The sequence below is a fragment of the Ovis canadensis genome, chromosome X (assembly GCF_042477335.2).
Source record: "Ovis canadensis isolate MfBH-ARS-UI-01 breed Bighorn chromosome X, ARS-UI_OviCan_v2, whole genome shotgun sequence".
In the NCBI taxonomy this organism is placed as follows: domain Eukaryota; kingdom Metazoa; phylum Chordata; class Mammalia; order Artiodactyla; family Bovidae; genus Ovis; species Ovis canadensis.
In genome coordinates, this window is record NC_091727.1 from 134,023,726 (window position 1) to 134,167,904 (window position 144,179).

General features: G+C 37.8%; 1 protein-coding gene across 10 annotated transcripts; it reads left to right on the forward strand.

The window, feature by feature from the left end:
* Positions 1-33,553: 33,553 nt before the first annotated feature.
* On the forward strand, positions 33,554-65,833 carry PWWP3B (PWWP domain containing 3B). 10 transcript variants are annotated; one of them, XM_070291007.1, is made up of 9 exons: positions 33,554-33,679; positions 37,998-38,067; positions 39,796-39,875; positions 41,547-41,675; positions 42,393-42,491; positions 43,878-44,070; positions 58,279-58,410; positions 60,820-60,898; positions 61,910-65,833. In XM_070291007.1, exon 9 carries the CDS (start codon positions 62,135-62,137, stop codon positions 64,217-64,219), a length of 2,085 nt encoding a protein of 694 aa, XP_070147108.1. In that variant the 5' UTR covers positions 33,554-33,679; positions 37,998-38,067; positions 39,796-39,875; positions 41,547-41,675; positions 42,393-42,491; positions 43,878-44,070; positions 58,279-58,410; positions 60,820-60,898; positions 61,910-62,134; the 3' UTR covers positions 64,220-65,833. The 10 variants fall into 10 exon arrangements, with proteins under 10 accessions (XP_070147108.1, XP_070147107.1, XP_070147111.1 ...); XM_070291006.1 differs by having other exon boundaries at positions 33,555-33,679; positions 41,542-41,675; XM_070291010.1 differs by having other exon boundaries at positions 33,555-33,679; positions 41,542-41,675; positions 60,824-60,898.
* The last annotated feature ends 78,346 nt before the right edge of the window (positions 65,834-144,179 follow it).

The following is a 144,179-nucleotide window of genomic DNA, read 5'->3' on the forward strand; positions in this document are numbered from 1 at the left end:
TTAGCAAAGAGTTAGAAAATATAAAAAAGAACCAAATAGAGCATAAAAAATCCAATAACTGAAATTTAAAATGTACTATCAATAGAAGGAATCAACAATGTACTCGGTGATACAGAGGAATAAATTGATGAACTGACAGAGTAGTGGAAATCATTCAAGCTGAACAGAAAAAAAAAAGAATTTTTTAAAAATGAGGGTCATTTAAGAGACCTCTGAGACAACATCAAGCATCACGGCAGATTTAGGCACACACACAAATTTAAAGTGAAGAAATAGAAAAAGGTGCTCCGTATAAATGGAATAAAAAAGAAAGCCAGGGTAACAACACATATTAAACAAAATAGAATTTAAAGCAAAGACTACCAATAGACAAAGAAGGATATTACATAACACTGGGTGTATGTGTGTGTTTAGTCGCTCAGTTGTGTCCAGCTCTTTGTGACCCCATGGACTGCAGCCCACCAGGCTTCTCTGTCCGTGGAATTCTCCAGGCAAGAATGTTGGAGTGGATAGTCATTCCCTTCTCAAGAGGATCTTCCTGACTAAGGGATTGAACCTGTATCTCCTGCATTGCAGGCAGATTCTTTACCTGCTGAGTGGAAGCCATTGCATACCACTTCCCCAGTGGGGAAACCATTATATATTACTGCAGGGTATTTATCCAAAGAGAACAAAAACACTAATTAGAAAAGATATGTACCCCTATGTTCATCACAGCATTGTTTACAATAATCATGATATGAAAAAAACCTAGGTCCCCATCATTCAGTTCAGTTCAGTCGCTCAGTCTTGTCTGACTCTTTGTGACCTCATGAACTGCAGCACACCAGGCTTCCCTGTCCATCACCAACTCCCAGAGTCCACCCAAACCCATGTCCATTGAGTCGGTGATGCCATCCAACCATCTCATCCTCTGTTGCCCCCTTCTCCTCCTGCCCTTAATCTTTCCCAGCATCAGGATGAATGGATAAAAAAGTTGTGGCATGCATTTACAATGGAGTACTATACAGCCATAGGAAATGGAATCTGCCATTTGAAACATGATGGACATAGAGGTTATTATGCTAAGTGAAATAAGTCTGACAGAGAAAGAAAAATACTGTATGATTTCACCTATATGTGGAATCAAAAGCACCAAATAAATGAATAAACCTAACAAAACAGAAAGAGAGTCATAGATACAGAGGACAAACAAGTGATCATCAGAGTGGAAGGGAATGAGAAGACAACAGAAATAGGTGAGCGATATTAAGACAAAATAAATAAATAGATAGTAGATAGGTGGACAAATAGTATGTAAATTTCTGTGAGTGAAATGTGAAAGTTTGGAAATAAAAGTCTAGGATTGAATATGTGAGTATGACAATGACAGTATGAAAGTATGAGAGTGTGAAGGAGGGTGAAAAATAAGGGTAAAGTCTACTGAAAACAGCCAGAATTTTCCAAAACCTTCTACTAGGGGCATAGAATAAAACAAAACATGCTGGTATTATAAAACACCAGTTTTATCATTTTGTGGATGAGCATCACCCTGGTTGCTAAAACAAAGCCTGATTCCTCAGTAGGATGTGAGGAAGAGTGGTGGTGAGAGTACAGCTTTCAGCCACGGAGGACACAGACCTGAGTGCAATAAAGGCTCCTCTGCTTCCCATCTGTGTGACTCTGGGCACGTGCCTGAGAGTGACCATTTCCTCACACATTGCTAATGGTCTAGCAGGCCACTCAAAACAGGTTTAAAATGTGGAATCACATTTCTACTTATTCTCTCAGTATTTTATTTCTGAAGATGGCTCTCTTTTTATTTACATTTTCTCTCCAAGAGAAATGAAAACAATCCGGTTTGGCTACATGTATAATCTTGTCCTAGATGGTCCCTCTTTTTTGAGTCCCAGAGGTATGCGATAGCTTCATCTTGTTTAGACTACCGAGGCCCAAACAGACGGGGCTTTTTATTATTAATATATTAATAAAAATTAAAAGCAATTTTATTATTAATCTCCCCAGATCAATCAAGACCATATTACAATTCTGTCTCTTTAACTGGAATAACATGAATTTGTGTAAGAGTGTAAGAGTGTCCTTCCTTGTGTACTTTGATGATGATGTTGTGAAGTCTCCCCAAAGCTACTTACTTTTTTGTTTGCTTGTTTCATCATAGGAAGATAAAAGTTCCTTAACTCCAGCCATCCTTACACATTTTGTTGTAGTTGTTTAGTGGCTAAGTCGTGTCCAACTCTTTTATGACCCCATGGACTGTAGCCCACCAGGCTCTTCTGTTCATGGGATTCCCCAGGCAAGAATACTGGTTGCTATTCCCTTCTCTCACATTCCAAGATGTCTGGCTCTAGATTAGTGATGACATCATCATGATTATCTGGGTCGTGAAGATCTTTTTTGTACAGTTCTTCTGTGTATTCTTGCCACCTCTTCTTAATATCTTCTGCTTCTGTTAGGTCCAGACCATTTCTGTCCTTTATCGAGCCCATCTTTGCATGAAATGTTCCCTTGGTATCTCTAATTTTCTTGAAGAGATCTCTAGTCTTTCCCATTCTGTTGTTTTCCTCTATTTCTTTGCATTGATCGCTGAAGAAGGCTTTCTTATCTCTCCTTGCTATTCTTTGGAACTCTGCATTCAGATGCTTATATCTCTCCTTTTCTCCTTTGCTTTTTGCCTCTCTTCTTTTCACAGCTATTTGTAAGGCCTCCCCAGACAGCCATTTTGCTTTTTTGCATTTCTTTTCCTTGGGGATGATCTTGATCCCTGTCTCCTGTACAATATTATGAACCTCATTCCATAGTTGATCAGGCACTCTATCTATCAAATCTAGGCCCTTAAATCTATTTCTCACTTCCACTGTATAATCATAAGGGATTTGATTTAGGTCATACCTGAATGGTCTAGTGGTTTTCTCTACTTTCTTCAATTTAAGTCTGAATTTGGCAATAAGGAGTTCATGATCTGAGCCACAGTCAGCTTCTGGTCTTGTTTTTGTTGACTGTATAGAGCTTCTTCATCTTTGGCTGCAAAGAATATAATCACTTCATGGGAAATAGATGGGGAAACAGTAGAAACAGTGTCAGACTTTATTTTTTTGGGCTCCAAAATCACTGCAGCCTTGAAATTAAAAGACGCTTACTCCTTGGAAGAAAAGTTATGACCAACCTAGATAGCATATTCTAAAGCAGAGACATTACTTTGCTGACTAAGGTCCGTCTGGTTTTTCCTGTGGTCATGTATGGATGTGAGAGTTGGACTGTGAAGATGGCTGAGCACCGAAGAATTGATGCTTTTGAACTGTGGTGTTGGAGAAGACTCTTGAGAGTCCCTTGGACTACAAGGAGATCCAACCAATCCATTCTTTTTTTTTTTTTTTGGTCAGTGTGATTATTTTTTTTTATTAATTTGTATATTTTCACAGATCATGCCAAAAAATGTCATATTGGAAAAAATATATATATTAGATTCAGCTAAGTTCAGTCACTCAGTTATGTCCGACTCTTTGCAACCCCATGAATTGCAGCATGCCAGGCCTCCCTGCCCATCACCAACTCCCGGAGTTTACCCAGACTCATGTCCATCGAGTCAGTGTTGCCATCCAGCCATCTCATCCTCTGTTGTCCCCTTCTCCTCCTGCCCCCAATCCCTCCCAGCATCAGGGTCTTTTCCAGTGAGTCAACTCTTCACATGAAGTGGCCAAAGTATTGGAGCTTCAGCATCAGTCTTTCCAATGAACACCCAGGACTGATCTCCTTTAGGATAGACTGGTTGGATCTCCTTGCAGTTCAAGGGACTCGGATTATTCTTTTTTTTTTTTTTATTCCTATAGGTTTTATTTTTTTTTCATTGTTGTTGTTGTTTTTTTTTTAATTTTAAAATCTTTAATTCTTACATGCGTTCCCAAACATGACCCCCCCTCCCACCTCCCTCCCCACAACATCTCTCTGGGTCATCCCCATGCACCAGCCCCAAGCATGCTGCACCCTACGTCAGACATGGACTGGCGATTCAATTCTTACATGATAGTATACATGTTAGAATTCCCATTCTCCCAAATCATCCCACCCTCTCCCTCTCCCTCTGAGTCCAAAAGTCCGTTATACACATCTGTGTCTTTTTTCCTGTCTTGCATACAGGGTCGTCATTGCCATCTTCCTAAATTCCATATATATGTGTTAGTACAACCAATCCATTCTGAAGGAGATAAGCCCTGGGATTTCTTTGGAAGGAATGACGCTAAAGCTGAAACTCCAGTACTTTGGCCACCTCATGCAAAGAGCTAACTCATTGGAAAAGACTTTGATACTGGGAGGGATTGGGGGCAGGAGGAGAAGGGGAAGACAGAGGATGAGATGACTGGATGGCATCACTGACTCGATGGGCATGAATCTGAGTGAACTCCGGGAGATGGTGATGGACAGGGAGGCCTGGCGTGCTGCAATTCATGGGGTCACAGAGTCGGACATGACTGAGCGACTGAACTGAACTGAACTGAGACATGGAAATAGCATAAGAATCCATAATGGATGAATGAATAAAGAAGTTGTGATATTTATATAATGGTATAATACTTAGCCATATTAAAAAAGAAGGAAATCTTACCATTTCCAACAATATGATTAGATCTTGAGGCCATTATATCAACTCAGATACAGAAAGACAATCACTGTATTATTTCCCTGATATATGTAATCAAAAACAAAAATAAAACCAAAATCAAGCTCACAGGAAAGAGAGACCATAAATTTGGTTAACAGACAAGGGAGTGAGTGGGTGGGTATAGGGGGTTTGGATGAAAATGGTCAAAAGTTATAAAATAACTTGCAGTTATAAAACAAACAAGTCCTGGGGATGTAATATACAATATGATGACTATGATTAACAGTGCTGTATGTTATATAAGAAAGTAATAAACATCATAGAGTTCTCATCACAAGAAAAACATTTTTTATTTATATGAGATGATGGATGTTAACTAAACTTATTGTGGTAATCATTTCATGATGTATGTAACTCATGGTGGTCTGTACCTTAAGCCTATACAATGTTGTATGTCAATTATATCTCAATAAAACTGGAAAAAATTGGCTAAGTTGAATTTTCTATAACTTGAAATAGAAAGACTTCCAATATATGCATTCCAATATATGCTTGTTTTGTAAATGGAAGTATCAGAATAAAGGGGTTTTTAATATTTAAACAAACAAGCAAAACCTCATGAGCCAATAATATGCTGTCAACAAGAAACTCACTTCAACTACAATTACATATGTATGTTGCCTGTAATGAGATGGAAATAATATACCATACAATCATTAACTGACACAACCAAGAATGATTATATTAATATTAGCTATAATAGATTTTGGAGCAAAGAAAATTAGTAGAGCCATAGAGAAGGAAATGGCAACCCACTCCAGCGTTCTTGCCTGGAGAATCCCAGGGACGGGGGAGCCTGGTGGGCTGTCTTCTCTGGGGTCGCTCAGAGTCAGACACGACTGAAGCGACTTAGCAGCAGCAGCAGCAGCAGCAAAGAGAGACAGTACATTATAATAAAAGGATGAATCCACTTGGAATATGTAACAATCTTTAATAGGTATATACCAAACAGCAGACTGTTACAATACATGAAGCAAAAACTGATATAACTGAAAGTACAAATATATGAATACACAATTACACTTTGATACTTCAATACTCTGCTCTCAGAAACTAGTAGAAATATTGCACAGAAAATGAGCAAAGATATACAAGAACAAAAGAATACAACATTGATAGGATATAATTGACATTTAAACAACACTCCATCTAACAACAACAGAAGACATTATTTTTCAAGTGTCAATGGAACATTCACCATGACAGATCATATCTTTGACTATAAAACAAATCTTAACAAATTTAAAAGAATTTTAGCTATATACAGTATGTTCTCTGACCAGAATAAAATCAAAGCAGAAATCAATAACAGAAAGACACTGGGAAAACTCCTGAACCATTAAAGTGTAAGCAAAAATACATCTAAATAGTCTAGGATCAAGTAAGAAGTTCAAAAGGAAATAAAAGCATAACTAAATAAAAATTAAAATGCAGCATATAAAATATAAAACATGTCAGCCATAGCTAAAGCAGAGATGAAATGCAAATTTATAACAATAAAATTCTAATGTATTGCAGAAACTGACACAATATTATAAAGCAATTATCCTCCAATAAAAAAATCATTAAAAAAAGAAAAAAGCATATCAAATTAATAGCCAAATTTCCTACCTAGGGATATTTCAAAAAGAGAATGCAAACCCAAAACAAGTAGAAGAAACGAAATAAATAATAAAGATAAGAGCAGGAATCCTTGAAAACAGAAAAATAATAAAGAAAAGCAATGAAACAAAAGCAAATTATTTTAAAAAAATAAAGTAAAAAAAAAAAAACCACACACACAAACTCAAACACACACAATGGTAGAAAAAAACAGTATAATAAAACCCCATGTACCCATCAAGCAACTTTAACAAATATAAACATGTGGTCAATCTCAAAAAATAATAAATAAAAAAATCAACAAAATCAAGAAACCTAGTTAAAAAAAAAAAAAGAAAAAGAAAGAAAAAATCACCAATATTAGAAAGAACATGATTATAGATCTTTTAGTCATTTCAAGGATAGTAAGGGAATACTATGAACAATTTTATGTTCATGAGTTCCACTTCGTAAAAGAAAAGACCAACTTCTCAAATACCACAAAATAACAAAACTCAATCAATATGAAATATATACTCAGAATACTTCCATAAGTGTTAATTAAACTATTTAAAACTTTTAAAAACACAGGAAAAATAAATCTCCATATGGTTTTGTTGAAGAATTCTATCAAACATTTACAGAAGAATTAAAACCAGTGTTACATAATCTTTTCTAGAAAACAAAAAAGGAGAGAATACTTCCTAACTCATTTATAAGACTGGTATTATTCTGCTATTGAAACAAGAAAAAGGCAGTAAAAATAAAAATAAAAGCGATATCTCTTATGATCTAAGACACAAAAGATCCTCCACACTGTACTAGCAAACTAAATACAACCATATATAAAAGTGTTTATGCAACAAGACCAAGTGGAATTTATTTAAATTATGCAAAGCTGGTTCAGTGTTTGAAAATTTGATTGATTAATGTATTATACCATATGAACAAGCTAAAAAGAAATATATAATCATATCAATTGATGCAGAAAACATAATTGATAAAACCCAATACTCAGTCATGAGAGAAACTTTCAGAAAACTAGGAATCCAAAGGAATTATCTCAATTTGATAAAGAGCATCTACATCATATTTCATGGAGAAATACAATACCCTCCCTCTGGTATAGGCTGAATGCTTGTGTCCCCACAAAATTCGTATGCTGAAATCCAATTCCCAATGAAAGTGCAGCCTTTGGGAAATGATTAGGTCAAGAGAATGGAACCATCCCAAAAGGGATTAGTGTGGTTATAAAAGACACCCCAGAGACATCTTTGCAGTTTTTGTCATGCAAGGTCCGAGTGAGAAGACAGCCAACTATAAACCAAGAAGCAGGCTTCACCAGATTCTGAATCTGCTGGACTTTCAAGCCTACAGAACTATGAGAAATAAATTTCTATTGTATATAAACCACCCAACCTATGATATTCTGTTACAGCAGCTTGAATATACTGAGACACCAGACTGGAAACAAGACAAGATTGTCTGCTCTCACCACTCTTATTCCACAAGAAGCAAGGAAAATATATAAAAGGCTTACAGATTGGCAAAGAAAAGAGAAAACTAGACTTGTTTACAAGTGGCGTAATTATTTATGAGGAAATTCCCAATGAATTTACCAAAAAACTTCTACAACTAATCAGTGAGTTTAGCAATGTTTCAGGATCAATATGCAAAGTCAATCATATTTCTACATACAATAAACATGTGGAGACCAAAAATTTAAATATATATATTTTAAACACGCACACATATATATATAGGCTTCCCTGTTGGCTCAGACAGTAAAGAATCTCGCTGCAATATAGAAGACCTGGGTTTGATCCTTGGGTCAGGAAGATCCCCTGGAGAAAGGAATGGCTACCCACTCCAATATTCTTGCCTAAGTGAATTCCACGGACTGAGGAGCCTGGCGAGCTACAGTCCATGGGGTCATAAAGAGTCAGACATGACTGAGTGACTAACACTTTCATATATATTTCATAAGTATTTCATATATATATATATATATACATATACATATTCCATATATATCGGTTCAGTTCAGTTCAGTCGCTCAGTCGTGTCCGACTCTTTGCGACCCCATGAATCGCAGCACACCAGGCCTCCCTGTCCATCACCAACTCCTGGAGTTCACTCAAACTCACGTCCATCGAGTCGGTGATGGCATCCAACTATCTCATCCTCTGTCTTCCCCTTCTCCTCCTGACCCCAATCCCTCCCAGCATCAAAGTATTTTCCAATGAGTCAACTCCTTGCATGAGGTGGCCAAAGTACTGGAGTTTCAGCTTGAGCATCAGTTCTTCCAAAGAACACCCAGGACTGATCTTCTTTAGAATGGACTGGTTGGATCTCTTTGCAGTCCAAGGGACTCTCAAGAGTCTTCTCCAACACCACAGTTCAAAAGCATCAATTCTTTGACGCTCAGCTTTCTTCACAGTCCAACTCTCACATCCATACATGACCACAGGAAAAACCATAGCCTTGACTAGACGGGCCTTTGTTGGCAAAGTAATGTCTCTGCTTTTGAATATGCTATCTAGGTTGGTCATAACTTTTCTTCCAAGGAGTAAGCTTCTTTTAATTTCATGGCTGCAGTCACCATCTGCAGTGATTTTGGAGCCCCCCAAAATAAAGTCTGATGCTGTTTCCCCATCTATTCCCCCTGAAGTGATGGGACCAGATGCCATGATCTTAGTTTTCTGAATGTTGAGCTTTAAGCCAACTTTTTCACTCTCCTCTTTCACTTTCATCAAGAGGCTTTTTAGCTCCTCTTCACTTTCTGCCATAAGGGTGGTATCATCTGCAGGCCTGAGGTTTCGGCAGTCTGGAGTCCAGCTTGTGCTTCTTCCAGCCCAGCGTTTCTCCTGATGTACTCTGCATAGAAGTTAAATAAGCAGGGTGACAATATACAGCCTTGACATACTCCTTTTCCTATTTGGAACCAGTCTGTTGTTCCATGTCCAGTTCTAACTGTGGCTTCCTGACCTGCATATAGGTTTCTCAAGAGGCAGGTCAGGTGGTCTGGTATTCCCATCTCTCTCAGAATTTTCCACAGTTTATTGTGATCCACACAGTCAAAGGCTTTGGCATAGTCAATAAAGCAGAAATAGATGTTTTTCTGGAACTCTCTTGCTTTTTCCATGATCCAGCAGATGTTGGCAATTTGATCTCTGTTTCCTCTGCCTTTTCTAAAACCAGCTTGAACATCTGGAAGTTCACAGTTCATATATATATATATATATATATATATATATATATATATATAAAAGAGAGAGAGAGAGAGAATTTACATTCCCTGAAAAGTAAATTAAATATTCAGGTATATATTTAACAAAACAGGTTCTGTATGTTGAAAGTTACAGAATGCTGATGAAAGAAATTAAAGAAGACCTAAATATTTGTACAGTTATTGTGTGTTAATGGACTAGAAGTCTTAACACAGTAAAGATGTCAATTCTCCCCAGACTAATCTATAAGTTTAATCGATTTTCTATCAAAATCCCAGGATGTTTTTACATAGCTTGACATAGGCAAGCTTACTCTAAAATTAAAATGGAAAGGCAAAGGAATGAAAATACTTAAGTCACTCTACTGAGAGTAATACCTAATACATAATTAGAGTACTCAAGACAGTGTGATAATGGCAATAAGACAGACATGTAGATCAATAGAATAGAATGAGGAACCCAGGAATACACTCAGAAACAGATACTCAACTGAGTGATGACAAGCAAAGGCAATCCAAAGGTTGAAGGATTATCTTTTTCAAAAAACGGTGCTGGATTTCTTGAACTGTCATAGGCAAAGAAATGAAAATCACCCTATAACTTACACAAAATTAACTCATACAAAAATTAACTCAAAATCGTCATCTCAGTTCAGTTCAGTTCAGTCACTCAGTCGTGTCTGACTCTTTGCAACCCCATGGACTGCAGCACGCCAGGGAGCTTGTTCAGATTCATATCCATCGAGTCTGTGATGCCATCCAACTATCTTATTCTTTGTCGTCCCCTTTTCCTCCTGCTTTCAGTCTTTCCCAGCATCAGGGTCCTTTCCAATGAGTCAGTTCTTTGTATCAGGTAGCCAAAGTATCAGAGTTTTAGCTTCAGCATCAGTCTTTCCAATGAATATTCAGAAATTATTTCCTTTAGGACTGAGTGGTTTGATCTCCTTGGGACTCTCAAGAGTTTTCTCCAACACAACTGTTCAAAGGCATATACTTAAATATAAAATTTAAAACTATAAAACTTTCAGGAAAAATGGAGAAAAAAGTCTTCAGAATCTAGGACTAAGCAAAGGTGTTAAACTTGAAACCAACTGCATAATCCATAAAAGATAAAAGTGAAAAATTGTAACATCAATATTTAAAACTTTTGTTCTGATGGACAAAGTTAAGAGGATGAAATTATAAATTATACACTGTGAGAAAATATTTGAACACCACATATCTGATAAAGGAGTAATATCTAGAATACATAAAATACTGAAAAGTCAAGAGTAACAAGGAAACAATCTGATTAGAAATGGGCAGATATTTCCCTGAATAGGATTAGAGATGGCAATTAAACACATGAAAGATAGAAATACTCAGAATATTTTGCCTCTCTACAGGAGCAAAATTAGGTTTAGAGTACAGGCTACTTTGATTCCAATTGTGTGTGTGTTAGTCACTCAGTCATGTTCAACTCTATGTGACCCAATGGACTGTAGCCTCCCAAGCTCCTTTGTCCATGGAGTTCTGCAGGCAAGAATACTGGAGTAAGTGGCCATTCTCTTCTCCAGGGGATCTTCCTGACCAGGGATCAAACCTGGGTTTCCTGCATTGGCAGGTGGATTCTTTACCATCTGAGCCACCAGGGAAACCCTTGATTCCAACTAGAAAAACTTAAAAACAGAACCCAAAAGGATCTAACTGCTTTCAAGAATCATATCATATTCTAGGATAAGGCACAAGAATAGTCATAGGAATATAAAAATATGGAGTACTTAGCAAGATAAACTTATCAGTGTTCAGCATCCAGGGAAAATTTTCAGTCTTGTGAAGAAGGAGAGAAATATGAACAGAATGAGAGAGAAACAAAATTAACCCTGAAATATTAGTGATAACAGGAATGATAGACAAGCATATTAAAATAATTTTTATAACTGCATTCTACATATTCCCAAAACTGGAGGAATAATTGAATGTATTATGTAGAGCTGTGAATGACATGAAAAAAGGCCAAATCCATCCTCCACAGATTAAAAACTACAGCTTCTGAGATGGAAAATACACTAGGTGAGATTAACACCAGGTTAGATACTATAGGAGAAAGACTGGTGACACTGAAGACAGAGCAGCAGAACAAAGAAAGCAATCTAGAGGAAAGGAGGGTTCATAAGACATGAAATAATTTTCAGTGGCCTAATACAGGTTTAATTGTAGTCCTTTAAAGATAGGGCAGGGAAGAAAATATTTGAAGTTGTAGTTTAAATAATTGGCTGACAATTTTCCAAATCTGCTGAAAATAGTAAATCCACAAGTATAATAAATCCCAAGGATGTGAACCATGAAAAAAATACATCAGTCATATCATAACCAAATTGCTTAAAATGAGTGATAGAGAACATTTTAAAGTTTGAAAGGAAAAAGAAATATTACGTGCAGACTAGTAAGAAAGTAATGATACCAGATTTCTCTTTGGAGACAATATAAATTAGATGACAATAGAGCTACATGTTTAAATTAATAAAGGGAAGAATTTAGCTAGACATATAATTCAGTGAAGATATCTTTTAAAAGAAAATGTGAAATAAATATACTTTCAGATATACAAAGCTGGAAGTGGTCACTACAAGCAGAATTCTGCTACATGATACATTACAGAAAGTCCTTCAGATGATTCTGAATAGAAATCTGGATGTAAACAAAGTAATAAAATGTACCAGCAATAGTAACTACATTAGTAAATAATTTTCCTATTATTTAAGTATCCTTGAGTTGTTTAAAAATAAGATACTTTGAGTTTTATATAAAATATAGAAGTAAAGTATGTGATAAAAATAGCACAAGGACTGAGATTGGAGAAATAAAATCATACTATGGTAAGATTCTTAATCCATATATGAAGTTGAATAATATAACTTGGAAATATACTATGTGGGTGTTGTGTGCTTAGCTGGGACTGACTCTTTGCTACCCTATGGAATGTAGCCAACCAGGCTCCTCTGTCCATGGGATTCTCCAGGCAAGAATACTGGAGTATGTTGCCATTTCCTACTCCAGAGGATCTTCCCAACCCAGGGATGGAACCCACATCTCTTACACCGGCAGGCAGATTCTTTACCACTAGTGCCACCTGGGCAAATTAAACATGTCTATTTAAAACCCTAAGCAATCAAGAAATACGATAATAACAAAGGGTAACAGATAATAGAGTTACAAAGAATATAAAATGGAGGGAGAGAACAAGATGGTGGAGAAGTAAGTGGACATGGAGTACATCACTCTCCACGATACATCAAGAATATACCTACGTGCAGAACACCAGCTGATAGTGGACAGGAGTACCTGACCAGGTACTCCTATATATTCCTCTCCAACAGAAAAGAATATATAGAATCACACGAATCTTGGTAGGACAAAAGAACTATGGGGAGGAAAAGAGGAGTGTTACTAGGACTGGACCTGCCTTCGGCAGGTAGGAGAACTGAAGCAGGGGTCTGATCCCCACATCGGGGCAATTGTCTGAGCCAGAGAAGAAACATTTAAGGCTGAGAGTGTAACAGCTGATCTGTGGCAGCCTAAATGGAATGAGAATCAGACAGTCTTTTCTGCAGTCATATGTACCCTGGACAAGGATGCAGGTCCCCTAGAAGTGGCAGGGAGCTGGAGCTTAGGGGTTGTGGAGCAATCCCAGGGTAAGGGCTACTGATGACTGTGGAGAGACAGACCAAGGGGATGTGAGGGAGGAGATTGTGGTGGGAAATGCCTGTGGAGGAAAGCCAGGCCGCCATGGAAGCAAGGCAATACTGCTGGGTCACGTGTAGAGGGTGGAGCCATCACCATAGTCTCTCTCTCCCGACATGCCAGCATCTGCAGCGAACAATAGAGAGGCTGGCTCATCAAATGCCTGATACCCTGATGCCTTTAAGTGACTGATGGCTGAACTACAGTGTAGGACCCCACCCAGGGTGCCCCTTTAAGTGCCTGTTGCACTGATCTACTGAGTAGGACCACAGCCAGAGGAGGCCCTCTATGTGTTTGACATGCCAAGCAAAAGAGAAGGTCTCCAGGCAAGGGAGCCCTCTAAATGCGTGAACAGGCAGAGATACAGAGAAAGACTAGCCTAAGAGGCCATCTGATCACCGGCTACCAGAGGCTGAAAAAAGTCTCTGATAGAGCCATAGCTCCTGAGGTGCAGCTGTCTGTGTCCCTGCACAGTTGGCACTACCAGGGGGTCACTGCAACCCAAGAAGCTGTGCCACCTTTACGGTCAACCCTCACTGAGGCAGAGCTGCCACAGGCAAAAAAGAAGTCTTGTGCCTATGCACACAGGGTTGCTTCAATCATGTCCGACTCTTTGCACCCCTGCAGACTGTGGCCTGTCAGTCTTCTCTTTTAGGGGGTTCTCTAGGCAAAAATACTGGAGTGTATTGGTCAATACTGGTTACTATACCCTTCTGAAGAAGTGAAGTGAAGTCCCTTAGTCGTGTTCGATTCTTTGCAACCCAATGGACTGTAGCCTACCAGGATCCTCTGTCCATGGAATTTTCCAGGCAAGAATACTGGAGTGGGTTGCCATTGCCTTCTCCAGGAGATCTTACTGACCCAGGGATAGAACCCAGATCTCCTGCATTGTAGGCAGACGCATTACCATCTGAGCCACCAGGGAAGTCTCTAATACATACTGGATTGGGTAGCCATTCCCTTCTCCAGGGGATCTTCCTGACCCAGGGATCAAACCTGGGTCTCCTGCATTGCAGGCAGATTCTTTACCATCTGCACTACTTGGGAAGCCAAAAAAGTGAAAGTCGCTCTGTAGTTTCCGACTCTTTGCGACTCTGTGGACTATATAGTCTATGGAATTCTCCAGGCCAGAATACTGGAGTGGGTAGCCATTCCTTTCTCCAGGGGATCTTCCCAACCCAGGGATCGAACCCAGGTCTCCCGCATTTCAGGGAGATTCTTTACCAGCTGAGCCACAAGGGAAGCCCAAGAATACTGGAGTGGGTAGCCCATCCCGTCTCCAGAGGATCTTCCGACCCAGGAATAGAATCGGGGTTTCCTGCATTGCAGGTGGATTCTTTATCAACTGAGCTATCAGAGAGCCTAGAGCACTATATTTCCTGCTGCCCTAGCTGCTAACTCCCCTGAGTACCTGGTGCTGCCAGAACCTCTGTGACCCTAGCAGCTGCACCACCTCTGTACCTGCCCCTCACTGCACCAGACCCAAGTCCTTCAGGGACGCCTCAGGAGCAAACCCCAGTGGACAACCCACATGCAGAGGTGGAAATAAAACCACAGTTGAAATCCAGGGGCAGTGTGGCTAAGGAAGAAGACCCAAAACCTTCCCACCAGCTGTACAAGCTGCAGGTTAAATTCACATGATCAATTAGACAGATTCTGTGTCTATGGAATATATAAAAGGTCATTGAGTGCTCCCACAAGAGAAAATGCACTAGTTCTGATAGCTGTGAACATTCGGGGCAAGAAAACACAGGAGTAGGACCAGATTAGAGCTGCCCCCACAGCAGATCCAGAGACCAGCACAGTGTTGGAGGGCATCCTAGAGAGGTGAAGTGGACTGTGACTCCCAGGAAGGGAAAGAACTCTGACAGCAGTGACTCAAGAAAAATATTTATTATTCTTATCTTTTGACTTGTTCTGTAGTTTCTTTTGGATTTTTTTTTTCCTTTTTCTTCCCATCTCCCCATTGTTGTAGATGTCGATATTATTGGCACTATGAAATCTAAGAAAGCTTTTGAGTTCCTTTTTTTCAATTGCACATTTTATTGTTGCTATAAACCTCTCCCTATGTTGGGGTCTTGAAGTTCTGTGGAGCTTTCTGTTTTGGTTTTTTTTTTTTTTCATCTTTTTTTGTTTTCCCTTTTTTTTAAATTTTAATTTTTGAAACCAGGGAGGCCTGGCGTGCTGCAGTTCATGGAGTTGCAAAGAGTTGGACAAGATTGAGCAACTGAACTAAAAACCCATTATTATCTTTTCTGCATTTGTTGCTTTGTTTCCTTTTTCTACTGTTCTTTTCCCCTTGCAGTTAATCTTTCATGTATGTAAATCTTCTTTATCTACCTCTATCTAAATTTACATATCTATTCTTCCTTTCTTTTCTTTCATTCTTTTCCTCACAATATTTGTTAGTTTTGTTTTCATTGTTTTATTCCCCATTTGGCAACTTGCTTTAGTTCTGTTTTCCAGTTTGTGCTTCAGTTAGTTTTGTTCTTAACTAGTAGATATAACTTTTGGTTTACTTTGTTCACTAGGTCAATCTATAGTACTTAATTTTTGTTGGACTGCTTTGATTTTGCTTATGGGCGTATATGTATATGTGTATATTCAGTTATTTTAATTATTATTTGTCTGATTTAGTAACTGCCATTTGTCTGGGGTTTATCTTTGGTTTCTCATTTTGGGGTATTTGTTTTAATCTCACTTAGTACCATAACAAACCACTGTGGAATCTTCTTTCCTGACCAAAGATCAAGCCATGAGCCTTTGAAGTTGTAGCAGTGACTCCAAGACCCTAGACTACAAGAAAACTAACCTAAGGAGTATCGAATAGTGAGAACTCCCACAAAAGAAGCCATTTGAACACAAGGCCCAGCATCAACCAATCACCAGTAGCACCCTGTGCAGGATGCCTCACCCAAACAACAACATAACAAAAACACAAACCCAATCATCAGCAGGCAGGACTGCCACCTCATTTAGCCTTGCACATGAGAGGATAAACAAAAAAAGCTCAACAAAAATATCACCCTATATGAAGCTTACACAAACCACTGCTCCAACCTTAGGAGGGCAGAAACCAAAAGAAAGAAAGAAATCAACCTTGAAGCCTGAGAAAAGGAGACCTCAAACACAATAAGTTTTTTAAAAAATAATGAAAAGGCAGAGAAATATTGCACAAATGAAGGAACAAACTAGCAACACAGAAGTCCAAAGAAATGAAGAGAAAATAGGCAAACTACCTGAAAAAGAATTCAGAATAACAATAGTAAAGATGATCTAAAAACCTTGAAAACAAAATGGAGAAAATGCAAGAATCAATTAAAAAAGACCTAGAAGAATTAAAAAATAACAATAGAAAGACAAACAACATAATTATTAAAATTAAAAATACTCAAGAAGGAATCAATAGCAGAATATCTGAAGCAGAAAGACGAATCAGTGAGCTGGAAGATAAAATGGTGGAAATAACTTCTGAAGAGCAGAATAAAGTAAAAATAATGAAAAGAACTGAGGATAGTCTCAGAGACCTCTGGGACCATATCAAATGCACCAGCATTTGAATTATAGGGGTCCCAGAAGAAAAGAAAAAGAAAGGAACTGATAAAATTTTTGAAGAGACTATAGCTGAAAATTTCCCCAACATGGAAAAGGAAACAGTCAATCAAGTTCAAGAGGCACAAAGAGTCCATACAGGATAAATCCAAGGAGAAACACACCAAGACACATACTAATCAAACTAACAAAGATTAAATACAAAGAAAGAATATTAAAAGCAGCAAGGGAAAAGCAGCAAATAACTTACAAGGGAAACCCCATATGTTTAAAAGCTGATCTTTCAGCAGAAACTCTGCAGGCGAGAAGGGAATGGCAGGATATATTTAAAATGCTGAAAGGGAAAAATCTACAACCAAGATTACTGTACCTGGCAAGATTCTCATTCAAAACTGATGGAGAAATCAAAAGCTTTTCTTTTGATTGACAAAAGAAATCAATCTTTTATTTTTGACAAGCAAAAGGTAAGAGAATTCAGTAGCACCAAACCAGATTTACAACAAAAGTTAAAGGCACTTATATAGTTAAGAAATAGTCAAGATACAGTCAAAAGAAGAAAAAGATCTACATAATGAATCCCAAACAATTAAGAAAATGGCAATAGGAACATATATATCAATAATTACTTTAAGTGGAAATGGATTAAATGCACCAATCAAAAGAAACAGACTGGCTGAATGAATACAAAAACAAGACTCCTATATATGCTCTCTACAAGAAACACACCTCAAGCCTAAAGACACATATAGACTGAAAGTGAGAGGATGGAAAAATATATTCCATGCAAATTGGAAGCAAAAGAAAGCTGGAGTAGCAATCCTCATATCAGATAAAATAGACCTTAAAATAAAAAAAGATTACAAGAGATAAGGTAGGACACGACATAATGATCAAGGGATCAATCCAAGAGGAAGACATAACAATTGTAAATATCTATGCACCCAACATAGGAGCACCTCAAAACATAAGACAAACACTAACAGACAAAAAAGGAGAAATTAACAGTAACACAATAATATCAGGAGACTTTAACACCCCATTCACACCAATGGATAGATCATAAAAACAGAAAATTAATAAGGAAACACAAGTCTTAATGATACATTAGATGAGATGGATCTCGTTGATATCTTCAGGACATTCTTCTCAAGTGCACATGGAACCTTCTCCAGGATAGAGCACATCTTGGGTCACAAATCAAACTTCAGTAAATTTAAGAGAACTGAAATCATATCAAGCATTTCCTCCGACCACAATGCTATGAGACTAGTTATCAATTACAAGGAAAAAACCTGTAAAAACACAAACACATGGAGAATAAACAATGCGCTTCTAAATAACCAACAGGTTACCTAAGAAATAAAAAAATTTATAGAAATAAATGACAATGAAAACATGACAACTCAAAGCCTATGGGATGAAGCACAAGCAGTTCTAAGAGGGAAGTTTATAGCAATACAATCCTACCTCAAGAAACAAGAAAAACATCGAATAGACAACCTAACTTTACACCTAAAACAACTGGAAAACAAAGAACAAAAGAACCCCAAAATTAGTAGAAGAGAAGCAATCATAAAGATCCAAGCAGAAATAATTGAAAAAGAAATGAAAGAAACAATAGTAAAGATTAATAAAACTAAAATATGGTTCTTTGCAAAGATAAACAATTGACAAACCTTTAGCCAGAGTCATCAAGAAAAAAAAGGAGAAAAATCAAATCAATAAAATTAGAAATAGAAATGAATAAGGAGAGGTTACAAGAGACAATGCGGAAATACAAAGGATTGTAAGAGACTATTTTGAACAACTATATGGCAACAAAATGGATAACCTGAAGAAATGAACAGATTCTTAGAAAAGTTCAGTCTTCCAAGACTGAACCAGGAAGAAATAGAAATTATGAACAACCCAGTTACAAGCACTGAAATTGAAGCTGTGATCAAAAAATCTCCCCCAAGACAAAAGCCCAGAACCAGATAGCTTCACAGGAGAATTCTATCATTTAGAGAAGAGCTAATGCCTATCCTTCTAAAACTCTTTCAAAAAACTGCAGAGTAAGGAACCCTTCCAAACTCATTCTACAAGGCCATCATCACCCTGATATCAAAACCAGACAAAGACAATACAAAAAAAGAAAAATACAGGCCAGTATCATTGATGCAAGAGTCCTCAACAAAATTTTAGTAAACAGAATTCAGCAACACATCAAAAAGCTCATACACAATGATCAAGCTGGGTTTATTCCAGGGATGCAAGTTTTCTTCAATGTGATACACCATATTACCAAATTGAAAGATAAAAACCATACGATAATCTCAATAGATGCATCAAAAGCTTTTGAAAAAATTCAGCACCCATTTGTGATTAAAACTCTTCAAAATATGGGCATAGAAGGAACCTATTTCTACATAGTAAAAGCCATATATGATAAGCTAACAGGAAACATTATTGTCAATGGTGAAAATCTGAAAGCATTCCCCCTAAGATCAGGAACTAGAGAAGGGTGTCCACTTTCACCACTACTATTCAACATAGTTCTGGAAGTCCTAGCTACAGCAATCAGAGAAGAAAAATAAATAAAAGGAGTCCAAATTGGAAAGAAGAAGTAAAGCTCTTACTGTTTGCAGATGACATGATACTGTACATAGAAAACCCTAAAGATACCATCAGAAAATTCCTGAGCTAATCAGTGAGTTTAGCAATGTCATAGGATACAAAATCAACACACAGAAATCACTTGCATTTCTATATACTAACAATGAAAAATCAAAAAGAGAAATTAAGGAATCAATCCCATTCACCATTACAACAAAAATAAAAAAAATATCTAGGAATAAACTTATGTAAGGAGACAGAATAACTATACACAGAAAATTATAAGACACTGATGAAAGAATTCAAAGATGACATAAACAGATGGAGAGATAGTCCATGTTCCTGGGTAGGAAGAATCAAGAGTGTGAAAATGACTATACTACCAAACACAATCCACAGTTTCAATGTGATCCCTCTCATATTACCAGTGGCATTTTTCAAAGAACAACAACAACAAAAAAAATTCACAATTCATATGAAAACACAAAAGACCCTGATAGTCAAAATAGTCTTGAGAAAGAAGAATAGAGCTGAAAGAATCAACCTTCCTGACTTCAGATTATACTACAAAGTTATAGTCATCAAGACAGTATGGTACTGGCACACACACACACAAAACAGAAATATAGACCAATGGACCAAGATAGAAAGCCCAGAAATAAACCCATGCCCCTGTAGTTACCTTGACAAAGGAGGCAAGAATATACAATGGGGAAAAGACAGCCTCTTCAATAAATGGTGCTGGGAAAACAGGACAACTCCATGTAAAAGAATGAAATTAGAACACTTCATTACACCAAACACAAAGATAAACTCAAAATAGATTAAAGACCTTAATGTAAGACCAGAAGCTATACAACTCTTAGGGAAAAACATAGGCAGAACACTCTATGACATAAATCAAAGCAAGATCCTCTATGATGCACCTCCTAGATTAATGGAAGTGAAAACAAAAGTAAATAGATGGGATCTGATTAAACTTAAAAGCTTGTGTACAGCAAGGGAAAGTATAAGCAAGATGAAGAGACAACCCCCAGAATGGGAGAAAACATAGGCAGAACACTCTATGACATAAATCAAAGCAAGATCCTCTATGATGCACCTCCTAGATTAATGGAAGTGAAAACAAAAGTAAATAGATGGGATCTGATTAAACTTAAAAGCTTGTGTACAGCAAGGGAAAGTATAAGCAAGATGAAGAGACAACCCCCAGAATGGGAGAAAATAATAGCAAATAAAACAACTGACAAAGGATTAATTTCCAAGATATACAAGCAATGCTAGAAAAATAAACAACCCAATCAAAGAGTGGGGAAAAGACCTAGACATACATTTCTCCAAAGAAGACATACAGATGGCTAACAAACACATGAAAAGATGCCCAACATTGCTCATTATTAAAGAAATGCAAATCAAAAGTACAATGAGATATCATCTCACACCGGTCAGAATGGCCATCATCAAAAAGTCTATAGACAATAAATGCTGGAGAGGGTGTGGAGAAGAGGGAATGCTCTTGCACTATTGGTGGAAATGTAAATTGATACAGCCACTATGGAAGACAGTATGGAGATTCCTTAGAAAACTAGGAATAACAGCAATCCCAATCCTAGGCATATACCCTTAGGAAACCAAAATTGAGAGACACATGTATCCCATTGTTCACTGCAGCACTATTTACAGTAGCTAGAACATAGAAGCAACCTAGATGTCCATTGACGGATGAATGGATAAAGAATTCGTGGTACATATACACAGTGGAATATTACTCAGTCATTAAAAGGAACACATTTGAGTCAGTTCTAATGAGGTGGATGAACCTAGAGCCTATTACACAGAGTGAAGTAAGTCAGAAAGAGAAAGATAAATATTGTATACTAACGCAAATATAAGGAATCTAGAAAAATGGTATTGAGGAATTTATTTGCAGGGCAGCAATGGAGAAACAGACATAGAGAATAGACTTATGGACATGGGGAGAGAGGAGAGGGTGAGATGTATGGAAAGAGTAACATGGAAACTTACATTACCATATGTAAAATAGATAGCCAACAGGAATTTTCTATATGGCTCAGGAAACTCAAACAGGGGCTCTGTATCAACCTAGAGGGGTGGGATGGGGTGGGGAGGTGGGAGGGAGGTTCAAAAGTGAGGGGATATACATATACCTATGGCTGATTCATGTTGAGGTTTGACAGAAAACAACAAAATTCTGTAAAGCAATTATCCTTCAATAAAAAAATAGTAAAATTTTTAAAAGAACATAAAATGGAATCACAAAACATACCTAATTAATTCAAAAGAAGGCAGAAGAAGAATAAAAGAGTAATAAAGAGCAGGAGGGTTAAATATTAGTAGCAAGATGGTAGATTTAAATCAAATCACATTAATAACCACATCAAATATAAATGGTCTAAACATTCCTTAGCTAGAGACTGAAAGATTGAATACAAAAGCAAGACTCAACCATATACTGTCTATAAGAAACCACTGTAAAAATAAAGGTACACCAAAAAAAGTGAAAGGAAAGAAACAATATACCATGCTAATATTAATCAAGAGAAAGATGGAATGGCTGTATTGATATCAGACAGTACAGATTTTAAGTAGATAACTGTTGTCCATCAATTAGGACACTCAATATTGTTAAGGTCTCAATTCTCCCCAAATTGATCGACAACAATCCAAGTAAGCATCTTAACAGTCTTTTTTGTAGAAATTAAGAAGTAGATTCTAAAATTTACAGGGATATGGAGAGAAATTTGAATAGCCAAAACAATTTTGATAAATACAAAGTTGGAAGACATATATCTAAATTCATTATAAAGATGTGTTAAACAAGACAGTGGTGTGTTACTGTAAAGATAAAGAGAACAATGGAATAGAAGACAGAATCCAGGAGCAGATTACACTTGAACAATTGATACTTTACAAAGGCGATTCTTTAGAGAAAGGTTAGTCTTATCAATAAATGTTGCTGGAGCAATTGACAATCCATGTTAAAAATATTAAACTGGAATCTAAGACACACTATGTACAAAAATTGACTTAAGATAGATCATACAACTACATTTAAAACCTAAAACTACACAAAATTTAAAAGAAAACATTGAAGAAAACTTTTCTTACCTTGAGTTAGATGAAATTACTTAGATATGACACCAAAGCAAACTCCATATGTTGTCAGACATATCAGAAAAAAGAAAAACCAGATTATCAGTGGATGTTATTTTTTAGGTGAAGAATTTTGGAGCAAACCAGCCTTGATAAAATTTCCCACTGCTGCTGCTGCTGCTGCTGCCAAGTCGCTTCAGTCGTGTCCGACTCTGTGTGACCCCATAGATGGCAGCCGACTGACCAAGCTCCGCCGTCCCTGGGATTCTCCAGGCAAGAACACTGGAGTGGATTGCCATTTCCTTCTCCAATGCATGAAAGTGAAAAGTGGAAGTGAAGTCACTGAGTCGTGTCCAACTCTCATCGACCCCATGGACTGCAGCCCACCAGGCTCCTCCATCCATGGGATTTTCCAGGCAAGAGTACTGGAGTGGGGTGCCATTGCCTTCTCGGAAAATTTCCCACAGACTACTAAAAATCAGAAAATCTCAAATCCATGAGGAATAAATCCATTGTTTCTCCTTCATCTATATCTTTCTATGCCTTAGAATTGTAGGAAGAAATAAAAGAACAATTGGACACAATTAAAATACGCCAGTGATTTTCTAAATCTAGTAATAGTCAACCCTATATATATTTGTTGTCTCAACAAGAGAAAAAACAACTTTCCTCTTCTAAACCAGACCCTTGGGTATCAGGCTGTTTGTTTCCATCAGGCTATTGGGTTTCCATCATTTGATGTCTTCAATCATCTGATCTCACCAATCTCATCTTTCACTTGCCAAACACCAAAAATGTTTATAATTTTTTTGGTGGGTCAGGGGAGGGAAGGAGGACACCATTCAAGGATATAAACATGTCTTTCCACCTTAAAAGATTGTGCTTTTTCTGTAAAACATAATCTCTTAATCTCCCAGGACCTCAGTGTTCATTTCTGTAAAAGGAGAAAGGAAAAATGGCCTTGTTTTTAAAGTAAAATACATGTGTGTAGATAATATGTAAAAAACCTGGAAAATATAAAACAATAATTAACAGAGTACATCAGGGTAGACAGTCAGGAGGTGGAAATCCATGAGATACAGGATCATATCAACTTCTATACAATTCTGTACTGTCCACATTTTCTTTTAATACATCCATTATATTTGCTCTCAGAAAAAATAAGATAACATTTTAGAAACATAGGGACTGTCTTGTTAAGCCTATCTTTTAAATGATGAAAGAATATTTTAATGTGTGCAAGCTCAGTTGTGTTGAGTTCTTTGTGACTCCATGGACTGTAGCTCACGAGGCTTTTCTGTCTATGGAATTTCCCAGGCAAGAATACTGGAGAATGTTGCCATTTCCTCCTCCAGGGGATCTCCCTAACCCAGGGACTGAACACTTGCCTCCTACATTGCAGACAGATTTTTTACCACTGAGCCACCTGGGAAGCCCAAATATTTTGATATGAATATTCAAGTAAATTGTTAGATAAAATAATTTCCATTTCAATTAGCATTCATATGTGTGAAAATTTAGGAAAGATAAAACTACAGACACTAACAGTGAGTATTTCTGATGTGTTGTAGTAGACAATATATACATATATGCATATATATATATATATATATCTTCTTATATTTCTGCATTTTCTATAACGTGTAATTATTCTACAGAAAAATATTGGCAATAAAGACACTATACTCTTACTGTACCTATTGTATCTTTCTCATCCTTCTATATTATAGGTGATAAAAACCCATAGACTACTTTTCCAGATGCCATTTCCAGCTTTGTGTCTATTAGGTTATTTCAATGAGAGGTACTATCAGGAAACTAGGAAGTGAGAGAAAGAAAGAAGCAATTTTTCTGTTTTGCTTTTTCTTTTCCTTTTTTCTCTCTTTTCTTCTCTCTCCTTTATTTCCCTCCTTTCCCTTTCCTTCCCTCCCCTTTTCTTTTCTTGATTCCTGGTTAGGCAGAAAGGGCCTAGTTGTGAAGTTAAGTCATGGATGCTCAGGCAGCCTAGGCAGCAGTGTGCTCCAGACTCTAGCTCTAACTGTAGCCATGAGAATTCCAGAAGCTGACACAGCACTTGTCTGCTCTGATTCCCATAGTTTCAGTGCACTCATGTCCTTTGGCTCCAGTGACAAAAATAACAGGTGACTTCAAGCATGCGAATTTCTACAACATCAGTGTTGCTTTCTCTCACACACATGAATACAGGCAGACACACTTACATTGTAAAATAAATTAACAATGAGAATATGTTGGTCTTGGGGTATTATGATATTACTCGTATAGTTCTTTTCTTTCAAGTAGAAGCCGCCTCTACTTTTCATGCATGAGGCCTCCTGTCTGATCCCTACATTTTTCTCTTCATTCTTATATCTCTATTGCATTCTCACAACATTTTTTGACATAAAACATTCCTTTGCTGATTCTTCCTCTGTCTTGTTGTTAATCCAGTATGTTCAAATATTGCCCATTCAAAACAAGTTTTCAAGCCCCCTTGGACCTTTAGGAGGAAAAGACAAGGGCCTCAAAGGTGAGAATAACTAGTAATCCTAAAACAAAAGAGTCTGATTAAAAGAAAACTAGGAATTAAATGTGCACCGATACCCCAAGGACTTTTCTGGAGCATAGAAAATCTATGCTAGATTTCTTGTCCATATTCACATGTATTAATGGGCCATGTGTATCTTCAAATACTCTATGGTTCATTTTGGGCTTCTTTTTTCCTTTCTCTGCTTCTTGCTATGCCTTCTTTATATGGTAGTGTTAGTTCCATACTTGCAATTCTTTTCCATAAGTTTCCTGAAAATTCCCAGGTATTTTCTTTTCATTTGAGCTATAGTATTGTTTTGATTACTTCTATCAACTCCTGAGATAGGTATTAAGATTACTCTAATTTTATACTTACATACTCAAAAAAACTGAGGTATATAGAAGTTAAAAAACTTACATGAGAACACATGAATAATAAATGGCAATCTGGGGAATAAATTCATATTTATCAGATTGTGTGTCCTATTGAAAATATCAAATACATAACATTCCTGCATGCACTTCCCTGACAACCCTCACAGACTAAGTATAAAGCCTTGTGAACAACTATCCATCTATTTATCTATCTACCTATCTATCATCTCTAGATGATATCTATCATCATCTAGAAAATGAAGAAAACCTCTGTTCAAAGTACATACAGGAATAATTCTGGTCCAGCTTGGTCTTTCTTTTATGGGCCCCCTAGAGAGTAAGATAATTCCTTCTTACTTTAGAGTCCTCAAGAAAGACCAGAAAGGGACCAGCTTTGGGTTGTTAATCCCAAGAAGAGTTGTATCACACTGCAACTCTCACCTGTGATCTCAGAGTGTAGCAACAAGTGGTTTTTGTTTTTCAAATTACCTGTGTGCTGTGATTGGGGCTTCCCTGATGGCTCAGACAGTAAAGAATCAGCCTGTAATGTAGAAGACTCAGTTTCAATCCCTGGCTTGGGAAGATCCCCTGGAGATGGGAATGGCAACCCACTCCAGTATTCTACCCTGGAGAATTCCATGAATAGAGGAGCCAGGTGGGCTACAGTCCATCAGGTCATAAAGAGTTGGTCACGACTGAGTGACTAACACACACACACACACACACACACGCACACACATTGTGATAATGTAATTGTCAATTCTTCATCACCTTTACTCAAATTTTTTAAAGAAATTTACTGGAGCATCACCCTAAGTGGTCTAACTCATAGGATCATTAGCCATTGGCAGTATCTAAGTTTTAGTACTGACTGAGCAAAACAAAATCCCCAAATAGGGCAACTCAAAGTTGTATTCCTGGAGGTCATAGGTCAGAGGGTTCTCTGTGGGAGTTCATTTCTCTGCACTAGAAGCACTTTTTCCTTCACTGCTGTGTTCCCCCACATTTGACCAGGGATTTCTCAGCCCACTTTGGCCCTGGCAGTGACACTGACTAGCTTGCATTTCTCTGTATGTGAAGACTCAACTCCAGTAAATTCTTCTATCTTGCTCTTGCACTTAAGATGTGCCAACATTTAGGCAGTATGTGTGCCTATGATCATGCTGTTTGTTCATAGCCAGGCTTGGATATTGGTCAAGGCCAATGACTTAGGGACTATTATATACTTTGTATATAGTCTGATAAAAATTCTTTTTTAGATAAAGTTATCTCTAACATGTGTCAAAATTTATTAAATTGCTAGTGAGGGAAACAGCAAGACAACAAAAATGTTTAGAACAGAGTGTGCCTGTTCCAAAAGGACATTGAAATGGAATGTTACAAAGTTGGAGACTATGAATACTTACATAAATACCAGCTATTTTTTAATACTAATTCAAGTTTCCTTTTACAAAGTCTTAAACACATAATGTCCTTGCCAGTTGTTACTAAGGAAGCTTGTAGCAATAGGGTTCACCCTAACTATCAGTCAGAAGATTTTAAAAAGCAGGGCATTTACGCAGCAAATGTTCTGAATATATCTGCCTGAAAGTGAAAGAAAGTGAAGTCGCTCAGTCCTGTCCGACTCTTTGTGACCCCATGGACTGTAGCCTAAAATGCTCCTCCGCCTATGGGATTTTCCAGGCAAGAGTACTGGAGTGGGTTGCCATTTCCTTCTCCAGAGGATCTTCCCAACCCAGGGATCAAACCTGGGTCTCCCACATTGTACGCAGATGCTTTACCATCTGAGCCACCAGGGAAATCCATATATCTGCCTGAGATTGGGGTTAAGTTTGCATCCTCCAGCAATAGTAAATAAGAGGACCATCTATCAGGAAAGCATGAAATAGTCAATAGAGATTGGAAACAGACTACCAAATAATAATTTAGTATCAGCAATTTTTTTTTTCAAACTGAAATGAAGATGCAAAATATACAGTTTGTCCATTTCTTCACTTCAGTTCAGTTGCTCAATCGTGTCCGACTCTTTGCGACCCCATGAATCGCAGCACACCAGGCCTCCCTGGCCATCACCATCTCCCAGAGTTCACTCAGACTCTAGTCAGTGATGCCATCCAGCCATTTCATCCTCGGTCGTCCCCTTCTCCTCCTGCCCTCAATCCCTCCCAGCATCAGAGTCTTTTCCAATGAGTCAACTCTTAGCATGAGGTGTCCACAGTACTGGAGTTTCAGCTTTAGCATCAGTCCTTCCAAAGAAATCCCAGGGTTGATCTCCTTCAGAATGGACTGGTTGGATCTCCTTGCAGTCCAAGGGACTCTCAAGAGTCTTCTCCAACACCACAGCTCAAAAGCATCAATTCTTTGGCGCTCAGCCTTCTTCACAGTCCAACTCTCACATCCATACACGACCACAGGAAAAACCATAGCCTTCACTAGACGGACCTTAGTCAGCAAAGTAATGTCTCTGCTTTTGAATATGCTATCTAGGTTGGTCATAACTTTTCTTCCAAGGAGTAAGCATCTTTTAATTTCATGGCTGCAGCCACCATCTGCAGTGATTTTGGAGCCCCAAAAAATAAAGTCTGACACTGTTTCCACTGTTTCCCCATCTATTTCCCATGAAGTGACGGGAGCAGACGCCATGATCTTCGTTTTCTGAATGTTGAGCTTTAAGCCAACTTTTTCGCTCTCCACTTTCACTTTCATCAAGAAGCTTTTGAGTTCCTCTTCACTTTCTGCCATAAGGGTGGTGTCATCTGCATATCTGAGGTTATTGGTGTTTCTCCCGGCAATCTTGATTCCAGCTTGTGTTTCTTCCAGTCCAGCATTTCTCATGATGTACTCTGCATATAAGTTAAATAAGCAGGGTGACAATATACAGCCTTGACGTACTCCTTTTCCTATTTGGAACCAGTCTGTTGTTCCATGTCCAGTTCTGACTGTTGCTTCCTGACCTGCATACAGATTTCTCAAGAGGCAGGGTTGGTGGTCTGGTATTCCCATCTCTTTGAGAATTTTCCACAGTGTATTGTGATTCACACAGTCAAAGGCTTTGGCATAGTCAATAAGGCAGAAATAGATGTTTTTCTGAAACTCTTGCTTTCTCCATTATCCAGCAGATGTTGGTAATTTGATCTCTGGTTCCTCTGCCTTTTCTAAAACCAGCTTGAACATCAGGGAGTTCACGGTTCACATATTGCTGAAGCCTGGCTTGGAGAATTTTGAGCATTACTTTACTAGCGTGTGAGATGAGTGCAATTGTGAGGTAGTTTGAGCATTCTTTGGCATTGCCTTTCTTTGGGATTGGAATGAAAACTGACCTTTTCCAGTCCTGTGGCCACTGCTGAGTTTTCCAAATTTGCTGGCATATTGAGTGCAGCACTTTCACAGCACCATCTTCCAGGATTTGAAATAGGTCAACTGGAATTCCATCACCTCCACTAGCTTTGTTGGTAGTGATGCTTCCAAGGCACACCTGACTTCACTTTCCAAGATGTCTGGCCCTAGATTAGTGATCACATCATCATGATTATCTGGGCTTTTAAACTGTGTTCTTTTGCTATATACCTTGATATATTTACATAAATGCATCAAGAGTGGTACCAAAACTGAATTCCCCCTAAAGCTAAGTTTGTGATACACCTCTCTATTCACAACTATATTCCCTTTCTTCTCCTGTGCCTGTTCCCCTCAAGACTGAAGAGTATGGGGGCTTCCCTGGTGGCTTAGTGGTCTTCCTCAATCTGCCTACCAATGCAGGGGACATGGATTCAATTCCTGATCTGGGAGGATCTCACATGATGAGGATCAACTAAGCCCAGGTGCCACAACTATTAAACCTGTGCTCTAGAGCCTGGGTGGAGAAGGCAATGCACCCCACTCCAGCACTCTTGCCTGGAAAATCCCATGGACGGAGGAGCTTGGTGGGCTGCAGTCCATGGGGTCACTAAGACTCGACTAAGACACGACTGAGCATCTTCACGTTCACTTTCATGCATTGGAGAAGGAAATGGCAACCCACTCCAGTGTTCTTGCCTGGAGAATCCCAGGGACGGGGGAGCCTGGTGGGCTGCTGTCTATGGGGTCACACAGAGTCAGACACGACTGAAGTGACTTAACAGCAGCAGCTAGAGCCTGGGAGAGCAACTACTGAGCCCATATGCCCTAGAGTCCATGCTCTGCAATGGGAAAGTCACCACAATGAGACGCCCATGCTCTGCAACAAGAGAGTAGCTCCTGCTTGCCGCAACTAGAGAAAAGCCTGAGCAGCGATGAAGACACAGCAGAGCCAAAAATAAATCAATCAATAAAAATTATTTTTTTAAAAAAAGATTGAGGAGTATCAAAGTAAAGAAGGTATTGAAACCATATACAAACCCCAGTGTCCCTGTCTTATGAAAAAAAGATTGGCTTTCGTCTCCCAGGCCTCCCCAGAGTCTTGAAAGACCAGCTCAAAAGTTAATGATTAGAAAATGCAAAGATGTAGAAACAAAGAGTAGCTGTTGAGCAGAGAAACTGGTAACAAAGTAGACTGTAAATCCACCACAAAGCAGAATCACCAAACTCCCTGTTCCCTGGAAGATATAGATAAAGGTCTGACACACATTCCTAAATTGTTTTTACAGGAAGCAGACTCCCACCAGATGAAAGTGCTTGATATTCTCTATTCTCTCGTGAGAGTCCCTTGGACAGCGCAGAGATCAAACTAGTCAATCCTAAAGGAAATTTACCCTGAATATTCATGGAAGGACTGACGCTGAAGCTGAAACTCCAATTCTTTGGCCACCTGATGTGAAGAGCTGACTCACTGGAAAAGACCCTGATGCTGGGAAAGATTGAGGGCAGGAGGAGAAGGGAAAGACAGAGCATGAGATGGCTGGATGGCATCACCGACTGAATGGACATGAATTGAGCAAACTCTGGGAGATAGTGAAGGACAGGGAAGCCTGGCATGGTGCAGTCCATGGAGTGGCAAAGAGTAGGACACAACTTAGTGACTGAACAACAACAACAAATGCAAGGAGTTCGGGCATCCCATGTTCAAAAGACCTGCTCTCAATGGCTTTCAATAAAAGAGTTTTAAAGGCAGTGTTAAGGAAGGGGCTACAGGGTGCTTGATCAGCTTGCACACAATTCTCAGATTTATTGGCAAGGTTAAGTTTAAAGTGTCACCAACCTTCTGCTTTCAACCTGTCTGAGATATACATGCTTGCAGTCAGCAGTTTTCTCATTATTATCTTAAATATTTAATGGAAGTGACAGTAGCTTTTCTGAGCAGTGAAACCAGTATATAGGCAATTGAGGAAGTTCAGAGTAGTCTTTTTATGAGATTATAATCCAAAAATATGCAAATCAGAGAGAAGACAAATTGGAGCACTACTTGGACTATGAGACTATAAAGCAGAGATCTCCACATACTTTTTTTGTCATCACTACTGTAAAAGACTCATTGATACCTCCCATAGTTCAATATTTTATAAAGTATGTGATTCTTCAATACAAATAATTTTTAAGAATATTTAAAAATACTTATAAAGTTTTTGAAAGAAAAATGAAAATAAATTAATTTTGATTATATACTTCATATATCCCACTGGATAGTCTTATATGTGCTCTGGAATATGCATAGCTTTCTGTGGGGATCATTTCTCTACTACCAGTTTAGACATGTAACTCTGCTGTTTGAAAACCTGAAATGTTCTCTATCAAACACTTCCCAAAATATTGGTTCCAATTTACATTCTAGTAGTGGATGTTTCTTCAAGTTGTTCTTCATCCCTTAACAACAACTGAAATATTTGATATTTTATATTTTGACATATCTTTTTTCTATATTCCGCTAATTTCTTTTAAAACCATTTTAATGCCAAAGAAAATTAAAATAACAGCAATAAAAGAGCAACCCTCAGAATAAAATCTTTTCATTCTAAATATCAAAGTTTCTCAAGGTCTTACAATTTTAAAGAACAAAGTTTATCCATTCTCTGTTCTCGATATTGTTATATTACAATGAACAATGTTTCTTAGTATTATGTCCTTGATAAAGAGCAGAACTGATCCCACAATTTTGCAGAAATTCTCATGAAAAGAAAGCTGCTTTGATGGAGTGGCAGTATTGAGAAGCCTTGGTTTTTGAAACTGTATCAGAGCACTTGAGAGAATGTGCTGGAGAGAATGTGCTGTTAGAAATCATATTTGACACCAAGAGCCCAAATACATAGACTTTAATCTGGGAGAGCTCAAAATGCCTTGTATGCTGTAAGAGCCTCAGGAAGAGCTGGCCATGCTTAATCTCACTTCTGTTAAAGCTAAACAAAATTTTCTTGCTTGCATACTCGTGTATTTCTATACATTTCTACAGTATTACACATTTTGAGGTTATTTAGTGGGTACACAAAAGTCTACAAAATTGTCATATCTTGAAAATAATGAACAAATAAAAATAAAACAAATGGAATAGCAAATGAAAGCAAAATGTCAGCTTTATTAAGAAGGGAAAATAAATCGCAGAATATTGCTCATTTTGGGGTTTTTCCAAGTGGCCGCTAGTGGTAAAGAAACTGCTAGTGGTAAAGAACCCATCTGCCAATGTAGGAGATGTAAGAAACACAGATTTGATCCCTGGGTTGGGAAGATCCCCTGAAGGAGGGCATGGCAACCATTCCAGTATTCTTGCCTGGAGAATCCCATGGACAAAGGAGCCTGGCAAGCTACAGTCCCACGGCATCACAAAGAATCAGACATAACTGAAGTGACTTAGCATGCATGCACTCTCATTATAAGAATAAATATGTAATAGAAACACAAATTTAAGCAATTTATTCATCACCTAGAGGCCTTTCTAGTCTAGAAGAATCAAAGAGAACCTAGGAGTTTCACTGCTTGAACTTCTTAATAGGGAAGTAATAGGACCTTCCCAGGTGGCACAGTGGCAAAGAAACCACCTGCCAAAGCTGGAGACGTGGGTTTGATCCCTGGGTCAGGAAGATCCCCTGGAGTAGGAAATGGTAACCCATTCCAGTACTCTTGCCTGGAAAAGTCCATGGACAGAGGTGTCTGGCAGGCTGCAGTGCATGGGGTCGAAAAGAGTCAGACAAGACTGGGCACACAAATATCAGAAGTAAGAAAGAACATCTTGCATTGTCTGTGAGTGTTCTTTGCCTGATTCTACTATGTTGATCATTTCTTTCTTATTGAAATATAACAGCTAGTTTAAGGATATTTTTGTTTATCCAGTCACATACATTCAAAGCATCTCTGCTTGTGGTTGATATTTGACTGTGGCTTATTGTGATTTTACCATTCTTTTTTTTTTTTTCAATTTCAGTATAGTCAGATTTTGTTTGGGGATTTTTCTTCAGAAATGGCCGAAGTAAGGACGTATTCAGTTCAGTTCAGTTCAGTCGCTCAGTTGTGTCGGACTCTTTGCGACCCCATGAATCGAAGCACGCCAGGCCTCCCTGTCCATCAGCAACTCCCAGAGTTCACTCAGATTCATGTCCATCGAGTCAGTAATGCCATCCAGCCATCTCATCCTCTGTCGTCCCCTTCTCTCCTGCCCCCACTCCCTCCCAGCATCAGAGTCTTTTCCAATGAGTCAACTCTTCGCGTGAAGTGGCCAAAGTACTGGAGTTTCAGCTTTAGCATCATTCCTTCCAAAGAAATCCCAGGGCTGATCTCCTTCAGAATGGACTGGTTGGATTAGTAGACGTGAATGAAAGAAGAGACATACTGTAATGTGGTCCAGGTTCAGATTCAAAATTGTAAAAAATTAATTCTATCTAAAATAAAGTTATTAATCCACTACAATCCCAGTCAAGACACTTAGCATGATTTTAGTGAAGCTTGACTATCAGGTCTTAAATTTACCAGAGATAATGTACAAGAGAAAGCCTGAAAAAATATGTAAGGAACATTTAACTGTATCTTTATTATATGAAAAAGAGATTTGCTATCTCTTTTTCTTTCTCCTTTTTTCAGGGAAATACAGACCCTAGGGGTTTGAAAGAAAATTGAACAGGCATATGTTTCCAATACACTTTAAAGTTCTTTAAAATGAACACTTCTTTCCTTTAATTGTATTTCAGTTCAACTTGGAGATTCTCCTCCCTCTAAATGAGGGAAGGACCTCCTGCTTTCCCCATCACAGGCAGGGGGGCGGAGCATCCTCTAGAAGCTTGGAAGAGTGAGCCGGCCCTGGCCAGTCTTGGGGGAGGAGCAGCGTTAGACTTCGGAGGCCTCGCAGAAGAGAGAAGAGAAGCTTGGAGGTAATGGCTGTCGTGGAAAGATAGTTATTTTCGGAGATTTCTGGAGACTTGGCAGTAAAGGTGAGAAAAGAAGGGACTGCTGCTTTGGAGTCGTGGAAAAGGAGCTTTGTTTTGTGAGAGTCGTAGTTTCTTTGAGGGAATTTTGACTGAATTTTGTATTCCTTCGAGATATTTTAAAACTCCACACTTTAAAGAGTGGGGGAGGTGATCAGATTACACCTGCGGAAAAAAATACTTCTGGAGGTTGCAAAAGCTGACATTCGAGTAGGGCATTTTATGTTTCAGTCAAAAAGCAGTAGTAACAGAGATAAATGATGAAACAAAACTTGAAAAATTAATCTTCCTTATTTAAAAAAAGAGATTATGCTGTGATAATGCCAAATGAGAAATGAAGTTATTAGTTGGGAGTGTTGGGTTTTTATATTACTTTGTTTGTTGATTGTATTTCCAACAAACCTTGCTGTTTTGGCGGAGTTTGTATAGTAATAATCTGAAATAGTGTATAACTGCGAATTTAAGTACTGAAGACAGTAAGAAGTTTAGTTTATTGTCAGGGAATACTCAGTGTCTTAAAAGAATCACTTTGTTTATGGATGTGTAAAGGACGATCATTGTCTATGTCTCTACTTAGCTATCAAAAGAATGATATATTCCAATTTATACTGTAATACAAAAATATCTGTAAGTTCATGAGCTGAAAAATAATAGGCTTATACTGATATAATAAAACACAACAATATGTCTAGTAATATGTCTAGTAATCTAACAATATATTTAGTAATGATGTCTAAGGAAAAAAAGAGGAAATTTTCCACTACTTTGCCCAGATTTCACTTAGCGTGAGTAGCTATGTCAGCATAAAAAAATTGAGACGAGAATTTAAAAACATGGGGGAAAAAGCTATCTGCCAAAAAAATAAGTAAATATGGAAACAAGGAAAGGTGTTCAAATTTGTTAGTGGAGAAATATAAAGTAGTGTATTCTAATATGTAGAATGAGGAAAAGAATATATATATATATATATGAATACATTATTTGAAATTACATATGTACACAGACAAACACATATGATGAGGGAAAAATCAAGGGGATTTTGCTCAAATATAAACAGTAAACCAATTCAGGGGTTGGAGTAAGAATGAGGTGTATTTTCTTCTTTAGACTTTTATATACCTTTAGTTTTGTTTTTTTGTTTGTTTGTTTTTGGAAGCACGGGATGGAGCTGAAAGAAAAATCCATTTTGTTACAGACATTTAAATACTCAAACACACCCCATTGTCTTTAGCTAAAGGTGGATTTTTCTGTGGGTCTGAGAAGGCTGGTTATCTGGTTGCTTGTGCTTTGCTTGCAGTTCAAATATTTAAACTACTGTCCAGACTTTGGTTCAAGCAGAAGATATTTATTTGTATTTTTATGTACTTTTGAGAAAGAATTAAAAAAATGTTCAAAGCATATTATGGAATAGTCATGTAGGATAGTTCACCATAATTTTGAATACTATGCAGCTATAAAAAGAATAAGCTAATATAGTGAGCTAAGTGCAAAAAATAAAAGATATAGAAGGTATATTCTAAAAATAAGCACGTTGCAGAATGGCCTGTAATAATATTGGTACATTATATGCAAGAAAATTTTGGAAATATGCATGTACTTTATTAATTGGAGATATATAAGTATAATTGCCATTTCCTTCTCCAGGGGATCTTCCTGACCCAGGAATCGAACCCGGGTCTCCCGCATTGCAGGCAGACGCTTTACCGTCTGAGCCACCAGGGAAGCCCCAAGTATAATTGGAAACAGAACATTTCAACTTTTTATATATTACATTTCTCCATTTAAAAAATCTTATTCTGAAAATAGTAAGCTTGAATCAGATTCATTATGAGAAAATGAGATAAAATTTGAGAAATGTAAGATTATCTTGTAGAAGTTATTCACAAAGAGATGATGTGGTGGTGGTGGTGAAGTCACTAAGTCATGTCTGACTCTTGCGACCCCATGGACTGTAGGCCACTAGGCTCCTCCGTCCGTGAGATTCTCCAGGCAAGAATACTGGAGTGGGTTGCCATTTCCTTCTCCAGGAGATCTTCCTGATCCAGGAATCGACCCCAGGTCTCCTACATTGCAGACAGGTTCTTTCCCAACTGAGCTATAAGGGAAGCCCAAAAGATGATGTAGAAAATATTTATTGATGTGAGAAGATGTTAAAATATGTTATTAGGAAGGATAAAGGTCTGGTTTCCAAAAACATGCACATTTATTAACATGTTTAAGAAAAATATATAGAGCAAGTCATTATATTTTGACCATTATTGTGAGAAGTTGCTTTCTTTCTTGAAAAATCAAAAGATGAAGGAAGATACACAATATGCACGAAGGATATAACAACAAACATTAAAATGAGGAAATATAATCCCACTTTTATATGACATCTACACAACTCTGAAGTTGAGAATGAACAAGTCTAGAAGCAAGAAAACAAAACCAAAAAACCCATCTAGAAGCCTGAGAAGGCTACAGTCTGGTTGGTACAGTTCCTATCCTTCCTGCCCGAAGACCTGAGTGTCTGCAGTAGTTCTGGTTCTAGTCACAAGATGGCACTCACCAGGTGTCCTAAATTTTCTTTCAGGCAACCATATTTATGAAGTGGACAGACAAAGCAATGAGATATATTTTCTGTTATGAGACAATATGTAGAATGTGATTGCAGTTCGTTGAAAAATTGCACATGTATAAAATAAAAACACACCAAGACTGATATGAGAATTCAAACAGAAAGCATTAAAAAAAGTAGTTACACAGATTAAGCCTATAGAGATGCACAATTCCCTTTTTTCCTGTCCCCAAAGCATACTTTTCATGAGGGAGATTATTTTAGTATCAACCTAATAACATAACTGTGTCACAGAGAACATTTCAAATACCAAGAACAAGAAGGAAAATAAACAAGGCCTCTGCATCACAGTTGAGATTTTTATCTCATTCCTATGTTTCAGAAGAGCATGCCTGCTAACGTTTTGGTAGGGAAGCTTCTTTACAGCTTTTCCATTTAATTGGTATGCTTCCCTGTCTCCTTTTGGACAGCTTAGGTTAATGTCTGAGATGCACATGATCTGGGGAATCTGTGTATGACACCAGTTGAGCTTCAGAAGGGCAGCACGACCACAAAACGGCCAAACAGGGAGAAGGCTCTGCTGGACAAACAGCTGGAGTGAGAATAAAAACAACCAGATCACAGGGGCATACCCTGCACGATCCATGTGATATTGGATAAGGTTCTTCCCATCTCATGAAATATTTCACATTAAAAACGTGTTGAGAACTTGGGGTATAAGAGGTATAGTTTATTTTGTTTGCTGCTCTGTAGCCATAACATTTTAAATTAAAAGACACATTTCATACTAAAATTATGTTAGGTTGATAATTGAGATACAATTCTTTTGCCCCTGTTCTGTAGCCCTAATGTTTTGTAATTAAAAGCCATTGCTTCTAGTTTTGGGGAAAATATCTCATGTGTTTAACCACTATGAAGAAAGAATTGGAGAGGCTATTCAGCTGTCTACCAGAGGTTGCAGCCAGGGACCTGACTCTCTAATCCTTGACAGCTTTGCTCAGTTGTTGTCACCACATACTAGACAGCATGTTGTTGTCATTTAGTTACTATGTTGTGTCTGACTCTTTGTAACCCTGTAGACTGTAGCCCACCAGGCTCCTCTGTCCATGGGATTTTCCAGGTAAGAATACTGGAGTGGGTTGCTATTTGTTTCTCCAAGGGCTTTTCCTGACCCAAGGATTGAACCCACGTCCCCTGCACTGGCAGACAGATTCTTTATCACTGACTCCCCAGGGAAGCACTAGATAACATAGTTACAAGTACTTCTTAAGACCTGCCTAAGGTCTCACAGCCTTCCTCAAATAGACTTCTGTACACTCTCTTGAATAAGGCTATTGATGCCGAACCTCATTATCTGTGTCCATGAGATCTTTGATTGCTTTGGACAGGCAAGGCAGCACTAGCAGCTTTGGAAACATTAAAGCCCAGAATTCTGTTGTGATAACCCTGTGGGATTTAAAAGGCCCAAATTATCCAGGAACACAAATAATGTCCTGCCACTTCCAAAGCCCCTCCCACATGCATTCTTTTCTCAGAGTACAACAGAAATAATAAAGATGTGACATTGGGTTTGTGCTATCATAATTCTTCTTGTTTTTCTTCCCCTCCCCTCCAAAAGATGTCCATGTCTCTAATCTCTTCTCTCTGATATTATTCTTCTGATTTGTAGCTTGTCTCCATCATCATTGTCCATGTTCTTTCTGCTTAGGGTAAACTTCTTATCTGATCCTTTTTTTTTTTTTGCCATATTTTAATCTAATCTAGTTGGCGCCTGTTGAAAACACTTTATTCCAGCTACTTTGTGGTTTCAGAGGATAAGAAGAGGCTACAGCAGGTGAGTGCCATTTACTAGCCCTACTGCAGTAGCGTTAAGGGCCCTTCAAAAACTGCTTTTCTAGAAAACTAGGCAGCTAGAACTGGATCAGTGTCCTGAGAAATTTTCCAGGACACTGCATATCTGTTGATTGAGTTCCTGTCTATATCCTGGTGCACTAACTGAGTATGTTGCAAATCCAGTTTCTCTGTGGTTAATAAAGATTTCTTTTACCCGTTTCCATATCCTTCCTGTCTCATCTAGCTCTCACTACACACTTAGCTACTAAATTCTTTTTTTTTAATTATTGTACCTTTAAATGTGGTTTCATATTTAGACAACCTAGGTTATTGTCAGAGATGCTTTTGAGTTATGCGTGTTTCTTTCTTTCTTTCTTTTATTTTTTTGAGATACTCAGGCTGAAGACTTTATTTTCCAGGTCTGGGGACCATGGCTCAGCTAATGCCAGTATCCTTGTTGAAAGTCAGTTGCCCATAGAGACGTGGTTTTACTCCTGAACTCTTGGATCTCTTCCATTGATCTGTATTAGTACCACACTCTCTTGATCATTGTTGCTTTCTAGTAAATTTTAAAATCTCAAAATATGTGTCCTCCTACTTTATTTTTTCCTGATTGGGATCTAGTATGGAGACATGACAAGTTAGCATAGTTATCAAGGATTTGAAAATTTTCTCTCCACTCAGCTAGTAAAGGTCTCAAACCCACAACTGTCTGCCTGCTTCCTTGTCATAATGCCTCTGTGACAAACTTAAAGGCTAAACATTGGGTTCTGCTGAGAGAAATCCATACCTCCTCACTAAAGAACCCTTGATGTCCTTTACTCAGATTGCTTAATGAAATAATTTTGATCTAGCCTGACCCTCCTGTTATATGTCTGTGAAAGAATGATGGCTTCTCTCTTTACAGCCCCTGATGCACAGTTTTCTTCCTCTCTGTTTGTTAATCACAGGAAGAGCTGTGTCATACTGCAGCTCTGTTTCTCTAACCTGAATTAGTCAGAGGTGCCAAGAGACAGGGGTCGTGTTTACTTGTTCATCGTGATGATGGATGGTGTTGTGAGGGCTTCACCAACTTTACCTACCTTTGATATATATATATATAACTATATATATATAACTATATATATATATATATATTGTTTTTGAATTAGCAAAACATTATCTTAAGAGAACTAACCCTCAGAATGATCCATTTGGCAGTATATAGGTTTTATCACTTCCTGGGAAATGACACCCTTAGTTTAAAGGCAATAAAAATCTAAATTTAACTCAATTTCTTGAATATTTTGTGAACAAAAATGCTCAGTAAAGAGGATATTGAATTGCAAACAACAAAAGCACAAGAACAAGGAGTTGCCAATTGTAAATGAGGATTGGATGAAATGAACACTTCTCTCCATAACCAATGATTATCAATTGTCATACTGCCAGGTCCCTGTGACACAGAAGAGATATGTTGTAACTAGTCTACGGTTGAGTGAAACTATAATGCAGATATGGTCAGTGTAAGAGCATAGTGCAGAAATATATTTTTTAATTTGTATGAGAATGTGGATGTATGTGAAAGATGGGGAGTTCATAGATAAGTATGGCAATTATTGAAAATTGTTGTGTTTCACCAGCATGTTCACCAAGAAGGACATAGATTAAGTAACACTCACTGGGGGTTGCAGTCATTAATTCCCCTACAATCAGAAAGTGAATGACATAATCTTTTGTTCTACTCCAGAATACTCAAGAGACAGGATTCCAAGTGCAGAAAGCCGTGAGTACTGATCAAGAGAACATATCTTTCTGTGTGGAACTCAGGTAAAACTGGGTTTTGGGTGTTTTGTTTTGTTTTTTTTTTAATTTACCATCTTAACCATCTTTTTAAAAGTCTGTGTTGGATTTGTGACAGCACTCCTTCTGTTTGATGTTTTTGATTTTTGGCCACGAGAGATGTGGTATCTTAGCTGCCTAACCAGGGCTCAAACCTGTGCCTGCACTTAGTCACTCAGTTGTGTCCGACTCGTTGTGACCCTGTGGACTGTAGCCTGCCAGATTCCTCTGTCCATGGGATTTCCCAGGCAACCATACTGGAGTGGGTTGCCATTTCCTTCTCCAGGGGATCTTCCCAACCCAGGGATAGACCCAGGTCTCCTGCACTGTGGATTCTTTACCATCTGAGCCACTAGGGAAGCCCTCAAACCTGTATCCCCCTGAATTGAAAGGTGACATCTTAATCACTGACCAACAGGGAAGTCTCTAAGACTTTTGCCTTAATTTTCTTTTGCCCTCTTCCCAGCTTTGTGACCTTGCCCATGAGCAAGAGTACCCATTTTCTGTTTTCAACTCTCCATTGAATCATTTTTCCCCCACTTCATTACAAGTGAAATTTAAATTTCATTGCTGTTTACATTTGCATTTCTTTATTAGGGAAGGTGAATATCTTTATGGATTGTTTAGTTTTAATTTTCATTTTGGATATTTGAGTTTTGAGGAGCCCCATTGAACAGCATATCCCCTTTCTCTGCTGAACAAATTGAACAAACTGATATAAAACAAATGGAGTTGCAGATAGAAGCCTAAACATCAGCTTTTGTACAAGGTGAAAGTAAGCTGCAGGGCATTGATTATTGAGGCAAGTGGACTTTAAAACAGCAAATTTAAACAATTTTACCAAACAGCCTGGAGGTTTGCAACTATATGGGAAGGACAGAGGTCCCTGTAGTTGCACTGTATGAGCTTGGTCACAGGGAAGTTAATATTGGGTAAGAATTTTTCCCTCAGAACATTGTGAATTGTCTATTTATGTCTCTTGCTCATTTTTTTAAACTTCACTCTTTTCCTTATTAATATATAAGAGCTACTTTAGGGCTATTTTTTGATTCAGAACCAGTTTGTCAAATTTATTCTTGTGTTTTCAACTTGCTTTATAGTGTTTTTAAACCATAAATAGTTGTTTTTCTTTTTCAGTTTTAGTATGTTCAGAGATATATTTCTCATCTCTCTCTTCATTAAGGATTTTGGTAGATGTTTATGTTTAAAAAATGACTTGACTTGAAAAACGCTGAAACTTTCTGAAGCATGAATGAGAGAAACTGAGTAACAGAGAAACATATCATGTCCCAGGGCCAGAAGAATTAACACTGTACAGTTTTAATTCTCCACAAAACAGTGTATTCATTCACTGTAATCACAAGCAAGGACTTAGCAGGTCTTTTTAGTGGACCATGACCAGTTGAGTCTTAAAATCTTTTGTAAAAATGTGAACAGAAAGGGCAGGAAAATATGTAAGAGATATTTTCAGCTGGATCTTTACTATATGATAAAGGGATTTGCTGTTTCCCTTTAGGAAGTCATCTACCCTTGTGGTTTGAATGGAAATGAGAGACACAAGTTGCCATTTCTCTTTCAAGTCCTTTAGAAATGAACGTTTTTCTCCTTTAAGTGAATTTCAGTTAACTTGGCTATTCTCCTCCCTCTAATTGAGGAAAGGCCCCCTCCTTTCCCCATCACAGGGAGGGGGCGGAGCATCCTCTGAGAAGCTTGGATTTGAGCTGTGCCTGGCCACTCTTGGGGGAGGGGCTGCATTTCACGAGGCTGCAGCTGACAAGAAGCTTCAAGGTAATGGCTGTCTTAAAGCTAGTTTTTTTCTGGGGATTTCTTTGGGCTTTAGTGTTACGGTGGAAGAAAATAGAGGCTGTTGCCTGGGAGGGGTGGGAATAGAATATATTTGGGGGGAAATTCCCGTTACTGTGACAGAATCAATCCCTTGAAAATTCAGTTTCTCCGATATTTTTTGAAGTCCACAGTGTGGGAATGGGTGATCAGATTACCGCATCTAAATTAAGACTTCAGTGAGGCATGCTGTTCATGTTAATTTTTTTACATGGCATTCCATGTTTCTATCTTTGGTACAGATTTTATTGAAGTGTTTATTATTCTACAGAAATAACTGACAGGAAAAATGTAACCATAAAAAGTGCTTGACATGTAAAATATAAATGTACAAGGAACATGGAAAGGATTCAGATATGCTGTTGAGTGATCAACAATTTGTTTTAAAAAAACGTGTTATTAGTAACTAGATTTCCATGTTAATAGTCAGCATCTCTGGAGTATTCAGATTACTGGGGATTTCAAAATACATATTTAACCAGTTTCAGCATTTTTAGAACTGTTTTATTCCATGATCATTTTTATCATTGATAAATGATTTTTTAAAAAGTAGAGAAAAATGATACTGAAACAAATTTGTACACCTTTGTTTTAGACACATAATCATTCATAAACACACAGACATGCAGCCATAACTAACCCCCCCCCATCTTTTGCCGATAGTTGAAATTTTCCTGGACCTGATCAAGTGCGTAGCCTGATTGCTGTGTTGACTACAGCCCTGTCTGTGTCCTCCTTGCAACTCATTCTTTCAGACAACAGGTATGACCACGGTCAGCAATAACCATTTTTCCTTATCTTTAAAGTTGGATTGTTTCTACTAGCCATTTACAAAATATGTGACATGGTACATTCATACAGTTACATTGAACATTTTATAGCTGACAGAAGTATGAGCATGTTGTGATTTGAAAAGATGTCTGAAAAGTAGTATTAGGTGCAAATGAAAATCGCAGAATGGCAAACACCATACTATGTCATTTAAAGATAGAGGACTGTGTTAATACAATATGTGTAACATCAGGAAAAATAGAAGGGTACCTTCACTAAATGGGATTATTTGTATAGTTTGAGAGACAGTACAGTCCTTACTCTCTCTATTAAAAAACATTTTTTAACAATATCAGAAAAAGAGTTTCAGGTAAAATGTTATAAATTAGGGGGAAATTACATTTGAAGTGATTCAAACAAAATCACTTTGGAAATATTTATAAGGAAAATTTTTCAAACTGTGCTTGAGCACAGTAAAAAGCTGGTTTTAAAGTAATATGTATTCACACACACACACATATATATATAAAGATATTGAAAGATAATTCAGAAAACAATGATATTGATTATTTTTACAGAATTGTACTTTCTTTTAAAAATCATATCTTTTCACTTTTCAGTAACCATGCATATTTTTGTCAGACCATTGCAACTAAATGCATTAGCATTCCATTTTTTGTGATGCATAACGAAACTCTAAATTTTAGTATGGTATATCCTAGAAGCCTGAGAAAACTGCTGGCTTGCCAGGATATAAGTTCCCACCCTTTTGCTCTAAAGATCTAGTAGTAACAGGATGCAACTCTGGTACTGCTCACAAGATGGCGCTTCCAGGATTTTCTAGATTTTCTCCAGGCAACTAATTTTTTGAAGTGAGCAAACAAAGCTGTGAAACGTATTTTATATTAGCAGACTACAAGACAGCTTGTAGAATTTGGTTTTAGTTTCACTGAAAAAATTGTATGTGTCTGGAAGACAAAGCCCCACCTGAGGACTGATGTGAGAACTCAAAGCAAAAAAAAAAAACCAAAAAAAAAAAAAAAACAAGAGAGAGAGAGCTACACAGATTTGGCCTATAGAAAAGGATAATGCAGTTGTTACTTTCCTTCTTTCCTGCCCCCAAAGCACAGTTTTCATGAGGGAGATGATTTTTTTTTTGGGGAGATGATTTTAGTATCAACCTAATAACATAACTGTGTCACAGAGAACATTTCAAATACCAAGAACAAGAAGGAAAATAAACAAGGCCTCTACATCACAGTTGATATTTTATATCATTCTTGTTTCAGAAGCGCATGCCTGCTAAAGTTTTGGTAGGGAAGCTTCTTTACATCTTTTCCATTTAATAGATTTGCTTCCCTGTCTCCTTTTGGACAGCTTACCTTAATATCTGAGATGCACAAGACCTGGGGAATCTTCAGGAATCTGTGACACCAATTGAACCCCAGAAGAGCAGCGCAACCACAGAAGTGCTGAGCAAGGAGACGGCCCTGAGGTGGACAAGCAGCTAGAGTGAGAATAAAAACAACGGGATCACAGGGGCAACTCTGCATGGTCCATGTGACATTGGGTAAGACTCTGCACATCTCTTGTTAAAACATGGTTAAATTGAGAATATGGAGTGCAGTTTGTTTTGATTCTGTTCAGTGACCATGTTTTAAATGAAAAATCACAAATTATATTCAGTAAAGAATTAGACATATTAAACTCCTGTAAGGAAATTATACAAATGACACAGCCCCAGTCCAGGTCATAACACCCTTGTGTCCCCCAAGGCCTGTGGTGGCCATCTGAGGAGAGCTGCTGGCTGAGATTGATACCAGGTAGAATATTTCTGTGCTTTGAAGTTAAAGTAGGTATCTTCTTTTTAAAAAAAAAAAAAAAAGAAGAAGAAGAAGAAGAAGTTCTGCAAATGAGTATGATGATGTCTACTTATGGAAGACTTGTAGGTTTCAGCCAGCTGTCTGACTCTCAATAAATTCTTAAAAACCACCCTGTCCAATAAATAGCCATGACAGTCATTCCAAATATCTGATTCCTAAGCTCATCCTCTTAATGAGATCATTGTGCTGTTGTCTGAATGCAAGAGACACAAACCTCAGGATCTGTGTCTGGCTGCCTTGGGTAGATAGGGCAGTATGATATCTTTAAAAAATTAAAAGATTACCTTAGAATAAACCTCGAGGTCCCAAAATTTCAAAACACCCTGTAAAAGCAATGGTGTCCCTGATGCATTTCATTGTTCAACACTCCCCTTCCTGAAGCTCCTGTCATCACACACTCATTCATTCTTTATATTTAATAGCTATAATATGCCTAAATACAGGGGCATTATAGAGCTATTTCTCTTTTCTTATATTGTTATTTTCCCCAACCACAGTATGTTTCTTTGGTGCCCAGTATTTATTCATCTTTTTGTTTGCTCTATTTTTATTTTCCACCTTCCTTCTCCTTTGACAGGGAAAACCCCTTTGCTTATTCTCTTTCCTTTTTCTTTAAGTGAATATCGCTCATTCAGAATTGTTTGTTTAAGCTTCCTTGCAAGTTTTCAGGAGGATATGTATAAGCACAGACGGAGGAAACTAGTTAGTAGCCCTAAGGCAATGTATGTGCCTTTGTGTGCTCAGGCACTCAGTCGTGTCCAACTCTTTGTGACATATGGACTGTAGCCCACCAGGCTCCTCTGTCCATGGAATTTTCCAGGCAAGAATATTGGAGCAGGCTGCCATTTCCTTCTCCAGGGGATCTTCCCCACCCAGGAATCTAACCCCTATCTTCTGCATCTCCTGCACTGGCTGGTGAGTTCTTTAGCACTGAACCACCTGGAAAGCCCCAGACCTAAGCAATAGATGCCTCTAAAATTACTGTTTTTGTGGTTAACCAGGCACACAGACCAATGACCTAAAGATTTTTCTAGATGATTCGGAGTTCACTGGTTGATTTCCAGTTTATATCTAGATGTACCAATCAATCACATGCACATTCAGATCATCAGTGGCTCATTTTGAACATTTTTTCCCCTTCCTCCTTATGTTCATATCTACTTCTTGCTATGCACTTAGACTGTTAACCGATCTTTTACAAATTATTTTAACCTTGTAATCTGTTTTAATATATGGTAGTACCAGTGGTTTCTTTGGTGAGCTATTAAAGTTAGAACTCAGTCCCAAACCCATGCCTGAATATGTTTGAGAACTTCTAACACATAACAGGAGAAGGCGTTGGCACCCCAGTCCAGTACTCTTGCCTGGAAAATCCCATGGGCGGAGGAGCCTGGTAGGCTGCAGTCCATGGGGTCGCTAAGAGTCAGACACGACTGAGCAACTTCACTTTCTCTTTTCACCTTCATGCATTGGAGAAGGAAATGGCAACCCACTCCAGTGTTCTTGCCTGGAGAATCCCAGGGACGGGGGAGCCTGGCGGGCTGCCGTCTATGGGGTCGCACAGAGTCGGACACGACTGAAGCGACTTAGCAGCAGCAGCAGCAACACATAACAACCTTGCCATAACACTTGTCTGAGAAACTCTGAAGTTTAGAGAGTATATCTTTAACAGTCTCTCATATCTCCTCAGTAAAGAACTGATAAGTACCTTTATTCAGAGTGCTGACAGGAATGAATTTGGTCCAGCCTGGATCTTTCTTTTACTATGGATTCTCAGAGGATGATGGGGGTGGGGATCGCAGTAAGAAGGGAATTCCCTTTATCTTTAAATCCACCAAGGCAAATCCAATGAAGGTCTTTCTCTTTGCTTGATAATCCTGTGTAGAGCACTGCAGCCTAGTTTATCTGCTTAAATACTGAGAGAGTAATAAAATTTATTTGCTGTGTGCTGTGATTATTACATTGTGGGGTCCTCATCTATCTTTCTTTCATTTCATTTCTTTTAATGTTTTCCATCCCATCATCCTAATTTTTGAATTCCTAGTAGCATCATCCATGGGCACTTTGTTAAGTTTTTGCGTTACTCGGGAAATAAAAAATTCTCCAAACATGGCAAGTTTATATTTTTGTGATCTCTAGGTCACTGGTTGGTCTTTTTTTCTTTTTTTTCCTATCATGTTTACATACATTTGACCAGAAATTATCATGTCCCTTTGGCCCTGGCAGTGATTTTCTGTCTGGCTTGCCTTTTTCATACCTGAAATGCTCACCCTTAGTGAGTTTTCTTCTGATGTCCTTCCCCTTTAGGTGGACTGGCATTTGACCAGTTCAGTTCAGTTCAGTTGCTCAGTCATGTCCGATTCTTTGCCACCCCATGAACTGCAGCACGCCAGGACTCCCTGTCCATCACCAACTCCTGGAGTCCACCCAAACCTATGTCCATCGAGTCGGTGATGCCATCCAACCATCTCATCCTCTCTTGTCCCCTTCTCCTCCTGCCCTCAATCTTTCCCAGCATCAGGGTCTTTTCCAATGAGTCAGCTCTTCGCATCAGGTGGCCAAAGTATTGAAGTTTCAGCTTTAGCATCATTCCTTCCAAAGAAATCCCAGGGTTGATCTCCTTCAGAATGGACTGGTTGGATCTCCTTGCAGTCCATGGGACTCTCAAGAGTCTTCTCCAACACCACAGTTCAACAGCATCAATTCCTCGGCGCTCAGCTTTCTTTATAGTCCAACTCTCACATCTATACATGACCACTGGAAAAACCATAGCCTTGACTAGACGGACCTTTGTTGGCAAAGTAATGTCTATGCTTTTTATTATGCAGTCTAGGCTGGTCATAACTTTCCTTCCAAGGAGTAAGTGTCTTTTAATTTCATGGCTGCAATCACCATCTGCAGTGATTTTGGAGCCCCCAAAAATAAAGTCTGACACTGTTTCTCCATCTATTTCCCATGAAGTGATGGGACCAGATGCCATGATCTTCGTTTTCTGAACGTTGAGCTTTAAGCCAACTTTTTCACTCTCCTCTTTCACTTTCATCAAGAGGCTCTTTAGTTCTTCTTCACTTTCTGCCAGTGAATATTAATAATAAGAACTTAACTTTGTTTACAGACAGTTGCAACTCTTTGTGCCTGTGCCTTAGCAGTCATTCAGTATTTTGAATATCCATTTAGAATCTAAAATATCTTGCTTTACCTGTGCTCATGGCCCCCTTGTGGTATTTGGTAGTATTCCAAATGTACCATTTCTACTCTTTTACATGGACCTTATAAACTAAAAAATATTGACATCTGTTCATTCTATAGCCATTCTGTCTCTCATATGTTATTTGGCTTCCACTTTCTCACTGGGGATGTATTCTTAACCAGACCTCTGTCTCCAGATTATAGCACTTTGGCTTCTGTTCCTTCCTTTCCTTCTGTTCATATGGTTGAATGGCATGCCAGAATGTCAGTGGAGTTAAAGACTGCCAATAAGGATAAATTTCACAAGCTGTAGAGTACTGGTGTCCTCCAGAGTCTTGACATTTGTCTTGTGTTAACTAACTTCAATGAAAGAGATACTTAGTGGAGATTTGAATTTGTGCAAAGAGTTACAGAACTGCATCAAAAGTCAGGTACCCAACAACATTTTTAAGGCAAATATAAAGATAGAAGTTAATAAAAATTAGTTAACACATGGAAGCAACCTAAATGTCCGTTGACAGAGGGATGAATAAAGAAGATGCAGTCCCTATATACAATGGATTATTACTCACCATTGGAAAGAATGCAATAATGCCATTTGCAGCAGCATGGATGAACCTAGAGATTATCGTACTAAATGAAGTAATTTAGACAAATATCATATGATATCACTTATATGTAGAATCTTTTAAAATAATACAAGTGAACATATATACAAATCAGAAACAGACTCACAGACTTTAAATACAAATATATGGTAAACAAAGGGCAAAGGTGGGGAAGGGGTACCTTAGGAGTTTGGAATTTACATATACACACTACTGTATATACTAATAGATAATCAACAAAGGACCTGCTGTATAGAACATGGATCTCTACTCAGTATTCTTCAGTAATCTATAAGGGAAGAGCATCTGAAAAAGAATGCATACATTATATGTATAACTGAATCACTTTGCTGTACCCCTGAAACTAACACAACATTGTAAATCAACTGTGTGCTCAGTCGTGTCCGACTCTTTGTGACCCCATGAACTGTAACCTGCCAGGCTCCTTTTTTCATGGGATTTTCCAGGCAGGAATACTGGAGTAGGTCACCATTTCCTCTTCCAGGGGGTAAATCAGCTGTATTTCAGTATAAAAATTAAAAAAAATAGGATATTATACATGTTTCAATGCCATTCTTCCAGTGGGAGGGGGGTTCAGGATTGGGAACACGTGTACACCTGTGGCGGATTCATGTTGATGTATGGCAAAACAAATATAGTATTGTAAAATAAAATCTGGAAAAATTAAAATAACAAAAAAAAATTTAAAATAAAGATGCTAAGCTAAGTAAGCATAACAAAAAAATCACTTAAAGAGGTTAAACAAATAGAATATTTAATATGTTCTTTATACACTACAGAGGATATTTTTACACATACCTGTGGTACTCACAACCTCTTTAGGTAATCATTGACCAAAGTACAAACAAAATTCCTATATATATTCCCATTATGCTCACTGTAAAACATCAACTTGTTATATAGGTTATATTCTGATTGGACACCTTTTTAAGACTCAGATTTATTAAGGTGTAGTTTACATAGAGTTAAATTCAGTCTTTTTGGTATGCAATTCAGTGAGTTTTGACAAACATATACAGTCATATAATAACCAGTACAGTCAGGCTATAGAATAGTTCCATTACTTCAAAATGTTCCTTACTGCCTCACTGTAGTCAATACTCTCTCTCTACCCCAGTTCCTAGCAACCACTTGTCCGATTTCTGTCCCTATAGTTTTCATTTTCCAGAATATCATATAAGTGGAATTATATAATATCTACCCTTTTGCATCTATTTCTTTCACTTACCATAATGTTTCTGATAATTTACTCATGTTGGTACATGTATCAGAGGTTTATTTCTTAAATTGGCTTACAGGTATTCTGTTATTTTACAACTTATATATTCACTCACCAGTAGATTTATAGTTTTTGCTGATTATGATTAAAGTTGTTGTATACATTCCAGAGGCCTTCCCCAGTGGCTCAACAATAAGGAATCCGCCTGTGATGCAGGATACACGGGTCTGATCCCTGGGTCAGGAAGATCCCTTGAAGGAGGGCATGGCAACCCACTCCAGTATTCTTGCCTGGAAAATTCCATTTGAGCTAATTCATTTTGAGCTAATTTTTGTGTATGGTCTTATCTAAGGGTTCAGGGTGAACATTCTTGCATATAATGTCTAATTTTATGCCATTATTTGTTGGAAAGACCATTACTTCTCCATTTAATTATCGTTGTCATAGACCATATTTGCTGGTCTGTTTCTATTTTATTTATCTATATGTCTATCCTGTGCCATTCAATACACTGTTTTGTTTACTGTAGTTTTTAAATCAGGTAGTGTAAGTCTTCCTACTTTGTGTTTTCTTCTCAAAATTACTCTGGTTGTTCTCCTAGTTCCTTTGCTTTTCCATATACATCTTAGAGATACCTTCTCAGTTTCTACATAAAGCCTGCTGAGATTTTGATTGAAATTGCAATGATTCTATAGATATGTTTGGGGAGAAGTTACAGCCTAGAAATAGTTCATCTTTTAGTCAATGAACTTGATATCTTTCTCCATTTATTCAGCTCTTCCTTAATTTCTCTTACCATTTTTAAAGTCTTCAGTGTGCAAATCATGCACATATTTGTTAGATTTATTCTAACTTAGTATTTCTTTGGGTTTGATATTACAAATGGTATTTTGTTAACTTTCAACTTCTAATTTTTATTCTATAGAAATAAATTATGTTGGCCTTATAGCTGATGATATTGATAAACAAGTATTAGGCTTAGTAGCTTTTGTTTTCTTTTGTTAAATTCATTGGGATTTTCTGCATAGATTATCATGTTGTCTGCAATTAAAAACAGCTTTATTTCTTCCTTTTCATTCTGCATGTCTTTATTTTTCAGTTGCTATTTATTGTTTAGGATCTCTAATATAATGTAGAATATAAGTGTTGAAAGCAGACATCCTTGTTCCTAATTTTAGGGGAAAAACATTCCATATTTCACTATTAAGTAGGATTTTAACTTCAGGCTCTTTTGTAGATGCCCTTGATCAAGTTGAGGAGATCCCTTTAATTACTGGTATGCCAACATTTTTTTATCATGAATGTCTGTGGAATTATGTCAAATGCTTTTCTGCATCAGTTGAGAGGACCTCTAATATTCTTTATTTAGTCTGTTGATATGGTGAATTACATTGATTTATTGGCAAATGTATAACCATCCTTACACTTCCAAGATAAACACCATTTAGTCATAATATTTTATCCTTATGGTTTATCCATAATGATTTTATAATCATTTTCTATGTAATTCTATATCATTTCTGTATCTGTATCATTGGATTTGTGTCTTTGTTTCTGAGGCACAATTGATCTGTAATTTTCTTTCCTTTTATACTTTTTCCTCTAGTATGAGGTTAATACTGGTATCATAAAATAAGCTGGAGATTGTGTCCTCCTTTTCTCATTTCATTACCATCTGACTTGCATAACAAACTTTTTGCTTAGAGTGCAGCCTGAATGCCAGAGGCTTTTTCTCAGTGGTCTTTTTCAATTCTAAATTTTCAATAGTTCCTTTACATCTGTGCCACATGTTGGGGAGGGTGGTGTCTCTCTTCATGCCCTTGCCTGTTTTCCAGCAGTGAGCTGCTGTTATTGTTAGATGCTAGGTTCCTGGTGAGGCAGGGAGTGTTCTTTGTTTGTTTGTTGGTTTTTTTTTTTTTTGGTCCAGCTTCAGCTTTAGGGAGGATCTGTGTAGCTAGATCTGATGGTTGCACTTTTCTCAGCATTCTTTCCTCTCCAAATGGCAGCTAACCTCTGATTTATATCTAGTGTTAGTCACTCAGTCATGTCTGACTCTTTGTGACCCCATGGGCTATGTAATCCACCAGGCTTCTCTGTCCATGGAATTCTCCAGGCAAGAATACTGGAGTTAGATTGCCATTCCCTTTTCCAAGGGATCTTCCCGACCCAGGGATTGAACCCAGGTCTCCTGCATTGCAGATAGATTCTTTATCATCTGAGCAACCAGGGATCTAAGGTTGATATCTTGCCCCTTCCTCAGCAGTAGCTGACCACTGCTTTTTATTCATAGAGAATCCTGAATTCAAAGGTTTCTTGCTCCTCCTCAAGGGCAGAGGTTTTTTGCTTTGACTGCTCCCCAGCAGCTATGGATTTCTGCCTTTGTCTTGGGGATAGAAGGGTTTCCTATCTTCCCTTTCCTGGGAAGGTGGCTTTTGATTTTTCCCTGGTGGCTTAAGACTTTTGCTCCCCATCATAGAAGGGTTTGTGTAAGTGTGTGGGGTTTCATGTCTGTCTGCCAGCAACAGTTGATTGCCTGCTGCATACCTGAGCCACTGACATGGGCTCTTTGGGTCTCCTGCATTGTCCACAGTCATGTTTGTGTGCTTCTGGTTAAGGACTGAAAAATAACTTGGCAGTGAATGTATAAGTGTCTTTGGTGCCACATATTCCAAACTACTGAGACACTAGCCCATTAAGAGTTTAAGATTTTAAAAAATTCATTAAGTGTTCAGCTGACTTTTTTTTTTTAAACTTGCTTGCATGACAGCTACTTCTGTCTCCATGCTTTGCAAAAGGGGCTGGTTACCCTTTGGAATTCATTTTACCTCAGTTCTGTGATGAGCTCAAGGGATATTATGGTTTTGTGGATTACTTACATTTTTTATCATTAAATTATGGGTGACATTCTCTTATGGCTTATTGTATCTTAAGTCAAAATGGAACTGATGCTTTCTAATAATATGTGTATGGGTGTTATTTTTGTTTTCTTTGTTATGAAATCTGCTTCAGGAAGAAGCATATTTCTAAGGCATATTTTTATAAATAGTTTATTTTTATACAATAATTATTAAATTTTTCCACTTAAATTTTTATTTGTTATATATGTTATAATCATATATGTTTTTATATATGTTAAAATCATACTTAAAGCATCATACACAATACATGATTTTTTGTATACACTTCTTTGGATTTTACACATGTGTAAATTCATAAAATCACTGTCACAGCCAGGATGTAGAAGATTCTATCACCCTGACAACTTTCTGTGCCAACCATGTGTAGTCACACCCTCCATCTACCTGTAATCCCTGACAGCCACTGATCATGTCACTGTGTTTTCCTCTTTCTGAAAATGTCGCATGAGTGGAATCATACAGTATTGTGGTGGGCACACCCTAAGTGACCCACCCCCTTATGTGATTCCTTCCGCTTAAGTATGGCCAGAACCTATGACTTGCTTCCAATCAGTAGACTATGGCAAAAGTGATGGGATGTCACTCACTCTTATAATTATGTTATAAAAGACTAATTTATGTTAAATTAGATACAGGATTCTCTATTAAGTTTCCATGATTTCTAGTACATAGCTATTTCAAATTCACTGATTAATTCACCATTCATCCAGTCGACGTTTATAGAGCATTCTTCATTTGGATGAGGTAGGTTCAGTGTGTTTTAGTGATTAAAAGCATGGACTCTGAGAGTCAAAGTACCTGGATTCCAATCCCGTGTGCCCAGTAGTCTCTAGGTATCCTTGTAAAAGTTAATTAACCTCTCTTATGCCTCATCTATAAAGTGGTAATACTCAGAATGCCCACCTAACAAGATTTTGTGAGAACAGAGGGAGATGGCATAAACAGAGCACTTGGCAGAGTGCCTGGCACATGGTAAGAAAACATCTGTGGTCTCTGTCATGCTTTGTCGTATTATTAGTAATATTACTACTCATGTTATGCAGAATGACTCGGGCATGGGACTCTCCTACCTGAAATAGCCATCTAATAATTCAATAAAATAATATGTCAAGTACTGGGAACAATACCTGGCACATGAAAAACTATAGATGTTAGATATTATTATATCTGTAGTTACTCTATATCTTCATTAATAGTAGTAGTAGTAGTAGCATTAATTATTATTGGTTATCCTTCTTCTCCCACTCCTTCTATAGAACAAAGAAACATAAAATATTATCCAAGGAGTTAATCTTTTCCTTTGTATTTTGTTTGAAAAATGGTGAGGTGTTGTAGTATTTTCTGATTTAACCCAAGTAGCTCAGTGGTAAAGAATCTGTCCCTGCCATTTCAGGTGACACAGGAAATGTAGGTTCAATCTCTGGGTTAAAAAGATCCCCTGGAGAAGGATATGGCAACCCACTCTAGTATTCTTGCCTGGAAAATTTCATGGACAGAGGAGCCTGGCAGGATACAGTTCATGGGGTTGCCAAGAGTCAGACATGACTTAGTGACTGAGCATGCAATATAGAAAATAGAAAAAATAAACACAGAAGAGTATAATTTTAATGTAATGACCATATTTTGTGTGCACTTGACTTTTCTAAAACGTGTGAAATGAGAAGACAGAATGAGAAATATTATTTGTAAAATATATAATTGAATATATCTCTTCATTTAAATAAATTCATATTTATACTAACCTGGTAATCCTCTTTATGTAATAATAATTTGAAAGCTTTGAAAAGATTAATTCTATAATAATATTATTATTTTTGTTGGTAAACATATATAAGATCAACTTTTTTTCCTACTACTAAAGACTAGAAAACACAGTGGCCTAGGTAAGATAGAAACGTATTGTTCCACTGGGTTAAAGTGATTGGAATGGGATGGACCCATTATTCAGGGATTCAGGATCTTTCATCCCTAATGAGTTGCATCCTTTTTCTAAATCACTTCTTGGTCCAGAATGGCTGTCTGAATCCTGTTGTGGTCAAACTCTAATGGGGAGTAAGAGAAAGAGGGAAAGTGAGGGAAAAAGAAAAAGCCCAAGAAGACAGTTTTCCCCTTTGGAGGTACCTTCTCTAGAATCTTCACAACTATTTCTGCTTACATTCTTCGGCAAGAATTCCATCTTGTGTCCAGGGCTTATTTGGAGGTTTGTGGGGAAAAAAATATTTTAAGAGTTTACACTGCCACCTTGAATGCAACTGGAGTTCTGTTAATGACAAAGAATGCAAAAAGTGATTGTAGGGTGGGCAAATAGAAATGTCTGCCCTGGTCTTTATAAATATGATACACAGCCGAAAAAGAAAAGAAAAGGAAAAAAACATTAATCAAACAACAAAAGTTCATAAAAGATGGAAAGGGAAAACTTCCTCTGGCAGAGAGAATGCTACCTGTTCACCAAGTTGTGTTTCATTTTCCTCCTGAGTCATAAGGAGACTACATTCCCCAGTCTCTTTAACGTTTTATCTAGTTGACTGTGGCCAATAGTGATATTTGCCGGTCCTGGCCTCTGAAACCTTTCCTGGGATTCTCCAATGGCCATCTTCATGAGATCCTTTGTAGTTGTTGTTTAGTCACTTTTAAGTCATGTCTGACTCTTTTGTGACTCTCGTTAGTGAGGTGCAAAGACTGTGGAGGACTTAAAGGCCAAAGAAGATGGTAGGGTCATAGAATGGAGGAAGTTTTGAGTCTTTTAATGCCTGCTTAGAATGGAGACTCCTCTCCCTCTCTGGCCGCTTGATAACCTCTGTTGAACTTTGACATCAGCATTAGAAACTCTTTTGGGGCTGAGCCTCTGAGATTTAGGGGTGGTTTATAATACAAACAGAGAAGGCAATGGCACCCCACTCCAGCACTCTTGCCTGGAAAATCCCATGGATGGAGAAGCCTGGTGGGCTGCCGTCCATGGGGTTGCTACAAGTCAGACACGACTGAGTGACTTCACTTTCATTTTTCACTTTCACGCATTGGAGAAGGAAATGGCAACCCACTCCAGTGTTCTTGTCCGTCCCCCCAGGGACGGGGGAGCCTGGTGGGCTGCCGTCTATGGGGTCGCACAGAGTCGGAGACGACTGAAGCGACTTAGCAGCAGCAGCATCAGCAGCACAGTACAAAAGATTACATACTGTAATCATTAGAGCCATCAATAAAATACTAGCCTGGGGATTAGCCTCATTATTATCACATATTTTCTAATATTAATGCTTACTTAGAGGTGGTTTTACATACAAACACATTTATATATAAAATAAAGTATATAAAATAAAATTTATATATAAATATATATATTTATATACATTTACATATTTAATACAGAGGCCAAATAAAACACTGCATCCCCCAAATTATCACAATGAGATACCACCTCACACCTATCAGAATTGCTATTATCAAAAAAGAACACAACAAATTTTGATGAGGATGTGGAAAAAAGAAAACCCTTGTATACTGTTGGTGGGAATGTAAACTAGTGTAGTCTCTTTGGAAAACAGTATGGCAGTTTCTCAAAATAACTAAAAATAGAAGTACCATATGACCCAGTAGTTCTACTCCTGTGTATATATCCAAAAAACAAACAAACAAACAAACAAAACAAAACCACTAGTTTGAAAAGTTAAATGGATAAAGAAGGTGTGGTATATGTATAATGAAAATTTTACTCTTTTTTATGGCTGAGTAGTATTTCATTGTATATATACCACACCTTCTTTATCCATTTATCTGTTACGTACAGTTAGGTTGCACTCATATATTGGCAATAGTAAATAATGCTGCTGCTACAAACACTGGAGTGCATGTATCTTTTCAAATTAGTGGTTTTTTTTTTTTTTGTTTTTTGGATACATACACAAGAGTAGAACTACTGAGTCATATGGTATGGGACTTCCCTGGTTGCTCAGATGGTAAAGCATCTGTCTACAGTGCGGGAGACCCAGGTTCGGTCCCTGGGTTGGGAAGATCCCCTGGAGAAGGAAATGGCAACCCACTCCAGGACTATTGCCTGGAAAATCCCATGGACAGAGGAGCCTGGTAGGCTACAGTCCATGGGGTCACAAAGAGTCGGACACAACTGAGCGACTTCCCTTCACTTCACTTCATGCTAAATGAAAGACAAATACTGTATAATATCACTTACATGCAGAATCTAAAAAATACCACAAACTAGTAAATATAACAAAAATGAAGCAGACTCACAAGATACAGAGAACAAACTAATGATTACTACTGGAAATAGAGAAGTGGGAAGGGGCAGTATAGGAGTAGGGGATTATGAGGTATAAACTACTATGTATAAAATAAGCTACAAGGACTATTGTACAACAGAAGGAATATAGCCAGTATTTTATAATAACTGTAGATGGAGTATAATCTTTAAAATTGTGAACCACTATGTGTGAAAGTTGCTCAGTCGTGTCCAGCTCTTTGAGACCCCATGGATTATACAGTCCATGGAATTCTCCAGGCCAGAATACTAGAGTGAGAAGCCTTTCCCTTCTCCAGGGGATCTTCCCAACCCAGGGACTGAACCCAGGTCTCCCACATTGCAGGCAGATTCTTTACCAGCTGAGCCACCAGGGAGCCTGTGAACCACTATATTGTACACTTAACAACAAAAAATGTTTATGTATTTTGAGTGCTAATATAGAGTTGTTTCCATAGATACCTAGTCAAGACTAATAAAAGTGTTTTCTAGACATCTCTAAAAAAGAAATAAAGTAGAACTTACTGTAGATACTCACCAACCACAGAAAACTAAGGCCTTGGCTACTTTGTCAGAGGGATACCTAACATCATCCAAAGTTTGGGAGAACCCTAGAACTGAGGTCTTCACAACCCATCATATCTTGTGTCCCTTTACATCTCACATTCTGGAGTTGAAAGTGGCTTACACATTGAATGCTGTCAGACATTTGTTAAGTATGTGTATTTCTAGATGTTGAATTGGGTTCTAAATTAATCAGGAGCATGTAGTCATTCTCTTAATGTATTAGTTTACTTTTACTACATATATATAGTGTGTGTTTATTTAGTTTATATAAATAAACTTTATATAAAATAAAATATATAACAATAAATTTATATATAAATATGTATTAGATAATACAGAAGGCAAAACACTTCATTCCCAAATATTTTCATTTCCAAAATTATCCCTAGCAATATTTTAAATTAGCTTTCTAAGTTAAATCAGCTGAATTTTAATCTAACACAGGGGAATTTTAATGAACAAAATGTGCAAGATATGTTTCAGACATACAGAAAAACAAATACATGCAAATTTTTAAAAATTAATTTTCCCCACATTGATTTGTGTGAATGAAAAATACTAATAAAATATAAGAAGGAGGATTTGCCAGTTATTGATTAGGGTATATGAAATGGGCATTTGCCTGCAAACCAGTGATTTCCAGCCTCTGGTCAGAAATACCCATGTTCCCTTGAAGATATATCTAGAAATTTCTGAAGCATTTAAGAAAAGAACTGAATAAAAGGAGAGACATACCATGTCCTGAAAACAGATTTAAAAATTACAAGTCATGTTCCCTAAAACGGTGTACAGTTTTAGTGCGATCCAAATAAACATCCTTAGTGAACTATTTTAATGAAGCATGACCAGCTGGGTTTTAAATTGACCTACCAAGGTAAGATGCAGAGAAGGCAAGGAAAAAAAAAAAAAAAAACCATGGTGAAGTAGTTTAAATCAGACCCTTTTTTAAAGTAAAGTGATTTATACCTTTTTTTTTTTTTTTTCAAGAAATCACCACCCTAAGTAAGGGAAATTAAACAGACACTTGTTGCTAATTCACTTTCAAGTTCTTTAAAAAGGAACATTTCTACCCTTTTATACTTCAGCTATTTAATTTGGCAATTCTCCCTCTCCTAATTCAGAGAAAGACCATCTGTCTTCATCACAGGGAGGGGGCACAGCATTCTCTGAGAAGCTTCAGAGTGAGCTGTACCTGGCCAGTCTTGGGGGAGGAGCAGCATTTCACCAGGCTACAGCTGACAAGAAGCTTCAAGGTAATGGCTGTCTTAAATCTAGGTATTTTATAGGGATTTCTCAGGAACCTAGGATGAAGATGAGAGAAATAGGAACAGTGGTCTCAAAGTGGTGGGAAAGGTGTGTGGATTTGAGATAACTGTTGGCATTTTGAAAGAATTAATCCTTTGGAATTTGTGTATCTCCCAATCCTTTAAAAGTCTACAAGTGTAAGAAGGAGTGATCAGATTACAGCCTCTACATTGACTTCAGTGCAGCACAGGCATTCATGCTAATGTATTGACTTGGCATTCCGTGTTCATATTGCTAGACATTCTGTTACTGTTTGAATGTTTAAGCATTTACTAATTTACACAGAAAATGAGGATAAAAATGTTTGGCAGCATGAGGGGAATACTTCTATAATTTGATTGGCACATAGACTATGTGTGTGTCCCCTGTACATGAACATGGAAAGGGGAACAAGTATGTATCTGAGTGAAGACACTTTCACATATATATGCATGTATATTCACATGATTTAAAAAATCTGGGAGAAACTAAGCTCCCATGTTATTCAGCATTTCTGGATAGTCGTTACTATTTTAATATTAATTCTTAGCCAATATCAGCATCTCCCCATGATTACTTTTACAATCATGAAAGAAAAATGAAGCTGACAGCATATCCAGTTTGCTTCAAACACGTAAGGATTCACAGACACAACAGAGACATGCAGACATAACCCCCCATCTTTGGACAATAGTGGAAATTTTCCTGGACCTAATCAAGTGCGTAGCCTGGTTGCTGTGTTGGCTACAGCCCTCTCTGTATCTTCCTTGCAACTCATTCTTTCAGATCACAGGTATAGCTGTGGTCAGCAATAACCATTTTCTGTATCTTTAAAGTTTTTTTAAGACTGAGACAGAGGATTTGGTTTATTTCTGTTAGCAGTTTTAAAAAATATTATAGGCCATGGTGCATTCATACAGTGGAATACTATGTGTCTGGAAAATAAAAACGTAAATCTCGATATGTAGAGATTTGAAATGTCTGAGAAATAAAGTGAAAAAAGTAAATTGTAGCATACAATTGTAGCATTATCTCACAAAATTAAATATGTGTGTTAGCAGAACATATATATGCTACTATATAGTTCATGCAGCCAATTCTGGGAAAACATACCTGCCATACTATTAACATGAATATTTATTTGTGTAGTTGGACAGACAGGACTAGCTTTACTGCCGTCTAATTTTAGAGTATTAATATATTCTTACACATTTACTTGTTTACATCATCAGGAGAAATACTGAGATAAAATGTTACAAATGCGAGAAAAAAACTCATTTAAAGTAATTCGTAAACCATGTGAAAAACACTTAGGTAGAATAATGTTCAGACTGTTCTTATTGAGATCTGATGTTGTTTTGAAATGGTATGCATTTATCTATACATGTAAAAAAAGTCTGGAAAATGGAAAATATTCAGATTATTTATATAGAAGCTTGTACTTAGTTTTACCTACATCTTTTTGCATCTTTTTGATTTTTAATAAGCTTCTGCATGTTTTATAACCAGAAAGATTATAGTTGAAGACATTATGATCCTCTTATCCTACACAGCAAACCCCTTGACATTAGAAAGTTCTATAAGCCTGGAAAGACTCCTGGCTGGCTAAATGTAGTTCCCATCCTTCTCTCATAAGAAAAATCTGAACTTAGCTCTGCATGTAGCGCCTGCAAAATCTGCAGTTCTGCTTCTGGTCACAAGATGGCGGCGGCCAAATTTCCTACATTTTCTCCAGGCAACCATTTTTATGAAGTGGACAATAAAGCAATGAAACGTATTTTGTATGAGTGAACTGTGAGACAGCATGTAGAATAAAATTCTGTTGAAAAAAATTATATGTGTAAAGGACGAAAAACTCACATAGTGGTTGATTTGAGGATTCAAACAAAACCTGTAGTCTTGTTCATAGTAGTGTGTTATGTGTTTAGTCGCTCAGTCATGTCTGACTCTTTGCGACCAGGTTCCTCTGTCCATGGGATTTTTCAGGAAAGACTAATGGAATGGGTTGCCATTTCCTTCTCCAGGGTATTTTCCCCTGGGATCGATTCCTTGTCTCCTATGTCTCCATTGCAGGCAGATTCTTTATCCTCTGAGCCATCAGGGAAGGGCATAGTAGACACAAGGCAATTGTTGCTTCCCTTTCTTGTCTTTGCCTCACACTTTTCCTGAGAAATATGATTTAAGCATGAACCAGATATCATAACTGTATCACTGAGAGAGAAGTTAAAATAATATAAACAAGGAGGATAATAGACATCGACATCATAGATAAGATTTCATTTCATTCCTCTGTTTCCAAATGACATGTGTGCTCAAGTTTTGGTAGAAAAGTTTCTTTATGCCTTGGCCACTTAATTTAATTCCCTGTTTCCTTTTAGACAGCCTGTCTCCTTTTGGAGTAAGAATCCAGACAGCCAGATCACAGAGCCAGACCCTTCCTGATCCACGTGACATTGGGTAAGGCTCTTTTCATTTTGCAAAATACTTCACGTTAAAAACATGTTGAGAACGCAGGGTATAATTTATTTTGCTTTTTTCTCTAAAGCCTTAGCAATATTAAAAACTACATTTCATATTAAAATCATGTTAGGATGAGAATTTAAGATGTAATTCATTTTGCTCCCTGTTCTGTAATGTTTTGTAATTAAAAGTAATAGCTTCTACTTTGGGGGAGGAATCTCAGGTGCCAAACTTCTATGAAGAATTCATGCCAGAGACTAATCAGATTTCACCTGAAGTCCTAGCCAGCCACCTGACTCTCAAAAAATCCTTGATAATTACCCCATCCAATATGTGAACCTGGCAGCCATTCTGAATCTCTGCCTTTTAAGCTCAGGCTATTCACAAGGTCATTGTGTTGTGGTCTAGGTTCAAGAGATACAGACCTTATTATCTTTGTCTGCCTGCTTTGGGTAGATAGGGAAGCATTTACAGCTTAAAAATTATAAAGCTCTGTGTTTAGCTAGAACAGTGCTTCCAGAGTGTTCTTAGACAAGTAGCCTCAGCATCACTTGATAACTTATTAGAAGTACAAAACTTTGGATCCTGTCCAGAGCATCTGAATACAATTCTCAGGATAGGGCCTAGAAATCTAGTTTTAATAATTCTCCAGATGAGTTGGATGCACACCAAGTTCAGAGTCCTGCTTCTCTAGGTATAACATTAGGAGCACCAGTCCCAAACATGTTTAATACATAGAGTTCCTGACACACCACTTCTGTCATCATGCACATAGAGTCACATTTTAATAATCATGTGCAATAATGAAAGTAAGTTCTGTGAGATGTTATAAAAACACTTTTCCAGTTCTTATCCTGCACCTCATATTATTCTGCATTTTCCTCCTCCATCTGATGCCCCACTGAGCATTGTCCTTTCATCTGTCTCTTCTCTATTTGCAATTGCTCACCTACTTTGGCAAAATGATTTCATTTGCTGATACTCTTCTTTTCCTTTTTGCTATTTCAGTATCTTCCATATTGTCCATTCAAACAACGTGTTCAAGCATCCTTGGGAAGTTCAGCTGGAGGAGAACAGGCCACACAAGCTATAAACACTTTGTAACTCTTTGTAGTTCTAAAAGGGGCATTGGTCAAAGTATTGTTTGTGGTAGGGACTTCCTTCATAGTAACGAGAATAGCCAGACACGTAAATCTCTGATATTAACCTCTTGGCACATAAATCTAAATCATAATGGATGCTGAGTATGTCTTATGCAATTGGCAAGACCAGTTGTGGCCAGCAAAAGTTTTGTCCAGATCTGAGGCTTCATCAAATAGTAAGAGAAAAAAGGTATTTTTCCTGGAAGTTCAAATACTCTCACTGGATGAAAAAATTCAAATGGAAAGCACAGAAACAAAGATCCTAACTAAATCTCAAGTTGAAGCTATTGCCTCCTCACTAGCCACACAGTCAGAGGTCAGTGACCCACCTGGAGAGGAAACAGCCTATGCCAGGTCACTAAAAATGGCGCTAGATATTCTGAATGCGAGAACAAATTTGATTCAAGTAAGCAGTTCAGATGAGGAAGAGACCACTATACTGTCTCAAAACATACCACAAAAGCCATCTGATTCACCCCCTCGTAAAAAGTATCGGAAGCATGAAGGAGAAGGAGACTTACCAAAGTGTCTGGAGGAAAATGAAAATTCAACAACCCTGTTAGTATCATCAGAGAGTGATGATTCCCTGTATGATGATAAATCACAGGTGCATGCAATGATTGATAGTATTCCAGATGAAATGGAAACAAAATCATCACAAAACCTCAGCTGGTGCCAGACTTTCCCTTCACTTTCAGAAGATGAGGATGAAAAAGAGAGCAAGAAAAAGATTGACCTCTCAATTTTGCCTTTGCTTTCCACAATTAAAGAGGAAGATGTGTATGTTAAAGAAGAAAAATTCAGTTCAACTTTACCATCAGATGGCTTCATTGTGCCCAAAGCTTTAAAAGAGGATCCAGAAGACATCTACCCAGAGGCCCCAGCCACTTCCTCTGAATGCTCTGCCCTCTCAGAGAATATTGATGATCCTGGAGAGGGTCCCTCTGATCCATGCTCAGTTGCCAGCCAGAATCAACCTACTGTGGAATCAGAGATGGGTGCTGAGGCATCCCCTCAGCCTTCTTCACGGGAACATCAGGTTTCATTTAGTGCCTCTAGCCATTCCGGGGATTATTCACTCCTCGGGAGTAATGAAATAAATCTTCAGAGACTGGATTTTGAAGAATTTGAGGAAGAATTTCAAGCTTCTGACAAGTCAGCACGTGCAAGTTCGATTGCTGCATCCATATTAGATGACGATGAAGAAGATGAAGAACTTCCCCGTTTCCTTTTTCATTATGAGCAACGTTCATTTGAAACAGGGATGATTGTCTGGTTTAAGTATCAAAAATACCCATTTTGGCCATCAGTGATAAAAAGCATCAGGCGAAAAGAGAGAAAAGCAAGTGTGATTTTTGTTGAGGCAAATATGAATCCTGAAAAGAGAGGCGTTAGAGTGCCTTTTAGAAGGTTAAAGAAATTTGACTGTAAAGAGAAGCAGGCACTAGTGGAGAAAGCCAGGGAGGAATACAGTGAAAGTATTGACTGGTGCATCTCACTTATTTGTGACTACAGAGTTAGATTAGGTTGTGGTTCTTTTGCCGGCTCATTTTTTGAGTATTACGCTGCTGACATTAGTTATCCAGTTAGGAAAATAATCAAACAGGATACCTTCAGGAATTTATTTCCAAAGCTTCAAAATGAAAATACTGGGAGATCAATGTCTGTGATTTCCCAGACCAAGAAAATGTCCTTCCAGAAAATTCTTCCAGACCGAATGAAGTCTGCTCGGGACCGAGCCAACAAGAACCTAGTGGACTTCATCGTGAATGCAAAGGGAACAGAGAGCCATCTCTTAGCCATTTTAAATGGCACAAAAGGGTCCAGGTGGCTGAAATCATTCTTGAATGCACATAGATTCACACCCTGTATTGAAACATACTTTGAAGATGAAGATCAGTTGGATGAGGTGGTGAAATATTTGCAAGAAGTCTACAAACAAATAGATGAAAAAATGCTGACTCGGATAAGAGATGATAAAATTAAATTTATCCTGGAAGTTCTTCTGCCAGAAGCAATCATCTGTTCAATTTCTGCTGTTGATGGATTAGATTACCAGGCAGCAGAAGCAAAGTATCTGAAGGGGCCATCTCTAGGATACAGGGAAAGAGAATTATTTGATTCAAAAATCTTGTTTGAAAAGAGGCGGAAACCGTTAACAAAGGAAGATCATTAAATCTTCTGAGGGTCCAGTAACAGGGAGCTTCCATAGATTCTAGCTTAAAAGAAAAATCTCTGAATTATTCTAACATATTTTTTCCAGAAATGGGAGACTTTAGGTGATATGTTCCCTTCTTTTTGCAATATCTAGAATCTATGACCTGTTCTGCATCTTCATTTCCTTTTCTTTCAATTCTTCAACATCAAATTATTAACATATTCCAGCAGTTCTACTTTCCTGTGCATTTTTAGAAAGCATAATTCCAATATGATTAATAAAGGAGAGTACTATTTTGTTTTTTGACATTTTTGTGTCTATGCTGTATAGTTAAATATAGTGTGCGCAATTGTTTTAATATTAAAGTTGCACCGGTATGAGATATTAAGCAAGATAATTAGAAAAAAGCATCAATCATATATTTTTGCTTAATTTTTATAAAATATTAGACTTTCTCTTAAGATAGCTGAATTATTTTTCCTGCCAAGCTTATTTATTTTTGGAAAAATATCTCTGAGATATAGAACCAAAGATAGAGATGCTTTGCTATATATTACAACTGAGTGCAATTGCTTTTGCAAGAAAACAATCTGGACTTCAAAAATAAAGTAAATGGATTATCTGCATGCAGTCGGTGTGTGTGTGAATAACATCACAGCATGCAGGAAAGAATTTCGGCAGCCTTGAACAGGATTATTCATTCTACAGTTCCATGAAGTTCCATGTGTGGGAGTGTCTATTGTTCAATAGCCAGAACAGTTTCTTAAAACAGACAGGCTTTCGCTTGCCTTCATAACTAACATTGGCTGTATCTTAATATAGCCTTCTGACCACATATAGAAGGCAGTAGAATCATTGTATTCATGGTCTGGCTACTCTAGATGTATGAGTCCAGACTGACTGCTTAAGAGCCCACCTCATTTGATATAAACTGTAGAAAATGCAAGCACTTTGTTCTGAATCTTGTATTTCCAAATACAGACTTGCTTGCTTCAAACCAAGCATTTTTTTTTATCATCTGGCTTGTTTGTACAGTAGTTCCAGTTGCTTTCAATAATATAAATTCCAACTGGTAAATCATTCCACATTACTAGAAAGAATAGATGGACCAGAATCTGTGAACTTGGAAATGGGTCACATAAAAAGTCTCTGTTTGGACAAATATGACAATTATCCCAACATGTTTAAAAATACACAATTGAAAGTTAAAGTCTGAAGTCAATAAACCATTTATTCTAACTTGAAACAAGACTTTTAGAATAAATATTGAGAGCTATTTTATTTTAAAAACTTGATGTAAAATTAAATCCTAAAGGCTTAATATGAACCTGTCTGCATTTTTCAAAGTGAGACAAATGTCACTCCTGGGGTTTTGTTATGTGTTCACATGGCCTTGTGTTTATGTAAAAATTGCAGAAATTTGATGTTTTGCTTTTCAATAAAACTATTATACCTTTCACCTTGGATGTTCACTTCACCATACTTCAGATTGTGCAGCTACAAAAGTGGTGTCTCTGCATACATGCACACACACACATATGATTTGTTTGGAATTTTTGCTTATTGCAGTTGTCATAATTTTAATGCTGTTATACATTATCTGTCATTCTAAATAAATACTCACTGTTGTGATTGATTTTGTGTTATTTTAAAAGAAAACCTTCAAAAGTATATAAGCTTCAGATTCCACAGAACCTTTTCTAGACCCTGTCTCCTGCCTGACAATGACCAAGACTCCTCGGGCGTACAGCCTGAACCAATCCACATCGTTTACTCATGATCCTGAGGATCATTTGACAACAGACCATCACCACAGTATATGTGGGCCTTATATCCTGGGAAAACACACACTGTATTTGCTCTATAATATTGTGTTCCTTTGCATATAATATATTACCCACCTTCTGTTTTCTCAGTGGAGCTAACTCTATCTCCTTGGTTCTCATATTTTCTTTACTACCTAGTTTATTTATTCATTCATTTAGTCATACGCTTGTGAGTCAGAAAAAAAGCAATGTGTGGTTTAAAGCTCTGCTCTGGGTATTTAAGATGCCAGATTTAAAGTGAACCAGATGACCTTCAGTTCAGTTCAGTCGCTCAGCTGTGTCCGACTCTGCAATCCCATGAATCCCAGCACACAGGCCTCCCTGTCCATCACCAACCCCCAGAGTTCACTCAAACTCACGTCCATTGAATCGGTGATGCCATCCAGCCATCCCATCCTCCATCGTCCCCTTCTCCTCCTGACCCCAATCCCTCCCAGCATCAAAGTCTTTTCCAATGAGTCAACACTTCCCATGAGGTGGCCAAAGTACTGAAGTTTCAGCTTCAGCATCATTCCTTCCAAAGGAATCCCAGGGCTGATCTCCTTTAGAATGGACTGGTTGGATCTCCTTGCAGTCCACGGGACTCTCAAGAGTCCTCCAACACCACAGTTCAACAGCATCAATTCTTCGGCGCTCAGCTTTCTTCACAGTCCAACTCTCACATCCATACATGACTACTGGAAAAACCATAGCCTTGACTAGACGGACATTTGTTGGCAAAGTAATGTCTCTGCTTTTGAATATGCTATCTGGGTTGGTCATAACTTCCCTTCCAAGGAGTAAGAGTCTTTTAATTTCATGGCTGCAGTCATCATCTGCAGTGATTTTGGAGCCCAGAAAAATAAAGTCTGACACTGTTTCCACTGTTTCCCCATCTATTTCTCATGAAGTGATGGGACCAGATGCCATGATCTTCGTTTTCTGAATGTTGAGTTTTAAGCCAACTTTTTCACTTTCCTCTTTCACTTTCATCAAGAGGCTTTTTAGTTCCTCTTCACTTTCTGCCATGAGGGTGGTGTCATCTGCATATCTGAGGTGATTGATATTTCTTCCAGCAATTCCAGCTTGTGCTTCCTCCACCCCAGCGTTTCTCATGATGTACTCTGCATAGAAGTTAAATAAGCAGGGTGACAATATACAGCCTTGAGGTACTCCTTTTCCTATTTGGAACCAGTCTATTGTTCCATGTCCAGTTCTAACTGTTGCTTCCTGACCTGCATATAGCTTTCTCAAGAGGCAGGTTAGGCGGTCTCGTATTCCTATCTCTTTCAGAATTTTCCACAGTTTATTGTGATCCACACAGTCAAAGGCTTTGGCATAGTCAATAAAGCAGAAATAGATGTTTTTCTGGAACTCTCTTGCTTTTTACCTTAGTCATCTTAGATCACTTCTTCCTCATAATAGTGATACGCTTCATCATAATAGTGGGAAATATTTCTTAACATTATAGACTGTCTCTATTTGAAAAACAGAGCCCAAAGATTCCCCATATTTGTGAGTTCCTGGGTGTCTGGTTTGGGGTAAAGGAAAGTGAAAGAAAGTGAAAGTGAAGTTGCTCAGTCGTGTCCGACTCTTTGCAACCCCATGGACTGTAGCCTACCAGGCTCCTCAGTCCGTGGGATTTCCCAGACAAGAATACTTGAGTGGGTTGACATTTCCTTCTCCAGGGGATCTTCCTGACCCAGGGATCAAACCCAGGTCTCTGGCATTGTAGGCAAATGCTTTACCGTCTGAGCTACCAGGGATTGCACGTTGGGATAAAGGAAAGGCACCTAAATAGCTCTTAGGATGTTTTTTATATTGTGGCATATATTGAAGTAAGGGAGATGTGCCTCAAATATACATTTATTTTCCTCCTAAAGGCTACCCACTCCAGTATTCTGCTCTGGAAAATTTCATGGACTGTATAGTCCATGGGGTCACAAAGAGTCAGACACAACTGAGCGACTTACACTTTCACTTTTGAGTAAGTTGGCATGAGTTTGACTTCCAGCTCAGAGTGAATTCAGAAATCCCTTTCAGCCTCGAGTGGTTTTTAGAGCAGGCTCTAAGAGTGCCCTAAACTGGATCTGTAATCTAGGTTTGTGTGTCTTAATGGGAATACACAGCCTGTCATTTACCCTAATCCATTGGATTAAGAAAACACTCATCACCAGTCATAAGACAGAATGCTGAATAGCAGACCCTGATTCTAATTGCAAGGTTGCAGACCTGCATGGAAATTGTATTCATAACACTTCAGTTTAGTTCAGTCGCTCAGTCGAGTCCGACTCTTTGTGACCCCATGGGCTGTAGCACGCCAGGCCTTCCTGTCCATCACCAACTCCCGGAGTTTACCCAAACTCATGTGCATTGAGTAGGTGATGCTATCCAGCCATCTCATCCTCTATTGTCCACTTCTCCTCCCACCTTCAACCTTTCCCAGCATCATGGTCTTTTCAAATGAGTCAGCTCTTCACATCAGGTGGCCAAAGTATTGGAGTTTCAGCTTCAACATCAGCCTTTTCAATGAACACTCAGGACTGATCACCTTTAGGGTGGACTGGTTGGATCTCCATGCAGTCCAAGGGACTCTCAAGAGTGTTCTCCAACACCACAGTTCAAAAGCATCAACTCTTCTGCGCTCAGCTTTCTTTATAGTCCAACTCTCACATCACTACATGACTACTGGGAAAACCATAGCCTTGACTAGATGGACTTTTGTTGGGAAATTAACGTCTCTGCTTTTTAATATGCTGCTTAGGTTGGTCATAACTTTCCTTCCAAGGAGAAGTGCCTTTTAATTTCATGGCTGCAGTCACCATCTGCAGTGATTTTGGAGCAAAAAAAAAAAAAAGTCTGACACTGTTTCTACCATTTCCCCATCTATTTGCCATGAAGTGATGGGGCTGGATGCCATGATCTTAGTTTTCTGAATGTTGACCTTTAAGCCAACTTTTTCACCCTCCTCTTTCACTTTCATCAAGAGGCTCTTTAATTCTTCTTCACTTTCTGCCATAAGGGTGGTGTCATCTGCATTTCTGAGGTGATTGATATTTCTCCCAGCAATCTTGATTCCAGCTTGTGCTTCATCCAGCCCACTGTTTCTCATGATGTACTCTGCATATAAGTTAAATAAGCAGGGTGACAATATACAGCCTGGACATACTTTCCTGATTTTGAGGCAGTCTGTAGTTCCATACCCAGTTCTAACTGTTGCTTCCTGACCTGCATACAGATTTCTCAAGAGGCAGGTCAGGTGGTCTGGTATTGCTATCTCTTTCAGAATTTTCCACATAACACTTAGATCTCTATGTCAATATATGCATCCTAATAAGGAAAGAGTAGACCTCTGAGACCTGGAATAGTAATGAGTGCAAAAATCTTGAATCCCTATCATCCCCTGTACACTCAGTCTGGCAAAAGTAGCCCCCTAACCCTAACTCTTGGAGAGCAACCTCCCTGTCCCTGGAAAACGGGGCAATAGCCTCATCTAAGGCAGCTGCCTTGAAAAGACTGCTTGTCTTACTCAACAGCCAACACTGATGTTTTTCACTGCTTCCAACTCATGGCAAGGGTAAGGTTATCACAGCACAAAACCAAAATACAGTCTCTCTTCAGGTGGAATATCCGGAATGAGCTCTAGGAACTGGCTAATAGGTGCTTGTGTGAACTGGGATAATACATGTTAGAATGGATTTGAGGACTCACTGACATGGGAGTGCATACTTATGACTCAGAGGTCAATGACCTGGCGCTGCCTTCACATATGCTATTTGGGTGACATCTTGAAGCTTGGGCAACAGACTATGTATGGTAAATGAGATAGAAGATATTAGAACTTGCTTGCCAGAGTACTGAGGAATTGTTGAGAATGTCAAAAGGAATGAAGGCATTAGAAATAATTACCTTCATAACATGAATAACAGGAGACAAGAGGACCTATCTCTAAAGTATATTTCCTTCAGAGGGCAGAGAAGACACTACTATAATAAAGCTGTGAGGAGGAACACTTGACGTTGGTGAAGGGGAACATTTGACATTTTTATAAAAGTCAATGTATGCTCTCCTCTGCAAGTCATCATTAGAAGTAAACTGTGTTCTAATGGAAATAATAAGATTTCAGAACCCAGGTTGCTGCACAAAATCTCAGGGACAAGTATAATTACCATAATGGGAAGCACAGCCAGAGTGGAATCAAACTAGTTTGACTGACAGAAGTCTGTGGTAATGCTTTATTGATAGTATTCCAGGGCTAGATATATGAACAGTTATTTTGCATGAAAAGAAAAACCTGAGACTTGACAAGTCAAAAAGTCTGATGTTAACAGACTTGGTCCCCTACCACGTTTTCAGATCTGCAGTGCAAGTTCTATTACTCAGGCCATATGCCTCAGTATATCTTATAATGCTTACAGTATCTATGATGGATAAGGAAGCATTATCTAAGTCATTCTAAGCCATAATATGGGAGTTACAACACAGAATCCTGAGGTTCTGAGCAAAATTCATATCTCCTATGTCAGTAAACTACTTGCCAATTAAAACATAGCTCCTTACATGCTATTGAGTTCAGTAGAAATATATAGAGAGTACCTTACCAAGAGATAGCAAGTAAGGTGCTATACGACAGGAGCTGCCCACCACAAGCTGAACGTTATGATACTCACCAAGTGATAAGATCTGGCAAGCTCAATAGCAGTCCATAGTACCATGGACATGCTCCAGGATCCAGCCTGAGAAAGCACAAATAAATTGGCTGACTGCACAAACCCTCATGCCTTTGACTGCTGTTACAATGATGCCCCTCATGAGGCAGGGGGTGGTCTATGAACAACTACTGGAAGAGGAAATTATTAATCTCAGATTTAGGGCACAGATGTGTGAGCATTAAATATCAATGATGGCTGTAAATGGACTGCTGCCACACTTCAGTTTCAGTCAGAGTAGAATAATGTTGAAGCAGGAAACTTCCGGTTGGCAGAACTGTGAGTATTACATCAGGTTCTTCACTCTGTAATTAATGGTCATCCAAGGAACTTACTGTAGAGAAGGCATTTAAAAACCAGGTGTTTCTGATCACACATGTGGATATCAAACAGCTTCTCTCCTCAGTCACCGTGGTTCTGGCACAGTGAGCCCATGAACTATCCTGGTGGCAGGGTTGGAGCCTAAGCTTGAGTTCAACAACACTGGCTCTCTCCATGGGTGATCAAGCTACTCCCACTTCTAAATGTATAACTCCCCAAGAGCAACATCTGATGCTGGGCACTCAGTTCCATCCCTTGCTTCAAGGATATCATCCAGCTACCTCATTCTACATAGAATACACTGCACCCACTCCATCTTAGAGGTGGTAGTTATTCATCATCACAAATATAGATGCCAACTTTAGACCCATAGGGTCAAGCACCACTTGCCTGTAGTGATGTGCAATTTCTAACATAGCATTGTTTGACTTTTCCTCCTTCCTTGCTTAACCATGTTGTTGTTGTTCAGTCACTCAGTCATGTCTGACTCTTTGTGACCCCATGGACTGCAGCACACCAGGCTTCGCTGTCCTTCACCATCTCCCGGAATTTGCTCAAACTCATGTCCATTGAGTCGGTGATGCCATCAAACCATCTCATCTTCTCTTGTCCCTTCCTCCTCCTGCCTTCTATCTTTCCTAGCATCAGGGTCTTTTCCAATGAGTTGGCTCTTCACATCAGGTCGCCAAAGTATTGGAGATTCAGCTTCAGCATCAGTACTTCCAAGGAATATTCAGCGTTGATTTCCTTTAGGATTGACTAGTTTGATTTCCCTGTTGTCCAAGGGATTTTCAAGAGTCTTCCAACACCACAGCTCAAAGGCATCAATTCTTTGGCACTCAGCCTTTTTTATTGTCCAGCTCTCACATATGTTTTCCTTACTCTGACTTACTAGAACCACTTTCCAAATGAGCTACTCAAATGAAAACTTTTGTGTCATACTCTGTTTTGTGGACACGCAGGCTAAAATAACCTGCAATAATTAAAATTTTATAAAATACAAGTAGGCATCTTTGGATCAAAGTGTTTATTTATAATTTAAAACTTATTCATATATGAAAACTATTAAAAATTAGCAATTTTCCAGTTCTGGCAACGATAGAGTCCAACATTTCCCCCATCCCCTTTACCAGAAGCAATAACTTATTTTTTCACATTAGAAAACTAGGGAAAGAAGAGCAGCTTAGATCCAAAACAAGTAGAAGAAATCAAATAAATATTAGAGCAGAAACCAATAAAATTGAAAACAAGGAAACAATAGAGTAAATTGATGAAACCTAAATCTGCTTCTTTGAAAAGGTTTTGGTAAGATTTTAGCTTAGATAACCAAGAAAAACAGAGAAGATACAAATGACTAGTATCAGGAATGAAAGAGGGGACATCATTACTGATTTCTTGGATGTTAAAAGAATGATAAAATTGTATCAATAACACTATAAGCACAAATTCCTCAGGTTTAAAGGAAAATATGTATTTCATTCATGTATACTTAATGCTTTAAAATAAAATTCACATTCTCTTTCTCAACATAAAAAATCATTGGTGACAGATACTAAGTAACAGTAATTGTTTAAATTTAATGTATATTTTCCCATAACTATAAGTACTGGAGCTTTAGCTTCAGCATCAGTCCTTCCGATGAATATTCAAGACATTTCTTTTAGGATTGACTGGTTGGATCTCCTTGCAGTCCAAGGGACTCTCAAGAATCTTCCCCAACACCACAGTTCAAAAGCATCAATTCTTTGGGGCTCAATTTTCTTTATGGTCCAACTCTCACATCCATACATGACTACTGGAAAAGCCACAGCTTTGACTAGACAGACCTTTGTTGGCAAAGTAACGTCTCAGCTTTTTAATACACTGTCTAGGTTTGTCATAGCTTTTCTTTCAAGGAGCAAGCATCTTTTACTTTCATGGCTGCAGTCACCATCTGCAGTGATTTTGGAGCTCAAGAAAATAGTCTGTCACTGTTTCTATTGTTTCCCCATCTATTTGCTATGAACTGACAGGACCACGTGCCATGATCTTCGTGTTTTGTGTTTTTTTTTTATATAAATTTATTTATTTTAATTGGAGGTTAATTACTTTACAATATTGTATTGGTTTTGCCATACATCAACATGAATCCGCCACAGGTATACATGTGTTCCCCATCTGAACCCCCCCCTCCCTCCCTGTACCATCCCTCTGGGTCATCCCAGTGCACCAGCCCCAAGCATCCAGTATCATGCATCGAACCTGGACTGGTGATTCATCTCATATATGATATTATACATGTTTCAATGCCATTCTCCCAAATCATCCTATCGTCGCCCTCTCCCACAGAGTCTAAAAGACTGTTCTATACATCTGTGTCTCTTTTGCTGTCTCCCATACAGGGTTATCGTTACCATCTTTCTAACTCCATATATATATGCATATATATGCATCTTTCTAAACTCCATATATATGCGTTAATATGCTGTATTAGTGTTTTTCTTTCTGGCTTACTTCGCTCTGTATAATAGGCTCCAGTTTCATCCACCTCATTAGAACTGATTCAAATGTATTCTTTTTAATGGCTGAGTATTACACAATGGCTCCATTGTGTATATGTACCACAGCTTTCTTATCCATTCATCTGCTGATGGACATCTAGGTTGCTTCCATGTCCTGGCTATTATAAACAATGCTGTGATGAACATTGGGGTACACGTGTCTCTTTCAATTCTGGTTTCCTCAGTGTGTATGCCCAGCAGTGGGATTGTTGGGTCAATGTTGAGTTTTGAGCTAGGTTTTTCACTCTCCTCTTTCACTTTCATCAAGAGGCTCTTTAGTTGCTCTTTGCTTTCTACAGTAAGGATACTGTCATCTGCATATCTGAGGCTGTTATTGATATATCTTTCAGCAATCTTGATTTCAGTTTGTGCTTCATCCAGCCCGGCATTTCACATGATGTATTCTGCATATAAGTTAAATAAGCAGGGTGACAATATACAGCCTTCACGTACTCCTTTCCCAATGTGGAACTAGTCCATTGTTCCATGTCTGGTTCTAACTGTTGCTTCTTGACCTGCATACAGATTTCTCGAGAGGCAGGTAGGATAGCCTGGTATTCCCATCTCTTTAAGAATTTTCCACAGTTCGTTGTGATCCATACAGCCAAAGGCTTTGGCATAGTCAATAAAGCAGAAATAGATGTGTTTCTGGAACTCTGTTGCTTTGCCTATGATCCAATGGATGTTGGCAATTTGATCTCTGGTTCCACTGCCTTTTGTAAAACCAGCTTGAACATCTGTAAGCTCTAAGTTCACATACTATTGAAGCCTAGCTTGGAGAATTTTGAGCATTACTTTGCTAGCCTGTGAGATGAGTGCAATTATGCAGTAATTTGAACATCTTTGGCATTGCCTTTCCTTGGGTGAAAACTGACCTTTTTCCAGTCCTGTGGCCACTGCTGAGTTTTCCAAATTTGCTGACATACGGAGTGCAACATTTTCACAGCATTGTCTTTTAGGATTTGAAATAGCTCAGCTGGAATTCCATCACCTCCACTAGCTTTGTTCATAGCAATGCTTCTTAAGGCCCACTTGACTTCACACTCCAGATGTCTGGCTCTAGGTGAGTGATCACACCATCATGGTTATCTGGGTCATGAAGATCTTTTTTGTATAGTTCTTCTGGTATTCTTGCCATCTCTTCTTAATATCTTCTGCTTCTGTTAGGTCCATACCATTTCTGTCCTTTAATTTGCCCATCTTTGCATGAAATGTTCCCTTGGTATCTCTAATTTTCTTGAAGAAATCTCTAGTCTTTCCCATTCTATTGTTTTCCTCTATTCCTTTGCACTGATCACTTAGGAGGGCTTTCTTATCTCTCCTTACTCTTCTTTGGAACTCTGCGTTCAGATGAGTATATCTTTTCTTTTCTCCTTTACCTTTCACTTCTTTTCTTTCCTCAGCTATTTGTAAGGACTCCTCAGACAACCAGTTTGCATTTTTGTAGTTCTTTTTCTTGGGGATGGTGTTGATCACAGCCTCCTGCACAATATTATGAAACCCCATCCATAGTTTTTCAGGCACTCAGTCTATCAGATCTAATCCCTTGAATCTATTTGTCACTTCCACTGTATAATTTTAAGGGATTTGATTTAGGTCATAGCTGAATTGTCTAGTGGTTTTCCCTACTTTCTTCAGTTTAGGTCTGAATTTTGCAATAAAGAGTTCATGATCTTTATTGTGCCACAGTCATTTCCTTGTCTTGTTTTTGCTGACTGTATATATCTTCTCCGTCTTTGGTTGCAAAGAATATAATCAATCTGATTTTGGTATTGACCATCTGGTGATAGCCATGTGTAGCATCTTCTCTTGTGTTGTTGGAAGAGGGTGTTTGCTATGATCAATGCTTTCTTTCTCTTGGCAAACCTCTGTTAGCCTTTACCCTGCTTCATTTTGTACTCCAAGGCCAAACTTGCCTGTTACTCCATGTATGTCTTGACTTCCTACTTTTTCATTCCAGTCCCTTATGATGAAAAGAACATCTGTTTTTTGTGTGTTTTTTTTGGTGTTTTTAGTTCTAGAAAGTCTTGTAGGTCTTCATAGACCTGTTCACCTTCAGCTTCTTCAGCATTAGTGGTTGGGGCATAGACTTGAATTACTGTGATGTTGAATGGTTTGCCTTGGAAACGAACAGAGACCATTTTGTAGTTTTTGAGATTGCATCCAAGTACCACATTTGGACTCTTGTTGACTAAGAGGGATACTCGATTTCTTCTAAGGGATTCTTGCCCACAGTGGTAGGCATAATTGATATAAATTATTGGATTTCTTTTTAACATAATTCCTAAATTTCCCATTATGACTACTTATTTTTGAAAAACTACCTTTTAGATGTCAAACCAATGGCAGAGATAATATCACTAACTTCAGTCGGTTTTGCAAGAAAACAACTTGTGTTTAAAAAGTAATGTTAATGCAGTCTATATGAAATCTCAACATGTAATAAATCATTTTGGCAGCCTTGAGAAAGATTGTTCACTATATACTTCTCTGAAATTTTATTTATAGGAGTATCACTTCTTCAGTGGCTGGGTAACTTCTTAAAACAGATTTTTGTCTGTCTTTCTAAATGAAAGTGTCTGGGTTTCTTAATATAGCCATCTGACATGTAAAAAGCAGCTAGAATCATTACATTCAACGATTAAGCTACTCTATGAGTAGGAGGCCAGGCTGACTGCTTAAGAGCCCATCTAGTTTGATATAATCTGTAGGAAATTTAAGTACTTTGTTCTGATGCCTGTATCTCCAAAAACATAGTTATAAGCCAGGCAAGCATTATCACCTGGTCTATTCATAGAGTAGCTCCAATAAGTTTCAGTAATATAAATGCTGACTGGTAAGTCATTCCAAGTTCCTAGAAGGAGTAAATGAACCAGGATTTAAGAATTTAGAAATGTGTTACATAAAAAGGACTCCAGTTAGATAAATATGACAGTTACTCGAATATGGTTAAATACAGGCATACCTCAGAGATATTGCCGGTTCAGTGCCAGACCACCTCAATAAAATAAATATTACACTAAAGATAGTCACACAAATTTTTCTGTTCCCTAAGGCATAGAAAAGTCATATTTACACTACAATGTAGTCTTAAGTGTGTAATAGTCTTGTGTCTAAAAAATGTACATGCCTTAATTTTAAAATATTGTACTGCTAAAAAATGCAAACCATCATCTGAGCCTTCAACGAGCCATAATCTTCTCACTAATAGAGGGTCTTGCCTCGATGTTGATGACTGCTGATTGATCAAGGTGGTGATTGCTGAAGGTTGGGGTGATTGTTGCAATTCCTTAGACTAAGAACGATGAAATTTGCCACATTGATTGACTTTCTTTCAAGAACAGTTTCTCGTTACACATCTCCATCAGAGCTCTTGGATGACCAGGTGCATTGTCAATAGCCATAATATTTTGAAGGGAATCTTTTTTTTTTTTTTTTCCTGAGCAGTAGGTCTCAACAGAGGGCTTAAAATATTCACTAAATCATGCAAACAGTTGTGCCATCTTCCAGACTTTGTTGTTCCATTTATATAGAACACAGGCAGATTAGATTTAGCATAATTCTTAAGGGCCCTAGGATTTTCAGAATGGTAAGTGAGCACTGGTTTCAACTTAAAGTCATCAGTTGTGTAAGCCCATAATAAGAGAATTAGTTAGCTTGTCCTTTGAAACTTTGAAGCCAGGTATTGACTTTTCTCTAGCTATGAAAATCCTAGATGGCATCTTCTTCCAACATAAGACTGTTTCCTCTGCATTGAAAATCTGTTGTTTCATGGACCTGCCCTCATTAATTTTCTCAGCTAGATGGTCTGGATAACTTGCTGCAACTTATGCTTCAGGACTTGCTGCTTCACCTTGCACTTTGATGTTACTAAGATGGTTTCTTTCCCTAAACTTCATGAACCAACTTCAAGTTTCAAACTCTTCTTCTACAGTTTCCTCACCTCTCTCAGCCTTCACAAAATTGAAGTTAAGACCTTGCTCTGAATTAGGCTTTAGCTTAAGGAAATGTGACTGGTTTGATCTTCCATCCAGACCACTGAAACTTTTTCCATATCAGTAATAAGCCTGTTTCACTTGCTTCTCATTCATGTGTTCACTGGAGCAGCACTCTTAATTTCCTTCAAAAGTGTTTCCTTTGCACTCACAACTTGGCTAATGTTTGCCACAAGAGGTCTAGCTTTCAGCCTATCTCACCTTTCAAAACACACCTTCCTTACTAAGTTTAATCATTTCTAGCTTTTGATTTAAAGTGAGGGAAAAATTACACCTTTCTCAATAAGCTTAATTATTTCTACCTTTTGATTTAAAGTGAGAGACAAGTGACTTTTCTTTTCACTTGAACACTTTGACACCATTGTAGAATTATTGATTAGCCAAATTTTAAATTGCTGTGTTTCAGAGAGTAGGTAGGCCTAAGAAAAGGGATAGAGACAGAGGAATGACAGGTTGGTCAAGCGATGAGAATGCACACATTTATTAAGATTGCCATCTTCATGAGTTCATGGAGTCCCAAAACAATTACATTAGTAACATCAGAGATCACTGACCACAGATCACCATAGCAAATATCATAATAATTAAAATGTTTGAAATACTGTGAGAATTAACTAGAATGTGACAGAGACACAAAGTGAGCAAATGCTGCTGGAAAAATAGAACTGATAGATTTGCTTGACTCAGGGTTGCTGCAAACCTTCAATTTGTAAAAGATACAATATAATATTTCATTTTCTTACATATCCAAGTATGTTTATAAGGAAAATGGGGCTTCCCAGGTGGCACTAGTGGTAAAGAAACTGCCTGCCAATGCAGGAGACCTAAGAGACATGGGTTCAATCCCTGGATTGGGAAGATTCCCTGGAAAGGGGCATGGCAACCCACTCCAGAATTCTTACCTGGAGAATCTGCTGGACAGAGGAGCCTCGTGGGTTACAGTCCTTTGGGTCATAAAGAGTCAGACATGACTGAAGCGACTTAGCACAATATTTCATTTGCAGCAACATGGATGGACCTAGAGAATATTTTACTTAGTAAAATAAGCTAGTCAAAGACAAATATTATATGGTATCACTTACATGTGGAAGCTAAAAAATAATGCAAATGAATGTGTATGTAAGAAACCTGTGAGTCTGTTTCTGTCACAGAACACAAACTGCCACTGCTGCTGCTGCTAAGTCGCTTCAGTCGTGTCCGACTCTGTGCGACCCCATAGGCGGCAGCCCACCAGGCTCCCCTGTCCCTGGGATTCTCCAGGCAAGAACACTGGAGTGGGTTGCCATTTCCTTCTCCAATGCATGAAAGTGAAAAGTGGAAGTGAAGTCACTCAGTCGTGTCTGACTCTTCGCGACCCCATGGACTGCAGCCTTCCAGGCTCCTCGGTCTGTGGGATTTTCCAGGCAAGAGTACTGGAGTGGGGTGCCACTGCCTTCTCTGGGAACACAAACTAGTGGTTACCAAAGGGGAGAGGGAAGGACAAATGAGGAATTTGGGATTAGTAGATACAAACTACTACACATAAAATAAATAAGCAAAAAGGATTTACTGTATAGCACAGATATGGAATTATATTCCATATCTTGTAATAACTTATAATGCCTGCAAAAATATCCAAATCACTATGTGTGCACCTAAAACTAAAAATATTTTAAATCAACTATGCCTCAATTAAAAACACAATATCTGCAAAGCACAATAAAATGAAATACAATAAAATGACATATGCCTGCATACACAATTAAAAGTTTAAATCTGAAGCCAATTAATTGTTTATCTTAACTTGAAACAAGATTTTTTTTAAAGTTAGAAAAATTATTTTAAAAAAACTTGATATGAAAATAAATACTAAGATCTTAACCTAGGCCTAACTGCATTTTTAAGCTTTATGGTACAGTTAAGCTTTAACTGCCCTCGCATATGATGTCACTTACACATTTTTTTCACAGTAATGACTGTTGTAACTGAGTTTATCTAAAGAATGAGACCACTTTCTTGATTTCTCCCTCACTTTACAGGAGCTCCTTTAATAAAAATTATATTGTATTTCCTATTCAATGGGTGATTATTCATTTTCCTTCTACTTCATAAGTTAATGTTTTATGAAAAAGATAGACATTTAGGTAAATAGTTGCAAATAAAAATTGTTAAATGTTATACACATTTCATTATTGATTTCAATGTGTAACAGATAATATTTTTAAAATTATTAAGTGGCTTTGCTGAAATTGTGGTGTAGAGAAGTCCAAGGAACTTTCAATCCACTGAAGCAACAAATAAGCTTCCAAAAAACGTGAGAATCAACATTTTTGAAACTATTGAATTTAATCAAACACGTTGAACATGAACTCAAATGTCCACTAACAGATGCACAAGTAAACAAAGTGTGGTGTATACATACAATGCACTATTATTCAGCCTTAAAATGGAAAGAAATCCTATCACACATTACCACATAGATGAACCTTGAGGATGCTATGCTAAGTGGAATAAGTGAGTTACCAAAAGACAAATTGCTGTATGATTCCACTTCTACTGTTTTTACTGTTCAGTTGTTAAGTTGTATTTGACTCTTCGTGACCCCATGGACTGTAGCATGTCAGGCTTCCCTGTCCTTCACCATCTCCTGGAGTTTGCTCAAACTCGTGTACACTTAGTCAATGATGCTATCCAATCATCTCATCTTCTGTCATCCCCTTCTCCTCCCGCTCTCAATCTTTCCCAGCATCAAGGTCTTTTCGAATGAGTCGGCTCTTTGCATCAGGTGGCCAATGTATTGGAGCTTCAGCTTCAGCATCAGTCCTTCCAATAAATATTCTGGGTTGATGTCCTTTAGGATTAACTGATTTGATCTCCTTGCAGTCCAAGGTACTCTCAAGCATCTTCTTCACTTCCGCTATGTATTTAAAATAGTCAAATTCATAGAAATATAAGTCGAATGGGAGTTACCAGTAGCTACAGGACAAGGCAAAGGGGAATCATTATGTAAGAGATACAGAGTTTCAGTTTGGCAAGATAAAAAAGTTCTGGAAGTCTGTTTCACAAGAATATGAATATATGTAGCCCTGCTGAACTATACAATTACCGATAATTCTGATGGTTAACTTTATGTTATATGGCTTTTTTTTACCACAATTTTAAAAACATGACACTTGGAGAATCCTTAAAGAAGAAAGAAGTTAATAATTGCTGGTAAGAGCGTGTTGAAACACTTTTATTTTCCTGATTATCATCTGCTATTTGTCAGCTCAGAGGTGTCCATAAGGATGATAGTCTACATGTCTGATAGCCATGTTGCCAGAGGAGCAACATGAACCCTGTGTTCAGAGAAATGTGGCTGTGTATTGTGACCTGTCTGGCAGCTCCCTGAAAGCCGTTCTGAGGCTTCCCTTTTTTTGCATCCCTCAGAACCTCCTCAAGGTTTTGAGGAGCCTCTTTGGTGGTATATGTCGAAAACATGTAAAGAAAGGAACAAAGGCTTCTCTTGTGGTTCAGACAGTAAAGAATCTGCCTACAATGGGGGAAACCCGGGTTCAATCCCTGGTTTGGGAAGATCCCCTGGAGAAGGGAATGGCAACCTGCTCCAGTACTCTTGCCTAGAAAATTCCATGGACAGAGGAGCCTGGTGGGCTACAGTCCATGGGGTTGCAAACAGTTGGACATGACTGACAACCAAGCACACATGTAAAGGTATATAAGTCACCATCTGGAGCAAGGAACAACAGACATGGCAAGAAGCAGACAAACTGAAAAGTCTTACAAGGAAGAAAGGGGAAGGAGATACGTGGAGGAATAAGGGTTTTGAAATGCTTTTGTTTATATTGAGGACTCTCAAAGGACACATGCATACCCAAGAATAGATGCATAGTTGCAAAAGACCTAAGAAGGCCAGAGCTTTAACCTCTGCTCAGGCTTAAGCCTCAATATAAGCAGGAAGTAAAACCTAAGGTTGACTTCTCAATGGCCTGGCTAAGCACTAAAAGCATGCCCCAACTCAGTCAGTGCACAAAGAACAGGAGAGATTTTCTTGCTTATTTGTTTGTGCTTTGTTCCTTTCCTCTTCCTTCTCTTCCTCCTCCTTCTCCTCATCTCCTTCTTCCTCTTCTCCTTCTTCCTTCCTCCTCCCCCTCTCCTCCTCCTCTTTCTTCTACTTGTACTTTCTCTTTTTCTACTGATTCCAGGCTTTTAAGGAAATCTCTGTCAAATTACTAGCTGGCCACTAGGCTAATGGAACGGAGACTTCAGTGACCACACACAGCAAACAATACACTCTTTGGAAAGACAGAAAAATTAGAAAAGTCACTAAGCAGAAAACTACAATATACAACAGCAGAAAAAAAATAAAATAAACCTGAGCAGAATAACCAAAAGAGAATTATAATATTAGATTTTTAAAATTAAGATACAAAGAAGGACATTATATATTTATAAAGGGGTCAGGTAAGGAAGAATATTTGACAGTTAAAAACATATACACAGGTAAAAATAAAACCCAAAAATATAGGAAACAGAAATTGATAGAATTTAAGGGGAAAATAGATTCTACAATAATATAGTCTCTATGTCCCACTTTCAATAATGAATAGAATTACAGAAATGATCAGTAAAGAAACAGAAGATCTGAACAATACTATAAACCCAGGTGGCTAAGATAGTAGTGTCTGCCTGCAGTGCGGGAGACTGGGGTTCAATCCCTGGGTCGGGAAGATCCCCTGGAGAAGGAAATGGCAACCCACTCCGTACCCTTGCATGGAAAATTCCATGGACGGAGGAGCCTGGTAGGCTACAGTCCATGGGGTTGCAAAGAGTCGGACACAACTGAGCGACTTCACTCACTATAAACCAACAAAGTATAATATATATTTATATAACACTTTACCATACAACAGTGGAGCACACATTCATCTCAAGTGCACATGGATCCAGGATAAATCATATATTAGACAACAAAACAAGCCTCAATAAATGTAAAAAGATTGAAATCATACAAAGTATATTTTCTGAACATGAAAGAATATAACTAGAAATCAGTAACAGAAATAAAAATTCACAAAGATATGAAAATTATGAAACAGACACTTAACCACTGGTTCAAAAAGAAATTTAAAAGTTAAGTTGAGATGAATGAAAAAATGAAAAGCACAATATGTAAAAATCATAAGGTGCAAAACATGCAAGGCTCAAAGAGAAGATTATTATCATAATTGTCTATAATAAAAAGAAAAGTATCAAATCAATAATTTAACTTCATATATTAAAGAACTATAAATAGAAGAGCAAACTAAATGCAAGGCTAACAGAAGAAAGAAAATAATAAAACTTACAAGCAGAGATATAAAAATAAAGAATAGAAAAACAATGGAAAGAATCAACAAAGCCAAAATTGGTTCTTTGAAAAGATCAACAGAATTGAGAAACTTTTATGTAGACTGACTAGCAAAAAGAGAAGATAAAAATTGCTAAAACCAGAAATAAAAGCGAGTACATTACTACTGAACTTATAGAAATCAGAAGAGTAATAAGGATACTACAAATAACTGGATGTCAACAAATTGTATGTTACCTGCAATGGACAAATCGTTAGAAATAAACTATCAAAAGTGATTCAGTCTGTACAATAGGCTCTAAGTTCATCCACCTCACTAGAACTGACTCAAGTGCATTCCTTTTGATAGCTGAGTAATATTCCATTGTGTATATATATCACAACTTCCTTATCCATTCATCTGCCAACGGAAATCTATGTTGCTTCCATGTCCTAGGATGGAGGGGACATACATATACCTATGGCTGATTCATATTGATGTATGACAAGAAACATCACAATATTGTAAAGTAATTATCCTCCAATTAAAATAAATAAATATTTTTGAGTGATTCAGGAAGAAGTAGAAAATATGCATAGCTCTGTAATAAATAAGGATATTAAAATAAGTAATAAATCTTTTCTCAAGTAAGAAAAGCCCGTGACCAGCCTTCACTGGTGAATTCTACCAAATTTTTAAAGAAGAATGGACATTTATCCTTCTCAGAATCTTCGTAAAAAGAGGAAATTCTTCCTTCTTCATTTTGTGAAGCTAGCATGACCCTGTACCTAAAGCCAGACAAAAATAACACATGAAAACTACAGACTAATATCCCTATGAATATAAATACAAGCATCTTCCAAAAAAGACTAGCAAACTGAATTTTTGTTCAATCGCTGAGTCATGTCTCTTTGCAACCCCATAAACTGCAGCATGCCAGCCTTCCCTGCCCGTCACTATCTCCCGGAGTTTGCTCAAACTCATGTCCATCGAGTTGGTGATGCCATCTAACCATCTTATCCTATATTGCCCCCTTCTCCTCCTGCCCCCAATCTTTCCCAGCATCAGAGGCATTTCCAGTGAGTCCGCACTTCATTTCAGGTGGTGAAAATATTGGAGCTTCAGCTTCAGCATCAGTCCTTACAATGAATATTCAGGAAAACTAAATACAACAGCAAATTAAGGAGATTAGACACTATGACCAAATGGAATTTGTCTCAGGAATTCAAGGGCAGTTCATCATATAAAAATCAAGCACTGTAACACATCATCTTAATAGAATAAAGGAAAAAACCCAAATGATCATTTCTACTAATGTAGAAAAAAATTAACAATTTTCAACACCCTATCATGATAAAAACACTCAACAATCTCAGAATAGTAAAGAACTTCCTCAACCTGATAAAAGTCTTCTAAGAAAAATACACACCTAATATATGTCTGATAAAAGACTGAACTCTTTTCCCCTGAGATCAGAAGCCAGATGATAATGTCTGTTTTCACCAGTTCTTTGAAATAGTATGTTGGAAGTTATAGCCTTTCTTACTAAGTATGTAGCAATATCTCATTGTGGTTTTAACTTGCATTTTTCCAATGTTTAAATATATTGAGTACCTTTTCATGCGCTTGTTTTGTATCTGTATATTCTGTTTGGTAAAATGTCTATTCATATCTTTGGCCTACTTTCTAGCTTCTATTTACTGTTGAGTTTTCAGAGTTCTCTAATATAATCTAAACACTAGTCCTTCGCTGGATGTGTACTGTGCAAATATTTGTCCAGTTTGTAGCTTTTCTTTTCATCCTCTTCACATGGACTTTCAAGAGCAAAAATTGATCCATTTTTTTTCCTTTTTTTCACTGTGTTGTTAGTGTAAGAACTAAGAACACTGCTTAGCCTTATTTCCCAAAGATTTTTCCTTATGTTTCATCTTTTTCCAGAGATTTTATAGTTTTGGGTTTTACATTTAAAGCTGTGCTCCATTTTGGGTTAAGCTTTTTAATAAGGTATGATGTTTAGGTGACAGTTTACTTATTTTGCTCCATGCTACTTGTTGAAAAGTGGATTGTTTTGCAACTTTGTAAAAAATCAGTTGGGCATAGTTGTATGAGTCTATTTCTGGGTTGTCAATTCTGTTCCCTTGAACTTTGTATCTATGTCCCCACCAGTACAACAATATCTTCATTATGATATATAGATATAGACACAGACACACTGGATAGAGTGGTGTTATTCTTCTTTACAAAATTGTTTTGGCTCTATTAAATCCTATGCCTTTAAAGACAAGTGAGATTTTTATAGGAATTGCAAAAAGTCTATAGATAAATTCACATCTTTACTATGTTGAATCATGTAATCCATGGATACCATATTTCTTTCCATTTATGTAGCTCATATTTCTTTCATGAGCGCTTTGTAATTATCAGCATACAGATCCTGTTCATGTTTTGAAAAATGTATATCTAAGTATTTCACTACACTTGCAATTATAGTAAATTATATACATTTTTTCAATTTTGGTTTCTAAAAATACAATAGATTTTTGTATGTTAGTACTTTATCCTGTGACCTTATTGAACTAATATTTGTTCTGAGCAGATTTCATAGGGCTCTACAATTCCTTTGTATAAATATGTGGTAACAACTATTATCAGTTCAGTTCAGTTGCTCAGTCGTGTCTGATTCTTTGCAACCCCATGGACTGCAGCACGTCAGGCCTCCCTGTCCATCACCAACTCCCAGAGTTTACTCAAACTCATATCCACTGAGTTGGTGATGTCATCCAACCATCTCATTCTCTGTCATCCCTTTCTCCTCCCACCTTCAATCTTTCCCAGCATCAGGGTCTTTTCAAATGAGTCAGTTCTTCACATCAGGTGGCCAAAGTATATGAGTTTCAGCTTCAGCATCAGTGCTTTCAGTGAATATTCGGGACTGATTTCCTTTAAGATGGTGGTGGATTCATGTCAATGTATGGCAAAACCAATGCAGTATCGTAAAGTAAAATAAAGTAAAATTTAAAAAAAAAAAAAAGATGGACCGGTTGGATCTCCTTGCAGTCCAAGGGACTCTCAAGAGTCTTCTCCAACACCACAGTTCAAAAGCATCAATTCTTCGGCACTCAGCTTTCTTTATAGTCCAACTCTCACATCCATACATGACCACTGGGTAAATCATTGCTTTAACTAGGTGGACCTTTGTTGACAAAGTAATGTCTCTGCTTTTTAATATGCTGTCTAGGTTGGTCATAACTTTTCTTCTAAGGAGTAAGCGTCTTTTAATTACATGGCTACAGCCTCCATCTGCAGTGATTTTGGAGCCCAAAAAAATAAACTTTGTCACTGTTTCCACTGTTTCCCCATCTATTTCCCATGAAGGGATGGGACCAGATGCCATGATCATAGTTTTCTGAATGTTGAGCTTAAAGCCAACTTTTTAGCTCTCCTCTTTCACTTTCATCAAGAGGCTTTTTAGCTCCTCTTCACTTTCTGCCATAAGGGTGGTGTCATCTGCATATTTGAGGTTATTGATATTCCTCCAGACAATCTTGATTCCAGCTTGTGCTTCATCTATCCCAGAGTTTCTCATGATGTACTATGCATATAAGTTAAATAAGCAGGGTGACAATATACAGCCTTGACGTACTCCTTTCCTGATTTGGAAACAGTCTGTTGTTCCATGTCCAGTTTTAACTGTTGCTTCCTGACCTGCATACAGATTTCTCAAGAGGCAGGTCAAGTGGTCTGGTATTCCCATCTCTTTCAGAATTTTCCACAGTTTATTGTGATCCACACAGTCAAAGGCTTTGGCATAGTCAATAAAGCAGAAGTAGATGTTTTTCTGGAACTCTTTTGCTTTTTCCATGATCCAGCGGATGTTGGCAATTTGATCTCTGTCACCCTGCCTTTTCTAAATCCAGCTTGACCATCTGGAAGTTCATGGTTTACGTAATGTTGAAGCCTCTCTTGGAGAATTTTGAGCATTACTTTGCTAGCATGTGAGATGAGTGCAATTGTGCAGTAGTTTGAGCATTCTTTTGCATTGCCTTTCTTTGGGATTGTAATGAAAACTGACCTTTTCCATTCTTGTGGCCACTGCTGGGTTTTCCAAATTTGCTAGCATATTGAGTGTGGCACTTTAACAGCATCATCTTTTAAGATTTGAAATAATCAGCTGGAATTCCATCACCTCCACTAGCTTTGCTCGTAGTAATGCTTCTTAAGGCCCATTTGACTTCACATTCCAGGATGTCTGGCTCTAAGTGAATGATCATACCATCATGATTATCTGGGTCATGAAGATCTTTTTTGTAGAGTTCTTCTGTGTATTCTTGCCACCTCTTCTTAATATCTTCTACTTCTGTTAGGTCCATACCATTTCTGTCCTTTATTGTGCCCATCTTTGCATGAAACATTCCCTTGGTATCTCTAATTTTCTTGAAGAGATCTCTAGTATTTCCCATTCTATTGTTTTCCTCTATTTCTTTGCACTGATCACTGAGGAAAGCTTTCTTATGTCTCTTTGCTATTCTTTGGAACTCAGCATTCAAATGGGTGTATCTTTCCTTTTCTTCTTTGTTTTTTATTTCTCTTCTTTTCACAGCTATTTGTAAGACCTCCTCTGACAACCATTTTGCTTTTTTGCATTTCGTTTTCTTAGGGATGGTATTAATCCCTGTCTCCTGTACAATGTCATGAACCTCCATCCATAATTCTTCAGGCATTCTTTCTATCAGATCTAATCCCCTGAATCTATTTGTCACTTCCACTGTATAATCATGAGGGATTTGACTTAGGTCATACCTGAATGGTCTAGTGGTTTTTCCCTACTTTCTTCCATATAAGTCTGAATTAGGTAATAAGGAGTTCACGATCTATTATGGCATAGAGTAAAAATGTACACTTATGAAAGAGCCTAGAAACTATGTCACTAAACAAAACCCACATGTACTATGTATCGTCATATGAGAAACATGGAGTAGAAATGGAAATTAAGAAGATGTAAATATACTTAATAACAAAGACATGCACTTCAGGTAAGAACTTGTTATTGAGGCTGCCAATAACTCTAAATTTCTAATCTTAGAAGATAACAGTGTCTCAAATGACACCTCTGATAGAGGAGTCAGAATTCAGTATTCATGAGTAGATCTTTCTTAACCAACCACAGATATTTAAACAATATGGTTCCATATTGACTTTTTTTTCATATTGCCTTCTTAAAAGGACATTTCTTTCATTGAATTTACAATTTGGCTTTATCATCTAAACAGGTTACATAAATGATAAAGCTAACATTGTATCCATGTCCCCTCTTTTCATCAAGTACCATTCAGTTGTTGCTATGGTCCTTGGCAACATCATGTACTGTGCTATGGGAACATAATTTTCCATGGCGTAATTGCCTTAAAAATCTGGACTCTGCTTCTATTTTCTACTTGTACTTATTATGAGCTAGAATGTCAGCTTTAGGACCAGCTTCAAAAGAATTTTTGCTCTTTTATTTCTGCTTAATATCTAATGCTCTGAGCAGTGCCTGGCACATAAGAGGTACCCTCAAAATATTTGTTAAATGAAGGAAATCAAGTCTCTTGAGATCTGCTCTTTATTTGTACTTTTTTCAAAAAGTGAAGCTCCTGAGAAACCTGTCATTCAACTCCTGCGATTTCTGAGGCTTAAAAATACTTTACCAACAGAAAGGTATTAACCAAAAGGTATAAACAGTTATGCAAGATGAATAAGTCCTAGAGGTCTACCATAGAGCATAGTTCCTTTAATACTGAAAATTTTGCTAAGAGGCTAGATCATATGTTAAGTGTTTTTATCACAAAAAATGATAGTAATAAAGAAGACAGGAAAACACTTTTGGAGGTGATGGATATATTTATAACAGATAGTGGCCATGTTTTCATGGCTGTATATATACCTCTAAACTCAAAGTTGTTTACGTGGAAAATGTACAGCTTTTTATATCAATCGTGTCTCAATAGAGTGATTTAAAAAAAAAAGCACTATACTCATTCCAATGAGATATATCGGAGGATGGAGGTTTTGACGGAGGATAAAGCTTAGCATTATCCAAGCATCAGGAACACCTTTGGCAAAAATTAAATAGAAAGTAAAATATGATGGAAGAGCATAATATCTTAGTGCATACATACTAAGTCACTTCATCTGTGTACAACTCTTCATGACCCTATGGACTATAGCCCACCAGGCTCCTCTGTCCATGGGATTCTCCAGGCAAGAATACTGGAGTGGGTTGCCATGCTCTCCTCCAGGGGATCTTCCTGATCCAGGGCTCGAACCTGTGTCTCTTCCATCTCCTATGTTGGCAGGTGTGTTCTTTACCACTAGCACCACCTGGGGAGCCCCTAAAATCCTTGGATTTTAATTAAATTTGATACAGGAGCAAATTAATTTTTTTATGTTTTTTTTTATTTTTATTTTTACTTTATTTTACTTTACAATACTGTATTGGTTTTATCATACATTGACATGAGTCCGCCACAAGTGTACATGAGTTCCCAATCCTGAACCCCTTCCCACCTCCCACCCCATATCATCTCTCTGGATCATCCCCGTTGTACCAGCCCCAAGCATCCTGTATCCTGCATCGAACATAAACTAGCAATTCGTTTCTTACATGATAGTATACATGTTTCAGTGCAAATTAATTTTCATTAAATTCTTTGGAGTTTATTTATGGGAAATTCATAAAGGGAAAGGAGAGGGTTTTTTGTTTGTTTGTTCGTTTGTTTTCAAATTCAGAGCAGCTCTACATTTTGGTCATTTTATTATTGGTCTATCTAAATGTGATCTAATGTTAGAATTTCTGATGAACTTTATTACAACATAGGTAGATGTAAAGGAGGATGAGAAATAGGAGAGCAAGACTAGAACTACAGAGATAGACTATCTTTGTAAATGAATAATTTATTTCTATAGGTGTGGGAAATCTTGCTAATGAGAGCATGTTGGCTAGGTGGCTAGACAAAATCCCGAATGAATCCATAGTACTACTAACTATAGCACCAGGAGCACAGGGCTCAATAGGCAATTATTAATAAAAGTTTTCATATGCTGACTGAAAAGACAACTCTAATGAAATCTGGTGATGGGATATGCAGCTACACATTTGACTTACCATAAGTTTAATTAATGATTAAGATATGTGAGTTAAAAGAGCAAAGACCTTATGAAACATTGGAATGAAGGTGGATTAAAGGTCCTCCATTTCCCTGGCTACTTGTTTCCACATTGAAGGATTTCACAATTACACTCCTGATCTCTCTCCCTAAGCTTCCCTCCCTTGGGGAGGATGATTGGTGAGCTTGGGAGAAGAAATTGAGTTCCTAGGTCAGTCTTGTCTTCTGTCTTTGGATCTTACTGTCTACAATGAGGATTCAGTCTGGCTTTCTTTATGCTGTAAGTTAAAATGGACTTGTTCTGTGGTGCTAGGAGATGAGGAAGGCAGCAATTTTCTAGCAGTAACAGAGATTGGATAACTGAATTTGTCTAGCTCAAGGGGGAATTATTTGCAAGCACTTTGGTTAAGTTTCAGGAATAAAGCTAACATTTTGATGTTCACCTCACTGTGTAGACTTCCCTTGTGGCTCAGCTGGTAAAGAATCCCTCTGCAATGTGGGAGACCTGGGTTCTATCCCTGAGTTGGGGAGATCCCCTGGAAAAGGGAAAGGCTACCCACTCCAGTATTCTGGCCTAGAGAATTCCAAGGACTGTATAGTCCATGGGGTTACAAAGAGACGCAAATGAGCGACTTTCATTTTGACTATTCTCTGTCACCCAAGTCTTATTTTTTGATTGATTCTAATCTAGGAAACATTTAAAAAGTGCTTAACACATCTGCTGTATTAACCTCAAAAAGAAAAATAAAGCGGTTCAAATCTCATGAGTTTTCCAGGATGACTTAATATAAATATAAATAATCAGGATGACTTAATATAAATATAAATAATTAGCAGGAAGAGAAAAGTGGAAATATTTTTGTGGACTCTTTCATTTCAAGAACTTTGGAAGATATTTCAAGCTTCAAATTTAAAAATCATTGTACTAGACGCTGAGAATACATTTCTTTTTCTGTGAGATTGCTCTTGAAAGGCCTTTGTCACTTCTCTTCTTTGGTGAGCAATATAGAACTTGGACTACAGTCTGAGATACTTCTAATCCCAGAGTATTTTTCAAAAGCAATTGTCTTCAGATGTATTTATATATCATCTTTATATAAACCTGTCTTTGTGTTAAAAGAGAAAATTCAATTATATTTGGAATTTTAGGATAAAAGGAAATATTATACTAAATGAGAAGTTTAAAAAAATCTTCCTTTGAAATTGAGAAGTTTGGGGTAAGTTATTGGCACAGATGGTATGCAATGAGAAAACATTCTGTTTATCCAGATTGAGAGTCCAACAGATATGTATGCAATTGAACTACTTAGCAGAGTAAAATGTACAAATAAAAAAACAACAACAACAAGGGACAGTTTTGTGTGCACACTTGTGAGAAACAGAATTCTTTCATTGCATTATTGGGGCTTCCCTGATGGCTCAGAAAGTAAAGAATCTGACTGCAATGCAGGAGACATAAGAGACCCGGGTTCAGTCCCTGGGTCAGGAATAAATGGAAATGGCAACCCACTCCAGTATTCTTGCCTGAAAAATCCCATGGACAGAGGAGCCTGGTAGGCTACAGTCCATGGAATCACAAAGAGTCAGACACCACTGAGCAACTAACACTTGCACTTTTCTTTCATGTATACAGGGCTTATTCATTGAACAATAGAGTATATTTTATGCATCTTTACTTTTTGGTGCTTCTGATATCCAAAGCAAGACTTGGCTATTGACTTCTGGACTGATCAACATTTATATTTAGTCGACCAAAGAATCGGGAGTTGTTTTGTAAGCTCTGTGTCTGCTTGTGAGGTGAACATAGTGGTAGAAACATATGGAAATGGGAATGTTGATTCTATTTCAGGTAATACAAAAGGAAAACATGCCACCCATCTCTGACACTGAATACAGCTACAGCTGGGAAAGAATGAGTGGAGAAGCTGAGGACTTTGAAATATAAATAGCAGTGGGCAAATTGAGAAAGGACAACCAAATTCAAAATATCAGGGAACTGACAGTGGTTTAACATAGTTTTTACTTCTTGTACTCTCTGTCTTGAATGTAATACACTCTGAAAGTGAGTACTGCGGTGTAGAAAGTGAGAGTTTAGAGAGCTTAAAATAGTTGGACAAGAAATGCCTAACATTCATTGAGATCACCGATATAGCCCTTTCCTTCCTATCTTTGAAATACGCCTCTCATTGTTAGCACCTCTCATTGCTATGTTGTGTCCGACTTTCTTGCAAACACGTGGACTGCGGGCTCCTCTGTCCATGGGATTTCCCAGGCAAGAATACTGGAGTGGGTTCCCTTGCCTTCCTCCAGAGGATCTTCCCAACCCAGGGATCAAACCTGTGTCTCCTGCATTGCAGTCAGATTCTTTACCATCCGAGACACCTTGGAAGCCCACATCTCACATTAGATACATTTTTTTTCAAAATGCATCATTAAATTAAATACAAAATCTAAAACTATAAAGCATCTGAAATAAAATATAGGGAAAAATATTTTATGACCTTCAGGGAGGCAAAGACTTCTTAGATATGACACCAAAAACATGATTCATGACAACTGGACATTATCAAAATTAAAGCTATTCTCCTTGAAAAACACTGTTAAGAGAATGACAAAAAATAAGCTACAGAGAGAAAATATCTTCATATCACACCTGATAAAGGACATGTATCCAGAAAACATACACACACACACAAACTCAGAACTCAGGAAGCAAATAAACAAACCAACATAAAATAAAATCACAAAACTCAATAATATGATAATAAACATTAAACATCAGATGGGAAAAGAATTTTAACATTTTGTTAAAGAAGATATAGGAATCACAAATTAGTATATCAAAAGATGTTTAACACTATTAATTACCAGGAAAATTCAAATTAAAACCACAATGTGTTAGCATCACACAGATTTCAGAATGAATAAAATTAAAAATATTAACCACACTAAGTACTGGATAGGATGTACAGAAGTATTGAATGGGATGTAGAGAGACTGGAACTGTCATACACTACTGGTGGGAATGTAAAATGTCACAGACACATTAAAAAACAGTTTGGTAGACCACAAGTAACAAATGTCTCTGAGAATGTAGAGAAAAGAGAGCACTGACTCACTGTTGATAGGAATGTAAATTGGTATAGCCACTGTGGAGAACAATATGGAGGTTCCTTAAAAAACTAAACATAGAATCACCAAATGACCCAGCAATTCTACTCCTCTGTATATATCTGAAAAATAAAACATTAATTCAAAAAGGTACAGGCATCCCCAATGTTCATAGCAGCATCTTTACTATTGTCAAGACATGGAAACAATCTAAGTGTCCATCAAAAGATGAATGGATAAAGAAAATTATATATATATACATGTACATATATAGAAGTGAAGTGAAGCGAAGTCGCTCAGTCGTGTCCGACTCTTTGCAACCCCATGGACTGTAGCCTACCAGGCTGCTCTGTCCATGGGATTTTCCAGGCAATAGTCCTGGAGTGGATTGCTATTTCCTTCTCCAGGGGATCTTCCCAACCCAAGGATCAAACCCGGGTCTCCCGCATTGTAGACAGACACTTTACTGTCTGAGCCACCTTTGCAACCCACTCCAGTATTCTTGCCTGGATGGAGGAGCCTGGTAGGTTACATTCCACAGGGTTGCAAAGAGTCAGACACGACTGAGCGACTTCACCTTCACCTTCAGCCATAAAAAGAATGAAATTTTGCCATTTGCAACAATGTGGATGGACTTGGAAAGTTTTATGCTAAGTGTAATAATTCAGACACACAGAGAGAAATACCATGTAATATCATGTGTGGAATCTAAAAAGTAAAACAAGTTAGTGAACGTAACAAAAACCAAATGGATATCTGTTCACAGATGTAGAGAACAAAGCAGTGGTTATCAGTGGGGAAGGAAAGGGGAAGGGACAAGATAGGGGTGGAGGATTAAGAGGTACAAACCGTCATATATAAAATAAACTACAAGGATATATTATACATCACAGATAATATAGCAAATATTTAATAATAAATATAAATGCAGTATAATTTATGAAAATATTGAATCACTATGCTGTACATCTGTAACTTACGTAATGTTGTACATCAACTATATATTGATAAAAATAAAAATAAAGAGGAAGAAAGAATTCTAAGGGATTGATGCTATGGAAAATGCTTGTCAGCTGGCTTTATGGTCTTCTGTGCCAGCTGAATGGTGAATGGGGCATTTGCTTCCTACCTCCCCCCCTTTTTTTTTCCTCTATTGCTGTTGTGGTCAGTCATGTCTGATTCATTGTGAACCCATGAACTGGAGCCCACCAGCCTCCTCTGTCCATGGAATTTTCCAGGCAAGAATACTGGAGTGGGTTGCCATGCCCTCCTCCAGGAGATCTTCCTGACCCAGGGATCAAACCCACATCTCTTTCATCTCCTGCATTAGTGGGCAGGTGGGTCCTTTATCACTAGTGTCACCAGAGACATCTATATGAAATGAATGGTTATGTATAAATACAAATGGTTATGTATAAATACAATACAAATGAATGGTTATGTAGTAGGTGTTTCTTATATTTTTTAATACATTTCTTTTCCTTTGATTTCAACCTCTCTCAAAGGCTTCTAATTGGTCTCTTTCTGATCACAGGTTTATAAATAAACATGATTGCTTGGAAAAAAAAAAAACAGGTTGGCCGTTTCTTTAAAAATTAAACACATGCCTATCATATTATCTAGACATTTCACTCTTAGATATTTCCCAGGAGAAATGAAACAATACATCCATAGAAAGGTATGTGCATGAATGTTCATAGCAATTTAATTTGAATTAGTAAAAAATACTGTAAACAGGAAAACTCCGAATGTCCACTGAGAAGTAAATAAATATAGCACCACTCTTCACAATAACCAAGACAAGGAAACAACCTAATTGGCCATAAACAGATGAATAGATAAAAAAGATTTGGTACATATATACAATGGAATACTACTCGGCCATAAAAAGAATGTCATTTACAGAAACATGGATGCAACTAGAGACTATCACACTAAGTGAAGTAAGTCAGAAAGAGAAAAACAAATTCCATATGATATCACTTATATGTGGATTCTAAAATATGACACAAATGAACAAATGAGCTTATCTATGAAACAGAATTGGGATATAGAAAACAGACTGGTGTTGCCAAGGAGAAGGGTGGTGGGGGAGGGATGGAATGAAAGGTTGGGATTATCAGATGCAAACTATTATATCTAGAATGGATAAAGAACAAATTCCTACTGTATATCACAGGGAGCTATATTCAATATCCTGTGATAGACCATAATGGAAAAGTATATTTTTAAAAAATAATGTATATGGGTATATATCTGAATCACTTTGCTGCACAGCAGTAGTTAACACAACACTGTAAATCAACTATACTTCAATTTTTAAAAAGGAAATAAATTAATAAATGACAAACTGTAATATATCCTATACCTGTCCCTCTACCTGGGCTTCCCCAGTGGCTCAGCAGTAAAGATTCTAACTGCAATACAGGAGATGCACCTAGACTCAGGTTAGATCCCTGGGTCAAGAAGATCCCTTGGGGGAGCGCATGGCAACCCACTCCAGTATTCTTGCTTGGAGACTCCCATGGACAGAGGAGTCTAGTGTGCTGTAGTCCATAGGGTCACAAAGAGTCAGACTCGACTGAAGTGACTGAGCATGCGCACACACACCTACATCTATACCTACAGCTACATCTCTATACCTATCTATCCAGATATCTATAGAAATATATCAGTAATGGAAATGAGTTAGTAATATATGCTACAATATACATGAATCTCAAAACAGTTTTCATAGTGAAACAAGACCAGAAAACTATAAGCACACACTGCATTACTGCATTAGTATAAAATCATACAAAATTCAAGACCTATGAGTAACCATGGAACAGGAGGGAGGGTGCAGAAAGTGAGAACAAGAAAGGATTATCAGAGGAATGAAGAAGCTTCTAGGAATCAATAAAGTGAAATGTCATCATCTTGAGAGTGGAGATAGTTTTATGAGCTTGTATATATCAAAAGGCTTCCTGGGTGGCTCAGCAGTAAAGAATGAACCTGCAGCAGGAAACATGGGTTAGACCCCTGGGTCTGGAAGATCCCCTGGAGGAGGGCATGGCAACCCACTCCAGTATTCTTGCTTGAAAATTCCATGGACAGAAGAACCTAGCGGGCTACAGTCCATGGGGTCTCAGAGAGCCAGACAAATCTAAGTGACTGAGTGCACACACACATATATGTTAAAAACTGTACTGTATAGTTTAAATGTGTAACAGCATGTTTTATGTCAAACATACACTCATTTAATAAACTAAAATAATGGAAAAAGACAAACCATGCAAACATTAAACATAATGCTGGAGTGGATATATTACTATGGTAAAAATTATATTTCTTTTTTTAAATTATTTTAATTGGAGGTTAATTACTTTACAATATTGTATTGGTTTTGCCATACATCAACATGAATCCGCCACGGGTATACACGTGTTAACAAGGCTCATTTAAGGGATGAAGAAGGGTATAACAATGCTAAAGGATTCAATTGAAAGACTGAAAATCCCAAATGGATATGTGCCTTGTGTATGTGCTCAGTCTGACTCTGCAGGTCCGAGGCTCCTCTGTCCATGGAATTTTCTGGGCAAGAATACTGGAGTGGGTGGCCATTTCCTACTCCAGGGATCGAACATGCCTCTTTTTCATCTTCCACCTTGGCGGGCAGATCTTTTACTACTAGCATCACCTCGGAAGCCCAGATATGTGCTTAAGTGAGCTTCAAAATAACTGAAACAAAAAAGAAGGAAATTAAAGAAGAAATAGAAAATTAGGCATTTGTAGTTAGATGTTCTAACACTATTTTCTGAGTAACTCATAAATAGTAAGTTTGAATAAGATTGAGACAAGACTATCAAATAACTGATCTAATTGATATTTATGAAGCACTCCACATGGCACCTGGCATAATAAATATTCTTTTCAAATGCATATGCATCATTTACCAAGATAAACCATATTTTGAACCACTAAAAATCCTCCATAAGATTAAAATGTTAAAAGTATACAATATATCTCCTCTGGCCACAGTGGAATTAAACTAGAAATAAATTATAGAAAAATATTTTTTGAATTCCATTGTTCTAAAATTAAACATCATTCATAAATAATATGTCAAACAGGAAGCCATAAGAAAAGTTAGGAACTATTTTGAAAGGAATAAAAATAAAACACAAGATATCCAAATTTTTGTGATGCTTTTTAAAGTAATGTTTAAAGAGAAATGTATAGCATGAAATGTTTGAAAGAGGAAATAAAGATCCCTAATCAATTCTCTAAACTACCACATTAAAAAATTAGCAAAAAAAGAGCAAATTATACCCATAGCAAGCAGGAAGAATGAAATCATAAAAATAAGAGTAGAAATCAATGAATTTGAAAGAAGAAAATCAATAAGGAAAATGAATGAAAATACAAGCTGATTCTTTCATTATAAGAAAATTGATAGCACCCTAGCCTGACCGACCAGGAAAAAAAAAAAAAGAGATCAAAAAAGAAGAAAAAATTACCAATTGCTAGAAGTTAAAGGTAGGATATCACTACAGATACTATAAACATTAAAAATATAATAAGGAAATATTATAAATGTTTTTATGCATAAATTCAACAACATACCTTATATCAACTACTGTCTGAAATAAACCATCAGCAGTCATTCAAGAAGAAATCTACAGCATTCAGTTCAGTTCAGTTCAGTCGCTCAGTTGTGTCCAACTCTTTGCTACCCCATAGACTGCAGCACGCTGTCCATCACCTGTCCTCCCTGTCCATCACCAACTCCCAGAGTTTACTCAAACTCATGTCCATTGAGTCGCTGATGCCATCCAACCATCTCATTCTCTGTCATCCCCTTCTCCTCCGACCTTCAATCTTTCCCAGCATCAGGGTCTTTTCAAATGAGTCAGTTCTTTGCATCAGGTGGCCAAAGTATTGGAGTTTCAGCTTCAACATCAGTCCTTCCAATGAATATTCAGGACTGATTTCCTTTAGGATGGACTGGTTGGATCTCCTTGCAGTCCAAGGGACTCCCAAGAGTCTTCTCCAACACCACAGTTCAAAAGCATCAATTCTTCAGCGCTCAGCTTTCTTTATAGTCCAACTCTCACATCCATACATGACTACTGGGAAAACCATTGATTTAACTAGATGGACCCTTGTTGGCAAAATAATGTCTCTGCTTTTTAACATGCTGTCTAAGTTGCTCATAAATTTCCTTCCAGGGAGTAAGCATCTTTTAATTTCATGGCTGCAATCACCATCTGCAGTGATTTTGAAGCCCCAAAAAATAAAGTCTGCCACTGTTTCCACTGTTTCCCCATCTATTTGCCATGAATTGATGGGACCGGATGCCATGATCTTCGTTTTTTGAATGTTGAGCTTTAAGCCAACTTTTTCACTCTCCTCTTTCACTGTCATCAAGAGGCTTTTCAGTTCTTCTTTGCTTTCTGCCATAAGGTGGTGTCATCTGCATATCTGAGGTTATTGATATTTCTCCCAGGAATCTTGATTCCAGCTTGTGCTTCCTCCAGCCTAGCGTTCCTCATGATGTACTCTGCATATAAGTTAAATAAGTAGGGTGACAAAATACAGCCTTGACGTACTCCTTTTCCTATTTGGAACCAGTCTGTTGTTCCATGTCCAGTTCTAACTGTTGCTCCTGAGCTGCATACCTGTCAAGAGACAGGTCAGGTGGTCTGGTATTCCCATCTCTTTCAGAATTTTCCACAGTTTATTGTGATCCACACAGTCAAAGGCTTTGGCATAGTCAGTAAACCAGAAATAGATGTTTTTCTGGAACTCTCTTGCTTTCTCCATGATCCAGTGGATGTTGGCAATTTGATCTCTAGTTCCTCTAAATTAATAGTTATATGTCTTTTCCAGAAATTATATTCATAGTGAAAATCATTCCAACAGTGAAAACTTCAGAACCAGACTTCACTGGGGAGAATTCTACAAAATGCTTAATATTACCAATTCTGCACAAATTCTTCTATAAAATAGAAAATAAAGGCTTTATTTCATACTCATTTCATGAAAACACAATTTTACTGAAGGCATAAAAAGATAAAAACATGTTAAACAATTGAAACTACAGACTAATGACTCATTAATATAGAGGTAAACATCCTTAACAAAATACTAGCAAATTGAATCTAACAGTACATGGAAAAATAATACTATATCATCACCAAATGGGAAATACTCATTAATTTCAAGTTTGCCTAAACTGAATCTGCCTGCAATGCAGGAGACCAGGGTTCTATTCCTGGGTCAGGAAGATCCCCTGGAGAAGGAAATGGTAAACCACTTCAGCATTCTTGCCTGGGAAATCCCATGGACAGAGGAGGGCTACAGTTTATGGGGTTTCAGAGTCACACACAAGTTAGTAACTAAACAACAACAGCAACAAAAAATTCAAAAATTGATTAATACAATTCACCATATGAAGACAAAAGAAAAAAAGTATTTTCAATCAATACAGAAACATTTAACAACATTCAATATGAATTTGTCCAAATCAAATGGACAAAAATCATCCAACAACATGTAATAAGTAGAAACTTTCTCAACCTCATGAAAAGTACTAATAAAAAGTTTTTCAGATTTGTTGTTTGTCAGTTGCTTCATTTGCTGTTATTTTCTCCCATTCTGAAGGCTGTCTTTTCACCTTTCTTCTAGTTTCCTTTGTTGTGCAGAAGCTTTTAATTTTAATTAGGTCACATTTTTTTATTTTTGCTTTTATTTCCAGTATTGTGGGAGGTGGGTCATAGAGGATCCTGCTGTGATTTATGTCGGAGATCGTTTTGCCTATGTTCTCCTCTAGGAGTTTTATAGTTGCTGGTCTTACATTTAGATCTTTAATCCATTTTGAGTTTATTTTTGTGTATGGTGTTAGAAAGTGTTCTAGTTCCATTCTTTTACAAGTGGTTGACCAGTTTTCCCAGCACCACTTGTTAAAGAGATTGTCTTTAATCCACTGTATATTCTTGCTGCTTTGTCAAAGATAAGGTGTCCATAGGTGTGTGGGTTTATCTCTGGGCTTTCTATTTTGTTCCAGTGATCTATATTTCTGTCTTTGTGCCAGTACCATACTGTCTTGATGGCTGTGGCTTTGTAGTAGAGCCTGAAGTCAGGCAGATTGATTCCTCCAATTCCATTCTCCTTTCTCAAGATTGCTTTGGCTATTCGAGGTTTTTTGTATTTCCATACAAATTGTGAAATTATTTGTTCTAGCTCTGTGAAAAATACCATTGGTAGCTTGATAGGGATTGCATTGAATCTATAGATTGCTTTGGGTAGTATACTCGTTTTCACTATATCGTGCACTGGGACTACCCAGAGGGATGGTATGGGGAGGGAGGAGGGAGGAGGGTTCAGGATGGGGAACACGTGTATACCTGTGGTAGATTCATGTTGATGTATGGCAAAACCAATACAATATTGTAAAGTAATTAACCTCCAATTAAAATAAATAAATTTATATTTTAAAATGTGAACACAATATAAAGAAATAAAGAAATAGGAAATAGGAATAAAAATTTAAATAAACTGCCAATGTTCAAAAAAAAAAGGTTTTTACACTCAGCATTCTATTTAATGGTGAATGACAATGCTAGTCCCCCTAATTTTGGGAACTAGGCAAAGAAGTGTGCTCTCAACACTCGTCTTTAACATATTGGTGCCCTTTGGTATTAAAATTAAACAAGGAAAAGAGATTTTATAAAACATAAAAAATAAAACTGTCTTTATTTTCAGATGTCATAATTCCTGACATAAAGAATCCCAAAGAATTTACTAAAAAGCCATTCTAATAATTGAGTTTAACAAGGTTGCAGGTTTGTAATATATATAAATCAATCATATTTCTATGCATACATAATCAACAAAAAATGGAAATTGAAATGAATGAAGAGTATTTTTATAGGTGCACCAAAAATTAAAATACATGCAAACCTCACCATAACTCAACCAAGGTTAAAGTGGTTAAAACAGAAGGGAGAAAGGGGGAGAGAAAGAAAAGTTTCCCTCCCTGCTTCCCGTTCATAGTGTCATATTAGTAAAGGACCTTCAGCAATGTGCATTCTTCTGTTTATCCTCCAACTCCAAGGCACTCATGACTGCACCACTCAGAAAGACCAACAGCAAGTCTTCTGGGATCCACTTTCCTCAGAGGTCTGGTTCCCAAGTAGTGTGTGGAGTGGGATCCTCCTCCAAGATTCTGAGACTCAGCACCAGCCTGGAAGCTCCCTCTTCTCAAGCCTGGAAGCTCCCTCTTCTCAAAGATATAATCCCCTGGTGTGTGGTTTCCTTTGCTGAACCATTTTAGGAACCAACACTAGCTATGCAGTCTCTTTTCCTCAGAGGTCCGAGTTCTAGCACTGAGGGAACCATCCTCCCCTCTTACAGTTTTCAGAACACCCAGATCTTCCTTTGGTTTGCCCAGCTTTAGGAGTGGCATTCCTTTTTGTCTCCGTATAAATTTAGTCTTCCTTTTATGTTTATTTAGATGCTCCCAGATTGTTTAGCTAATTTCCTCTATTCAATCTTCACTCTTGTCAACTTGTGTGGTTTCTGTTTCCAGACTACAGTCTAACTGATATGCTTTTTTTTCTGATTGGACCCTGACAAATGTTGAGTCTTTTTTCCTGTGGTGGTTTTTCAGGTTTCCTCTTAGCCTGTGCTTTTCAGGATCACCTCTTGAATCTTGTACTTGATTTTTCTCAATACTTTCTGGAGAATTTTTTCCATCTTCTCTTCAAATATTGCTTACTCTTCAGTCTCTCTCACTCTTCTTTGCACTGTGACTTACAAATTTATGTCATTTTCTACACTTTCATTTTGTTGCCTCTGCTTTATCACTAAAAGTTCTTTTTACTTTTTATCCACTTTCTTCTCTTTTCACTCTGACTAATCTGTTTAAAAATTCTTGATTTCTATATTTGAGTAAATTTTGTTTATTGTTGAATTTGTCACTGTCTCCAATTCTATTAATTTTTAGTGTTTTTGTTTAGCTTTTTTTCTTAGTTGTACACAATTTCTTACTAAATATAAAATGTCTTCTATGTGTTTTCAAAGCGATTCCCCTTAAATTCTCTTTTATGTTGTCCCATTCTTCAATTTTTAAATATATTCTTGACATAAACTTTATATCTTTTCTTTGTTTTATTATTTTTAGAAAGCATTATTTAGATGCATAAATTAAATAGAAGTACATTCTCCTAGTTAAATCTTACAATATGACTGTAATATTAGTATCTAGATACTCATTACCTGAGTATACTCTTCTTCCTCCACTTCTTTCAGATCAAATCTATTTTATCAGTTTTGTATATGCCATTAAAGATCTTTTCATCCATAACTATGGATGCCTTTATGTTAAAACAAAATAATATAGAGAATATTGTTTTCCATCTGTATGGGATTTTAAATTAATGGCATGTTATCTTTTTGTATGTAATATGATGCTCTTTCTATATTAACATATTTAAATCCATCTCATTCTTTTGTTGGATGCATAGGGTGGTGCAGTGATAAAGAATCCACCTACCAATGCAGGAGATGCAATAGATGCAGGTTCAGTCCCTGGGTTAAAAGGTCCCCTGGAGAAGGAAATGGCAACCCACTCCAGTATTTTTGCCTGGGAAATTCTGTGAACAGAGGAGCCTGGTGGGCTACAGTCCGTAGGGTCTCAGAGTCAGACACGTCTGAGCACTCACACACACACACACAGACCTTATATTAATTATTCTATCCCTTCTAGTGCTACTTTGTTATCAGTTGTTTTGTTTTGTTTTATTATAAAAGCAATGCAATGAATAGTCATGGCAATAGTCAGTTCTCTCCTGAGGCACAGCGAAGAGATATCAATAAATGCTGAAAGACTCACACACCCAATTCACATACCTCTCACTTCCAAAAAAAGGAAATACCTGGTTTTTAAATCCCCAAGCTGATGCCTGAGTAATTTACAATTATATGAGCTTTAAGAAATCTTCTGTCTTTAAGGTTATAGAGAAAGGAAGAAATGAAATGTATTATTTAAAGAAAGTTGGCCCAGTGAAACTTGGACTAATTGTGAGTTTTATATAGAAAACTATTGAGAGTGTTAAATTAAGAGGAATTCTCTGTAGTGTTAAAAAATACTCCCTGGAAATAAAACCAAGATGAAACTAAGAAACAGAAAGGTTATACTGAAAGTAACAAAGGTAGTGAGTGGCAGAGCTAGAATTCAAGCCCACAAATGTCTGTGGATCTCTCTGATTAAGAAGTACAGTTGTGAATGATCTCAGGGCAGAAGTTTCCAGATAAAATACAGAACACTCAATTAATTTCAACGTCACATGAGGAATTTTTTTTAGTGTAAGTATGATCCATGAAATATTTGTTGTGTAACTGAAATTCAGGTTTAACTGGACTTTCTGTTATTTTATTTGCTAACTCTGGCAACCCTACCAATATTTATCTTATTTATCTTCTGCGTATAAAAGCTATGTGCCTTGGTTTCCTTTTTCATTTTTTTCCTCACACAAAGAAAAAGTTTGAAAATCTTCTTTTGGTTTATATACAGGTATATTTCTGAACTTACCTGGGACATACACTATGGGTCCTAGGAGGTTTGAGACAGGTTTTTTTTTTGCTTTTGAGTCCCTTGGCTGGCCACTCAGGGGATGCTCCTATGCTTGCTAGTAGGAAGTAAAACTGTGGTAATCTCAGTCTCTCTAACCTGAATAAATATATATATTACAGACACTGTGTGTGTGCTTCTGTATTCTGTTGATAAGTTAGTGTGGTATTCACCAAATGTACCTAAATTTTGTTTTTAAAATTAATTTTAAAATAGCATAAATGTAAAACACCTATAAACATATTATCAGTGATAATCTGTAGGTTTTATAGTTACCTAGGGACCAGCATAATCCCTAATGTAGCAGCCTCATATTTATCTTCCGTCCTGTGTTCCTGAGCACTATGGAGCAGTGCATCCATCTCATTCAAGTTGTTCTTCATGGCCCTTGGTATGATGAGTGACTTTCCATCAAATCCTGGACACTTTACTCTGTTGGGACATACTTGATTTTATGTAAACATTCTATTTCAACACACAGGCACTCATCCTTTTTTAGGTCTAGCTTATAGATCCTAGTCAACTTTTGTGACCGTTACTTCAAATGGTAATTTAATTTTCAAGCCCAATTCAGTATTACTCTGGTTGGCTTCGTTCTGGCTCTACTAGGCTCCCTCTCAATCTCTGCAGGTTTCACCTGTGTGCCCAAAGTCACTGTATGGGAGCAGATGAAATATTGGGTCTTGGTTGCTGACACTGTGGTGGTCTAACCCACCACTGCTCCATGCATGGCCTCTGGAACAGGTCCCTGGCTGGGCCTTCATGACTGCACCCCCACTGTTGATTGGGTCACCACTGTTTCTATTGCTGGATATGGTGGCTCTGCCTTCCAGGTGTTTAACTGGTTGGTTTTTTTCAACTCCTTCGGACAGAAAGAGTTTGTTGTCTTATGTGTTTGTTTTATGCCTGTAAGAACTTCCAGGTTGTGGGTTTCTTTGGAACTTAGGAATATATAAGAGATATGGAGAAAGTGCAAGAGATTCACAGTGTGTCTTTCCTCAAGTCTTAAGTTCTATGGCTTGTCAGCTCTTTCTTCTATCTTCAGAGTCCTTTTATGATTGTCTGTTGAATGTTTTTGTTTTGTTCAGTCATTCAGTCTTGTCCAGTTCTTTGTGACCCCATGGACTATAGCACACCAGGCTTCCCTGTCCTTTACTATCTCCCAGAGTTTGCTCAAATTCATGTCCATTGATTCAATGATGTGATCCAACCATCTCATTCCCTGTCACCCCCTTCTCCTCTAGCCCTCAATTTTTCCTAGCATCAGGGTCTTTTACAATGAATCAGCTTTTCGCATCAGATGGCCAAAGTACTGACACTTCAACTTTAGCATCAATCCTTCCAATGAATATTCAGGGTTGATTTCCTTTAGGATTTACTGGTTTGATCTCCTTGCTGTCTAAGGGACTCTCAAGAGTCTTCTCAAAGACACCACAATTCAGAAGTATCACTTCTTCTGTGTTCAGTCTACTTTATGGTACAATTCTCACATCCATACATGACTACTGGAAAAAACATAAGTTTGACTAGACAGACTCTTGTTGGCAAAGTGATGTCTCTGTTTTTTAATACACTGTCTAAGTTTGTCATAGTTTTTTCTTCCAGGGAGCAAGCATCTTTTAATTTCATGGCTACACTGACCATCCACAGTGATTTTGAAGCCCAAGAAAATAAAGGCTTTCACTGTTTCCATTGTTTACATGCTTGTTTACCATGAAGTGATGGGATCAGATGCCATTATCTTAGTTCTTTGAGTGTTGACTTTTAAGCCAGCTTTTTTGCTCTCCTCTTTCACCTTTATCAAGAGGTTCTTTAGTTCCTCTTTTTTGCTGGTGTTATCTGCATATCTGAGGTTACTGATATTTCTCCTAGCAATCTTGATTCCAGTATGTGCTTTATCGAGCCAAGTATTTCATATAATGCACTCTGCATAGAAGTTAAATAAGCAGGTTCCTTTCCCACTTTTGAACCAGTCCATTATTTTGTGACCGATTCTAACTGTTGCTTCTTGACTTGCATCCATATTTCTCTGGAGGCAGGTAAGGTGGTCTGGTATTCCCATCTCTTTAAGAATTTTTGTTTGTTTGCTTGTTTTTGTGATCTCTTTAAGAATTTTCCACAGTTACCTATGATCCACAAATTGAACATGGAATAATGGACTGGTTCAAAATTGGGAAAGGAGTGAGTCAAGGCTGTATATTGTCACCCTGCTTATTTAACTTATATGCAGAGTACATTATATGAAACACTTGGCTGGATGACTCACAAGCTGGAATCAAGATTGCTGGGAGAAATATCAGCAGCCTCATATATGCAGATGATACCACATTAAAGGCAGAAAGCAAAGAGGAACTTAAGAGCCTCTCGATGAAGGTGAAAAAAGAAAGTGAAAAAGCTGGCTTAAAAGTCAGCATTCAGAAAATGAAGATCATGGCTTCTGGTCCTATCACGCCATGGCAAATGGATGGGGAAAATGTGGAGGCAGTGTCAGATTTCATATTCTTAGACTCCAAAATCAATGCAGATGGTGACTGCAGTCACAAAATTAAGATGCTTGTTCCTTTGAAGAAAATTTATAACAAACCAAGTCAGTGTATTAAAAAGCAGAGACATCACTTTGCCAACAAAGATCTGTCTAGTCAAAGCTATGGTTTTTCTAGTAGTCATGTATGGATGTTAGAGTTGTACCATAAAGAAGTCTGAGTGCCAAAGAACTGATGCTTTTGAATTGTGAGTCTTGAGAGTCACTCGGACAGCAAAGGGATCAAACCAGTCAACCCTAAAGGAAATCAACCCTGAATATTCTGTTTGTTGGAAGGACTGATGCTGAAGCTGAAACTTCAATACTTTGGCCACCTGATGTGAAGAGCCGACTCACTGGAAAAGACCCCAATACTGGGAAAGACTGAGGGCTAGAGGAGAAGGGGGTGACAGAGGATGAGATGGTTGGATGGCATCATTGGCTCAATGGACATGAATTTGAGCAAAGTGGGGAGAAACTGAAAGACAGGGAAGCCTGGCATGCTGCAGTTTATGGGGTTGCAAAGCGTTGGACACAACTTTGCAACTGAACAACAACACAGTGAGAGGCTTTAGGGTAGTCAACAAAGCAGAAGTAGATGTTTTTCTGATATTTCCTTGCTTTTTCTAAGATTCAGCGGATGTTGGCATTTTGATCTCTGGTTCCTCTGCCTTTTCTAAATCCAGCTTGTATGTCTAGAAGTTCTCAGTTCATGTACTGTCGAAGCCTAGCTTGAAGGATTTTGAGCATTACCTTGCTACATGTGAAATGAGTGCAATTGTGAGGTAGTTAGAACATTCTTTGGCATTGACCTTCTTTGGGATTGGAATGAAAACTGACCTTTTCCAGTTCTATGACCACTGCTGAATTTTCCAAATTTGCCGGTATGTTGAGTGTAGCACTTTAACAGCATCATCTTTTAGGATTTGAAATAGCTCACCTAGAATTCCATCACCTTGCTAACTTCCTCCATTGTTCATAGCAATGCTTCCTAAGGCCCACTTGACTTCATACTTCAGGATATCTGGCTCTAGGTGAGTGCCCACACCGTCATAGTTATATAGGTCATTAAGATCTATTTTGTATAGTTCTTCTGTGTGTTCTTGCCACCTTTTCTTAATACCTTCTGCTTCTGTTAGGTCCATATCATTTCTGTCCTTTATTGTGCCCATCTTTGCATGAAATGTTCCCTTGGTATCTCTAATTTTCTTGAAGAGATCTCTAGTCTCTCCCATTCTATTGTTTTCCTCTTTATTTGCATTGTTCACTTAAGAGGCTTTCTTACCTCTCCTTGCTCTTCTATAGAACTGTGCATTCAGATGGGCATATCTTTCCTTTTCCCCTTTGCCTTTTGCTCCCATGGTATTTAGAGAAGAGAAAAATGGAAAGTTAGTCAGTGCCAATTTTTTTGGAACTAGAAATCAGTTTATCTTTTCTGTAATCATTTTCTTCATCCTACCATTTTCATAAGCATTTCTCCAAAACTTTGCCAGTTTCCTTAGCCCATGCAGCTCTTCCATGCCTGGTTTTCCTAGTACTATATCTGAAAAGTTAACAGTCACTAAATTTTCTCCTCACCATATTGTTCCAAAAGTACCAAAAATTCTTGGGCATGGCCTCAGTACATTCCTGGGGACTGCTTTATCAACTATCTCCATTATCAACAAGAATTTTGGTGGAGGGAAAACTCTCTTGCTCACATTTTACTCAGGCTCTGCTTCCTCCTTAGGCTCATCTAGATGTCCAAATTTTAACATTTTTTGTTCTACTTCATTCATTGATCCAGTCAGTCAATCATTTAGTTTTAACATCTGAGTAATAAATAAACCACTAAGCTGTGGTACAATGCTTTGATTTTGATGATAAATTTAAGGTACAATAGAAAGAATGTGATAATCTTGTGAATCAGGTCATCTGGAGATATTGAATGTTGACACTGGGTTTGGGGCTATATGGATTTTGAAATCCCTTTCAGCACAAGCATCTGTTTCTTCAGGTTCTAAGGTGGTCTACAACAGACAGTGAATCTGGTTTTTGTGTGTCTGACAGGAAATCCAGAATAATTAACTATATTTTTCTTCCACTTTAACTCATTGTTGCAAAATCCTTTTATTTTATTCCAATAATAAATTTTGGGAGAATTGCTGAAATAATCTCTCTTAATAATTTATTCATGTATTCATTTACTCCATTGATTCTGAGGAAGAATTTGTACTTCAGTTTCCTAAGAAAGCTAATGTAAAAGCGATTGTTATGCTGATATTCTGGTTTCCATGACAACTGGAATATGCTATCTAATGGTCAGAGGTAGAAACAGCAAAGATATTCATAGAGAAAGAATGGTATCCATGCATCTATAACAGACCTATTAAGGCTTCTACCATCACTATAACTGTTATTATGTGTCTTTTCATGTGTATGAGTCTGAGGCAATGAGTTATTTTATTGGACAGCCTGAGTTTCTGATCCCCCCTGTAATTTGGGAGAGCCTGTCAGGTCCTAATGAGGAGAGTGGTAAATAACTGAGTCATCATTTATTTATTCAATTTCCTTGCCTCTGTGCTCTAAAATAGCCTGACATCTGTGAGCAGAGAGCCTTATTAAGCCTTTGATCCTTTCAAATAGATTATGTTAGTGGACACAGAGTAAAATGTGGGCAATTCAAAAGAGGATTAAATTAATTTAATTGATTTAAAAATGTATGTAATATTTTTCAGTTTTAACATTATGTATTGAAAACTCCCCTGACAATATTCAGCCCAGCTCTCTGTGATGAACTAGAGGGGTGGGATGTGGGGTGGTGTGGGAGGGAGGCTCAAGAGGGAGGGAAGATACATATATACTTATACAACGACCAATCCTCATTGTTGTATGGCAAAACGAAACACAACTATAAAGCAATTATCCTTCAGTTAAAAAATAAAACCAAAAAGGAACTCCCTTGACAACATGGGTATAACTTACCAGGAAAAATATTTAGTAATGACCTAAATTCTCCTTAAATTGTCTTATATATGTAATACCAAAATAATTATCAAAAGTTCCTTCTAATTACACAAGGCAATTATAAAACATATCTAATAAGTAATTATAAAATGTATCAGTAAGGTGCCAGAATAGCTAAAATATTTTTACTATATCAGACCATTACAAATTGATCTTTTAGTGTGATAAAGTTTCCTTATACATTACTTTTAGGAAATACTCCATTGAGGTGCCTATAAATTTCCACAGGCTACATGCTATAAGAAGCTCTAAGATAATATCTTGGAATTTTGATGATGTGGATTTGGTGAAAGTGAAAAAAAAGAATTTCAGTCCATGGATGTTGGTATTCATGGGAGTCATTTTAAGACATGTGTACTTATTGAAAGAGAACTCCATACTAGGATTTCTTTTCCCTGAGGTATATGTTAATCAGTCACCTGGATACATGGTAATCAGAATATAGCTTCCAAAATACTATTTCTATAGAGCATGACTATCAATTGGATAAATGAAAACTTTTTTGATTAGTGATTTTATTTCAACCAAAGAGCAATTGAAGAAAACAACTCATTTTTGTTAAAAGTTTAGGAATTAAAAACTCTTAATTATTACATCTTAATACTTCAAATGTTTTAAGTTTATTGTGGTAAGAACATTTAACATGATATCTACCTTTTCAATGAAATTTAAATTATACATTATTGTTGACTATTGGTACAATGTTAAGTAGCAGATCTCTAGAGCTTATTCATCTCACTTAACTGAAACTTTGTGCCTGTTGACTAGTAACTTGCCATTTACCCCTTCTCCTAGACACTGGAAATCATCATTTCATTCTTTGATTCTATGACTTTGACCATTTTATATATATCATGTAAATAGAAGCATGCAGTGTTTATCTTTCTGTGACTGGATTTTTCCACTTAACGTGTCATCAAGGTTCATTTGACAAGGGATGGCGGTGGGGGGAAGGACTTCCCCAATGGTTCAATGGGTAAAGAATCTGCCTGCAATGCAGGAGACATGGGTTCAATCCCTGGGTCAGGAAGATCCCCTATGTGAGGAAATGGCAACCCACTCCAGTATTCTTGCCTGGAAAATCCCATGGACAGAAGATCCTGGCAGGCTACAGTCTGAAGGGTCACAAAGAGTTGGACATGACTGAGTGACTAGCATGCAAGCAAGGTTCATTTATGTTGTCATATATGGCTCAATTCCTTTCTTTTTAAAGACAGAATAATATTCCACTGTGTGCATACACCACATTTTCTCTACTCATCCATCTGTTGGTGGACACTTAGGTCGTTCCCACATTTTATCTATTGTTAATAGTGCTGCAGTGAACACGGAAGTGTCAATGTCTCTTCAAGATCCTGATTCAATTCTTTTGGATAAATACCCAGATGCGATCACTGGATCATATGATATTTCACACTGCTTTGCATAGTGGTTGCACCATTTTGCATACCCAACAGCAATATGGAGAAGGAAATGGCAACCCACTCCACTATTTTTGCCTGGGAAATCCCGCCTGGAAAATCCCATGGATGGAGGAGCCTGGTAGGCTGCAGTCCATGGGGTCACTAAGAGACTGAGCGACTTCACTTTTACTTCTCACTTTCATGCATTGGAGAAGGAAATGGCAATCCACTCCAGTGTTCTTGCCTGGAGAATCCCAGGGACGGGGGAGCCTGGTGGGCTGACGTCTGTGGGGTTGCACAGAGTTGGGCACGACTGAAGCAACGCAGCAGCAGCAGCAGCAACAATATGCAAGTGTTTCAGTTTCTCCACATTATCACCATTTGTTATCTTTTATTATTTTAAAATAATAGCCAATCTGGCAGCTGTGAATTGATATCTTATTGCGGTTTCAATTTGCTTTTCACAGATGATTAATAATGTTAAGCATCTTTCCATATCCCTATTGTCATGTATGTCTTCTTTGGAGAATTTCTTCTCAATTCCTTTGCCAATTTTTAAAGTGAGTTATTACTTCTTTTGCTATTAAATTATAGGAGTTCCTCATATAATTTGGAGCTTAACCTCTTTTCAGATAAATGTTTTGCAAATATTTTGTCCCATTCCATAGGTTGCCTGTCCTCTCTGTTGAGGGTTTCCTTTGTGGTGCAGAAGATATTTAATTTGATATAGTCTCACTTGGTTTTGTTGCCTGTGATTTTGATGTCAAATCCATGAATTAATTTTCAAGATCAATGTCATGAAGCTCTTCTTTATGTTTTCTTCTAGGATTTTTGCAGTTTCAAGTCTTATATTTAAGTATTTAATCCATTTTGAGTTGATTTTTGTTTGTGTGTAGTGTAACATGAGTCCAGGTTTTACACATGAATACTCAGTTTTTCATCACCATTTGTTAAAGACTATCCTTTCTGCATTGCGTATTCTTGGTAAACGTGTCATTTTTTAATATAGTTTAAGCTGACAACAACTTAACTTTAATCACATACAAAAACCATTTAAACCGCCTCCCACATATGCTTCATGTATTGTTGTCACAGTTTACAAGTATTTATATTGTGTATCTTTTAAAGTATTTTTAGATTATAATTGTTTTAATATTTATCTTAATACTTTTGTCCTCTGCCTTTAATACTATAATTAAAAGCATTTCTTTCCCAACACCATTACAGTAATAAAGTATTCTCTATTTGTCCATATATTTACCTTTCCCAAAGAGTTTCGTACTCCACTATGCTATTGTGTTGCTGTTTAGGATCCTTTTGTTTCAACTCGAGCAACTCTCTTTAGCATTTCTTGTGAAGCAGGCAAGTAGGAATGAACTCTCTAAGCTTTTCTTTTTATTTACTTTTTTGGTAGGCAGAGTCTCTTTCTCCCCTTAATTATTAAAGAACAGTATTGCCAGGTGTAATATTTTTGGTTGGCATATTTTTTCCTTAAGTGGTCTGAATATATCATCCCACTCCCTTTGCAAGTTTTCTCCTCAAAAATCCACTCACAGTCTCAAGAGGTTCCTTTGTATGTGAAAAGTCACTCATCTTGGTGCTTTCAAAATGATCTCTGACCTTTGACAGTTTAATTAAAATGTGCCTCACTGTGTATTTCTTTGGTTACATGTTTGGAATCTATTGGGCTTCTTTATTTGGGATCTATTAGGTTTCTTGGATATGTGTGTTGTTTCTCTAAATTTGGGAAGTTTTCATCCATTATTTCTTCAAAGAAGAAAAGAAGCTATTCAAATAACCTCTCTGGTTCTCTCTCTCCTCCATCTGGGACTCCCAGAAGTGACAATATCCCATACGATTTCCCATTCTCTTTTTTTTAATCTTCTGACTAAATTGTTTCCAGTTGATCATCTTTTTTCTTTTTTGCTTGATCTAGTCTCAGGTGACTCCTTTAGTAGATTTTTCACTTCAGTTATTGTGTTTTTCAGCTCCATGAATTCTATTTGGTACTTGTTAAGATTGTCTTTCAGTTTATTGAAATTCTTGCTTTGTTCATATATTGTTCTCTTGATTGTGGTGAACAACATTATGACACTTAATTTGAATTCTCTGTCAATCTCTGTGAATCATGTATCTTGGTTTCATTAAGGTTAGATTCTGGAGACTCATCGTGTTCCTTTAGTTTGGAGCATGTTTGCCTGATTTTTTTTTTTTTTTTGACTCTTGGTGTTGATGTCTGTACATTAGACAAAGTAGTCACTCACTTCTCCAAATCAGTTCGTGAACTGGCCTTTCACAGGAGAAGATCTCTATTCATCACCCTGGCTGAAGATTCGGGGGCTTTCCAGCAACTCTTTCCCTCTGCAAGGAGAAGCAAGCTGCTGGATTTTGTCTGCTCGCTGGGTCCTGAGCAGGGGAGGATCTATGGCCTCTACAAGTCCAACTGCTATTCTCCCTTAGATGGTTAGTACTATTCTAGACCTATCAGAACCCCAAGACTGGAAAGTCAGATGCCATTTCTTTGGGCATCCCTGGAATAGATGGAGTATTGGATGCATGTATCTACTTCTAACCTCACACCGGGAGGCTGAGACCTAGAATTTTTCATTCACTCACTCTGTGCCTAGCAGAAAGGAAGGGTCTTTGATATCTAACAGTTTAAGCTATCGTCTCCATTCTCCCCTAGGTGGTTAGTCTGTATCAAGCCTATCTGAGCTCCATGACTAGAAAGACCAAAAGCCAGTGCTTTGGGGAGCCTCTCAGGAAAAGTTGGGGTGCTGAGCCAGTCTCTTCCCTCCCCCGAGAGAAGCTGAGAATTAAATGGTTTCTTCCTGATCATACAGCCCTGAGCCAGAGGCAGAGACTGAGGTGAGAAGGTGTCCTGAATCTGCCTGTTGACTTCATTGAGTCTGGTTTAAAGTTTGCCCAGGGTGCAAGAGCATTTCATTTAGTTTCTGGATTTATGACAAAGGGAATTCATCCATTAATTGTTGCTAAATTGATGTGTTTCTGAGGGAAAGGAAGGTCCAAGACTTATTACACCACCACACTGCTGCTGTAACTCTTGAGTATTTTATTTCCTGATCATTAAAAACTATGAATTAATGAGTTATGGATTGGGCAAGATTAATATTTGTTATTTATATTAATTTGATTTTGTATTTAAATATTACACCAGGTTCTAGAAGATCTGGATCAGAATAAATATTTGGATAAGAGCTGAAATTTTCTGAGATTTTGGGGGATACTTTAACAGGCTACATATTGTTTAGTGCAAGCACCAATGAACAAAGAGAGCACAGGGAGAAAGAGAGAGAAAGAAAAAGAAAAGAAAGGAAGAATGAAAGAAAGAAAAGAAGAAAGAAAAGTGACAGGATGAGATTTCTATAGATACAGAAAATGAAATAAAATTATTGGAACTTTATATATCAACTTGGTAGTAGAGGATATATTGAGAAGGACCACTGGGTGCTATGCCAATTCATTTAGACTTTTTTTTTTATGAAAGAGATTTTCCTACTATTTTTCATTTATATTAAACATTCATCATTTGTAATCAGGAAAAGAAATGATAATTTTTATTTTGAGGATATGTAGGAAATACACCAATATGTCACACTTTCTAAGTCATATACAAATATAGATTATGAAGTATGGTAATATCTGATGTAGAACCCAAAATATAGATTTTTTTATTTTAAAAAGTCTCAACTGTTGGCAATAATCTTTTTACCACTTTTTTTTTAGCACTTCTAATAGGCATTTCTATGCTAATGAATACTGAGGAGAGCTACCTATCTACTTTGGTGCTTGATTAACTTGATTTCCGATTTGGGTGCTTCACATCCCACCTGTGTGGCCTTAAGAACTAGAACCGACCCCCTGCCATGCCCCTGTGTCTATTTCATCAAACTTTCTACAGTCTGATGTTGCCACTTTTTTATAGTTGTGTTCATTTGGTTTTGGCTGTGCTGGATCTCCCCTGTTGTGCGGGCTTTTCTATGGCTGTATCAAGCAGGGGCTACTCTCTTGTTGCCGAGCTCAGGCTCTAGGGTGCACGGGGGTCCCTAGTGGCAGCACGCGGGCTCCGTAGTTGCAGCTCTTGGGCTCTAGTGCTCAGGGTCAATAGTCGTTCATAGGCTTCGTTGCTGTGCAGTGAATGGGATCCTCTCATCCCAAGGATCAAATCCATGTCTCCTGCATTGGAAGGTGGATTTTTTACCACTGAGCCACCAGGAGAGCCCTTGCCAATTTTTTGCTGTTTTACCAATCTTAAGAGGTAAAAATATGGGATACTTTTGCATTTGAAATTCTTTATTAACGAAGAAGACAATTTTACTATTCACTGGCCATTATCTTCTTAATGTTTCCTTACTATGGAATTGAGGGTACACAATAAATCTCATTTTTCTTCCTCATGGAACTTGTTGAAAATTTTGGAATAATATTTAAATATTTATCTACTGGCAGATTGGTACAGCCACTACGAAGAACAGTATGGAGGTTCCTCAAAAAAAAAAAAAGATAAAGAAAACAACTAAAAATAGAAGTGTTGCAGCAAAAATGAAATGAGGCTTTTCTTAAATAAAAATGAGACTTTTTTGAAGGGTTGGGGAAACAGCATAAACAAGAGATTTAAGCAATCTTGGTTATTCTTTAGCTGTTACTACTAACACTTGTAGTTAGTTTGTCCTTCACAAAGTTAATTACTCTGACTCTTTATGAATTACACACTGCAGTTGGCATTCTCACCCCCCACCCCCCACAACACACACACACACACACACACACACACACACACACACTACCTTGTAGCATTCTTTGTTTCAGGAAGGTCACAGGCTGATAACTTTAGAAAAGGCAAACCCTAGTTACAGAACTGCCTATGCCAGCTGTGGCCATTTTGAAATTTTAAAAAAGGAAAAGAAAAAAAAAAGCAAGACCATTATATACGATATAAAACCTCTCCCTATTCCCAAGGAAGGGGCCACAGTTTTTCAGACAGTCTCTTCTTGTGTTCCCTCTTTGCCTGACGAAGAATAAAGCTAGTTTTTCCTGTTCCTCCAAAACACTGTCTTTGTATTTCTTTTTGGTATTGGTGCACAGAGAGCCAATATGTTCACATAAGAATTACCATATGACCCAGCAATTCCACTCCTGGGCATATACCTGGAGAAAATAATAATTCAAAAAGATACACACACCCATATGTTCAATGAGGCAGCATTTACAATAGCCAGGGCATGGAAGCAACCTAAATGCCCACAAACAGAGGAATGGATAAAGTAGATGTGGTACATATATACAATGGACTATTACCTAGCCATTAAAAAGAATGCAATAGCATCATTTGCAGCAACATAGATGGACCTAGAGATAATCATGCTGAGTGAAGTGAGTCAAACAGATAAGGAGAAATATTGTATGATATCCCTTATATGCCAGACCTAAAAAGAAATGATACAAATTAATATATTTATGAAACAGAAACAAACTCATTCAAAAGAACTAACTTATGGTTGCCAGCAGGGAAGACTGGGGGATGAGACAGTTAGGGAGTTTTGGATTGACAGGTATTATATTTAATACATATATGATGTATTATTATTATACATATGTGACACTGCTATATTTAAAATGGATAACCGACAAGGTCCTGCTGTATAGCCCAGGGAATTCTGTTCAGTTATGTGGCAACCTGAATGGAAGGGGAATTTGGGGGAGAATGGATACATGTATGTGTATGGCTGAATCCCTTTGCTGTCCACCTGAAACTATCACAACATTGTTAATCACCAATACTCCAATATTTATTTTTTAAGTTAATTTATTTATTTTAATGGAAGGCTAATTACTTTACAGTATTTTGGAGGGTTTTGCCATACATTGACATGAATCAGTCATGGTGCACATGTGACTCCCCCTCCTGAAACACGCTCTCAACTCCCTCCCCATCCCATCACTCTGGATTGTTCCAGAGCACTGGCTTTGAGTGCCCTGCTTCATGCATGGAACTTGGATTGGTCATCTATTTTACATGTGATAATATAAATGCTGCAATGCTACTTTTTCAAATCATTCCACCATCACCTTCTCCCACAGAGTCCGAAAATCTGTTCTTTATATCTGTGCCTCTTTTGCTGTCTTGCATATAGAGTCATTGTTACCGTCTTTCTAAATTCCATACATATGCATTAATATACTGTATTGGTGTTCCTCTTTTGGACTTACTTCACTCTGTGTAATCGGCTCCAGTTTCATCGACTTCATTAAAACTGACTCAAATGTGTTCTTTTTTAAAGCTGAGTAATATTCCATTGTGTATATGTACCAAAGTTTTCTTATCCATTCATCTGCCGATGGACATCTAGGTTGCTTCCATGTCTTAATTATTGTAATGTGCTGAAATGAATATTGGGGTACATGTGTCTCTTTTAACTCTGGTTTCCTCAGTATGCATGCCCAGCAGTGGGATTGCTAGGTTGTATGGCAGTTCTATTTCCAATTTTTAAGGAATCTCCACACTGTTCTCCATAGTGGCTGTACTAGTTTGCATTCCCACCAACAGTGTAAGAGGGTTCCCTTTTCTCCACAGTGAAGGCAATGGAATTCCAGTTGAGCTATTTCAATTGCTAAAAGATGATGCTGTGAAAGTGCTGCACTCAATATGTCAGCAAATTTGGAAAACTCAGCAGTGGCCACAGGACTGGGAAAGGTCCCATCACTTCATGGCAAATAGATGGGAAAACAGTGGGAACACTGATAAACTTTATTTGGGGGGGGTTCTGAAATCACTACAGATAGTGACTGCAGTCATGAAATTAAAAGATGCTTGCTCCTTGGAAGAAAATTTATGACCAACCTAGATAGCATATTTAAAAGCAGAGACATTACTTTGCCAACAAAGGTCCATCTAGTCAAGGCTATGGTTTTTCCAGTATCATGTATGCTGAGTGCTGAAGAATTGATGCTTTTGAATTGTGGTGTTGGAGAAGACTCTTGAGAGTCCCTTGGACTGCAAGGAGATCCAACCAGTCCATCCTAAAGGAAATCAGTCCTGAATGTTCATTGGAAGTACTGATGTTGAAGCTGAAACTCCAATACTTTGGCCACCTGGTGCAAAGAACTGACTCATTTGAAAAGACCCTGATGCTGGGAAAGATTGAAGGCAGGAGGAGAAGGGGATGACGGAGGATGAGATGGTTGGATGGCATCACTGACTCAATGGACATGAGTTTGAATAAACCCCAGGAGTTGTTGATGGACAGGGAGGCCTGTTGTGCTGAAGTCCATGGGGTCACAAAGAGTTGGACATGACTAAATGACTGAACTGAACTGAACTCTTTCCTCAATGGTATCCATAAGTTTGTTCTCTACATCTGTGTCTCTATTTCTGAGTTGCAAATAAGTTCATTTCTACCGTTTTTCTAGATTACACATATAAGTGATATACAATATCTGTATTTCTCTTTCTGATTTACTTCACTCTGTATGACAGTCTCTAGGTCTCTCCATGTATCTGCAAATGGCACAACTTTGTTCTTATTTATGGCTGAGTAATATTCCATTGAATATATGCACCACATGTTTTAAAAAAATGACAACTTACTTTATATTGGAGTACTACTCCCAAAATTTAGAGAAGAGCTAACACATATATTAGTTAAACTCTTCCAGAAAACTGCAGAGGTAGGTAAACTCCCAAACTGATTCTATGAGGCCACCATCATCCTAACACCAAACCAGACAAACACATCACAAAAAAAAGAAAACTGCAGGCCAATATTACTGATGAACATAGATTCAAAAATCCTCAACAAAATTCTGGCAAACAAAATCCAGCCACATATTAATAAGATCATACACCATGACCAAGTGGGCTTTATCCCAGAGTTGCAAGAATTCTTCAATATTCACAAATCAATCACTGTGATACACCATATAAGCAAATTGAAAGATAAAAACCATATGGTTATCTCAACAATGTTGAGAAAGCCTTTAACAAAATTAAGTACCCATTTATGATAAAAAAAAAAACTCTCCAGAAAGCAGGCATAGAAGGAACATACCTCAACATAATAAAAACCATATATGACAAGCCCACAGCAAACATTATCCTCAATGGCAAAAAATTAAAAGCATTTCCTCCAAAATCAGGAATAAGACAAGGGTATCCACTCTCACCAATACTATTCAACATAGTTTTGGAAGTCTTAGCCACAGCAATCAGAGAAGAAAAAGAAATAAAAAGAATCCAGAATAGAAAAGAAGTAAAACTCTCACTGTTTGCAGATGGCATGATCCTCTACATAGAAAACCCTAAAGACTCCACCAGAAAATTACTAGAGTTAATCCATGAATGTAGTAAAGTTGCAGGATATAAAATAAACACACAGAAATCCCTTGCATTCCTATACACTAACAATGAGAAAATAGAAAGAGAAACTAAGGAAACAATCCCATTCACCATTGCAACGAAAAGAATAAAATACTTAGGAACAAATTTGCCTAAAGAAACAGAAGGCCTATATATGGAAAACTATAAAACACTTTATGAAAGAAATGAAAGATGACACAAATAGATGGAGAAATATATACCATGTTCATGGATTGGAAGAAGCAATATAACGAAAATGAGTGCATTACCCAGAACAATCCCCATCAAGCTACCAATGGTATTTTTCACAGAACTAGAACAAATAATTTCACAATTTGTATGGAAATACAAAAAAACCTCGAATAGCCAAAGCAATCTTGAGAAAGAAGAAGGAACTGGAGGAATCAACCTGCCTGGCTTCAGACTATGCCGCAAAGATACAGTCATCAAGACAGTATAGTACTGGTACCAAGACAGAAATATAGATCAATGGAACAAAATAGAAAGCCCAGAGATAAATTCATGCACCTATGGACACTTTATCTTTGACAAAGGAGGCAAAAATATACAATGGAGAAAAGACAATCTCTTTAATAAGTGGTGCTGGGAAAACTGGTCTACCACCTGTTAAAGAATGAAACTAGAACACTTTCTAACACCAAACACAAAAATAAACTCAAAATGGATTAAAGATCTAAATGTAAGATCAGAAACTACAAAACTCTTAGAGGAAAACATAGGCAGAAAGCTCTGACATAAATCATAGCAAGATCCTCTATGATCCACTGCCCAAAGCAATAGAAATAAAAATAAAAATAAATAAACAGGACCTAATTAAACTGAAAAGCTTTTGCATAACAAACTATAAGCAAGGTGAAAAGGCAGACTTCTAAATGGGAGAAAATAATAGAGAATGAAGCAACTGACAAAGAATTATTCTCCAAAATACACAAACAGCTCATGCAGTTCAATACCAGAAAAACAAACAACACAATCGAAAAGTGGGCCAAAGAACTAAACATTTTTCCAAATAAGACATACAGATGGCTAACAAACACATGAAAAGATGCTCAACATCACTCATTATTAGAGAAATGCAAATCAAAACCACAATGAGGTATTATTTCACGCTGGTCAGAATAAGCTGCCATCAAAAAGTCTACACAAATAAGTGCTAGACAGGGTGTCAGTTCAGTTCAGTCACTCAGTCGTATCTGACTCTCTGCAACCCCATGAACCACAGTGCACCAGGCTTCCCTGTCCATCACCAACTTATGGAGTCCACGCAAACCCATGTCCATTGTGTCTGTGATGCCATCCAACCATCTCATTCTCCATCATCCCCTTCTCCTCCTGCCCTCAGTCTTTCCCAGCATCAGGGTCTATTCATATCAGTCAGCTCTTTGCATCAGGTGGCCAAAGTATTGGAGTTTCAGCTCCAACATTAGTCCCACCAATGAACACCCAGGACTGATCTTTAGGATGGACTGGTTGGATCTCCTTGCAGTCCAAGGGACTCTCAAGAGTCTTCTCCAACACCACAGTTCAAAAGCATCAATTCTTCGGCGCTCAGCTTTCTTTATAGTCCAACTCTCACATCCAAACATGACTACTGGAAAAACTATAGCCTTGACTAGACGGACGTTTGTTGGCAAAGTACTATCTCTTATTTTTAATGTGCTGTCTAAGTTGACCATAACTTTGCTTCCAAGGAGCAAGCGTCTTTTAATTTCATGGCTGCAATCACCATCCACAGTGATTTTGGAGCCCAGAAAAATACAGTCAGCCACTGTTCCCACTGTTTCCCCATCTATTTGCCATGAAGTGATGGGACCAGTTGCCATAACCTTAGTTTTCTGAATGTTGAGCTTTAAGCCAACTTTTTTCACTCTCCTCTTTCACTTTCATCAAGAGGCTCTTTAGTTCTTCTTCACTTTCTTTTTTTTTTCTTCTTCTTCTTCACTTTCTGACACAAGGGTGGTGTCATCTGCATATCTGAGGTTATTGATGTTTCTCCCAGCAATCTTGATTCCAGCTTGTGCTTCCTCCAGCCCAGCGTTTCTCATGATGTACTCTGCATATAAGTTAAATAAGCAGGGTGACAATATACAGCCTTGACGTACTCCTTTTCTTATTTGGAACCAGTCTGTTGTTCCATGTCCAGTTCTAACTGTTGCTTCCTGACCTGCATACAGATTTCTCAAGAGGCAGGTCAGGTGGTCTGGTATTCTCATCTCTTTCAGATATTTCCACAATTTTTTTGTAATCCACACAGTCAAAGGCTTTGGCATAGTCAATAAAGAAGAAATAGGTGTTTTACTGGAACTCTCTTGCTTTTTTGATAATCCAACTGATGTTGACATTTTGATCTCTGGTTCCTCTGCTTTTTCTAAAACCAGCTTGGGGCAAGGGTGGTGGGATGAATTGGGAGATTTAGATTGACATATACACTATTGAAGGACTTCCCTGGTGGCACAGACGGTAAAGCGTCTGTCTACCATGCAGGATACCCAGGTTCAATCCCTGGGTCGGGAAGATCCCCTGGAGAAGGAAATGGCAATCCACTCCAGGACTATTGCCTGGAAAATCCCATGGATGGAGGATCCTGGTAGGCTACAGTGGGGTTGCAAAGAGTCAGACATGACTGAGCAACTTCACTTATACCCCAATTAAAATTTTAAAAGGAAGAAAGAAAATAGAAAGCAGAGTTCATTGGGAAAGGAGCAGAATTCAAGATCAGAAGTCCTCATTGGACACCCTGATTTGAGGGAAACTTCCTTCCCTCCAGAGGCAAGCTTTCCTTGGCCAGAGATAAAGGAGCTGGGTTGAAGAGTAGACCAACAGAGACTGTTATTTCCACAGGTGGTGAGCTGTTTATGAGGTTATGAGCCTCCTTATCAGGGAGGGGCTCAAGAAAAGCTGTGGCAACAACTGATGGTGACATTGAGGAGGGCCTTCATTCTCCAGGAAGCTGAGCTCACAGCGAATCCCTGGTCCAGTTCCCAATCTCAGAATTCAGTGTAAATAGCCTCAAGTCTCACCCACCTGCCTCTGGCAGAACTGGTGGGCACCCCACATCTTTCCTTCCAGTAGCTTCACCATGATACAAAGGCATGCTGTGCAATTAGCCCCCTTCCCCTGGAGCCCACTGCCTGAGACATACTTGGGTACATCCATACAGACAGGGACATGCACACTGTGAACAAATAATATGGATGATTGCTACCCAGTAAATATGACTACATATGTCATAGTTATGAGTGTGTATGAGCCTGAGGTTAAGTACTTCCATAGAATGGCTGAAGGATTAGTTGGCAGCATTGCCAGACAAATACTAGATGCTGAGTTAAATTTGAATTTTAGATTAAAAATGGGGGAAAATTCAACTATGAGTATATCCCACACAATAGCTGGAATATACTTATACTAATAAAATAATTTGTTGTTTATCTTAAATTCCAATTTAAAAATAAATAAATATTTATCTTCTGGCAATTTGAATACTGAAAATTGTAGTCCAGCATTTCTAGACTGAAATCTTATGCTCTCATGAACTGTGGGTCCCTCCACACTACCAGAAATAACTTTGTACTTCTTTTAAACACTTTTATTCATCCTTGATATTCCAGATGAAACATAGCATACATTTCTGACCTCTAATCAAGCCTTGCATTGAAGAGATATTGATATTTTGTCTATTTGTCAGAAAAGGAGATTGGGACACAGGTCAGCTAAGGAAAATGCTTACAACCATGCACTCAAACCTCAGTTAATGTACTGAATGATTCTCTAGTTGGAAAGCTACCTATGGAATTTCCCTACTGTTTTACATCCATGAAAAAATCTAACAGCTAGAATGTGGGCTGTGATATCTGTCTTGGTTTTCTCCTCATAGAGAAACTGTTGAAAACTCTCCTTCATTAATCTGCAGGTATGACTCTGTCCCACCTGGCCTTATTCCTGTGTATCCCAGGAAAAATGTGGTGGCTTCTTGATTAAGAGAGCCCAGGACTAAGAAATAAAAAGGAATTTTCTCTTTGCTTTTTAATTCTGAGATTAACATAACATAGAACAGTTGTGTCTCTCTAAGTTGAGGAGCTGTGTGTGACGGAAACTGTATATATTTGTGTACATTGATAAATCTGTGCATTCTTTGTTAACTATCATTTAGTTTCTTTTCAAAATTTTTAATCTATCATATCCGTAAGAGTCATAGAACTGAACATTCTTATGCATTGGCAGCATGTAAATTTCCTCATGTCCTGAAGGAAGCGAACCCTAAATGTAACTGGTTGAAATTCATTTCTGTGTTTGCCAAAGATAGGGCAGACTGTGGGAGTTCAGTCTCTTGTCAGAATTCTTTTCCTTTTTGCTATTCTCTTCATATATTTTTTTTCTGTATATTGCTCTGCTTGCTTTGACCCAAACATTAAATCCATGTGAAACTTGCTTACCTCTGTACCTGCAGAGTTTTACAGCTCTACTTTCACCATTATGAGTTTATTCAAAGTATCATGAGAATTCATGGGCATTCCACCCATAGCAACTTACTTAACCTTATGACAGCCTGTTATAACTAGAGTATCTCTGATCACAACTCCAGTATTTTCAAACGAGAAAAAAAAAAAACCCTTTCCTATATATTGCTTTAGCCCTTAGTTGTGCACAGAGTCATCACAATGACAGATTCTGACATCTCCTTTTCTACTTCTATTTTATTGTAACAATGTGAGTCACATCTAAGATCTTGTGCTCTGGGATGATGCTGATATTCTAATGCTAAATCTAATGAGTCACCAAAAGTACATATTCATTGTATGACTCAAGTGCCAAGGGAATTTCTTATTGATTGGAGGTTCCATTGACCTACAACTGGAGGTTGAAGTAATAAGAGCACTGCAGGGAACTCAGTGGACTGGATCTTCTATGCAGCACGGTCTGCCATCAGGAATTCCTGTGAGACAGCTGTATTAGAACTGAATGTGTGCTTTCATTGGCCAATGGTAACAGTCAGAGACCTCATGGCAGAAGAGTCTGTTCTGAGGCATTCAGTGAAGGGCATCTCTGGCGTGTTTCCAATGCCTCCTCCCTGTTCTTGAGTCCAGGAGGCAACTTTGGCAACTGAGTGTTGGAGGTAATGTTGGAGGCTTGATTTGGGCATTCGTTCAGGAGCAAGCATGTGGGATTGTCAGTTCCAAGTTAATCCTAACAGTGAATCTGAGGAGAAATCTGAGCCTATAAACAATCCAAAAATTTGTCCATTACCATTGGCTGAAAAGTTTGGTCCATGAAACACTTACTATTTAAAAGCTGCTAGTATGCTCCTTGAAGGTCTCCCTAGTGGCTCAGTGGTAAAGAATCCACCTGCCAATGCAAGAGCCAGAGGAGACGTGGGTTCAATTCCTGGGTCAGGAAGATCCCCTGAAGATCTTCCTGTCAGGAAGAGGAGGAAATGACAGTATTCGTGCCTGGAAAATTCCATGGGCAGAGGAGCCTGGCAGGGTAGGTGTTGTAATTCGATATCCAATTTAATGAAACAAAAGTCTCTCTATTTTTCTAAGCAAGCATCCTTGTTAAGAAAGCTTTTTTCTAATACTTTAAAGATGTGTCATATGTCATGATAGTACCTACATAGAGTAATAATCTTTTTACACTTCGGGAAACAAGTAAACAAAGTTATGAAACAGGAGTTGGCAAATTGGCAAATGTTTCAGTAAAATGCCAGATATTCAATAACGTAGACTTTGAGGGCCATACAAGTCTCTGTCCCAATTACTTAACTCTGCCATTGTAACAGAAGGTCAGCCATAGACAATAAGATAAAAAATGAGAATAGCCATGTTCCAAAATTAATTTAAAAAAAAAAAGGACAGCAGGCCAGATATAGCCACCAAGCTCTAGCTTGTGACCCTGTTATAAAGGATTGGATTTTAAATGTTTGGAAAAATCTAATATTATCTTTCTGAGCTCCAATTCATTATCATTTTTCTTACAGCTGCTCACATAGCTGAGCATCATTTTGGGAACCAATTCTCAAAAGGAATATTTATGTCTTTTCCCACCACTCATTTAAATCTCAGTATAACTTCCCTTTACCTGTAGCATGAAGCACAAGTCCCTTAACAAAGACTCTTATGTCAGCTTGAGTGCCTGCTATTTGATGTTGTTGATGATGTAATTAGAAATCCATTCTATTAATTATGGTTTGAGATAGAAGCATAGGCTTTCCTTCCTTCTGTGTATGAAATATGCTTTAAGAGGAAGAAGATGGTAGGAAAGTGATATTTGAATCTCTTAATCAACATTCCTTAGAATATGTGCAGGTCCTGTGGCCAGGACTTTGGTAGCCTTGTTTGTCCTTTACCACCTGTTTGGGTCTGATCATTCAGATTGCCATAGGGAGACAGGAAATTGAGGAGAGAGAGCAGTAGGTTGCCTTCCCTTTCTGATTCCTTTTGCTGTGTTAGCCCAACAAAGGTCCTTCACCTAGTAAGGCCATGTGATTCCTGTAGCTGCAATAAGGACAGGCTTGTATATTTCTTCTAATTCCTGGGTCATTGGATATTGCACCCCTCAGAAAATTTGTTTGTTGTCACTAATCATTCAGTTCAGTTCAATTCAGTCACTCGATTGTGTCTGACTCTTTGCGACCCCATGAATCGCAGCATGCCAGGCCTCCCTGTCCATCACCAACTCCCAGAGTTCACTCAGACTCATGTGCATCAAGTCTGTGATGCCATGCAGACATCTCATCCTCTGTTGTCCCCTTCTCCTCCTGCCCCTAGTCCCTTCCAGCATCAGGGTCTTTTCCAATGTGTCAACTCTTTGCATGAGGTGGCCAAAGTATTGGAATTTCAGCCTCAATATCACTCCTTCCAATGAACACCCAGGACTGGTCTCCTTTAGGATGAACTGGTTGTATATCCTTGCACTCCAAGGGACTCACGAGAGTCCTCTCCAACATCACAGTTCAAAAACATCAATTCTTTGGCGCTCAGCTTTCTTCATAGTCCAAATATCACATCTATACATGATCACTGGAAAAACCATAGCCTTGACTACACAGACCTTTGTTGGCAAAGTAATATCTCTGCTTTTGAATGTGCTATCTAGGTTGGTCATAAGTTTCCTTCCAAGGAGTAAGCATCTTTTAATTTCATGGCTGCAGTCACCATCTGCAGTGATTTTGGAGCCCCCCAAAAGCAAAGGCTGACACTGTTTCCCCATCTATTTGTCATGAAGTGATGGGACCAGATGCCATGATCTTCGTTTTCTGAATGTTGAGTTTTAAGCCAACTTTTTCACTCTCACTTTCACTTTCATCAAGAGGCTTTTCAGTTCCTCTTCACTTTCTGCCATAAGAGTGGTGTCATCTGCATATCTGGGGTTAGTGATATTTCTCCCAGAAATCTTGATTCCAGCTTGTGCTTCTTCCAGTCCAGTGTTTCTCATGATGTACTCTGCATAGAAGTTAAATAAGCAGGGTGACAATATACAGCCTTGATGTACTCCTTTTCCTATTTGGAACTAGTCTGTTGTTCCATGTCCAGTTCTAACTGTTGCTTCCTGACCTGCATACAGATTTCTCAAGAGGCAGGTCAGGTGTTCTGGTATTCCCATCTCTTTCAGAATTTTTCACAGTTAATTGTGATCCACGCAGTCAAAGGCTTTGGCATAGTCAATAAAGCAGAAATAGATGTTTTTCTGGAACTCTCTTGCTTTTTCAATGATCCAGTGGATGTTGGCAATTTGATCTCTGGTTCCTCTGCCTTTTCTAAAACCAGCTTGAACATCTGGAAGTTCACGGTTCCTGTATTGCTGAAGCCTGGCTTGTTAGGAAAACTCAATTTAAAGCCACAGTGCCGTTCTATATCACAACTATTAGGATAACTATTATCCAAATAATAATGAACAAACAAAAAAAACAAAAGAGAACGTATCAAGTATCGGAAAAAATGTGGAGAAATTGGAACCCTTGTGCACTGCTATTGGGAATGTAAACTGGGGCAGCCATTATGGAAAACAATATGTCATATCAAAAAGTTATAAATTAAATTAAAATACAATTACATATAAAATTAAAAATAGTTTATTTCTATAAGAATTAAATATAATTTTCCAAATGAAAAATAGCATTATGATTCAACAATTCCACTTTTTAGCTATATGCCCAAAACCATTGAAGTCAGAGAACCAAACGTTTGTACACCCATGTTCAAAGAAGCATTATTCATAACAGCCAAAATGTCTAACCCATGTTTATTGTAAGATGATTATAATAAACAGAACATCATATATTCATTCAGCGGAAAATTATCCAGCCTTAAAAAGCAAGCAGATTCTGACACATGCTTTAAAAATGCTGAAAGTGGTAAACATTATGCTAAGTGAAAGACACAAAAGGACCACTAATGTATGATTCCACTTATGTGAGTATGAAAGTATCTCAAATTCATAATCAAATTCACAGAATCAGAAAGTACAATAGTGGTTCGCAGGGCCAGATGGAAAAAGAAATGAAGAGTTACTATTTAATAGGTACAGTGTTTCAGTTTTGGAAGAATGAAAAAATTCTAGAGATGGATGATAATGATGATTGCACAACATTATGAATGTACTTGATGCTACTGAGCTGTACACTTAAAATGGCTACAATGATAAAGTGAAAGATATACATATTTTATCATGATTAAAATATAAGATTTCTTGAGGTACAAGCCTTCACCTGGGACCTGTATATCTTCATTCCTGTATTATAGATTTAAATCACTTTGTTGTTTGCCAACACCAAACTTCTGCTATTACATTATGAAGTAGCTGTAGAGCAAGGAGTACCACAAAAGTCTCAAAATAAAATGATTGGGAAAACATGTCTAGGAAAATGGAAACAATCTTACCCATTATTACATGGATCAAGTCTGGTTCTGCGAGCTAGATCTCTCTTTTAGGGTTATTTTTATTTATTTATTTTTAAATTAATTTTTATTGGAGTATAGTTGTTTTACAATGTTGTGTTATTTTCTGCTGTAGAGCAAAGTGAAATAGCTATACATACACAATATCCTCTCTTTTTTGGATTTCCTTTCCATTTAGGTCAACACAGAGCACTGAGTAAGGTTCCCTGAGCTATACAGTAGGTTTTCATTAGCTATCTGTTTTATACATATTAATAGTATCAATAGCTAGATCTCTTGATTCTTACTCCAACTACTATTCACCAGAGCCTCTATCCTGCTCAGCACTTCTGAGGTACACTGCTTTTCCAGGGTCAAGTGCATCAAATATGGTAATCCAGGTATGGTACATGTCTAATTTCTATTATAAAATACAAAGTAGGAACAAAATCATATCAAATGGATTGAATTAATAATTTTTCCCACCCCAGGGACTGCCTTGGTGGTCCAGTGGTAAGACTTTGCCTTCCAACCCAGGGGATGAGAGTTCAATACCTGGTCAGGGAGCTAAGATCCTACAAGCTTTGTGGCCCCCCAAAAAAAAAACAAAACATAAAATAGAAACAATATTGTAACAAATTCAATAAAGACTTTAAAACTGTCCACATCAAAAAAATTTTTTAAGATAATAATTTCCTCACCCCCAACTCTAGAAAATGTTATTCTGAAAGAGAAGTGATAACTTAATCTCGGCCATATTGTAGATGTCATATTTATTTTCCTTCTTCTGCTACATATCAAAGTATTTCCATGTTAAGCTTCTTAGATTATGCTAGTTCTTTCCTGTTTCAGAACAATGCAAGCTACTGCTTTCATGATAGCATCCTTTTTGGACACAGAGATTTAATACTACTCTATGTGTGTGTCTCTGTGTGTAACAGTGTGATTGCGTGTATGAAATCCAACTGGGGTCTTTGATGTTAACACATTTTTATTCTAAAACAACATTAAAGAGCTTAGAGAGCCTGTAAGATATGTAGAAAGGTATACAGAGAAGACACTCACTGTTAATATGATAGTGTGTGTTTTTCCAACAAATTTCCTATGCATCTGTATACATATAACATGCACATATTACATAAAACTATATTTCTTCACTCAACAGCATATTTGAGTACTTTTTTACATAAATAACTATTTTCAATGTCATTTTTAGTAAACCTCTTTCAAAACAATTTTCAACATATTTCAATGTTTCCAAAATGTCTTTTTTTTTTAATTCAATCAAAATGGGCATGAATAATGTGAAAGGTGAAATCACTCTCTCAATCTCTCTTGCCACCTTCCCACCCAGATATTCTGTTAATGGGTTGGCCATTTTCTGTATTAATGGATTGGCATATATATTTTTTTTTACAGCTTTCGGTATTCATTTTAGAAATATGTATTGTAATTCACTTGTATATTTCAGCTCATGCATTACTTCAAAATTTTATGTTTCATAATGTAAAAATTATTTTCATAATCAGTTCAGTTCAGTCACTCAGTTGTGTCTGACTCTTTGTGACCCCATGAGTCGCAGCACGCCAGGCCTACCTGTCCATCACCAACTCCTGGAGTTCACTCAGACTCACATCCATCGAGTCAGTGATACCATCCAGCCATCTCATCCTCTGTCATCCCCTTCTCCTCCTGCCCCCAATCCCTTCCAGCATCAGGGACATCTGTGTCTTTTCCGATGAGTCAACTCTTCACATGAGGTGGCCAAAGTACTGGAGTTTCAGCTTTAGCATCATTCCTTCCAAAGAAATCCCAGGGCTAATCTCCTTCAGAATGGCCTGGTTGGAGCTCCTTGCAGTCCAAGGGACTCTCAAGAGTCTTCTCCAACACCACAGTTCAAAAGCATCAATTCTTTGGTGCTCAACTTTCTTCACAGTCCAACTCTCACATCCATACATGACCACTGGAAAAACCATAGCCTTGACTAGACGGACCTTAGTCGGCAAAGTAATGTCTCTGCTTTTCAATATGCTATCTAGGTTGGTCATAACTTTTCTTCCAAGGAGTAAGCATCTTTTAATTTCATGGCTGCAGTCACCATCTGCAGTGATTTTGGAGCCCAGAAAAATAAAGTCTGACACTGTTTCCACTGTTTCCCCACCTATTTCCCATGAAGTGATGGGACCAGATGCTATGATCTTCATTTTCTGAATGTTGAGCTTTAAGCCAACTTTTTCACTCTCCACTTCCACTTTCATCAAGAGGCTTTTCAGTTCCTCTTCACTTTCTGCCATAAGAGTGGTGTCATCTGCATATCTGAGGTTAGTGATATTTCCCCCTGCAATCTTGATTCCAGCTTGTGTTTCTTCCAGTCCTGTGTTTATCATGATGTACTCTGCATAGAAGTTAAATAAGCAGGGTGACAATATACAGCCTTGACGTACTCCTTTTCCTATTTGGAACCAGTCTGTTGTTCCATGTCCAGTTCTGACTGTTGCTTCCTGACCTGCATACAGGTTTCTCAAGAGGCAGGTCAGGTGGTCTGGTATTCCCATCTCTTTCAGAATTTTCCACAGTTTATTGTGATCCACACAGTCAAAGGCTTTGGCATAGTCAATAAAGCAGAAATAGACGTTTTTCTGGAACTCTCTTGCTTTTTCAATGATCCAGCGGATGTTGGCAATTTGATCTCTGTTTCCTCTGCCTTTTCTAAAACCAGCTTGAACATCAGGGAGTTCACGGTTCATGTATTGCTGAAGTCTGGCTTGGAGAATTTTGAGCATTACTTTACTAGCGTGTTAGATGAGTGCAATTGTGTGGTAGTTTGAGCATTCTTTTGCATTGCCTTTCTTTGGAATTGGAATGAAAACTGACCTTTTCCAGTCCTGTGGCCACTGCTGAGTTTTCCAAATTTGCTGGCATATTGAGTGCAGCACTTTCACAGCATCATCTTTCAGGATTTGAAACAGCTCAACTGGAATTCCATCACCTCCACTAGCTTTTTTCGTAGTGATGCTTTCTAAGGCCCACTTGACTTCACATTCCAAGATGTCTGGCTCTAGATTAGTGATCACATCATCATGATTATCTGGGTCATGAAGATCTTTTCTGTACAGTTCTTCCATGTATTCTTGCCACCTCTTCACGTCTTTTAATTTCATGGCTGCTATCACCATCTGCAGTGATTTTGGAACTCCAAAAAATAAAGTCGGACACTGTTTCCCCATCTATTTCCCATGAAGTGATGAGACCAGATGCCATGATCTTCATTGAAAATGCATATATATGTATGTTTCCTTACACACAATTTTATATATGATACATAATTTATAACAGTATTTAAATATACATAGTTTGGTGTTAACATGCACAAACAGTTGAATGGGGTACATAATCATACAGGTTTGGAGGACTCTGCTTTAGAGAACTCAGACAAATTGGCTCTCAAACTACAGGTGTCATTTAAGGACACAGGAAACAAAAAAAAAAAGGGAGAGAAAAACAGTGATTCAACCACTCCAGTCTCCCCTCAGCAGAATTTGTAAGCATTTTCCATTAAATCAAATTGGTCAGCCTCCAAACAAATGCCTCACCACACTCCAACCACCCCCCCCCTCCCCGCCTACACACATACACCATTCACAAGAGGCTTGATATATTTGTGCATATATTCCATGCTCACTGCTTGTACACATTCCTACAAATATTTGTGTCATGTATAAATGTTATTTTCAGCTTCACTTATTTTCTTATCTAAATGCTTATCAGGAAATCTGAAATTGTGTTTAAAAATATATATATATAAATGGTGTTATAAATTATGTCTATATATCATCAGTTTTCAGTTTTCCAATCACTCAGAAATGTTTTTTTTACAAAGATTTGTGTCCACATACCACAGAAGTTTTATTCTATGTGTGCGTATATATATATGATATAAAAAAAAAACATTTTAAAACTTGCACAGCCTATTTAACATTTGTTGATATTCACATTTTTTTTTCACATTTGCTTTTATTTTTTAAAGAGTGAGACCTTTTATCAGGGTATTTTTGACATGTAACCAAAACATCAATTATAGTTATTTTCTGATTTCCAAAGCAATGCATGCTTGAGAGAGACAATCAAAATGGAAATATGCTAAATAAAAATATTAAACTATTCTCTAACCACTTGTTTGGTCCCATATATATAATCTTAAAGATATTTTCCTTTTCACATTTTGTACTAATAGAAATACCTTTCTCTTCTCTTCCTCTAGAGGGAACAGATAAATAGATACATATAGAGAAAGAGACAGAAATATATATAAAGATATAAATAGTGATTCCCACCTGCACACCAGTACCAATGCCATAGTGTTGAAAAACACCACACTAACTTTTCAAATAAATTTAATTTCCCATAGATCTTTGGGTATAAAAGTGTATCTAATATCTGACTTTAGAATTCAGCCAAACACTGTCTGAAAACTGTGAAAACACAATGAGATTAAAACAAAAGGGAAACGTTATAACTGACAGCTCTTAAATCTATAATGTCAGTCAATTTTAGATAAATCAAAAAATAAAATTTTCTATTGAATATCTTAATTTTTCAAAGTTCCTGTTTAACTTCTGTTGTATGACATTTGCTCTTTAAAGAATGGAAGAATTAAATGAAAATTAACTTTGCTTCTCCAATCAACAGGTATGGTTTTGGAAAAATTATTTTACAAGCTCTAGTTTGTTAACTCTTTTCTTAAGTGAGGGCTTCAATAACTTCTGAGGAAAAAAGATAAACAATCTTTATCAAGGAATTCTTTCAAAATGGGGTAGTTTTTTTGATAAAAAACATACCATATTATTACCTGGAGGCAGTAGTTCATTTTCTTTCATCTTCATCCAATGCCCCTTGCCTACAATTACTATTTAGTAGAGCCTCTTGTAAGCCGTAGGCTTTATCATTTAAAAGGCTTGAAAAACAGTAATTTCATAAAATGAGTCAGAAGTTTCCTTTATCATAATAAAAGCATAGTGTATAAAATTACTTTTATAATGAAAATGCATTCTTGCCTATTATTGCACTTTATCATCTCCAGATCAATTTCAGCATAAATTTTCACATGTGCTTTTTAAAAAGTTTATAAGATTGTATTGGACTAGGTGTGAATTTTTAGAACAACTGGGTAAGAAATTTCAATCATAAGACCCAGAGGGATGGTACAGGGAAGGAGGAGGGAGGGGGGTTCAGGATGGGGAACACGTGTATACCTGTGGCAGATTCATGTTAATGTATGGCAAAACCAATACAATATTGTAAAGTAATTAACCTCCAATTAAAATAAATAAATTTATATTTTAAAAAAATTAAAAAAAAAAGAATTGTTTTCATGTTGTTTGCCAGTTCATATATTTCTTCAGAGGGTTCATGCATAATTTTAGGAGGGTTTTTTTTTTTTTGTACATAGCAGTTAAATAGCAACTGTTATGAACAGAGGACTCACAAAATTGTCCTCAGTTTGCTAATTAGGAATAAAAGTTAAACATTTCTCATTTTGCAAATTATATCACATGACCATAAATGTGCATACACGTATTCAATTTACTGAACTTTCAGTACTGAATCTCTGACTGCCAAGTTTTCTCTAAACAGCTAGTCAGAAAAACCTAGAGTTCAGGTACATGCCTTAGAAGACCATATCCTATTTAGAAAAGGAAAAGCATGAGCGCTTCAGAAAAAGAATCATACCACACTCATGGTTTATCTTGAAGGCATTATTTTAAGACAAGAGTGAATAGTCTCCCTTTTGAACTATGGTGTTGGAGAAGACTCTTGAGAGTCCCTTGGACTGCAAGGAGATCCAACCAGTCCATCCTAAAGGAGATCAGTATTAGGTGTTCATTGGAAGGACTGATGCTGAAGCTGAAACTCCAATACTTTGGCCACCTGATGTGAAGAGCTGACTCATTTGAAAAGACCCTGATGTTACGAAAGATTGAAGGCAGGAGGGGAAGGGTATGACAGAGGATGAGATGGTTGGATGGCATCACCGACTCGATGGACATGGGTTTGGGTGAACTCTGGGAGTTGGTGATGGACAAGGAGGCCTGGCATGCTGTGGTTCATGGATTTGCAAAGAGTCGGACACGACTGAGCAACTGAACTGACTGAACTGAGTAGTCTCCTTGTCAAAGCTCATAAAGAATTCAGGTTGTTTCTCCAGTCCAGCAGGCCAACTTTCTTTCAAAGGTTACCTATTACTCTGCCACAGGAAAGGTATCTAGTATACCCTGTATTTGTAATAATATCATGCATAGTGTTCTGAGTTTAAAAGTCAAGAGTACCTTATTTTCCTGAAGTTGAGACCTTTATAATTACTAACATTCAAGTGAGAGAACAAAATGTGTCTTGCAGAACTTATTGATTTCCCTGTGTTATGCACAAGTTTAAGGAGTTGCTCATGTACACAAAATAGGTCATCGCATTGTATTTCATTATAACAATGACAAAATTAGGTATAAGGAAAGTGCTATCCATGAGACAGACTAAAACATTGAGTTTAAGTCAAGAATAATGGATATTATTTATCCATTACAAAGACTGATACATACCTAAATACACTGACATAGAAGAAAATTTCTGGTTGATATAATCAGGTTAGAGATCAATGAAGTGCAAATGTAAAACACTACAGGTGGAGAGCAATGATATGCATGTTTATTTTAGGATAAAAATGGGATAAATTTGAGTCTTGAATGGTAAGCTGAAATCTGATAACACATGAAACAAGAGAGTAACAAGGATGGAAATGGATAGCAAATGTAGACCTGACTTTTTTCCCTTTAATACTATAAAATATTACACAGAGGATGCATTTATATGTACATATGCACTTTAATTTGACTTTATAGAGATTTTAAGGAGATAGGAGATAAAATATCAGATAAAAGTGTGAAAAGAATGTAACCATAGAAAAATGATACCTTACAAAGAGAATGTAAGAAAAATATCTTTGAAAAGTTCTTAGGCTACTATTTTATATGGATCAAAGGAAATATTTCTTATTAAAATTTATGTACCTACACACCTAAGAGATCTGTAAAGAGTACCAGAAGAGAACCTGGGAAAGCAAGAACAATAGCTGAGAATTTTCCAAAATAATGAACAGTATCAAGCAGAATATTCCACGTGTGCTTTAAAACAAAAACATATTTCACATACATGCACACATGCAAACACATCCTTAGGCCAGTTATAGTAAAATGCCTAGAAAACAAAGTCAATGAGAAAAACATAAAAGAGAAGATACAAAACCAAAAACAGTCATGATTAACAAGCAAGGGCCCTCTTTTTAAATTTTCTTTCCTTTAAAAACAAAATCAGAGTTAACTTAGAATTCTATTTTGGATATTCTACCACTTCTGAAATCATACAGCCCTATTTTTGTTTATGGCTTTTATTCAGGTGACACTGAGAAGAACAGGAACAGAGAGCAAGACACATTCTGCTTCTCTTTCCTTTTTGTGAACCTGACTGGCAGGCTAGTGAAGGAAAAATGAGCTTGGGGGACTCCTAGTCCCAGCGTCATGCACAGAGTATAGCATATGAAGCCAATGGACTTAGCTATCTTTTACAAAGCATCTACTTCTTCCTAAAGCATATACCTGACAAAGAATGCAACAGCAAATCTTTTAGACGTTATGTATTTTTAAAAAAATATTTATTTGGCTGCACCAGGTCTTAAGTTGCAGCACAGGAACTCTTAGTTGCAGGATGTGGGATCTAGTTCCCCGACCAGGGATCCAACCCAGGTCCCCTGCACTGAGAGCATGGAGTCTTAGCCCCAGGATCACCAGGGAATTCCTGCTATGTTTTTTTTTTTTTTTGAAGCACAATAAATACAGAGGTTAAGTGTAACATCAGCAACATCCATTTTCTAAAACGCAAAACCAAAAATCAGGACATTTGTTAAGGAACTCTTATCTCATGCTTATATAATAAATTGAGAAACATTTACAGATTTCAGTTAGTAGTGTGATGGCAGGAAATTTGCTTATTTCCTTTACTGAGCATAAATAAAGAGAATGTTTATTGAGAATATTCAGTAATCTGTTCTTCAGCCACGTACAATGAGCACAATAAGTTCCACCTGCTGATCAGAGTGGTGACTTTGACCACTTGTGCAGAGAATAAAAAAATAAAAACCAGTTCTAGTGAGGAATTCTCTTTAAAATGAGCCCTTTTCTTAATATTACCCTGCCTGGAAAACATGTCAAAGACTCAGAAATAGGCACAAGAAATTCCTGGGACTCTACAGTGGAATGTCACACATTGGCTAATGGGTCCTGCAGGGATTAGCTCATTCTATAGAAGTATGACCTTTTCATCATCTTCGATTGATTAGACTACTTTACCAGTCCATAAGAGAAAGAAATTGACATGTAGAAAACTGATAGCAATGCCATTGTTTCCATTCATGGCAATGCAAATGATTCCTATTCTTAGCAATTAATACACAATTTGTCCTATAGAAAAATGATATCAGTATCTCAATTTCTTATTTGAAAAATGTTCAGTAGTTTACTGGTTCCCTTATTAATTGTTGAAACAAATAACAACTTGAATAGGAATTCATTTAACAATAAGTATGAGAGTCTCAGCATCACAGACCACTGTGTAAGATTTGGTGCAGAGAACAGGTATAGATACCCTTTACCTAGTACTTATGTCTTTCTAAAATTCATATCCTGACAACAAATGCAACAATAATTCCTTTAGCTGAAGCACCAATGCTTTGACCACCTGATGTGAAGAGCCAATTCATTGGAAAAGACCATGATTCTGGGAAAGATTAAGGACAGGAGGAGAAGGAGACACAGAGGATAAGATAGTTGGATGGCATCGTCAACTCAATGGACATGAGTTTGAGCAAATTCTGGGAGATAGTGAAGGACAGGGAATGCTGGGGTGCTGCAGTCTTTGGAGTCACAAGGAGTCAAACATGACTGAACAACAGCAGTTCCTTTAGATGCCATGACTTTCTTTTAAAACATAATAAATACAAAAATAATTACAACACCAGCAACAGCTACTTACTAAACCACGAAAACAAAAATCAGAACCTTTGTTAAAAAGTTTGTACCTCATGCTTACGTGATAAATGGGGAACCATTTACAGATTTTAATTAATGGTGTGGTGACAGCAAGTTTGTTTTATAAAGAGAAGATCTTTCTTAATCTATGTGTCAACTGCTCAAGGTGCATACCTTTCAACTCTGAAGTTACACACAGTTACATTAGATTTTCTAATCCCACTCATTTATCTCATTATATCTTGACTTCACATTTTCTCTCCCATAACATACACATGTTAGGTAGTTAGAACAGGAAACAGGAGTCCAGAATGGCAGTGGCTAAAAGACAAGGAAGGGAAAAGCCTGTGAAAAAAGAACAAAGGAAGGTCCGAGGACCGGAGTGAGAACCTCAGGTAGAACAAACAGCACACCTGGCTAGTCTGATTTACATAGGGCAGGCCCAGGGGGAGGAGAAAACATAAAAATAAAGGAGCCAAAGGTCGGCGGGTCTCTCTCTCTCCCACACACTGGTGCACTCCCTACTCTCTTCTCTTTGCATCTTTGGGTTGGCATGCCCTCACGCCTCGAGGATGGATTTTCCTGCTATTTTCTAAATAAAATAGAGCTGTAACATGGAGCTGTAACACTGATCTGTCTAAGAGCTATAACACAGTCTGGTCGAGACCTGAGAGGTATAACACGGTCTGTCCAAGACCCAAGAGCTATAACACAGTCTGTCCGAGAGCTGTGAGACGCCAAGGGCTCTAACGTCCATTGCTTCAGATTTTTGTTGAGATGAGACAGAACCGAGGAGAATACACTCCTCTGACACACATAATATTTTCCTAGTAGAGATGTAAAACGAACAAACTACATCTTTAAGAGTTTAAGCAAAAACCTTTTTTAAACAAAGATGTAAAATCAGACATATTTGGAGGTCTCTACTTTAAAAAACTCAGATCGCAATGCCCTCACACAACAGGAGTCATCTTAGGACACAGGAAAACACAGAAAGGTGAATCATCACCTCAGATTCTCTTTAGTGGGAATTTCCAATTTCTTCAATAAAACAGGAGAGCTTAAAGTCCCTAAATCCCCAACTAAACATCTCACCTTCCCAAAGCACACATACACAAGCATGCACACACATACACTATCTCACAGTGATAGTAATCACATACTAGGCTGCAGATTTTTGCTGCTAGTCCATCCAGCCTGTACCATCCTTGTTAAATGTTCCTGCCTGCAGGATAAAATGGCATATTCCAGTTGTCATAGAAACCAGAATGTCATCAAAATGCTCCTGTTCATGTTAGCTTTTCAAGGAAACCAGGAAATGAAAGCACATTCTCAGAATCATAGTGTTATACTTGATCTGAGTCACTTATGCCATCCCAATCTAATGAAGGAAATATTGGAGACAATACTTGCCATGGTAGAGGCATTTAGAGAAAGCAAGCTTTTTACACAAGGGATTAGCAAGGAAGTAAAGAAGGGTTAAGCAGTATGGTTTCCCTGTTGGAGACACAGGGTCATGTTCCAGTTTCTGTTACAAACCACCTTTTGGTCTGCCAAAATACAAGACAGGTGGAAGCCTGTGGGTTGCTGGTCACTTTAAAATGACCCACAGAGCATAAAGTATCTGGATGTCAGACAAAGGCAAACTAGAAAATCAGATTTTCGCCAGGGTCAAAGGAAGTTGTGCCTACTTTTCGACAAGGGCTTCGAGAAGAAAATGGTTTCTGAGAAGAGTCACAACTCCAGGAGAAACAACCACGAAGTGGCCGGGGCCCTGGGGCAGCAGGTAGATTAATCAAAGTACCTCATATTTGCAATCTGATATTTGCCCGGGTAATACTGAAACCACACTGTCAGAGGATAATCTTCGAGGTAGGTTTGTTACAACCACCTTGAAATTGTTTTAATCTAATAAGATTGATAAGGACTGCACAAAGTCATCAGGGTGCACAAGCACACACATGTTCTCTCTCACAGTCATTCATATTCGACAAAGCACCAGAGCGATGCAGCACTTTCTCCTATAATAAGCCAAGAGGCAATGCCTATGTAATTGGTCCTGAGCAATAGTGCGCATGTAACAAGCCCCCAGGACAGGAGGCGGTGCAGTCTGGTTTCCAGCAGTTCCAGGTTCCCTGGTTTAATCCCTTTACCCACCCGCTACACACACACACACACACACACACACACACACACACACACACACTCACTCACTCACACACACTGTGACCTGCTATTTTTAGCCACTGAGATGATGTCAATGAGAACTGCGTTAGCAAGTGATGCAGAGAACAAGCTTTCTTGTCCTGGTCTGAGCAAGCTCCAGCCCACCACTAGATCTGCCCACTTTAGAGCAAAACAAGATCATCCCCCATTGTGTGGGAGCCACAGGAGAAGGGCCCTGATGGATTAGAGATAGACCAGTGTGCAAACTGCACAAAGGATTTCAAAAGGTTCTTAACGTACAGGAAATGGAGGCGGTTATCAAGACTATTAACACTAGATAGCCTATCTAGTTTCTCAGGGAGAGCAAATAGTGAGGTGTTGTGCTCACTCCTTTTTATTTCAGAAAAATCGAGGAGAATTTGAGTCTCAGATCTGTCATTCATCCCCCAGCGTGACTTTCCCAATGCCACTTAACCACTCTGTTCCTTATTCTCCATTTTGGTGAAATAAAGTGATAATGTCTCTTATCTTTAAAAGGTTGATCAAAGGTCACTAAAGAAAATAGAATATTTTAGTTTTTGAAAAGATGCTTATTTTCCCAAAAGTGTATGCTTTTTATTCAAGCATGAAATGGGTTTAACGTTGCTACTTTAAGTGAATAAATACTCTAAAAGTGCTCAGTATTATTTTCTTGTTTTCCAATACTGGCAAATATAAGCCACCTAAATAAAGCTTTTTGGGGTCTTCAAAACAAACAGTTTGAGAAAGCTGTTTTGTAGAATTCAGGAAGGCAGCCGTAAGTCTGCTTCATACAGTGTCATGAGCTGACTTTCAAAACATCAAACTCTCACTGTTTGTCTCCAAAAAGTACAACACAACAACCAGAATGCAAAATGTCACCTGCATTGCAAAGTGGTAGGTCAGGTCTACAGCATCCCTCATGTCTCTGCTTAGCCCATGTAGAGGCTCATAGGATCTGTCCTCCTTAGTTAAGGAGACATGAGAGTGTGTACACCCTATTTTGGAGGCATTTTGCCCCCTCAAATTTTTTCAATAAACGATGACATTCTAGAATTTTCATTTGTCATGCAACTTATTCCACATCACTGCATAGTGTTCTGCCTGGTTTTGTAAATTAGCAATATTATTCCAATGCATGTATGGATTTATATGTGTTTGGAAATTGCTCCATGTTGTATCTTAAGCAGCCTTTTCAAAAAGTAAACGTAAAGCCTCTCTGTTCTGAGAAATCACAGGAATAAGTGCCACCTGCTGACCAGAGCTGGTATTCTGCACAATGACAACGAAAAGGAAACATACCCAGGACACCAGGTCACTAGAGACAAGGTTTACAGGCAAGACTCTCCAGCCTGTGGAATATTTCACCACCACCTAATGACAAGGCTAACCTGCATGTCTAACTGTCTTCCTCTCAAAACAGAACACTGTGTATAGCACAATGGCATATATCATTTCCATCTCTTTTTCCCCCTTCATCATAGGAAAGCTTATTGAAAATTCTAAGAACTGGTAGAGACTTTCAAAGTAAACATGAGTATCTATGTATCCAAATTTTGATTCTATCCATACATATATTTTGTTACTTTTAATATATTTTTCTTTTAATTTTTAGATTTTTAAAATTTATTTATTTTTAATCTGAGGATAATTGCTTTACAGAATTTTACTGCTTTCTGTCAAATCTCAATATGAATTAGCCATAGCTATACATAGGTATGCAAAAGTAGGAAGTCAAGAAACACCTGGAGTAACAGGCAAATTTGGCCTTGGAATGCAGAATGAAGCAGGGCAAAGACTAATAGAGTTTTGCCAAGAAAATGCACTGGTCATAGCAAACACCCTCTTCCAACGACACAAGAGAAGACTCTACACATGGACATCACCAGATGGTCAACACCAAAATCAGATTGACTATATTCTATGCAGCCAAAGATGGAGAAGCTCTATACAGTCAACAAAAACAAGACCAGGAGCTAAGCTGACTGTGGCTCAGATCATGAACTCATTATTACCAAATTCAGACTTAAATTGAAGAAAGTAGAGAAAACCACTAGACCATTCAGGTATGACCTAAATCAAATCCCTTATGATTATACAGTGGAAGTGAGAAATAGATTTAAGGGCTTAGATCTGATAGAGTGCCTGATCAACTATGGAATGAGGTTCATGACATTGTACAGGAGACAGGGATCAAGACCATCCCCATGGAAAAGAAATGCAAAAAAGCAAAATGGCTGTCTAGGGAGGCCTTACAAATAGCTGTGAAAAGAAGAGAGGCGAAAAGCAAAGGAGAAAAGGAAAGATATAAGCATCTGAAAGCAGAGTTCCAAAGAATAGCAATGAGAGATAAGAAAGCCTTCCTCAGTGATCAATGCAAAGAAATCAAGGAAAACAACAGAATGGGAAAGACTAGGGAACTCTTCAAGAAAATTAGAGATACCAAGGGAACATTTCATGCAAAGATGGGCTCGATAAAGGACAGAAATGGTATGGACCTAACAGAAGCAGAAGATATTAAGAAGAGGTGGCAAGAATACACGGAAGAACTGTACAAAAAAGATCTTCACGACCCAGATAGTCATGATGATGTGATCACTCACCTAGAGCCCAATATCCTGGAATGTGAAGTCAAATGGGCCTTAGAAAGCATCACTACGAACAAAACTAGTGGAGGTGATGGAATTCCAGTTGAGCTGTTTCAAATCCTGAAAGATGATGCTGTGAAAGTGCTGCACTCAATATGCCAGCAAATTTGGAAAACTCAGTAGTGGCCACAGGACTGGAAAAGGTCAGTTTTCATTCCAATCCCAAAGAAAGGCAATGCCAAAGAATGCTCAAACTACCACACAATTGCACATGCTAGTAAAGTAATGCTCAAAATTCTCCAAGCCAGGCTTCTGCAATACGTGAACCATGAAATTCCAGATGTTCAAGCTGGTTTTAGAAAAGGCAGAGGAACCAGAGATCAAATTGCCAACATCTGCTGGATCATAGAAAAAGCAAGAGAGTTCCAGAAAAACATCTATTTCTGCTTTCTTGACTATGCCAAAGCCTTTGACTGTGTGGATCACAATACACTGTGGAAAATTTGGAAAGAGATGGGAATACCAGACCACCTGACCTGCCTCTTGAGAAACCTGTATGCAGGTCAGGAAGCAACAGTTAGAACTGGACATGGAACAGCAGACTGGCTCCAAATAGGAAAAGGAGTACGTCAAGGCTGTATATTGTCACCTTACTTATTTAACTTCTATGCAGAGTACATCATGAGAAACGCTGGACTGGAAGAAACACAAGCTGGAATCAAGATTGCCGGGAGAAATATCAATCACCTCAGATATGCAGATGACACCACCCTTATGGCAGAAAGTGAAGAGGAGCTAAAAAGCCTCTTGATGAAAGTGAAAGAGGAGAGTGAAAAAGTTGGCTTAAAGCTCAACATTCAGAAAACAAAGATCATAGCATCCGGTTCCATCACTTCATGGGAAATAGATGAGGAAACAGTGGAAACAGTGTCAGAGTTTATTTTATGGGGCTCCAGAATCACTGCAGATGGTGACTGCAGCCATGAAATTAAAAGACGCTTACTCCTTGGAAGGAAAGTTATGACCAATCTAGATAGCATATTCAAAAGCAGAGACATTACTTTGCTGACTAAGGTCCTTCTAATCAAGGCTATGGTTTTTCCAGTGGTCTTGTATGGATGTGAGAGTTGGACTGTGAAGAAAGTTGAGCACCAAAGAATTGATGCTTTTGAACTGTTGTGTTGGAGAAGACTCCTGAGAGTCCCTTGGACTGCTAGAAGATCCAACCAGTCCATTCTGAAGGAGATCAGCCCTGGGATTTCTTTGGAAGGAATGATGCTAAAGCTGAAAGTCCAGTACTTTGGCCACCTCATGCGAAGAGCTGACTCATTGGAGAAGACTCTGATGCTGGGAGGGATTGGGGGCAGGAGGAAAAGGGGACGACAGAGGATAAGATGGCTGGATGGCATCACGGACTCGATGGACGTGAGTCTGAGTGAACTCCGGGAGATGGTGATGGCCAGGGAGGCCTGGTGTGCTGCGATTCATGGGGTTGCAAAGAGTTGGACATGACTGAGCAACTGAAATGAACTGATTCTTAAGACAAACAACAATTGATTTGAAAATCTCTTCAGTAAAACCATTTAACTGCCCTGTTGTTAATGAACTCAGGTTTTGCTGCTCACATTTGAAAGCTAATACTCGAGAAACAGTGTTGGGTGGAAAGGAAAGGTTACTTTAATCAGGAGGCTGGCAACCTGGTGAGAAGGCAGATTGTATCCAAAAACAACTCCAAATGTTTTGATGGATCATGGAAGTTTTCAAAGGGAGAAAGGGAAATTAATTATCCTGTGAGAGGGTCAAAGACTTCATTATCTTCCACTGAGTCCAGACTTTCTTCTGATTGGTTGATAGTGAGGCACTGCTTCAGGAATCTTGTTCTCAAGCAAAGTTGTCATCCTCCACATGGGTGGGGGGCCTTAGTTCCCACAGAAGAATTCAAAGACATTGTTATGTATATCCCTTGAGGAGGAATCTGGACCCTGGCCTATATCTGCACTACTGTTTCCTGACTGCTTCTCCTTCATTCCTGCATTCCCTCCCTTCTATCCTAAAATAATGGGGGAAATCTGGAAGCATAGTTCCCCTCCTGCAAATTGCTGAAATCAAGATTCAACTGTATAAGAAATTAGACACAGCAAAGGGAGAAATAATGAGATACATGTTAGCTTTAAAAGTACAGATGAAACTAGAGAAACTGCAAAAAAAAAAAAAAACTATATAAAAGACATAGGAGACAAAATGTGATTTCAAAGCTATATATATAACTGGATTTCCAGAAGGATATGAAGACAAATATGGGAAGAAGAAATATTTGAAGAAAAAAAAATTGACAGAGAATCCCCCCTCACACACACACCAATTATAAGAGATTTTCAAACAGC

Coding starts and splice junctions, on each gene's coding strand:
- PWWP3B (XM_070291007.1), top strand. CDS start 62,135: ATGGATGCTGAGTATGTCTTATGCAATTGGCAAGACCAGTTGTGGCCA.